General features: G+C 53.9%; 3 protein-coding genes across 12 annotated transcripts; 1 reads left to right on the forward strand and 2 right to left on the reverse strand.

Annotated features, from left to right (window-relative positions):
* The first annotated feature begins 24,102 nt into the window (after positions 1-24,102).
* Positions 24,103-44,160, forward strand: ONECUT3 (one cut homeobox 3). The gene is made up of 2 exons (XM_035569698.1): positions 24,103-25,132; positions 43,868-44,160. The coding sequence occupies exons 1-2, from the start codon at positions 24,103-24,105 to the stop codon at positions 44,158-44,160; spliced, it is 1,323 nt and encodes a 440-aa protein (XP_035425591.1).
* Positions 44,161-52,986: 8,826 nt separating this feature from the next.
* Positions 52,987-78,001, reverse strand: ATP8B3 (ATPase phospholipid transporting 8B3). 10 transcript variants are annotated; one of them, XM_050715616.1, is made up of 29 exons: positions 77,877-77,979; positions 76,533-76,644; positions 69,553-69,634; positions 68,872-68,963; positions 68,337-68,450; positions 67,265-67,363; positions 66,734-66,795; positions 65,986-66,058; positions 65,824-65,894; positions 65,150-65,232; positions 64,383-64,541; positions 63,782-63,870; positions 63,465-63,658; positions 62,579-62,787; positions 61,666-61,700; positions 61,084-61,240; positions 60,461-60,649; positions 59,896-60,008; positions 59,378-59,542; positions 58,935-59,046; positions 58,567-58,642; positions 58,040-58,175; positions 57,140-57,407; positions 56,427-56,650; positions 55,752-55,835; positions 55,298-55,537; positions 54,868-55,006; positions 54,417-54,547; positions 52,987-53,817 (listed from the first exon to the last, which is right to left on the reverse strand). In XM_050715616.1, exons 3-29 carry the CDS (start codon positions 69,605-69,607, stop codon positions 53,584-53,586), a joined length of 3,603 nt encoding a protein of 1,200 aa, XP_050571573.1. In that variant the 5' UTR covers positions 69,608-69,634; positions 76,533-76,644; positions 77,877-77,979; the 3' UTR covers positions 52,987-53,583. The 10 variants fall into 10 exon arrangements, with proteins under 10 accessions (XP_050571573.1, XP_050571572.1, XP_050571570.1 ...); XM_050715615.1 differs by lacking the exon at positions 77,877-77,979 and adding an exon at positions 76,950-77,047; XM_050715613.1 differs by lacking the exon at positions 77,877-77,979 and adding an exon at positions 76,950-77,047 and having other exon boundaries at positions 59,378-59,758.
* A 3,161-nt stretch (positions 78,002-81,162) lies between these two features.
* On the reverse strand, positions 81,163-121,446 carry REXO1 (RNA exonuclease 1 homolog). Its single transcript, XM_035569694.2, is given in 17 exon segments — positions 81,163-81,326; positions 82,008-82,128; positions 84,687-84,825; positions 85,004-85,119; positions 85,496-85,606; positions 89,098-89,171; positions 89,839-89,952; positions 92,364-92,501; positions 93,687-93,800; positions 94,895-95,018; positions 95,995-96,132; positions 97,776-97,939; positions 98,566-98,767; positions 101,325-101,426; positions 104,770-105,678; positions 105,680-106,554; positions 121,149-121,446. Coding segments are annotated over 17 exon segments (3,705 nt in total). The 5' UTR covers positions 121,324-121,446; the 3' UTR covers positions 81,163-81,237.
* Positions 121,447-126,257: the final 4,811 nt, after the last annotated feature.

A 126,257-nucleotide genomic window follows, 5' to 3' on the forward strand; every position in this document is an offset into this window, starting at 1 on the left:
AGATTTTCCCTAACGAGGAGCGTGACGGATGGGCGTATTGGAGAGCGTGCGAGCGGAGTGCTGCTAAGTGAAATGAAATGGCATTAGGTAGCATCCCGCTCCCTCCCCACTGCCCTCCTCCCTCTAAAATCTATACCAGTACCATCCTCCCGGAGTGGCACTAGGACGGGGTCCAGGACACGGCTTTCCCTCCAGGTTAGCGTGAGCAAAGACATTTCCTCTCTTTGCACATAAAGACATTTCCCTTCCCCTACATCAAAGACAGCCTGAGAGGCAAGCAGCCCTGCACAGCCCCATGGCAGAAGCAAGCCCTCTGAATGCACCCGCACCTCCTGCCACAGCATGTGTCCCCGGGAGCAGCGTGTGTCCCCAGGCACAGGGAAGCATGGCCAATGCCTCGTCCTTCCCCACCCTGCTGGCCTTCATTCCCAAACACCTGCAATTTTGGAGCAGAATTAGGTTTAGATGGCAAATTTCTATTAAAAATTCAGCAGGGTTAAAATACTATATTTTTCTTCTCTAGACAACCAAAACCTGAAAACTTTGTGACGGTGATAAAGGTCAGATCTGGCGGTGTGGAACAACATTAATTTTTTTGTTTGGTTTTCTTGCTTAAAGCACATTTGGCAAATCAACATTTGGGGCTTTCATATTTGTTCCAACAAGAAAACATTTTCACGGGGAATGTGGAAATGAGGTCTCTGTAATTCCTACAAAATCCAATTGACGCTTTTCCTAGCTTCATTAAATGTGCTATTTTTACCTTGCCCGGTGTAATCCCTACCCATGCGTTGGTAGCGAAGGGGCTGGGACACGTTTAAAGCAGCAGCTCTTAACGTGAAGTTCTGCTTAATTTCTGCTTTATCTTTCCAAGCACCTTATCAGCCGTTCTCGGCTATCTGCCTTCCGATCCCTCCCGTCACTTGTCAGCGATCACAGGGATGCTGAATGCAAAGATTCTTTCCCATCAAAACCTCAGCGCAGGTGATGATGATCCAGCCCTTGCATGCTTCTTCCCATGGCTTTGTGACGGGTGAGCTTGGTGCTGGTGGTGCTCAGCGCACTGAGGACCTTCAGAGGTCCCTCCCAGCCCTGTCTCCTGTGATGCAATGGATGGAGCAGGGGCACTGCTCCGGGCACTGCTGGGAAGAGCAGGCTGCTGGGGGGGTTCCTTCCTGCCATGGTCACCTCTCATTCAGCCCCGTGAGCTGCGAAGGGTTGTCCTCACCCTCCTTCTCCCACTGTCACCATGAACCCAGCTCCTCCATCTCCAGTTCTGGGGACCTCCCAGCTTGATCGGGCCCTGCCACGCGTTGTCCCAGAAGAGCCAGCGGGTTCCCAAACCCACGGGGTGAACCCGCTGTGAAGAAATGCCACCAGGAGCTGCCAGCTCTTCCCTCTCTCTCCAGCTTGGAGTGCCACCAGCGACTCAAACCTGCAAGGTCCCTGTTTTCACCCCCATGGTGGGACCAGGCTGGGTGCCCCTGCCAGCGCAAAGAGGGTGGCTAGGACGTGTGCTGGGAGGGGGCAGCATGGCTGGGGCTGGGGGCGATGGGGCTGGGGGCGAGGAGGCAGCTCGGGGCTCCGGCATGAGGTTAGCACTGAATCCGCAAAAATCAGCGTACCTTGAAAAGTGCTCAATACGCCTATTGATCAGTCCTTTCGCCTTGATCAGTTTGCTGGTGTGTGCTGCCGCAGTGCTGCTTTCGGGAAGGGAGGGAGAGGCAGAGGAAGGAGGCAGAGGAGGGGGCAGGGAGGCGAGAGCACGCCTGCGCCAAGATGCTCCAACTTCCCAAGCCCAACTTTGCCTTCTCCTTGGGGACACCTCTTGCCACCAGGTCTGCTGGCCTCCAGGCCATGTCACCATCCAAGGGGGGCAGACTGAGCTCCAGCCTGGCGCATTGGCTCAGGGCAGGGGGGGAGGTAGGAGGGAGGGAGAGCCACCCCCAAAGACTCCTTTCTCCTGTCCAGCAGCGTTCTTGCCAAAGCCTCCTCAGATGCCTACAACTGGGCATTCATACAAAGCCAAGAGCAGAAGCCAAGGGCCAAAATAGGGAGGGGTAGGTGTGGGATCCCTCCTGGCTTGGAGCCCACTGAGGGCACCCAAGGGATTGTGGGGAGCTCGGGGGCACCTTGTCCTGCTCCCTGGAGGACCTGTGCCTAGCAGTCACTGCACAGGAGCAGACGTGGGGTCAGGGTGTCCCATCCTGCCCAAGAACATGTGCCTGGTAGGAGCTGTCAGGTAGCAGAGGCATCCAGAACAGTGCAATGGGATGGAGCAGAGAGGGGAAGGTGGGTGGGCACCAGAGAGACCCTTTGGACCTGGGCATAGGAATATGTGAATGCACATCCATGGGACCAGGACTACTTCATGTGTGTGCATGTGCTGGGGCAGGGACACCTGTGTCCTGCTCCATGCCCACCATCTGAACACCCTCAGCAGCCTGGGGGCTGCTGCTGGCAGCATGTTCTTGGGAGCAGCCACGGTTCTGCTCAGAGGACTGTTAAAGCACACTGGGCTTGGGAGTGGAGGGAGGTAAAAACCCACTCCCAAAGGTCACGGAGTTAATTTCCAACTCGTGTCCCCCTCTCACACCTCGCTGATTAATAATTGAAGAAAATGTATTTCTTTTTCGGCTTGGCATAAATCAAAAATAAACACAGCATCCATATTCTGCCCCAGGGAGAGAGCAGGCACGTGGGCTGGAAGATGCTGAGCAGGCTCCACAGCGAGGTCCCCCCAGACCCTTTGAGCCTCCTTGAAGCAGGGGGAGGCTGGGATGGCACTGGGGGCTCTTTGGAAGTTGTCTGTGTTGGCTTTGAGCTTTTCCCATTGAAATTGGTGCTAAAAGGCTTCTTGAGACGAGACCTGAAGTGGAGCTGGGCTGGGACATAGTGCAGGGAAAGCCTGAGGTGTCCCCAGTGCCCGGGTCCTCAGGTCCTCCATCCATCCCTCCTGCTCCCACCCACATCCTCCAACCCTCCTGCCCCCAGCTGAGTTCCAGACAGCCCCCGGGGAGAGATTTTTGGTTGCTGGAGTAGCGATGGGAGAAGCCACCAGCTGGAGCTGGCACATCAGCACCTGGAACCCTCAGAGCCCGGGCACACCTGGCAAGGGAGCAGAAGGAAGGGTGACAATGCTGCCCTGCCTTCACCAGTGTCACTTGTCCGAGCAGGTCCTGAGCACCAACCATCCCTCTCCATTACTTGTTCCTTCTCCCATCCCTTAGGGCATCTCTCCTGGAGGGTGTTGGCTGGAGCACAACCATGCTGAAGTTAATGTCCTCTCCATCCCTGCTGCTGCAGGTGTCACCATCCCTGGTTGTTTCTCTCTGTATTTCCCTCCTCCTCCTGCTGCCTGTCCCCGTGGCTGTCTGCGGGATCTGCCCCCCAAGATTTGGGATTGCTGTAATATTGATTTGCTATGAAACAATTGAATAACTCTCCCCACCTTGCACGGGCATCCCAGGGGCCTCAGTGTGTGCAGGTGCTGTGCTTTCAATATAAAAGATGATTGGGGCTTCTTGCACCTGAGCAACAGAGCCATGCTCTAGGAAGTCTTAAAAATGAGATTGGGAGGCATGGAGGATAAATTAGGATCAGGGCCATGCTATGACGGATGCTGGAGGGACACCCAGCAAGGCTCCAGCATCCTCACTGGGTGCAGCTCCTACGAATTCATCTCCCACCCAGCATGGGTGCATGAGTGCTGTCTGCAGCCTCACGTCTGGGGGTGTCTCTGCACTGCTTGCACACGCACACACAATTATGCAGATCCCCATTAAGGTGGAGCTTCATTTTGCCATTCTGGAAGCAGCTGAAGCCCTTTGTTAGGAAGATGGAGGTGCTCAGGTGCAGCACGAGGACAGGGCATGGTGTGCAAAGAGACCTCGAGGTGGAAGAGCTGCTGGAAAGCTGGGTGCTGTCAGCATCACCCGCAGCACCCTCCTGTTGGGGCTGGGACCGGGCTCTGCATCCTACAAAAGCACTCCAGGGAACCCATCTGCTGCGAGCAATCCCGAGGACATGGCTGTCCCCAGGGGCCGGGCTGCTCTGATTTCTGGCAGCCGCCTCCCGGCTCTCTTCCCTTTTGGTTAAATAAAGCTTTGGGCTGTGATGAAGCCCATTAAAGTCAGAGGCGAAGGTGTGGGATTGAAATGTAGGACAGCAGCCGCTGCAGAATGTGGTTGCATGGGATCGATAGGAAATCAATACCCAGCTCTGCTTCATGGGCTCCCGCCAGGCTCTGCCGGCCGGCGGCTCCGCTGCGTGCCCCGTGTCCCCTGCATCGGGGACAGGGCTGTGGGCCGTGGGGACACCAAGGGCCCTTCTGTGTGTCAGGGGCTGCAAAGTGACACCAGGGAAATGCTCCAGCAGTGCAGCCCCCAACCCCCCACCACCCCACCCCGCACCCTGGGATGGTCCTGGGGCTCATCTTCTCCCAGACTCCCAACAGCAGAGCAGGTCCACGCGGCGGGGACAAGTCCTGGAGGCAGCCCTGCATCCTGCTGGGGCAGCATGCTGGAGGCCAGGGCTGATCCAGCTCTGGGGGAGGAGGCTGCATCCTCCAAACCATCACCATTGCCATCACCTGCGGCTGGCATGGCCCGGTGGGGAGACAGAGACACAAAGGGATCTATCAGAAATGATAGTTTAATTGGAGGGAGGTGAGCACAGCACTATTTAACCACCGCTGAGCATTGATGGATTGATCCAAGTCTAGTTACACGCTGTTTGTGACATTCAGAGGGCTCCCAGCCAGCCTCCAGCTGTGATTTTGGCCAGATGCTGGGTGCTGCCTGGGGCCTGGGCCCACAGGAATGGTGTGGGTGCCACTGTCACCTACCCCATGCATGAGCAGCCTGTGGCTGAGCACCACCCTGCAGCCCCCTCGAGATGTCCCCCCTTCCAGCTGCTTTGATTTTTGGGGACAATCACCTCTGTCCCTCCTGCAGGAGAAGGGATGGGGAGGGTTCTGCAAAAGCACCATTAAATGGTCGGGTCTGTCATCCCAGCTCATCCCCGCGAACACAGCGAAACCGTGCCATGATCAATCAGGGCTGAACATTAATTATGATTACACTCTGGGATCTGGATTGCGATTGATTAATTGATTCCTGGGCCCCTTGCAGCAGCAGACCCTTCATGGGAATTGCAGAGTGGTGCAATGGCTGGCCTGACAGTGGGCAAGATTTGGGGACAGGAGCATGGTGGGTGCTCGGGAGGAGTAAGAGGACTGTGTTGTGGAGAGGAGAGAGGGAAAAGCCAAGTCTCTTCTCCTGCGGTGCCCCAGCACCCATGGGGGACATCATGTCACCTCCATGCAGCCACCCGCGGCACAGAGGAGACATGGCCACTGGGGACCCTGAGAGCAGATCCCATTGGGATCCCATCCACACAGCTGGGGCAGCCGAAGCCTCTTTGTCACAGGGGCTGCGCCCCCCCATTCCTCCCCACTGCTGATTTAAATCGACCTGCTATTGAAATCAATGCTGGCCGTACCAAGCCCTGCTCCAGCAGAGAGGGGGGACGGGACTGCGTGACCTAGGAGGGATTTTTCCGTCATTAGGCTCCTGAAGGAGATACCTCGGGGCTGCACACGCTTGGTACATCCAGCAGTGCTTCCCAATCCAGCTCCAGGAGTGAGGGTGAGAGAACAAAGCTTTCCTGGGCACCCCAGTGGGGTTCACGAGCCCTTAGGTGTTCTGGGGACATGGGGATGTGGGACCCCGCTCCGGGCATCCAGGAGCCATCCTTCAGCATCCTCCCCTCACCGCGGCTTTATGGCTGTCCTTCCAGCTCAGCATCCCAACAAACTGCCCGAAACAATGGCTCATCAGCTTCAAGGGGTCCAGGGTCCGGTCTGCATTTCCAGGTGTCATCCCCAGAAAAAACACAGACGTGCATAAAGAGCAAATCCATGAGCAAACACCTGCTAAACTCACCCGTGTGCTCCTCGACCCTTTCTACAGGCAGGTCTTGGGTACCAGGAGCAAGCTCAGCCACCCCTCGTGACAAACCACCACCGAACGATGCCCAGGGAGCCGAGCTGAGCCACAGTGCCAGAGCAGTGGGAAAACAAACGATTTCAAATAAACTGGTATTAATAAGATATTGATAATCAGAGCAGGGCAGCAGTGAGGGGAAACAAGCAGGGGAAAAGCTTCCGCGTGAATCTCCAGGGGAATTTTTTCCAAAGGTTAAAAAAGAGAAAAAAAAAAAAAAAAAAGGAAAAAAAAAAGGGGGGGGGTGGGGGAGGCCATGCAGGAGAATTAATTTATTTTGACGGTAATTTTTCTGGTTGCCATTTAAGGCGGACACACGGGAAGTGCTGGGGTTATTGACATATAGACCGAGGAGATGGCAGGACCCCCATCCCCCGGCCCCTCTGCAGCAGGCTGTAAGTGGAGGGCCCGTGATTTATTTAGTATCCATGAATACTGAGTGAAATCAGAATAATGGGGCACTTAGCCGTGTTACTGAGAAATCACTATTGTGATGCAATTTACTTCAATTAATTAAGCCTTTTTTGTTACCATTATTCCTTGTTTTACATTTTGTTTTAAATTTCAAACGATTGGGCACATTGTGGTGGGATGCTGATCGCTGGAGTTAGAGCCAGCCGGCAAGAGGCCATAAATACCGGCTGCGCTGCTCGTGCCGTCCCAGCCCCGTGGCCACCCCCCGCCCTCCCGTGCCCCACTGCCCTCCCCCAAACCCAACATATGCCACTCAGCCCCAGCCCACAGCTCCGGGTTTTGTGCATCGGTGGGTTGAACGGGACAGGGATACACCCGAGGCTGCTCTAAGTAGTGGTGAAGGATTTAGCTTGTGCAGGAAAAGCCTGGGATTTGGGTGGCTCAGGGGAAATGGAAAAGGGAGTTTTTCTCCTGTTGTGAACTAAGAGATTCTGCCCCAGTTCTGGTGGTGAGGAGAGAAGGATGTGGCCCCCTCTGTGGCTGCAGAAGGAGTTTTTTCCCAGGTGGGAAGGCATGTTTTGTTGCCCAGGAGGACTTTTCTTGAGTGTTCCCATGCTGCTTGTCCCATGCTCATTCCCGGGAGACCTGGACCAGGAGCTCTGGATGGAGAAGCTCACAGTGGAGCAGCCACCAAGGGGAACCGCAAAGCCCTGGAGGGGCTGCATCTCCATGCGTGTGCTGATGAAGTGCTGTGTTTCTGCTTTCCCCTCCTGGTATGTCTCAGTGGGATAAAGGAACAAGGGCACAGCTCTGGTGGGCAGGGAGTGGGCACTAGGAAGTTTGGAGATTCCCCTGCCTGCCTGTACTGAGCCCTGCATCCTAGTGGGCATCTCAGGGTGAAGGGTTTACAGCCAAACTTGGCAGGTACCTCCCCAGAGCAGTGTCCCACTGTCTTCAGCCTTGATCTGTGGTTGGAATCTGCCCTTTCAGCAGTTATCTGAACCCCCCCCAAGGGAGCTGAGACTTTGCAGTGGGGCACCCACCACTATGGAGACCCCACACCTCCAGCCGAGCAGACCTGAGACCTTCCTGATCCCCAGGGACCTGCTCAGCATCCTCATCCCCACACCACCTCTGCCCCTCTCCCTCATCCCCATCCACCAGCATCACGCAGAGCCCAGAGACGCGAGCACACTAAAAGATATCATTCGCTATTGCAGAGCAGCCGGGAGTTTTTTTCCAGCCCTCTGGGTGATACTGTTTAACCTCCTGTGATTTCTGTTCCCGGTGTAATCGTACCCACTGCTGCAGCGTAGCACCTGGCCGAAAGGTATCGCAGTGGGGAAAGAGCAAGGTGGGGGGGGGGGGGTGCCCACAAGGACAAGAAAAATGAAATCATGGGGTGGCCATTGCACCCCAGCCAGGGGCTCTGAACGAGGGTCTGGTGCTCCCCCTTTAATGGAGGGGAGAAAAAATATTGGTGCCCTGGCCTCCCCCAGGAATAAATTCATACTGCTGTATTGATTCGATTTTTTTCTCCTTTTGCCTGATTCCTACAGCCCCCTGGGTAACGAAGATTAAGCTCCAAGCCCTTCTGATATTACTTTGAAATGCAGAAACCTTCAGAAAAAGACACTGCAACTCCTCTCTTCTTGGAAAACAGCAAATATCTTTGGGGACAGGCCAGCACTCGCCTATCGGTTCCTTCTCCCGTCTCTGGAGCGATCGAGAGCTACATGTACACACTCGCACCCACGTTCGCTCGCACACATGCGTGTGCACTGGCGTGGAGGTGCCAGTCTCCCTTCTGCCCCCCCTCCGTGCATCATGTTCAGGATTCAAGGACTCACTTGATTTAACTGGTGTTAAACTGCAGCAGGGAGCTCAGGCGAGCACGGGAGCCAGCCACCTTAATATCAGATCAATTAATTATCAGCCCTGTTATGACGAAGGCTGCTGAAATGTGGGTTGAGAGATCTCAGAGTGCAAGCAAAGAGCTCTCATTTCCCTGGTCCCGTAATCGCTGGAGGCAGGCCTGGCCTGTGATCTTGGTTACACAGGCATAAATCTGGAGCAGCTCCAGTTATTTAATTGGTGTCACTTGGGAATTTCCAGCGATGCAGCTCAGAGCCCTCTGGATGGGAACCTTTCCCTTCCTGCCAGTGATTTAACTCCCCCGACCGCAGCAATTGCTCAGCTGGGTAAGGGCGGTTGCTGGAGGCATCACTGTGCGCCGAGCTGCACGGTGAGATTTAGGAAGCTCTGAGGGTCCTGAGCCAGTGATTTGCTGCAGGAAGGTGAATTTGGGGGGAAGGAAGGAAGGAAGGAAGGAAGCAAGGAAGGAAGGAAGGAAGGAAGGAAGGAAGAGGGGATGGAGACACTGCAGGAGGAGGTGTGGGGATGGAGCAGGGAGCAAAGTGGCCCCTTGCAGAAGGGAGGGGAAGACAGGGACAGGGACAGAGACAGGGACGGGGGCAGAGTGGTGTTTTTTGATACAGGCACGGTGTGTTCACTTTCCAGGCTCTTGGCTGGCAAAGAGCCAGTGACTGCAGCCCCTCGTGCAGCCCCCAGGCACTGGAGGTTTTTGCACAAGCCCGGACCCAGCTGCGTGTCCGGGAGCTGCCAAGCCAAATCTTCCAGCACTTGGCCATATTCAGGCTCTTCCTTGGGCTCATCCACACGCTTCTCACAAAAGCAGGTCCTTAGGGCTTGGTTATGTCCCCAGCCACTGACCTGTTCCCCTTTGTTTGACATCCCTGAACTCAGTCCGGGCTCCTCCTTTCCAGTTCTTCTCCCAGCCTTGGCATCTCCCATCTTCCTGCAGCAAAGATGGGTGCTCTCACAACTGAGCCCAAGTCTGCTCCTCTCCTCTTCCACAGCATCCCACATCTCCGGACACATCCTTCAGGCAGCATTTAAGGAATTTGGCTTCTCCCAGCCCCTTTCGGAAGGCTGGTCTAAGTTCCCTTTCCCTGCGGGGCATGTTAAGGTCTTCTTTCAAAGCCCTGGGGATCTGGAGTTCCCCAAATGTGCCCACCTCCACATCTGCATCAGAGGGGCTGATCTGGGCATGTGTGCTCCCCCATGAGCCTGTTCCCCCCAGAACTCACCTTGAGGGACCTTCTTGGTGGGCCTTGGGTGCCCTGCGGTGGTCCCACGGGATGCTCGGGGATGCCGGGAGCCACACTCACCGTGTGTATCCACAGGTCACCTCTCTGCCAGGCCAACCTGGGTTCTGAGGCACGGACTTTTCCCCTCCCCACCTGCAAACGAAGTGATATTCTGACTCCTTATTTTTCTATCGATAAACTTTATTGTCCTTTTCTTGCAAACCCTTCAGCAATTAAAAAGAAAAAAAAAAAAAAAAAAAAAGAAGAGGAGGAAGAAGAAGACAAAGGGAGTTGATGTTTGACTGCTGGGCTATCACTTAAGTCCTTGTTCCTGTTTACTCAGGACTTATTAGAGCTCATTCAATGCCTATAGCATGGCTGGATCAATACCTGCTGGGAGCAAGAGAGATTCCGCTTGGCCACTGTAGCCCATGTTGCAGAATTGATCTGCTTGGCTGCTGCAATCTGAAAATCCATCTTTTTGCGCTCTCTCCCTCTCTCCCTGCAGCCGGGTTGCCAAGCAACGGGGGCTCCTTCGGGCGGCCATTGGTCAGCGGCGCGGCCGGCCCGCGGCCCTGCGTGGCCACTTGGCCACTTCGGGCCGCCATTCGTCCTCCAGGACGGCCGCGGGCCGCAGGGCGGCGAGGGGAGGGAAATCAATCACACCTCACATTTAACCTTTCTGTACAAAACCAAAAAAAAAATCTTTTAGAAAACTATATTGACCCATTCCTTATCACTTTGCACCACTGCGGCCTGCTCGTGCCGGGGCACCGATGCCCACGTGCGTACAAGGGAAGCACGTACCCCGCTGAGGCAGATCGCTCTGCCACCTCGCCTTCCCCGGCCCTTCTCTCTCACCTTGGCCGGACACAAAGTTATGCCAGTTTAGCTAAAGGTGTGTTTTTAAACTGATTTCATTAAACTGGGGCAAAACCTTTGTGCGGATGTACTGAAATCAATGTAAACCCCATTTACATCGATTTCGCTTCGCTTTGGCAAAGGAATCGAATTATACAAACCAATACCAACCTGCTTTAAAATGATTTAAGAGTGTCTACACAAGACCAATTTTGGCTTGCAATTTTGTGTGTAGACAAGGCCCATCCCTCCTCTCCAAAGAGCCATTCATTAGGCAAATCCCTCTGCCACAAAAGCCTCTGAGCTCTCACTGCTTCATCTTCCCCAGTGGCCTCCTCCCGGCAGCCTCCAGCAACTTGTCCCCGGAGCGGTGCCCAGGACTCGCTCCCGATCCTCCAGCTGAATCCCCAGGGCACAGTGGTTGTTCCCCAGGTGCTGCACATACCTCAGCACAGACACTGATCCTGGTCAAAATCCCTCCCGCCGCAACCCACCATGTCCCCTGTGCATGAGCGCGCCGCCCGGCAGCGCCTTTCACTCTGGTCCCCAGCTGGTGCCGTATCTAGATCCCGACGTCTTAGCACAAGAGCGTTATAATCCCTGGCTTGTGATTGTCTTATCTCAACGCAGCAAAAGGACAGAGGGGTCAATAGCAGCACACGAGTGCTCAGAAGTGGACACTCGAAGCCGAGTGCCAAAACCGCCGTGAGACGCCCGTGTCGAGTGGCCTCGTTTCTACCAGCGCCGATTGCCTCCCTCAAAAGCCAGGGCGAGCCGCACTCCTCCAAGGTCAGCAAAGCCAGCCACCTGTCCCAGACCCCCGAGACCCCCAGCAGTGGAACTTCCCAGGCAGAAAACATGAGCCTGGTGCTTGCTCAGCAGAGCTGGAGGCTGACCCAGCCCTCAGCACAGCCTCTTCGAGGCCCATTAATATCAGGGAGCCCCACACTGGGATGTCCTTGTTATCACCAGGTCAGGGGCTCTCCATATTACCTCTTTTGTGGGTTCAACACACGGCTCCAGGACTCTCAGACTGAAATGTCAGTGCCCTGCATCCATGCGTTTTGTCTGGGCCAAGGGAGGCTCACCGACGTTGACAAGGACCCCAGCAGCCTTGCTTCCAGCCGCAGCAAGCAGGCTGAGCGCCCCTCACCTGACCTTGCCTCCTTCAGTCAAGGAGGAAGCATCACGGAATGTACATATTATTATCTTATTTGAAAGATACATAATATTTGAATGTTATATTATTATATTATTTGAAAGATATGTTATTACCTTAGTGTAAGGAAAAAATGCCAGTGGTTTCATCTCACATAGAAGAGCTGAATGCAACTCAGCCCAAGGCAGGTGCAATTACGAGCACTCTCTCTGGCTTTACACACAGGCACCCAGGCAGGGCTGAATTTCAGTCCTATAAGAGAGACCAGTCCTTTGCCATAAGAGTCGTCCTCAGCCTGCTACCATGATTTTCTTCTCTGCAACCACCTTTTTAAATTTTCTCCCGCTACACTAATTTTTCACTTTTTGCACAGAAGAAGGTAGACTCAGACCCCTTCAAGGAGAGGCATGGCAGCACAAGAGCCCTTTTGGTGCTGGCCCTGCTGCTGAATCGCCCTCATCCTGGGAACATCTGAAGCCCTTCCCCATCCAGCACAGATCACGACTACTCCAAAAGTTTTGAAAATTTGAAAAATGCCACTTCATCAAAACTCATCCTTTTCCCAAAAGAGCCAGCTGTTTCATTAAATCTTCCTTTTCAAACATTTCATTGGACGTATGAAAAGAGTGGGAGTCATCAAATTGCCCCATTTCAACATTTTCCAAAAGAATCATTTCCTCTTCCATCCCTGTGTAATGTTTTTTGTTTTGTTTTGTTTTAAAATCATGATTAATTTACACTAAAAGGAGATTTGAAAAACTGCCCAAGCTGAAATTTAGCTACTGTTTTAAAGCTTGTCAAAACCACCTGCTTTGATTGACAATGTCTGCAATTTTTTCGATTTTTTTTTCAATTTTTCACTTTTTTCCTAATTGAGGAGGGGGAAGAAATTAAAATCCACACAACTTCTCACAGAATGAGGAACCCATTTCCTGCCAGCTCCTGAAACTCTTCTCCAAATTTCTGGGGGATTGAAGCACATACTTATGGGCTCCGATGATTAGCAACACTTCCTCGAATCGGGGCAGCACTGCTCTCTTCCCACTGGGATTTTTTTCTGATATTTTGTTTTATCTGCATGTTAATGGCTGCTGAATGATCACTTTACTAAGCAGTGCATCAACCCCTTGCAAGCCGTCTGCCCCAGGTTCTGCGAGAACTCCCCACGCCAAGAGGACGGCTCAGGAAGACCATTAACTGATTTTTTGCTTTCACTTAGAGCTTGCAACATTGACATGCCTGCTCAATATTTGACAAGCTATCCGCCGGCCCTGTCCACTGCTGAGATCTGAGCAGCATCTCGGGAAAATATTCCTGTTCTTTGCTGCCACAGAAACCTGCCTTTTTGATCCCGAGCCACAGCGGTCCTGATGGGGCAGATCCTGCCCCGCCAGCTGCCGCGAACTGGGAGTAGCTCTGCCTTCCAGAGCCAGCGTGATGGGGAGAAGGTCGTGTCCCCAGTCCTCAGGTGGCAGTGGTGTTCCCACGATGGGCATAACTGTGGCCACCCTCCCCTCCTAGGCACGTGCTGGGCTCCAAGGGTGTTTTGTTCCCCCTGAAGTTAAGCAGACACGTAAGCACTGATGGGCAGGGGTGCATGCTCATGTCCCCAAGTGCACACTGATGTCCCATCACTTGTGGCCATCAGGATCTGCCTGGGCTCAGGTACTTGTTTCCTGGTTTGGGCTTGGGGCATAGTCTTAAGAGAAAAGAAGGGGTGTGGTATCTTGCCCCATTCCCCTCCAGCAAGACCCCTAAATGAGTGCATCGTTTAAATATCTGCTTGGCTTTACAGAGGAGAATAAACACAAGCACCAGCTTCAGCACCCCATGCACCTGGGCGCTTGGCCCTTGCAGACACCTGGCTACGTCCCGCTGCAGCATGCAGGCTGTGTCCACAAACAAACCCTTTTGGCCTTCTGACAGTGACCTGATCTCTCTTTCACACTGCCCTGGGGTTGTGCGGGGACACGGTCCTGGGGAATTCAGGCTGCACACTTTGATTTGCTTGAGCATAGCGCGCCGGGGTGTTTGGCTGAATGAAGATGCATCGCTGAACTGGCGCCAGGAGCCGGCACGCAGCCGTCACTGAGATGCAAAGAGCAAGCGGGGAGGGTTCCCCTTCTCTGCAGATCCCACCGAGGTCACATGTCAGGGAGATGAACCCTTCGTAGCTGTTAAAAATCTCAAGTCTGGAATTGCAGGGGATTATCTGGCTGTTTTATTCTCTGCTCGTTTTCCATTGAACACATTCTGCAGACAAGGAGAGGGAGAAAGAGGAGGTGAAGGCGAATGGGAGGGAGGGGCGGTGGGAGAGAGTCAATTGACAAAGTGAGGTTATTACTTTTTCAGAAAAGAAAATGCATTCTACATTTTGAGGAAAAATATTGATACGTGGTTTAATGCTCTTTTATTTCTTTCACTCTCTCTTCTTCACCACTCTAGTTTGTGTTCTGCAGGTCTTGTGTTTGCAGAAGCCCCTGTCTTCGGCAGTCATTTCTTGTCTATGAACCAAATCTCCTTGGAGGCAGCTTCCCACTCCTTTCTGCAGGCTGAGCGGAAGGAGGGTGCAGGATCAGTGCCGCAGGATGACTTCAGGGGCACGGTGCATCTGCCTTCCCTCAGGGGCTTGGCATCCTCTGGGCTGAGGTGTTGTTTGAGGCAGGAATTCTTGCAAGCCACCAAACACCTGAACGCCTCCTTTCAAATTCCCTTTGAAGCTGTGGTTATTTGGGGGGGGGGGGGGGGGGGGCGGGGTGTGTGGAATAGAAAGCCCATGGGTCTATTTCCATCCTCCCTCGCTTTCCCTGCTCAAGTGTCCGTGGACATCATGGCTGTTGCTCTGGGTCAGTGCAGCTTTTCCAACCTCTTTTTGCTCTTCAGTCTCTTCTGCATCTTTTTTCATCCTTCTCCATCTGCTCCTCTGCTCCCCTGCTCCTTCCCCCTGCATTATTTAACTCCTGGGGATCCTCACCCACCACCATCGGCCCCACTGGCCCAAAGTCTTCCTGAAATGCCACAGCAAGGACCTCAGCACCTGGCAGAGAAGGCAGACCTACAAAACCCCTGCCACATCCAGATGACACCCGGATGTTTGTGCACCAGCTGGATAAACTGGCCAGAAAACACAGTGTCTGGAGCAAACGTGTGCATTTAGCCCTTTTAACGCTACATAAATGAAGTGCAGGAAACAAAAACTTCATCCATTAATGTAATGACAGGTATTTCCCTGTTCTTAGGCTGGGCCTAGTCGAGCAAAACACTTAAGTACATGATTAATTTGAAGTCTAAGAGACTTAAGCATGTGCTTAAGCGTTCTGCAGCTCTGGACCTAACAACAGAGGTTTCTACAGAGCAATCCATGCTCATGACATGTTACAGTGGTAGTTAGATGTATGGATTAAGGGTGCCATAAACAGTTGAGATATTCTGTTTAAACAATCATTTGTTGACAAGACTATTCTAAGCCCATCGAATCCCTAAGTGATAGATGTATGTTGTCTTTCTGAGTCTCATGCTGTATCAGCCATTGATTTTTTCAGCCTGGATGCTAAGGTAACCTTTACCTGAGAGCTTAAGCAGAAAGCAATGGGTGTATGCTCACTGTGCCAGCCACTGTTTGTATTGCCGGAGCGAGAACAAAGCGAGGGCTCATCTTCACATCCTTCCGCACTGCACAGGGCTGCCCTGGGCTGCTGCAAGACCGGGGACAAAGCAGCCCTCCCGGCTGGGGTTGCTCAGTGCTGTCACAGCACATTCATGGAGCCAGCTTGGAGCCCTGGCCATGGGATGTTTCCCCAGCCGCAGACACGCAGCCCCTCTCCAGGGTCCTGCTCCGGCCCCAGCCATGTCTCGGGGCAGTTTCTCGTCCCCAACCCACCCGGCCACCCAGGGGAGGAGCCCCATGTCCTTGCCATGCCGGCAGCTCACCACTCAGCAGCCATTTCAGATGTTTGTCCCCAGAGACCCACAGGTGCCCCAGCGGCTCCATCCCCATGCGGGCACCATGTCAGATGCCCTTCTCTGAGATCTGTTTTAATCACATTTATACAGTGTAACCAGGGGAAGGAATCTATTGACAGTCTGTCTTCACATTTCTGTCAATTCTTCCGTAGACATCATTAAATCCAAGAGTGGATCTTAATTTAACATGTTAGCTAACGGGTTATTTAATTAGTTTTCAATACCCCCCCAAAAAAGTGGGTGGTGGGGAAATGGACTATGTATTAAGGGAAAAAAAAAAAAAAGGAAAAAAGAAAAAAAGAAAAAAAAAAAAAAAAGGAGAGAGAGAAAGAGAGTAAGATGATGAGCACATCCAGGTTTCCCGGATCTGCAGAGAAATTGTCTCCTCAGCCCCTTCGCCCCTTCTCTCTCACAAGAAAGAGCCCTGTTGCGTTTCCTCTTCTCCCCACTGTGTTCAATAATAAATGAAAATGGTAAAAAGCAATTCATACACAGGCTAAGTGTCTGGATTTATTATCAAGACAATTACACCGAGGAGACTTCCCGGAAAATTACTCTTCGAAGTCTTTCTCTGCCACCCCCTCCTAGTTTGGATAAATACAGCAGCAATTACTGCTGCGGGAGAGAGGAGGGCACAGGGAGAGGGGTGCCACTGCTCCATGCCCCAGCCGGGCTTGCTCTCGGGGCGCCACCTGCCATCAGGGTGGATTTGTGCCCAGGGCGGGGGGGACTTGGGGGTGTGGGTTTGGGGGGAGTGGATTCATGTTTCCCATTGATGAGGCTGTGAGCTGGGTATCGATTATGGCCAGCTGGAGCTCTGTGCGTGTGTGTGCACGTGTGTGATAGCTGCATGTGGCTGTGAGCTGCCTTGGGTTATTTTAGTGAAAAGCACACCATGACCCAGGGTTGGTGCGGAGCAGGCCTGGGCACCCATCCCACAGGGGACCCACGGCCCCATCCCACAGGGATGTGGTGCCCAGCCCCACTGGCCCAGTGGAGACAGCTCTGGTCTGACTGGGGGCGGCAGGTCCCTACCTGTCCACATCCCTGCTTCATCCCTTGATCCTGCCTCACTCCCTATTTTCCCTCATCCCCATCCCTGCCTGTCCCCATCCCTGACTCATTTCCTCTTTTTCCCTGTCCCCAACCCTGCCTGTCCCTGTCCCTGCCTCATTTCCCTTTTTTTCCCTTTTCCCTATCCCTGCCTGTCCCCATCCCTGACTCATTTCCTCTTTTTCCCTGTCCCCAACCCTGCCTGTCCCCATCCCTGACTCATTTCCTCTTTTTCCCTGTCCTCAGCCCTGCCTGTCCCCATCCCTGCCTCATTTCCTCTTTTTCCCTTGTCCCCATCCCTGCCTGTCCCTGTCCCTGCCTCATTTTCCTTTTTTCCCTTTACCCTATCCCTGCTTGTCCCCGTCCATGCCTCATTTCCCCTTTTTCCCTTGTCCTCATCCCTGCCTCACCCTTGTCCCCATCCCTGCTTCAGTCCCATCCCCACCTTCCACCCATCCCGTCCTGTTCCTGCCTCATTTCCCATTTTTCCTCTTCCCCCAGCCCTGTCTTGTACCCATCCTCACCTTGTACTGCTCCCTGTCTGTCCCTTGTCCCTGCATCGTGCTCATTCCTTGTGTTCATCCGCTCCTTGTTCATCCCTGCCTCATGTCTCTGCATCGTGTCCCCATCCCTGCCTCATGTCCCCATGTCCCTAACTCATGTCCTCATCCCTCCCCATCCCATCCCTGCCTGTCTCCTGTCCCCACCGCTGCCCACCCCGGGCCATGCCCGGCAGTGGGGCACATCCCCGGGGAACAGAGGCACCTGTTGTGGGGACAGAACCCCAGGGACCAGGGAGGGGGACAGTGCCCCCCGCCCCGCACCCCCTCCCTGGGCCGCTCCGGTGCGACCGAGCCGGAGCAAACGGCACCTCAGGGGCCCGGCCGTGCCCGCCCCACTGCCCTGGGGCTTGGGGAGAAAAGTCTCCAAAAATAGGATCGCCTCTTTTCGGAAAGGCAGAGATGCTTCCCGAGCTGGGAAAACGAGTCCTGCTGGAACAGGAAAAAAAAATGCCGAAAATATTCAGAACCGAGAAATGCGGATAAATACACTCGCATATGGATAAAATAAATACAATCTCCATGTGGATATATACCTTGTATATACACAGTATGTATGATATATATATTATGTACAAAATAAGTGCATTGAATTCCTGATTTCGGCGCACAGCACTGGGCAGAGCCGTGCTGCGGAGCGGAGGACAGCGCCCGGTTCTCCTCCGCACGGGCGTTTTCCACCTTGCCGGCACTGGGCGCCCTCCCGCAGCCCCGGGACCCCGTGCTGGGGCACCCCAAAGCCGCCCACGATGTGCCGGGGCTTGGGGGGGGCACCTGCAGCTTTTGGGGAACACCCGTGGGTGCCAGGCACAGGGCGCTGCCAGTGGCACCGGGCGTTTTAACGCGCGTTGTTAAAAGAAAGGTTTTACCAGACATCGCCCTAAATGCTCGGCCCGGCCCCACTAAAAGTCGCCGTTTGCTGGTTTTTAACTTTTTTTTTTTCCTTTTTTTTCTTATTTTTTTCTTTTTTCCCCCCGAATGCTCAGACATTCGGGTTTGGGAATCCCAAATTGCACAAGGAGAGAAATGGCAAAATGGGATGCCCGGACCCGGAGAGGAGAGGGCAGAGCTGGGGACAGCCCGAGGGGGGGTCCCAGCCTCACGCACCCCGCAGAGCACCCACAAACTCGCTGCACTTCCCTCTTCTAAGCTTCTAAATCCTGCCCGGGCTCCGGGACGGCCGAGTCCGAGCGTGGGAAAGACGGAAGAGGGGGCAGGAGGGAGGTAAAAAAATAATAATAAAAAAATAAAAAAATAAAAAAGGAAAAAAAAAGGGGGAAAAATCCCACCTCGGATCTTGGCGATATCCGAGTGGTTTTCACTGCTTTTCCCCAAAAAGCCCCGGCGGGGCCGCGCCGCTGCCAGGGTGTAAAGTTCAGGGCTGGTCCGCTGTGAACTTTTGCAAACAAATCGCGGGTGGAAGAGGCTCCCGGAGGTCCCCGCTGCCTTCCCCGGCGCTGGGGGCACGGCGAGGGGGTGCAGGGAGGGGGACCGGGTAGTGGCCGCCGGTGGGTGCGCGGCCCCGGGGAGCGCGACCCCGGCCCCAAGCCGCGCTGCGCCGGAGCTCGGCGGGGAAGAGCTCCGGGAGTGACATCGAAAAGAGCGGCCGCGGGTCCCCAAACCGCCCCCCCGGAGTGAAATTGGATGGGCCCCCGGCCCCCAGCCCGCTCCCCGCCGCCGCCGCGGCCCCGCCGCTGCCGGCCGCCGAGTTTTGGGGGGACTCAAAGTTTGGGGCAAACGAGAAAAGTGGGCGGCGAGCCCCAGGAGGGGCCGGCTCGGCCCCCACCCCCCTGCAGATTTATTTCCCCCCCTTGCTGCGGTTTTTCCTCCTTCCCCACCGACCCCGGGGGAAGGCGAACGGCAAAAGCGGGCGGGGGGCTCCTTCCGACGCCCCCCCCCCCCCGGCCTGTCCCTCTCCCTAAATTCACCCGGTGCCTTTTTTACGGAGACGGAGGAAATTATTCGCCGAGGGTGCGGGGTTAAAAATATTTCTGCATCCCGCAAAAAGGAAAGGAAAAGAAGCCGCGAGCAGCAGGGAAAGGGCCTGAGCTCGCAGCTAAAATTTGCTCAAAGAGAAAAAATAAAAGAAAAAGAAAAACGCCGAAGGTGCAAACGGGCAATGGGGGGCGGCCCGGGGGTGCGGGGGATTGGGGCCCAGAAAATGGTTGTGGGGGAAAGGGCTGGAGCCCCCCCGCCGGCCCCGCTGCCGAATTCCTCCCCGAAACGCCAGAAAGCCGAGCTCAAGACGCAAGGAGACGCCGTGAAATCGGGGAAGGGAAAATCGTACCCGAAAAGGTGTGGGGGGGGATCTGGGGGGCGGCAGGAGCGGGGCTGCCCCCGCCGGGGCTGCGCGGAGCCGGGGGGCGCGGCGGGACCCCCGCGGGACGGGGCCTCGGACCCGGCGCTGCGCCCCCCGGAGCGGGTTTTTCCCATATCCCGCTTGAACAACCCCAAATCCAGGCGGAACTTTTTTGTTCCGGCGTCGCTGGCTTTTCCTGCCTTGTTTTGTTTTGGAAGTGAAAGCGTTTGAATCCCCTTCAAGAACCGGTATCAAAGTCTCTTTTTTTAAAAGCTATTGATTGCAAAAGTCTTATTTAAACCAACACATTTTAGTTTCTCACATTTTAAAACATCATCTGGGGCCCATTGTATGGAAAATCGATTAGCAGAAATTGCCACGCTCTTTGCCTCCCGCTTGATTGTTGTAAAATCGAGACATCCATAGGCAAAGGCTGGGCTGGGAAAGATTTGGAACCGAAATGAAAGGGTTTGCAAGGAATCTATAGGCACTAAATAATTCACCTGCCAGGCGATGGTGCTGTTATTTTGAAGCCTTAAAGAACTTTAAGGAACTTGATTTCCTATAGGGAAGTGCCATGGCAGGATGCGCGGGGCTGCGCGGGAGCCACGTTGCCGCTCGCTCCCGTTCCGTGCCTGGCAAAACCAAATGCTTTAGCCCCTGGGCTGTACCTGTCCGCCGGCTGCCACAACCCCTGCCCGCAGGTGCGCGTCCCACTCCTCTGGATGTGTTTCTGGCCGTGGCGCTTGGGTTTTCGAGCTCTTCCTAAGTGTGTGTGCGGGGGGAGCGGAAATACAGAGAGATTTGAGCGCAAAACCAAACGGCTGGAGCGCAGCAGCGCGGACCCGGAAGGCAGGGGTAGAAGCGGGGAGGGGGCAGCAGTGCCCCCCCTTGCCCTCTACGCCCCTTCCCCACCGCTCCCGGAGCCGCTGCCCCCTGCCCGAGCTGCCCGGAGCGCCCCGGGGGCGGCCCCGGGGGAGCGGCCGCGAGTCCGGTGCGGGCAGCCCCGAGCACCCCGCTCCCCCCGGGGGGCAGCGACGGGCGGCCGGGGGGTGCTGAGGGGGCTGAGCGCTGCCAGGATGAATTATTTTTTTTGGGGGGGGGTGGTTATTGGCTCCCCCCTCACTGCGCTTCTCTCCCCGCTCGTCCCAGCCGGCGGTCCCTTCGGGTGCCCTGCCCCGTCCCCCTTGTCCCCAAGGCCGCGGGGTTGCGGGGGGGGCCGGACGAGGGCCCCTGCTCCCCCTCCGCACTTACCGCCCCCGGCTCCGCGCCTCGGGGTGCCGGCACTGCCCGGCTCCTCTCGGAGAGCTGCCCGGGCGGCTTCGGAGGAGCGGAGGGATGGGAATTAAATAGAGAGAGGGAGCTCAGGAAGAAAGAGGAGGCGAGGGAAGGGATCAATAGCATCCAGCTGGCGAATGGAAAGAGGGGGAGAGGGCCCCGGCCGCCTCCGAGCAGGCTCCGCGTTAGGGCGCGCAGCGACCGCGGGCAGAGCGGTGCGGTGCCGGGACCCCGCCCGGGCACGGGGCTCTGCCCCCGGCCATCCCCGCGGCCTCGGGGCGCTCCGAGCCCTGCTCGGGAAGGCGGAGAGGGAGGAAAAGCCCGGCGGGGTTCACCCGTGCCAGCGGCGGCTCGGGCCCACGGCCCGGCCCCGGGCTGTGCCGCCGCCTCCCCGCTCCCCCGGCCCCGCACGGCTCCGTGCCGCTCGCCTAATGATATTGCATCGATCGGGGAAGAGCCGGGGGGAGGTGGGAGGTGGGGGGGGGTAAAGGCGGGGGTGCGCGGAGCTACCGCATTACTCAATTATGTCGCACTAATTACTAAAAAGTCTCTCTCTTTTTTGTTGTTTGCTTGGTGCAAAGCTCGGCGGAGGGCAGAGTCCAACGCCTGCCCCGGGGGCCCGCTGCTCCGGGCCCGCTTGGGGCTGGGGAGGGGGGGTTGTGGGGTTAGGGGGCGGCCGTGTCGCCGTCCCCCACCGTCAGCCTGGCCCGGGGCCGCTGCGCGGGACGGAGGGCGCGCTGGGCAGCTGCAGGCTGGGATCTATCGATGGGCGGTCGATGGGCCGATCGATGCGTTATCGCCATTATTGCACTCGATGAAACCGTTTCAGACGCGGCTGCTTCAGCCCTTGCTCGTTCTCCCCCCACCTCCTCCCTGCGCCCCACTCCCCCTCCCCCCCACTACCCGCTTAGCCCCCCCCCCCCCCCAATCCCTTGATCCCCTAGCGCTGCCCAGCTCCGGACCCCCCAGCGCAGCGCTGCCCGGCTCCGTGTCCCGTTACCTGCCTGGAACCCCCTCCTCCACCCCCCCCTTCACCCCCACCCGACCCCCCCGAGGCCTCCCCTGGGTGCTGGGGGCTTTGCACCCCCCCCCCCGGAGCCACACCGCCCCCCCGGGACGGGGCTCGTTCCCGCCGCCCAGGCACGTTTTGGACCTCGGGGTGGTGGTGGTGGGGGGGGGGTGCGGAGCTGGGAGCGGGGCTGGAAGCAATGACCCCAGGGGTGGGGGGGGCAAATTCTTCCCAAATCCCAGCTCGACCTGGCCCAGCCCGGCTCCGGCAGGCCGGGCCGCGTTACAGCGGGGCTACACCGCCGGCTCGGCCCCTGCTCCGCCGGTGACTGCTCTGCGCCCGCATCCTAGGAACTGGCGGGGCTTTATTTTATGGAATTGGGAATTTTGTGGAATTCGGCACTAAAGCGATGTCCGAGGGGCGCGGGGGACGGCCGGGTGTGACACCGGTCCTTGTGCTCGGGAGAGAGGGGAACGAGGGAGCGGGGCTCCCACCCGTAGCCCCAAATTCAGAGAGGAAATTGACCGGCGTTCCCCTTCCGTTAGGAGGGGGATGGGATGGGATGGGATAGGATGGGATGGGATGGGATGGGATGGGATGGACGGCATGGCATAGGATTTGTTGGGTTAAACCGCACTGCGCTAGTTGGGATGTTCCCATTTGGGAGCCCCCAGCCCCCCCCCAGAAGCCCCTCGGCCGCCAGGGCCGCCTGGAGCCCCCCTTAACCGGGCTTTAACCGGGGACGGAGCCCGGCCGGGGCCCACGGGGGGAAGGCGCCAGGGGAAGCTGCGGATTTTGTGTTTTCGTGTGCTTCAGTAAAGCTTCGGCAAGGGGCACGCGGGGGCCTGGGGACCGGGAGCCGCTTCCCCGGCGCTGGCCGGGAGCTCTGGGGGCGGCCGCCGCGCCCAGCGCCCCACAGGAACCCGACCCTGCGGGGCACCGAGGGGGGCACCGGAACACGCCTGGGGGGGGGACAAACCTGGGGTGGACACCAGGAGCCAGCCCATGGCCTAAACCCCGGCTCACCCCGTCCCTGCCTTCCTGCTTCCCGTCCTCCTCCCCTTCCCATCCCACATCCCCTTTTTATCCCTTCTCCTTTCCCTTTTCCCTCTCCCTTTCCCTTATTCTCCCCTTATTCCTCTCCCTTATTCCCCTTTCCCTTCTTTCCCTTTGCCCCTTTCCCCTTCCCTGCCACCCCTGCAGCAGAGCGCTGTGTGGCCGCCCCCCCCCCCCGCGTGTCCCTGTCGCCTTCCCGTGCCGAGGCGCCCCCACACCCCCCCTCCGTCCCCAAAAAGCTGCCCGGGACCCGGGGGGGGAGGGCACAAGTGTGGGTGCGGGCAGGTGGGGGGGACACGCGTGGGGACATAGGTGTGAGAGAGAGGGAGTGGTTGGGGGAGACGGGGGGGGGGAAGCGGCTGGGGGGGTCAACCAGGCCCTGGGTAAAGAAAGAATTTGGGGGGAACTCTTGGGAGAGCAGCAGGTGCAGGGGGGAGCAGAGAGGATGCGGGGGGGTGCAGGGGGGGCGTTGGGCACAGGCGCTTTGGTAGCACACGCAGGGGTGGGGACAGCCAGATGTGTGCGGGGGGGGGGTCAGCCAGATGTGCGGGGACACAGGTGTGTGCGGGGGGCACTGCGTAGCGCCGCCAGATGTGCGCTGGGTGCCCGGGGAGGGGGGGGGGAGCACCGACGATGGGGGAGGTCACCCTGGGGGGTGGGGGTCAGCCCCTGGGGGGGGTCAGCTTTGGAGGGGGGGGTCACTATGGGGGGCGTCACTATAGGAGGGGGTCAGTATCAGGGAGGGGGGTGACTATAGGGCAGGAGGGGTGCGCAGCCCCATGCGCCGGGCACCCCCGTTCCCGAGGACCGGGGAAGGCGGAGGGGGGGGGGGGGGGGGGGGAGGGGGGGGGGCCGGCACGGCTCGGTTCGGTGCGGGGGGGCTGGGGGGGGAAACGGGGGGGGGGGCGGGGCGGCGCTGACGTCACGCCGCGGCCCAGAGCGAGGCTGCCGGGAGCCGGCGGCCGAGGCGCGCCGCAGCCGCCCCGAGCGCACGCCCCGCGCCCCGCTCCGCTCCGCGCAGCCCCCGCGCAGCGCAGCGCAGAGCCGGCAGCGCCCCGAGGCCGGGCTGGGGCTGCGCGGCATGCCGGCCTGAGCGCGGGGCGAGGGAGATCGATCCCCGGAGCGCGGAGTCTGAATTAATCCGGGCAGCCGGCGCGGGGAGGGGGGGGCGGTGGAGGAGGAGGAGGAGGAGGAGGAGGTGGAGGAGGAGGAGGAGGAGGAGGAGGAGGAAGAGGAGGAGGAGGAGGAGGCGGCGGCGGCGGCGGCGGCGGCGGGGCTGGGGGAGGAAGGCAGCGAGCGAGCGGGCGAGGACAGCGGCAGAGCCCGGCGGCCACCATGGAGCTGGCGATGGAGAACCTGGGCAGCCTGCACGGCGTCCCGCACTCGCAGCCCGCCGAGCTGCTGAGCCCGGCGCACGGGCGGCAGGGCTCGCACCGCAACCTGGTGCCGCACGGCCGGCCCGCCATGGTGTCGGGCATGGCCTCCATCCTGGAGGGGGGCGACTACCGCGCCGAGCACAGCCTGGCCGCCCCGCTGCACCCCGCCATGAGCATGTCCTGCGAGTCGCCGTCCGGCATGAGCCTGAGCAGCACCTACACCACGCTGACCCCCCTGCAGCACCTGCCGCCCATCTCCACCGTGTCGGAGAAGTTCCACCACCCGCACCACCACCACCACCACCACCACCCGCACCAGCGCCTCGCCGGCAACGTGAGCGGCAGCTTCACCCTCATGCGAGACGAGCGGAGCCTCGCTTCCATGGGCAACCTCTACAGTCACTACCCCAAGGACATGCCGGCCATGGGGCAGCCCCTCTCGCCGCTCCCCAACGGGCTGGGCAGCCTGCACAACGCCCAGCAGCCGCTGGCTCCCTACGGCCCCGGCGGCCACTTGCCCAACGAGAAGATGCTCTCGCCCAACGGCTTCGACTCGCACGCCGCGATGCTGTCCCGGGGCGAGGAGCACCTGGCGCGGGGGCTGGCGGCCCCCAGCTCGGCCATGATGCCCCCGCTCAACGGGATGCACCCGCACGGCCACCCGCACGCCCAGCCCGGGAGCTCGCTCCTGGGCGAGCGGGAGCGCCAGGCCTCGGCCGCCGGCTCGCAGCCCGGAGCCTCCGGGCAGGTGGAGGAGATCAACACCAAGGAGGTGGCTCAGAGGATCACGGCCGAGCTGAAGCGCTACAGCATCCCGCAGGCGATCTTCGCGCAGAGGATCTTGTGCCGCTCGCAAGGGACCCTCTCGGACCTGCTGCGGAACCCCAAGCCCTGGAGTAAGCTCAAGTCGGGCCGGGAGACTTTCCGGAGGATGTGGAAATGGTTGCAGGAGCCGGAATTTCAGAGGATGTCGGCGCTCAGGCTCGCAGGTAGGGCACGGCGGGGGTGCGAGGGGACCGACACGCGTGGGGACCCCTCCCAGGAGCGCCCCGGGTAGCGGGGAGCCGGGTCGGGGCCGGGCCGGGGGTTACCGAGGCTTACGAAGACAAGGATGGAAATTCTCCTTATCGCAACCCCCCCCGCCCCGGGCCTGCTCCTGACAGCGGGAAACGGGAGCTCGGAGGCGGCAGGAGCCGGGTGCTCCCGGCGCTGTCCCCCGGTGGGCTGCCTCTCCCCCTGGGGGTCGTTTCCCATGCGGTCACACACGCTGCACCGGCCCCTTTCTCCCCGCGGAGAGCCACCGGTGGGACCGTGTCGCGCTTGGCACCGCCGCTGGGTCCCCGCAGCCCCGGCTGCGCTGAGGGCAGGCTCCGGTCCCTCCTCCGTTACCGGGGGCTCGCACCGGGGAAGCCGTGCTGCTGCTGGGGGGGGACGGCGAAAATCAGGGGGAGACACCCGGGGCTGCGCTCCGCTCCCCGGGGCACCGCAAGCGCTGCCCGCAGGAGAACCGCCCGGGGGGACCGGGGGCTGCCCCGTGGAGGCACCGCGGGTGCGGAGCGCACGGAGGCTCCGCGCCCCCCCCAGCCGGCGAGGCTCGTTCGGCCTCAACCCGGCGCTGGGCCGAGGGACGTGCGTTTGCTGGGGGAAGAAAAGAAAAAAAAAAATCACACACACACACACAAAAAATGCGTTTTCTGTGTGCGGGGGCTCGGAGGGGTCACGGTGTCGGTGCGCGGACGAAAGGGCAGGAGAGCTGGAGGACGTGTCGGAGCCCCCCCGCCACCCTCCCGCATCCCCGCTCCTCCGCACCGGCCCCGACAGAACCGCTCCAGGGCTCCGCGGGGCCAGGCGGGGGTGGCCGGGGGCTGCCACCACCCGGGGGGGGACATTGCGGAGATCGCAGCTCCCGGGGGGACCGGGCAGAGTCCGGCCCGCTGGGGGCTGCGCACGGCGAGGAGCCGGCCGTTATTTATGGAGGAGAGCAGCGTTCATATGTATTTAGTGTAATTCAGTTGCTCTTTAATTAGGGCAGGGTAGTGGCATCTTTTAGTTCCAGTCGATGCCCTATTGAAAAGCAGTTAATAGAATGCAAATTGTTCCTGGCTTTACAAGGTTCTGGTAAATAAAGATTTAAACACTGCCGCGATCGGCCGTTTAATGCCCCCGTTGTTCGGGCTAATTGAGCGGCGGGTGGCTGCCTCCTGGCTCGCCAAAATTTGAAATAATACCCGTGGTTGTGAGGGTGGAAATGAATCCCCGGCTCGGGGAGGCTGCGGGAGCTCCGTGCCCCTCGGCCCGGCCCGGTGCGGCGGAGGCCGGGGGAGTCGGGTTCTGCCCCCGCTTCCATCGCTCCGGTCGTCCCCGAGCTGTCGGGGGAGATTTCTTTTCCCTAAAATGGTTTTTAATTCCTTACGCCGCGCATTTCCCTGGGTCCCAGAGGCGCTTTGCGCCAAGGGACGATATTTCCGGAAATAGAAAATCCAAATTTCGTAGGGACGGGGGGTTTAATTCCCTGCTTTCTGCGAGGACAATCAAATACAACGCACCCCGCGAGGAATTCGCCTCTGCCAAACCCCGGCGACCCCGACTGGACCGGGCCGTGGCTCTCGCCCCACCGGGCCGCCCCACGGAGGATCCGCCGGCCCGGCCTCCACGCAGCCCCGGGCCTCCACGCAAGCCCGGGCCTCCCCACAAGCCCGGCCTCCCCGCGGCTCTCCCCGCTTTGTTCCCGGCTCCCGGCCCCGCTGGGGCCCGGTTTCGTTTCGTTCCCCCCCCCCCCCCCGCCCCCCGTAGCTCTCGCCCCGCGACGGGCGCTCCGGGAGGCCGGGCGGAGGCTCGGGGGACGCGGGCCTTCCTCGGGCTGGCTTTGTCCCGCCGGGAAACGAGGCCGGGGGAGGCCGCCGGGGGAGCGGGACCCCACGGCCGCCACCGACCCCGTTCCTCGACGGCGCGGCCGGGGCTCGGCCCCACGCCCACGGAAAAGGCGCTTATAGGGGAGGGGGCGCGCCGGGAGCCGGCGATCCCCAATCCTCCCCCCCCAACCCGGCCGTCCTGGGGCCGCGGCTCGATCCTGCTCGCTTCTTCCCACCCCGCCGGTGCTGGAGGTGCCGTAGGGCCGCTGCTACCGCCCGGCGAGCAGCCTGGCAGGGGCCAGCCTCGTCCCCCCGGTGCAAACACAACGGGGGGTGGGGGGGTGGGGGGGGTCCAACCGGGGGGCCCGGGCCGTTCGCCGTGTTCAGGAGCCCACCCGCTGTATTAGTCCGAGGCAGTAAATCGCGGATCGATAAACACGCCGGGCCCCTCGAAATGGCAATTGCTGCTTTTCTCCTTTTTCCACTCCAATTCCCCCTCTCGCCGCCCCGTGCGCAGATGAACCATTAATTATTCAGCCGGGGCCCGGGCAGAGCCGCAGCGGGGGTGGGGGGTGGGAGGTGGGGGGCTGCGCCCCCAACGGCCCCGCATCGCTCCCTCCGGTGCCGGGGGGGCTGTGGCTCCGCTCCCCCTGGGGGCTCCCCGAAATAGGGGTGCCCCACGGGGAAGCATCTGGGCAGCAGCTGGCGGTGCCCGTCCCGTCCCCTCGGGCCATCCATCTCGGCCACCCGCTGTCACCGTCGCATTGTGTCCCGTCCCACCCCCCGGTCCATACGCAGCTCTGCAAACTTCGTGACCCCCCCCCACCCCCCACCCACCCGTGATCCTCGGGGAGCGAAGGAGGCCCCACGGCTCCGTGCAAGGAAGTGGCTCCGTTCTCGTGGGTTCAGCTGGGTCCCCGCGTGTCCGCGGAGGGCAGTGGGAATCCCCCCACCACGCGTCTCCGTGGGCGCTCTCCCATCCTCGCATGCTGACAGCCGGTGGGTGCCCTCCCACCCTGTGTGCCCGTGGGTGCCCTGTAGGAGCCCCCGCTCCTGCACACCCGCGTGTTGGACACCCCGTCCCCGCCACGGGTTTATTCCTGCACGCAGGATTAGGGAATCCTCCCGTGGTTAGCACCTGGGAGAGCCAAGACCTCGTTGTGGCCCTTTAGCTCCGTGTCCATTTGTGCTAAACTCGGCCAGAAACCATCGGCCCGTGGTTTTCGCCTTGCCCCGCGGGAACGCAGGAACACGCGTGAAATTCGGCCGCTCGCCCCAGGGCTTTGAGCCGCGGCTGGGATTCGAGGCCGGCCGAGAGCAGCCGGGGTCGCCCGGCCCGGTGGCAGCGCGGTCCCGAGTGGGTCCCCAGCACGGCCCCTCCCGGCCCAAACGCCCCCGGTTGTGCTGCCACGGGGGGGCCGGGACGGAGCTGCCGCTCGCTGCGGGCCGGGAGCTTCGCTGAGCGCTGTCCGGACGCGTTTTCGTTTTCGTCTTTTGCTTCTATGTTTCTTTCCCTCTCCCTTTGCCATTTTTTTAAATTTCTTGTCCCTTCATTTTTGTTTAATTTTCTTTTTCTTCTCTTTTTTTTTGTTTACGTTTTGTTTTCGTTTTTTCATTTCTTCTACTTTTCGTTTTCTATTTTTTTTTCCTTTCCTTTCCTTTCCTTTCCTTTCCTTTCCTTTCCTTTCCTTTCCTTTCCTTTCCTTTCCTTTCCTTTCCTTTCCTTTCCTTTCCTTTCCTTTCCTTTCCTTTCCTTTCCTTTCCTTTCCTTTCCTTTCCTTTCCTTTCCTTTCCTTTCCTTTCCTTTCCTTTCCTTTCCTTTCCTTTCCTTTCCTTTCCTTTCCTTTCCTTTCCTTTCCTTTCCCTTCCCTTCCCTTCCCTTCCCTTCCCTTCCCTTTCCTTTCCCTTCCCTCTTTTCTTTTCTTTTCTTTTCTTTTCTTTTCTTTTCTTTTCTTTTCTTTTCTTTTCTTTTCTTTTCTTTTCTTTTCTTTTCTTTCCTGCTTTCTCACCTGCTCTCCCTGACCGATCCTCCGTCACTACCCGACCGGGTGTCGCTATTCAAAAAACTAAGAGCACCCCGACAAACGAAAACCCCGAAGGCATCAGCGCGGGGCTGTGCCAAAGCAAAGGGCCAGCAAATGCCCGAGAGCTTTGGCAACACCGATAATTAATGCCGCTAATTAATACCGCGAGCTAGCACTCCGAATCGCCAGCACAAGGGACAGGAACACGCTGCGGAAAACCTGGGGGAATAGGGGAACATCGGGCGAGTTTTGTTTCAATTTCAGCTTCACTCCAACGACTTCGGCCCAACCGCGGCGCCCCCGCGGCAGCGGCCCCGGGCAGGGAGCGCGGAGCCCTCCCAGGGGTGCCGGGAAGAAGCCCCCCGGCAGCGGGGCGCCTCCGTGGCACCGGAGCGATTTGTTTCGCTGCTGTAAAACGGGGGAAAACGGCTGTGAAGGGCTGCAGCCGGGCCGATCCGCAACTTCCACCCCGGCAAGGGGCCGAACACCCGCTTATAAAAAAAGAAAGAAGAAAAAGGAGGAGAAGAAGAAGAAGAAGAAAAAGAAGAAGAAGAGGAAGAAAAGGAAGAAAAAGAAGAAGGAAAAGAAGAAAGAAGAAAGAAAAAAGAAAGAAAAAGAAAGAAAAAAGAGATGGAGAAGGAGAAGAAAAATAAGAAGTAGAAGAAGAAAAAGGAGAAGAAGAAGAAGAAAAAGAAGAAAAGAAGAAGGAGAAGGAGGAGAAAGAGACGAAGATGATGAAGAAGAAATAGAAAAAAATAAAATGAAAAAGAAAAGGAAAAAAAGAAAAAGAAAAAGAAAAAGAAAAAGAAAGAAAAAGAAAAAGAAAAAGAAAAAGAAAAAGAAAAAGAAAAAGAAAAGAAAAAGAAAAAGAAAAAAAATAAAAGGAAAGAGGAAAAGAAAACGAAAGGAAAGCAAAAGAAAGTAAGAAGGGGAGAAATCCATTTCCCCCAGGGAAACCCCTCTTTTAGCGTTATTTATTCTTATTTTCACTTGGGAGTTCAGGCGCTAATAACAGCACCTTCCCTCCGCCGGCGCGGAGCCGCCCGCCGGGACCAGCCGGGACCGGCGCCTCCAGCTCCGCGGGGGCGGCCGCTGCGCGCCTCGTACCGCACCGCCCCGCGCCTCGCATCCCGCACCGCGCCCCGCATCCCGCACCGCGCCCCACATCCCGCACCGCGCCCCGCATCCCGCACCGCCCCGCACGGCGCCGCACCGCGCCCCGCACCGCGCCGCCTCCCTTATCAGCGCGCCGGGGCCGCCTCGCTCCGCCCGCAGCTATTTTTCTGTTTGCTCCTAATCTGCGCGTCAGAAGGGGCCAATAAACCTCCCGTCGGTTAAATATTAAATCTGCCTTCTCCCCCCCTTCCCCATGAGGAAATGGGCTCCCCGCTCCGCCGGGGGCAGCTGCGCACCCCAACCGCCGGACCCCTACCCCCCCAGCACCACCCCGCACCCCAACCCCAAAATCCCTCAGCCCCGCCGGGCTCCTCTCAGCCTTGCCCTGGGGGGGGGGGCCCAAAGCCGAGCCCCAGCCCTCAGCTTTGCATGCAGCCACCTCTCGGCTGTCATTTTTTTGGGGGGTGCCCATCTGGGGTGGATTTTTGTTTTTTTTTTCTGGGCGTACGAGGCGGGGGTGATTTTTTTTTTTCCTCTGTCCTGTCAATCGCCACTGAAACCATAAGGGAGAGATAACAGAGAAGAGAAAACTCTCGCAGTGACCTTTGAATCAATTTGAAAAACCTCATTTAACTGATAAGTCTTGAAAGGCCCAGAACTAATTTGAAAATACATCTATTAAAATCTCATTGCCGCTGCCTGAGAGCTGCTGGGCAGGGTGTGCAAGGCAGACTTCCTGGGGTCGGGGGAGCCGGGAGAGCAGGTTTAAACCCTGGTCAACAAAGAGATTGCAGCGCTGCCTGCAAAATGATGGGGCTTAAACCAGGAGAGAAAATAAGAATATTAAAAGAGAATTCATCTTTCTTCCCCTGCTGGTGGGGAAAGGGGAGATTTACAGCATTTTCCTGCCATAACCAGGCGCAGAGTCTGGGATTGCAGACAGAATATTGGATTTTTTTTTTCCTCCAGAAAACAAATCCAATATTTTCTCATTCTGCTCAGTTGCAGGGCCGGGCAGCTTGCGCCATGGAGAGGGGAGCCGTTGCCTCCGGAGAGGCTGGGGCCACCGCGGGGGCTCTGCCACACACCCACCCTGGGAGCTTCTGTGCGGGTTCCTGAGCAAATAACGAAATGGGGACAAAACGTGGGTCTGGGGCTTGTGGGACCTGGACAGGCCTGAGCAGCGGCAGATTTCTGGGCGGCTCAGTCCCTGAGCTGCCAGGGTGGGAATCCCTCAAGCCACCGCGCTGCTCCCAGGCTGGGATGCTGCAAATCGCAGGCCTGAAGTTGCAGGCAGTTCGCAATCTGTGCTTGGTTTTTAAGCACCCAGTGAACAAAGCGGAGAAAGGGGACGGATGGTTGGAGATGGGAGAAGACCAGCAGCAGAGCCCAGGCTCCCTTCTCCTGCTCTGGAATTGTCTCCATCCCCTCTGCACGTACTGGGCATGGCACCTTGCCTCTGCCAGCAACCCTGCAGCAACACCTGGGTGTACAGGAACCAAAAATCCTGCACAGAACCACCCCCCCCGGGCACCTGAATCTCCCCACGCAATCTTTGCACAGCACCAGTGAGGCCATTGCCTTGCGACGCGAACAAAAAAATAAGAGGAAATTTTTAAAAATCCAACCAAAAGGGCTGGGGCTTTCCAGATCCCCACAAATTCGGGACACAACTTGTCCCTCCCATCCAGGCTTTGGGGTGCAGTTTTGGGGTTGGCTGTGTTTCCCACAGGTGCTACAGCAGGAGCACCCCAGCCGGGTGCGGTATTTAGGGGAGAAGTTTCCCACCATGCTGCCTAATTCCCCGAGGATTTTCAGCATGCAGCCCTCCACCCTGGAATGCTGTGGAAGGCTTTGATCTGTCCTAGCCCCAGCTCCACGCGTGCACGTGGCTCAGCCCCAGCTCCCTTTTTGGAGCTGAGCTGCCACAAGTGAGGTACGAGCCCGTGGCTCAGCATCGAAATAAGGATGTTTGAATTCCAATCAATCCAGGATGTGCTTTTGGCTGTTGCCTTCTACCTGCACAGCATGAAAGGCAGTGGAGGGGGGCTGGGGTCAGCCTCTGCCTTCAAACACTGCTCAAAAAGGGAGCAAAAAAAAAAAAAAAACCCTCCTGCAGACCATCTGTCTGCAGCCGAAAGCAAAGCTGGGTGGGTGCAATTGGCAAACAGGCGACTGGCAAGCAGCGCAGGGCTGCAGCGGGGCAGACGGGGAGCAGCGAGCCGGCGGCACGTTTCAGCCGCCACCGCCTGCGAGTGAATTTATTAATGGCTCCTCCGTGCAGGACTGTGGCAAGCGAGTGGCAAGATTTGCTGATTAAACGGAAATTCAAAATCTCGTTAATACCTCAAATGATATAGATCATCTCCAGCAAGATTTAAACCCAGGAAGGGGCGGACAGGCAAAATGGATGATGGATTTTAGAACATTTTGGGGGTTGTTACGGAATAGCGAAACAAAAAGCAACCTGGATTGTCTTGTGTTGAAAAGAGGGGACACTGAATGTTTTAAAAAGATGGGGCTTCCACTGAAATATAGACTTTTTTTAAAAAAGTATTAAAAAAATGCATATTTACACGGACATGGTTAGGATTTCAGGAATTACATTGTTATCTATCTTAAGTTATATGTTCAGTTAGGGGTATGCACTATAGCTCTTTTAAGCACTGGTGGCTTTTGGAGTGCAAGAGAGGTCCAGAAATCATTTAAAACAGGTTCAGTGCAGTTCAATGCATTTTGCAGGCAGCAAAATTAAGGCCTGGAGTGGTTTGCTTGGCTTCGGTCAAGCAGCTGCAATGGGGCCAACGATGCTGCACCGCAAGAGCACGTACAGCAACCTCTGTCCATGTCAGCTGCGACAGGCGAGACGTGGGCAGGGATGCTGCAGGGATGCTTCTGTTCCCCTTTCCCTGCGGGTACCACTTTTTGTCCCATTACTTGGGGATCAGTGCTTGTCCTTTCCTTCACCTTCTTGTCCCCCGGGTTTAGCTTAAAAGCTCTGCCCTGCAGGACCACACTGCCCCGACCAAACCGTGCCCTTATTTCCTCCAGCATCTCTTGTGTAGAATATAGTGTCCCTGTGAATTTGGGGTGGGGGGGAATTGCTGACCTCGGGGAAGCAGGGGTGCCCCACTGATCCCTGCTCAGGAACCTAAGGAGTGGCTCGAGCCTTTAGAAAGCACAAGGAGAGACCTGGACCCGCCATCCTGGCTTTGCTCTGAACCTCTGTGGTCATTGCTCTTTATTTTCTCCACCAAAACCTGAGGCAAACACACACGTACAGAAATCACCAAGACCCCCACCCTCTGGGGTCTTTGTGTCCCCTGGGGCTCAGCACGGTTCCATGGAAGATGGAGCCAGAAAATCCCCGCGCAGGAGAAACCAGCGCTGGCTGTGCGAAGGGACTCACCGGGCCTCGCTGTGGGTTCCTTGCTTGCAGACGGGCAAGAAAAAACATGAATGATAAAATATTGGGGGAGGAGGGAAGGAAGGAAAAGCAAATTGCAACCTCTTGTGTTGCTTATGGCACAGGCAGGGCTAACCCCCTCTCATTATGGGTGCTCCAAATGCAGCGCTGCCAGGGGAGCACGGAGAGCAGGGGCAGGGAGAAGCGGCCACTCAGCCCCATCCAGGCAGGAGAACTGAGGTCTCCTGGTATGGGTGTCAGCATAGGGAGCCCTAAAATCTGGGGCCAGCGGGCTCGGCTTCGGTCCCTGTGCCCCACATGCAGTGCCACAATGTGGCCGAAGGGATGTGAGGGGTGGCTTTGCCATGGGTTGGCTCTTCAAGCATCCATACTTCCCTCCCAGCTCACCCCGTGCCTCAGTTTCCCTTCATGTACAGTGGGGATGACAACACTTTCACAGAGTATATCAAGTAAGCGGTGCCGGGTTACTAAAGCCGATGAACTCTGCGATGTTTTGTAAAAGGCCAGGTCTTTAAGCAGGAAGATTAGCTCCAGAGAGCGATGCCCCTTTGTGGGAAGTCATGCTACCCGTGGCTGATAAAGAGCAGGTAATGAGCAAACTCTCTCCATTAGGGATAAAATTGCAAATGTATTCGGAGCTGCTGACGGGTGATGGTATCAGGGGCTGACAGAGATATCAACGCGTCTGCCTCTGCAGCCGGCAAAGGCTGCTCCCATTACAGAGCTTTGAAGAGCATGAGCAACACCGGAGCGCAGCCTGTCCCGGGGATGGGGACAGTGTGCCGTGCCAGCCCAGTGCCCACGGGCACACGTCTTGGCCATGCTGGTGGTATGCGTAATTTTTGCAGCAATCTGCCCGTACTCTTTATTTTGTACCATCTGTTATTTGGCCTGCACACGACATCCACACAGCGAAATTACAGCCCTTGATGTTGGGATTCAGGATGGATCTCCGTGGGGTTTGGTGCGCTGGTTGTTGGTGGACGGAGCAGTGGGATCAAGGGCAGCATTGGCCCCAGTCTGGCTCTAAAAAGTGATGGAGCTGGTGCTGTGGGAGTTTGTGCTTCCAGAGCCTCTGGGATGGAGGGGTCCCCACCCAACCATTCCCCAAACTGCAAGGAGAAGGAGCAGGACGTTTGGCATCGTGCTGCTTTTTTTCCGAGTTACCCTCCTGCATGGGCAGAGAGATTCAAGATTTCAGTAAAAGGCCTCTGAAAATAGATCCATGGATCAATGCCTGAGAACTTTAGTTCTTTTGGGTGGGTGGGGGACAAATTTCACGTGTTTGGTGACATTTCTGATGTGAAAGTGTCCACTGAGTTCTCCCATGGCTGCAATGCTCCAGCTCAGTGAAACCCAGGCACCTCCACCAATTCTGGTCTGGATTCTGCCCCGGACACCCGCAATATCCCAACCCAATGACAAATGCATCAACTCCAATGTTTTACTGGAACTCCAGGAAAATTTGTCTCTCCAAACACAGAGGTTTGCCAACATTGGTGTTTGTGGGAGAGCTCTGTACAAGCACCGGTACCGATGTGCAAGGCAGCCAGGAGTGGGTCTGTGCCTGATTTGGGGTGTTTTAGTAGCTTTCTGTCAGGTGTTTATGTTTAGGGGCTTGCTTGTATCACATCTGCCTTGCAGCTGGTCAAGATTTTGGATGGTTCACAAATGGGGCAAAAAATGCCAAGTCAAAAATTGCCAATGCATGCTGTTTACATCAGATTGCTTGCACATAAAGAGAAAAAAGGGAAATTGAAAAAAGTCACCCAAAATCAGTACTCTCATTCAGAATAATGCTGATGTCAAAACGTCTTTCTTTAGCCTAAGAAAATTTGAAAGCGTCTCCAAAACTGAAACAACCTTTTCCACCCCAAACCGATCGTTCCCAGCAATGCAGCTGGCTTCAAGGCTTTAAGAAATAAATGGGTGATTCTTTTTCTCTCTTTTCTTTTTGGAGCCATCCCCGAATGAGGGGTGATGCAGGTGTGTGGGCAGGAAGGATGAGCGCTGTGCCCGTGTGTGTGTACCCATACAGGACAGTTACTCGCAGATGGTGATTTCTTTGAGCTGGATGTTTTTCTGCATGCTTAGGACCAAAGCCAGGGCCATTTCCAGCACCCAGGATCTTTTCGAGTTGTGTTTTCCATAGGGCTTGTGCATTCTCTTTGGAGACGTCTTTATCTCACGCTGGTGCTTCCGGCTATGCCAAGCATCAGCAACGGTCTGGGCGACCCAGTGGAATCTAGTGTCCGTGGTGGGGCAACTGGGGGGGCAGGATCTGGCCCCAGCTACCACCCCCCTCTGCAGGAACCCCAGCTGTTATTTAACCTGCCTCCGTAAAAATGGGAGAAAAGACAGGAGGGAGAACAGTGGTGGAAAACCAGTGAAAACAAAGAGCACTGCTGGGCTGCATGCAGCTGAACCTTCAGTAGAGCCGCAACACCCTCCAGTGATTGCTCTCCTTTCAGTCCTTTTTCTCTTCTTTTTCCTTTTATTCCTTTCCCTATTGCTTTTCCTTTCCTTTCCCTATTGCCTTTCCTTTCCTTTCCCTATTGCCTTTCCCTATTGCCTTTCCCTATTGCCTTTCCTTTCCTTTCCTTTCCCTTCCCTTCCCTTCCCTTCCCTTCCCTTTCCTTTCCTTTCCTTTCCTTTCCTTTCCTTTCCTTTCCTTTCCTTTCCTTTCCTTTCCTTTCCTTTCCTTTCCTTTCCTTTCCTTTCCTTTCCTTTCCTTTCCTTTCCTTTCCTTTCCTTTCCTTTCCTTTCCTTTCCTTTCCTTTCCTTTCCTTTCCTTTCCTTTCCTTTCCTTTCCTTTCCTTTCCTCCCCCCCCCCACCTTTTTTTTCCTTTTCTTCCCCCTTCCTTTTTTTTCCCTTTTCTTCCCCCTTTCTTCCTTGGAACATTTTTCCCCAAACAGAACCTTTTCCAGAACACAACTACACTTACTAAGGAGACAACCTCCTCTGACCACACCACAGACATCCAGCCACACTCCCCCAGCCACGGTGCTGTGCCCCCAGCTCTCGGGGGTGTCCCCAGACTGGCAGCGCCACTCCTGCACCCACAGACCTACTAAAGACCCCCCAAGCCCCTTCATGCCACCTCCCTCCTTGCAGACCCCAGGGCCAGCACCCAGCCAGGCACGTCGCCATCAAACTGATGTGCCAGCAATATCCGACGCGGAGTTAAAGCCACTCGTGGGAGTTTCAATAAAATCGACTGGGCAGGATCAATGCTCTGCACCAGCTCCTCCCGGCCTCTCCCCGGCACACGGCGCAGGGCCGGAAAACATCCAGGGCTGTGAAATGCGGGAGGGGGCCGGGCAGGGACCTGATTACAAATCCATCCCATGCTTGCCATGATTAATTGCTTCGTTACCAGAAGCAGCAGCTCCACGCAGGGGTCATCTTTAAAGGCAACGGCGGGGCGGAAGTTTCCTTCTGTGCTCCCGATCCCAGCGACGGGAGCTGGGAGCCCCCTGCCCACCTCAGCCGGGCCGAGGGCGAGCCCTCAGCACACTCTGGGGCCATGTTCAGCACTGTCTCCCCCACTAGCTCTGTTGGTTGTTGGAGCCAGCGCCTCCCCAGCCACTCGGGAGCCACCTCCTGAGGCCGGGGAGGGATCCCTGAGCCCCACCCAGCTCGTGACCACAGGGCGATGGTGAGCCACGTGCCTCTAAGCCGGCACGGCGAGGGCAGGGTGCGGCCCCAGGCCGCCTGGGGCCTGGCTCATGGATCCCTGCTGGGTGCGTTGGGTCTCCATCTTAGGGGATGGACTGAGCGGCTGTGGGGCAGCCGTGGGGCAGTGTATGCAGCAACAATGGGGCAGCTGTGGGGCCGTGTATGAAGTGACATTGGGGCAGCCATGAGGCAGTGTGTAGAGTGACTCTGGGACGGCCGTGGGGCTGTGTATGCAGCATATACAGTAACTTTGGGGCAGCCATGGGGCAGTGTATGGAGTGACGTTGGGGCAGCTGTGGGGCAGTCTATGCCGGGTACACAGTAACTCTGAGGCAGCCGCGGGGCAGCCATGGGCCTGGTGCAGGCTCCTCGCCCCACAGAGCCGCCTCGCCACCAGCTGCCATGCCAGCGCCTCCCGGGTCTGGGTGACCACTTCCCCCCCCCGAGATACGAATGGACCGCCCCAGCCACCGCCCACCAGGGGCGGTGGGAACGGCCCATCTCGCCGAGCAGGGGGGCACTGGGGACGCCCCAGCCCCTCGGCGGCAGGGGGCGGCCGCCACGCGCCATTGGTCAACGGTAGGGGGCGTGTCCAGCCGTGGCCCCGCCCCGCGGCGGGAGTGCCGCTGTCCATCCGCGGGGGGGCGCCAGCGCGGCGGGGACGGCCCATCGCGGCTGCGGCGGGGGGAAGGGGAGGGGCGGCGAGGGGCGGGCCGAACCATTCCGTGCTGCGGGGGAGGGCACGGGGCGCACCGGGCGGCACCGCGGCCCCAAAATGGCGGCGGGGCCCTGCTGCGGGGAGGGTCCCGGGATTCGACGGCGGCCGAGACCTGGGGGGTCCTGCCCCGGCCCGGCCGTGCCCAGCGGTCCCAGCCCCGGTGGGGCAAAGCCCCGGTGCCCAGGTCTGAGGGCTGCAGGCTCTGTGGTTGCACAGTGCTGCAGAAAAGCAGCTGCCATTTGAGAGCTGCCTCAGCCGAATGCTGCAGGAGCTTCCCACCTGATACAGCCGCTGGGGGTTTAGTCAGGAAATGCAGAAAACACAAGGAAATGCAGAAACGCGTGTTTTTTTCCCCCTTCTCCTCTCTCCCACGAGGCGACGAGCTGCCCTGCCGCTGCCGTGGCCGGTGGCGATGCCGGTGTCACCCGGCCTGACCTGACCGCAGCACTTCATTAGCGCCAATTTGCGCCGTCACGCTAAGTGGCGGTGACCGGGGAGCAGAGACGGGAGCGCGGAGCGTGGCCCTGCTGCCGGGCACCCTCACCCAGCCCTGCTGGCTCCCCGTCACACAGTGGAGTGAAAAGCACAACAGAGATGCTGTTAGCAGCCAAACCTGGTTTTCTAGGCAGCTAAAACTTGTTTCTTCCTGTGCCCAGGAAAGGGGGCAGACACAGCCCAGGGCTGGCAGGGCCGGAGGAGGTTGCGTGGAAAGGCCAAGGATAAAACACGGCAAACACTGCGGGATGGTGACAAACACACCTGGAGCTGCTGCAGCTTGTTGTTCGTGTCCCCTCACACATGCTCAGCCCAAACTCGTTAGCTCCAGGATTGGAAAAGCTGAAAATACCCTGCCATTTAAATACAGACAGTGCTTAGAAAGTACAGGAGAGTCAAAAGGTGTTCCGCGGGGCTGGCATCGCCACTCTGCTTTGCTAGCTATGGATCAGGAGGAGCTGTGTGTCGGTGCGACGTGGCTGTGCGGTCTCCACCAGCCTCTGCAGCTCCCAGCCCAAGTGAAGGGCTGAGGATTTGTTCCTTTGCTTCCAGTCCCTTCCGTCCGACTGCCAACCTACATGGCTCTAAAAGCTGTTGGGGACTCAGCTGGGGACACCAGTGCAGGTGGCTGGTGATGCCTCACAGCACCATGCATGTCCATTGGAGCCGCTTGTTGGCACGAGTTGCCAAAATCCTTCACAAGGGAAGGGAAATACACCCAGCAACACACACGCGAGCACTTCATCTCATCTCATCTCCTAATCCGCAGCGTTCAGAGGAAGATTTAATTTGCTGGGCTCGAGGAAGCGCTCACCCTGCAGCATGCTGGCTGCATACCAATGACCAGGGGCTCTCCCCAGCTGCGGGAATCATCCTCCGGCAGCTCCTGGGGACACCCAGGGAGAAGCCAAAGCCTGAGGGGCTGCAGAGGGGCAGCACACAGGAGGCTCTGCACCAGTGGTTGTGTGAACGCTTAACACTGAAGAAGACCAAATTTCCGCTGGGGAATCCTATTTGTGACAAATCTCCTTGGGCTTCTTTCCTACACCATAAAGAAAAGTCAAACAAACCTCTTGCAGTCACTAAATCACCCCAGCTCTGAGCGTCCTGGCCAGCCCAGCTGTGGACCAAGGGGTTCCTCTTTTGCAGATGAAGCCCCCTGGGCATTGTCCCAGACTTTGCTCCAGATTTGGGGTGCAGATGCCATGATGTTGATTCTGCTCAGGATAAGCCAGGGCTCATCCCAGTTTGCTCATAGCCACAGACATCAAAACCTGGAACTGAGACAGCCCAGGGGCTATAGCGTTCTCCACTGGAGCCCCCAAATGCTCCTCTGCCCCTTCACACTGCTGCAAGCCGATTTGACAGGGAGAACAGAGAAAAGCTGGTGTTTTTTTCCCCCTAACCTCGCTTACAGCCAGCATGCTGGCTCTGAAAGCCCCTGGCTGTCTTTTGTGATTTCAACAAATCACCAGCACTTAAGCAAAGTGGGCAGAAAATTACAGGTTGTATTGCAAGTGAATGGAGAGGGAGAGCACGCTGGGGCTGAGAAAACAGAGGTTTGCGGGTATAATAGAGAAACCAGTGTCTGGCAGGCTGCGGAAGCCTACAAAGCCATCAGGTATTAGTTAAATGCTTCGCGGAGTTCATGCTGCGAGGCATAATCGCAGCTTCTGAACAGCAGCCATTTGATTGTCTCTATTATGTCCCTTTAGAAATGATTTGGGAGATATTTTGCTTCGAGCTGTCAAGGTTAAGTCAAGGAAAGCGCTGTCCCTCTGACATGTCTCCAAGGAGGCAGAAACCCTCGGCAGAAGTCTTCGGGGAAAGTGGGTGGGATGCCGCTGCTCTCAGAGGTCTTTCCTCATGCTTCTCCCTCTGAGCTTGCTCCTTGACTGTTCTCCCTGTGTTTTTTCTGCTGCCAGATGAACTGTCTTGGGGATGAAATACCGGTTGGATTGCATGCCTAGTGTCCTCAAGGAAGGGTGTTCGTGCAATCGCCTTGTCCAAATGCATCTGTCATTCCCTCCTTGTAACTCCTGCACTTGTTGGCTGCTTGCAGCCAAGCCTGGCTGAGCTGTTGAGGTCTCAGAGGTGCACATGTTCAGTGAGCCGGGAGGAGAGAAGGAGAGGAGAGGAAGGCCTCCGCGGTGGGGATGGGTGGGCTCAGCCCCACACTGCCCACCTCTGCGCTATGGGGAGCTCTGGTCCTTTTCCCCCAGCATCAGTCCTGGTACTGGGGACTAGCCGGGGAACAGACTCTGTGCTTTGGGCATTTGCTAAATAAATATCTCAGAGGCAGGCATGGAAGCTGTCCCCAAGGACTGGGGTCAGACCCAGAGATCCCAGAGGGACAGGAAGGAGAATATCATTAAGCCAAGGATGAGTGATTTGGAGTTCAGGACTTAGGGGAAAAAAAAAAAAAAAGGATTCAGAAGCACAAAAAACTGCTCCATGCTGGCCTGGGTGAGAGTCCAAGCCATGCCCCGCTGTCCCGTCCCCACTGCCTTTGGGGATGCCGCAGCCACACTGAGGGGGGGGAGCAGAAGGACCCTCCGCGGGGGGGTAGTGGCTGTAAATAGATCTGACCAGCGTCACTATCGATTTCTGCTGTGCGGAGCTGTAATTAGATGGAGCTGGGGAGGGGGGTGCTGGGCTGCGTCAGCAGGAAAATAAATTAATAAATAAACAAACGAGCACAGGAAACACAGGATGCATCCACCACCGCATCGCAGGCCAAAAATAAGGAGGAGATGGGGGGGTGCATAGCAGGGCATCACCTCTGTCCGTGCAATGCTCAGCACCAGTCTTAGTGCTGGGTCATGGTTTGGCCAGCAAGACCCTGATGGTCAGTGTTTGCCTCAGAGCTGTGGATTACTAATGGGCAACTGGTTTGTGATAATTATTTGTAATAACTGAAGCAGGGGGTGAGAAATGTGGGTTTGCAAAGCCAAAATATTGGGTGATGGGCTGGCAGTCCAGAACCACTGGTGGGAACGGGTGCTGCTGGGCAGGGCAGCCTGGATGCTGGGGGCTTTACTGGGATCGCAGCAGGCAATTCGCGTGGGGGCATGTCTATATTTACACACACACACACACACCGATATGCACCAGCTGTATGTATGCTGTATGTGCCATCCATGCGGAGCAAAAGGGGTGGGTGCAGGGTGCCCACCCACGCTGCCGGCACGGGGCCAGCACCCAGCATGCCGGGGGGACACCGGGGGACACCGGGAGGGCACGCAGCGGTGGGGGGCGCAGGGTCCATCAGGGAGAGGACGTGCTGCTCCGAGTGTGCACGCACCAGGGCGGGGAGACTTTCTCCATTTGTTTTTGGGTGGGCATTTGGGTGGGCATCTTTTTTTATTTTTAATTCATGTCTGAAAAAAAAAAAAAGTCAAATTTTCTATAAAGGCTTTTTTTTGTTTGTTCTTTTTGCAAGCATCTGATGGTCATAGGGTAGGTTTCCACTCAACCCTTCTCTGCTGGCTGTTTGAGTATGGTACCCCTGGGACAGGCTGCACCAGGGCTGGGACTGTCCCTCGTCCCTGCGGATGCTGGTTTGCAGCCTCTGGACTTGGGGCATTTTGCAAACCCTGCTGGGGGAGGAGGAAGGGAGGGGGAGGAAGGCTCTAAGGCTCTCTGCTTTACCAGGGACAGCTGATTTTGACTGAGTGCCCACTGAGGACCGAGCCCAGCAGCCAGGGAAAGGAGGTTAAATGTGTTGGGTGAATTACCTGCTTTGCTGAGCACAAGGCCTCCCCAGCTTTGGGTGGAACAGGGGGAAATCATCCTTCTCTGTGAGCTCAAGGTGGTGCAAAGAGGACCTGTAGAGCAGGCCAGCTGCAGAAAAAAAATCAAAGAGAGACCTTGCTCATTCTCTAGCTAGGAAGAAGTGACTTCCAGCACCCTCCTATTACTCCGAGGCTGCATGGCTCCCTGATGTTTTACCCAGGCTGGCAGGGGAGGTGCGTCTGTAGAGCAGGCAGGTGGTCACCCCAAGGCAATAACCAGCTGTAGACCCGCAGTGCTGCCCCATCGCTGCCTTCAGCCCTGGCTTCTGGCCCCTCCAAGGTGTGCAGCAGCTCAGTGAGGCTCCTGGAGGTGCCTGCAAGTGGAGAGCTGTCATCCAGCCACCTCCCAACAGAAAACGCCTCAAAGTTCCCTGCCTGCACAATCCTTTGGAAGAGCCAAACCAAGAAACCCACAAAAAAAATGAAAACTGGGGCAAGGGTGGGACTTCCCTCAGAAAGTCTTTACATCACATTTTCCTGGCTCTCTTGTGAGCTTCCCAGGAAGAAACAGCATGTGCCCAGCCTTGCCCAGGTCCTGCCCCAGCCAGGTCCCTGGGCACCCTGATGTCACCCTGAGGCTCAGCACAGCTTTGCGGTGGACCTGCTTTGAGTGGGGACAGTAACCTCCACCAGCCTCAGTTATTCTGTAACTTTCTAGAAAAATATCATAACAAAGGGCACTTTTTCTCCCCATTCCCACTAACCGTGTGCCTGATATTCCTGCAGCTAACATTCACGTATTTACCAAAATCTGCGTGCTGACCTCCCTCTGTTCCTCGCACTCCATGTGGTGGTGTCAGAGGGGCTTTCCTGGCCCCAGCTGCATGTGCCACCCACAGCCCCTCTGGCCTGACCTACCACAAAAGACAATAAGCAGGGAAGGCTTTTAATTAGGTGCAGGCTCAACCTGATGCTCGTGCCAACAGAGCTGGTCATGAAGCCACGCAGGGAGCCTCAATATCCTGGAGCTGCAGGCGGCTCAGGCTCTTCTTCAGCCTCTGGAGGCAGGAAAACCCTTTCCAGAGCGGTTGCAAATGAGACCGACCATTCAGCCCATGCCATGAGACGTCAGCTGCAGCCCGGCCAGTCCCCACTGTCCCCATCCCTGGCTGTTCCCCATGTTTTGGAGCTGGCAGCTGGACGTGACGGCCAAGAGATGGTCCCTGAGGCCTCCGGCGAGATCTGCAGAGACGATGAGGAGGCAATGGAGACTGGAGTGCAGCAAGGGAGGGAGGCTGATGGATAATCCCCATAATCTGGGGATGGAGCAGGTCCCTGTAGCCAGGCTGTGGGAGCAGAGGCAGCCCAGTCCTCAGTCTCTTGACCCATGGTCAGCAGCAGATGCTGAGACTTGGGTTTTTCCTGGGTGGCCAGAGGTGCTGGGCTTCTCACAGGCTTTGCTCACGCTGGTGCTGCAAGGGGCTCTTGTCCCACCCCAGCAGATGCTTGGGAGGCCCAGGGAGGAAGAGGAGGGAGGCAGCCAAGGGAGTGGTGGGCAAAAAAGCCAGCAGGTGCCCTGGAGGGAAGGGCCTGGTTTTGGGAGGCAGCCAGGCAGCCTGCCAGTGGGCCAGGGTGGTCAGCACCAATTAATGGCCCTGTTCTCTCTTTTGAACATCTAGCTTGCAAACGCAAAGAGCAAGAGCAGCAGAAAGACAGGAGCCTGCAGCCCAAGAAGCAGCGGCTGGTCTTCACGGACCTCCAGCGCCGCACCCTGATCGCCATCTTCAAGGAGAACAAGCGCCCGTCCAAGGAGATGCAGATGACCATCTCGCAGCAGCTGGGCTTGGAGCTCAACACTGTCAGCAATTTCTTCATGAATGCCCGCCGGCGGTGTATGAACCGCTGGCAGGAGGAGCCAGGCACCAACCCTGGAGTCCCCTCTTCTTCTACAAGCACTTTCTCCAAAGCATGATGTCCCCCAGCCCTCCCTGGACATCCCTTCCCGGACATCTTCCTCATGACAAAGCCAACCCAGCCTCACACGCATGCCTCAAGCCAAGCGGGGTGGGTGCTTTTGGGTGCTGCAGGTCCCTTGGCCTCCCGCCCCCTCAGCTGGGTGTCACCTGTGGATGTGAGCCTGGTGCCACGTCCTCCTGCCACCTCCTCCCAGCTCGAGGAGCAGGGACAGGGCTTGCAGCTGGGCCAGCTCCTTCTCATGGGGTCTTGGAGGAAACCCCCGTGGAGCGAGGGGTGTGGGATGGAGTGAGGGGGCGAGGTGCTGCTTTGGGAGACCTCGCAGACCTCATCTTTACCCAGCTGCCAGGGTCTGGTTTTTGGGGAGAGGGACACCCCATCCCCTCCTGTCCCTGCCCACAACTTCCACCTCCACCACAAACACCTGTAGGGTGGAAGGGTAAAGGCGGAGGGGATGCAAGAGGTGGAGTCGTGGGGCCAGGTTCTTGCACAACCCTGCTTTGCCAGGGCCAAAACCCTCGTTGTTTAAGGCAGGGGACGGGCAGGGAAAATGCTCCCCATGTGCCTGGAGGTGACCCCAAGTCTCTGGTTGCTGAAGCTTTTTGCTTCCCTAAGTGCAGCAGGCCTTCCCAAAGCAGCCGGACCCCCTTTGCCATTGAAACCTGGGCTCGCCTCTCCCTCAAAGCTTTTGGAAACCCACCCAGGGGCATCCCACAGCCCCACTCTCCTCCACAGGCTCCTTCCTCCTCTCCCCTTCCCGGAGACCCCCAGGAGCACCCACCCCACCAACCCCCAGCCCCCCCATGCACATGAGCACCCCGACCCCATCCCTGGGTCCCCGCGAGAGGCTCCACGGGCTCGAGCATCCCCAGCGCCACGGCCGGCGGGCACCGCGGCCGCACCGCCTCACGCCCATGCAGGTCAAGAAGCACATTTTAGCTACAGAAATCGGGTATTTAAAAATACTAATTGTTTGAGAGGTGACAGGAGGAGAGACTTGGAGCGAAGGATCGCATCTTTCACGGCAACCAGCTTGGGGCCAGGCTGGCTCCAGCATTTGCCATGTGATTTCTGGTTCACTTTTGGGTTGAGGAATGAACTCAGACAAAGCAGTTTTGTTGGCTTTGTGTCTCGCCCCGTCCTCCCCTCCACACACACTATTGCCCTCTCTCTGCACCCTGTCTTCATCTCTGTTACCAAAGAAGTTGCAAAACCAAAAACCCAACAACAAAATCCCTCCTGGGAGGCAGCGTCGGAGCACGGAGAAGGAAAATCCCACGGACCTGGTTGCAAAATCCTGTGTGTAAGAAGGGGAAAACTCCCCAACGAGCTCGAAAGGGAAAAAACAAACCCCAACAGAATAACAACAGAAACCACAACCAAGCAAGCTCAACGCAAAGACCGGCAACTTTACAAAAAGACAAGAGATTTTTTTTTTTTTGTGCCAATTAACAACCTGCCTTAAACGCGCAATTCTGGAGCAATGGTACTAGCTTCAAAATGGTCGTTCCCTCCGAGCTCTCGATGGTGACTTGTGCCATATGAAAAGCAATCACGAGGCCAAATTGTTGTGATCAGCTGTCGCCCCAGCCCTGCGGGCTCCGTGGTGTCCCCAGGGGGACAGAGGGGCCACGGGGATGGGGAAGGGCTGGGAGAGGCTTGGGGATGGAGGGGAAGGCCAGGTCCCCCCCTCCCGCCCCCATCACTTGGGGAAAAAGAAAAATCCTCCAAAACCAACAAAAAAAAATGGAATACACTATTGAATTTATGCGGGTAAAATAGTACCATCTGTGTTCTAGCGCTATCGTTTCTTCGATTCACTTTACTTTGAGAGCGATCTGTTGTGTAATAGGAAGGCACCTTGTTGAAAAGAAGGAAAAAAGGAGAAAAAAAAAAAGTGTCGTGTACACAAAAAAAAAAAAAGCACCCCAAAAAATGAGGAAAGAAAGGACAAAAGAATGAAAGAGAGAAAGAAAAAAACCTGCAAGAGAAGCCCCGGCCCGCTGTGCTTGCCAGTGGGGTTAGGGGACGACTTTTGGACAGTTTTACCAAAGATCTGATGGGGCAGGTGGGAGGGGAGGGGAAGGGGGCTAGAGTGAGCACGGCCCCCACAAACGGCCCCGAGCCATTGCCAGAGGGAGAGGCTGGGCAAGAAGGAGGGTGATGGAGAGGAGGAAGGGCCAGGAAGGGGCAGGTGCCAACCAGAACCGAAAAGGAACGGCAAAGCGAATCCCACCCCCAGCACCCCGGTCCCTGCCACTGGTGTTCCCCTAACGTTGTTTCTTCTTGTCTTGTTGTGACGTGGTGACGATGGGGGTGGCTTCCTGAACCCCATCAGGTAGTATTCAAGGGCTGAAAAGCCAGGAAGGGGGCCTTGGTTTGGGAAGTGAAAAACATGCAGAAAAAAAAAAAAAGGAAAAAAACACACACACACACACACAAAAACACAAAAAAAAGTAAACGCCACAGGCCCTCAAGGATGCAAAGACATTTCTAGTGAGAACCCGAGAATAAAGGCTACCTCACTTGAGTTTTCAATTTTTGTGATTTGAAAATCACGTCTGATACCAAAGATTTTGTTGCCTTGTCTGGTCTGTGCTGGCAGCGCCGCTTTCCCTGCGCCCATGCCCCACGAGTCCCCAGAGAGCGAGAGAAGGCGAGCGAGCGTCCCCGGGATGGCAGCGTGGTCGATGAGTGCCTTTTTCTTGTACCAAAGGTGTGTGGCCATTTCTTTGCTCCTCCGCTTTTGTCCTGAAGACTCACTGTTACCTCAGCTCTCCGAATGGATGGATTCTGGCAACTCTTGTAGTCTTTGGGTGTTGGGATGGAGAAAACAAAACAAAACAAAAAATCAAAACCTAGTCCTAATGGAAGAGAAAGCATCGCCCTTCCCTCTCGCTGGGATGTATCCCCGGCGTGTTCCCCCCACCCCGATGTCCCTGTTTCCTCCAACCTGCCCTGATCCCCAGGGTCCCCCCCTCCAGCCCCTGTACCCAGTCTGGCCGTGCCCCAGCAGCACTGACCTGGTGGCTCTGTCCCTTCTTGTGGGGACAGGGCTCACTCCATCGCTCTCACCCACCCAGCTCAGTTCTGGGACCATGAAGCCATGGCTTCCACCACAGGAGGTTTCTTCTCCATTCAGCTCAGACTTGAGCCTTGGTTTCCCTTTTTGGTAGCACAGGGAGGGCTCCTGGCATTTCTCACCACTGGCATTCTCCAAGCCCCTCTTTTAGCGAGCAGTTTGGAGCCTGAAGTGTTTCAGCAGGAAATGTTTCCAGGTTCCTGCAGAAGCGGTTTGGGCTTGTTGGGCGAGGTGGGTGCAGCTCTGCTTTAGAAAAAGGCAACGGGAGGACCCTCAGGAGAAGATGCTCTTCTAGAGGAATCCCCAAATGACTAGCTTAGGGAAACCTCGGGTTGAATCGTACCTACTTTCTTCTTTCACCTACTTGGTTCTTCTTTTTTTTCCCTTCTTTTTGGGTAAAGATTTCCAGCCGCAATGGGAGCAGATTGGTGGCCTCACCATCCAGACGGGCTCCATGCGATGCAGCTTGCAGGAAATCACTCCTTTCAAATTGGACCAAACTTGGCCAAAATCATGAGCCTGGCTGGGACCCCCGCAGGGGCACCACGAGCCGGCCCCAGCCCTTGCATGCCCCTGAGATCAGGTCAGAGCATCCCCCCCTCACCTCCCGTCCCCTTCCCCTCCGCACTATTGCCTTGGCCAGATCCTGCTTCTACCTAACACCCACATGGCTTGTGATACCAAAGACGTTCTCTATGCAGGAGAAAGCCTTCTTTTCCACCCAGCACAGACCTTACAAGCCTTTGACAATGTTCTCTGAAATACCTCAAAATATTTAATGTATAGTTTATGTGATAAAAAAAAAATTACTTAGCTAGTTTTTGGAATTTGTGACTTGAAGCTTTATACTGTTAAATTATAATTTTGCAGAAGACGGCATGTTCTTATTTCTTTGATGCGTTCAATGGGAGACATATTGAATGTTAAGGAAATGAAAGCTGGATAGTTTCACGATGAAAAAAGAGAGAGAGAAAGAGAGAGAGAAAGAGAGAGAGAAAGATTAAAAAAGGACCCTTGGAGTTTACAGATTTCGTATTTAAACAAGTCCTTTTAAAAAAAAGAAAAAAAAAGAAAAACTAATAATGATGATGATACCTTTGCGTTCAGATGTGTTACTTTTCTCTGAGTCATGTCGTACAAGAGTATTTATTATATGTGTTCTGTGTTCAAATGTAATTTAAAGAAGACAAAAAAAAAGACAAAAAAAAAAAAGACAAGATGAGAATTTGATTTATGCATGAAAAAATATACTCTTTCTTGAAGTAATGTAATAATTATTCGGGGAGGGGTGGTCGGGTGGGAGCGGGAGGGGACAAACTGTGCTTTTTTTGTCCACGATTTTGGGTTGATTAGGACTTCTCTGCATGGATCACGTTTTTTTTGTTGTTGTTTTTTTTTTTTTTTTCCAAATCACGCAATCACGGGAGAGTTGTCCTTTATCCCCTCGTTGGTTTGCTTACCTCGTTTCTTCCTTTTCCTTTCTCTGCCCATCGCGTTGACCTGGTGGAGGGGCTCTGGGGGGCACAGGGGGACGCTGCCCTGTGTGTACCCCAATCTGGGTACAGGTGTCTGGGGCACGGGACCCCACTGTACGCCCACCTGTCCACCCGCGCCAAACCAACCCGCCAGGTCCCGCGCCTCTCGGGGTTGGGGCTTTTTTTTTGTGCTTTATCCAGATCTGTGTGTCAAACCCCAAGTGTCTTCGTGCAGAAGAGAGACAGAGACAATCAGCTGCCGCCACCTGAGTTTGTGAAGCCCCAGGCTCCTTGTGTGCTCTGAGACAAGGGAAATGGTCCCGGCGCCCCAACGCTGCCCTCCTCCTTGTGCTGGGACCTTCTGGGCACTGGAAGCTTTTCCTGTTGAGGGTGATGAGGTGCAGGATCAGGCTGCCCAGAGAAGCTGTGGATGCTCCGTCCCTGGGGGTATTCAAGGGATGGGGCTTCAGGCAGCCCAGGCTGGTGAAGGATGTCCCTGCACATGGCAGGGGTGGGACTGGGTGACCTTCAAGGGTCCCTTCCACGCCAAACCATGCTGTGCTTCTATGATCGCCCCAAGTCGCTGTCCCTTGGAGTGGCCTTGAAGACCTGCCTCCGTCCTTGCCCTCCATGGGAAGAGGCACTGGAGGTGGTGCTGCATCAATGTCAACCTGCCCCAGAGATGGACTGGAGCAACCTGTTTCCAATGGCTTTCTACCCAAGGATGTGTTTGGGTCAGTGGCACCATCCAGCTCATGGCATCTGCCCCTGCAAGGCTCTCCCATGCCACCCGGCCTGGCCCCAGCCCTTCACAGAGACACCTTCTCCATCTGAAGAGGTACGAAGAAGATTCTGGCCAGAAGAAGTGGTCCTGGAGGACCCCATCCCACCAGCAGGTCTCAGAGGACATTGGGATGGCCCCCTGCCTGCCCTGGGGAGCTCTCACCGAATGTCCTCCTGAATGGGCTGCATCCCCTGCTCCTCTTCTTCCTTAAAGATGGGAGGAGTCATGTCTTTGGGGGACAGGAAGGTGATGGGGCCTGGGGGAAGCAATGTTAACTGCTTGTTTCTGCTTTCCCAACATGACAACAGCATTTACTTGAAAATGCTGATTCTTCAGTCCCCTTCTGCCTGTTCACCTCTCCATCCTTGACCTCTGTCACCAGATGCGGCTCCAAAGCTCAGCCCACTGAGAGGAAGGAGATCTCAGCTTCTTTGGGCCACCAACGTGGCCCCCGAAGGCATAGTAGGGTTTTTATCTGCATTTAAAGCAGTGTCCCTGCAGCCTTCACCTTCTTTGTGGCTGGCACTAAGCAAGATGCTCAGTACCGGGTGGAGGGGGGACAGGCAGGACTCACTGACCAAAGATCTGGGCTTTAGGAGGAGACGTGGTTTCTTCCAGCAGCACCATCCATCTACTAAACATCCCTTCTCCTGTCCTCTGGGGAGCTCTGCATGCCCTTGAGCCCCAGCTCTTCCTGCAAGACCTCTCCCAGGGAGAGAAGCTTTGGTGTTTGGCTGCCAAGACCTTGCTTAGCCCCACAAGAAGCTCTCACCAAGGCTGGCGTAACCCACAGCCATGAGTCCTTGGCCCCTGCAGAGACTGGCGGGTTTCCACCTCCGGGCATGAACCGAGTGGCTTGGGAAACCCTGGAGGAGCTGAGCACTGAGCGTTGTCCTTGTCCTTCAGCCCACCAGGACCCACTGGACCAAAGCTCTACCCCACACAGGATCTGGCCTTGCCTGCTGCCCACACTTACCAAAAATGCCTTGAGGAGCAACTTGCCACGATACCAAAGATTTTTTTTTTTTTTTCCCTGCAGGTAATGACAATCCAAACTCTGTCCTAACGACAATTCTCTGGACCAGGGTTGCCCCAAAAGACATTTTTGTGCTATGGGGAACAGGAGCAGAACCGGGACCCCATGTGGCACCTTGGAGGACAACGAGAACAGCTCCTGCCCAGTAGGGACCATGGGTGAGCAAAGCCTGGGGCTCCAGCTGCTGATTGAGGGCAAGGAAGAGGAGGCAGCCCGGGACCTCCTGCCCCACTGAGCCCCGTGGTTCAGTCCGGCCATCGTGCCCTATTCCACTTGTGGAAGTTTTCAGGGATTGGGATCATTTCATTACTTGTGAAGCCTCAGGCTGGTTTTCCCCTTTGGTCTTCACTGTAGGCTTTTGCATGTGCCAAAAACAAATAAATAAATCACTAAATTCACAGCAGTGCAGCAATGTCTCCAGCCTCACTGGAAGGAGCACAGGGCTTGTGGGGCCTCAAAGCTGGGCTTTAGGCATAGATATTCCATTATAACACAGCCAGAGCTGAGCTTTTCCAGCTCTAACAATGGCTCTGATGATGGGACACCAGCACAGAGTGGGCCAGCAGCTCGCACTTCTCCATGCCAAGCCTGGGAGCATCGGGGCGAGGTCCTTTTTTGCAATGCCTCTTCCTGAACAGAGCTGAAACCCATGGCCACGTCCAGCCCTGGGTCTGATCGGGAGGGCAATGGGGACAGCGTGCAGCCAAGAGCAGCCAAGCCTCGCTGGCCAATTCCCAGGTGCAAACCCCGGGTGCGCACTGGGGCCTGCTTTTGGAGAAGGCTACATCAAAGCAGCCCAGGGCTGTGGGAACATCAGCACCGTGCATCCCCGGTGTTAAATTTGCTCCTTTTCCCTTGTCTCAGAGGACACCTGCAGCAAAAGAGGCGCTGGAGCTGGGGCTGGGGCTGGACGTACAGATGCTTCAGTTCCTTTTGTGTATTTCTTTGTTCATGGTTTTTAAAGAGAGGAAATTAAAAATGCAAAGAAAAACAAATCTTTTTTTTTCTTTTTTTTTTTCTTTCCACCTCTTAAATTTCTAAAGGAAAACAAGAAGTCAAGCTGAATTAATCCTGGCCAGGAAGAACCCGCAGTGCCAGGCTTGCCACTCCAGCCACCTCTAGAAAGCATTGCTCATTTTTCTGCATAGCAATAGGCAACACTTGCCCCATCCTGTGTGGTCTGGGGGCTGCATCCCTGAGTTTTTAAATGACTTTTTCCTTCTAACTAAATTGGATTTTTTATTTTTATTTTTTGCTGCTGCTTCATTGTTAATCTCATGGGATAGGTTTTACTCTACAGCAAAATGCAATTGTTACTCCTCTGTGTCTTGCAATTATATTTGTTTAATCTATTTACAAATGCTAAAAAAGAAAAAAAAAAAAGAAAAAAAAGTCTTATGTGTCAGGCACTTTATCCAAACTGTGCTGTGTGCTCTGGAGTTTGTTCCTTGTTCTTTGCAATGACTCATGCAGGGGAAATTATCAGGAAACTTAACTCCAGCCTGTCAACAGGTTTTAAAAGAGAAAAAAAAAATCTCTATTTGTTCATCCTCTACTGGTCATGACTGTGTTGTATTTCTGCAGCTTTCTGTTTCTTCAATAAATTATTTTCTAGTCATTCATTCTGGTGTGCGTGTCCCACACTGGCATGAGGGCCCTGGCCTCCAAGGCTGCACCCACATCCCCAGAGCATCCCCTGGGTCCCCTGGGACAATTTGCTGGAGCACTTACATGTGTCCACGCTCAGAAATGAGCAGGGGGTGAATCCTTTTTGCTTTCAGCAATTTGCACATGGGGGAATTTTTCTACCTGCCTGGGGAGGGAAACCTGCGTTCCTTGTCTACATTCTTTTGTTGCTTTTCCTTGCACTTGGGTCGGTTCCCTTCTAACTGCTCCGTGCTCCGCAGAGGAGAGGGAGCGATGTCGGCGAGGAACACAGAGCTTGGCCCAGGAGAACCCAGCCCAGTCCCATATCAGGCAGCCCAACTGCCCTCCATGAGCATCTGGGTGCAGATTTGGGGAACATCCCCAAGCAGCTGGGAGAAGTTGCTCCCTGGGATTTCCCAGCATATATCTGCAGGGGCAAGAGCTTTCCCACAGAAAGCCTCAGATGCATTTATTCCTCTCTTGGCACCACCCAGCACCCTCCTGGCCAGAGCCCAAAGGAAACACTTTAATTCTCATAAATTCAGTGCAGATGAGACCAAAGCACTTGTTAAACAAACACATCAAGTCGTGTGCTGGAGGCAGGTCCAAAACCCTAAGGCTGATATTTTTTGATATTTACTTGATTATCTCTTCCGACCATGCATTGTGCCATGGCACGAGCATTGGTGAGTGGCAAAGAGCTGCCTGCACACACCAAGGGACACCTGCAGCCCCTTACTTTGCAGCTTTCTTCCTGGGAAATATGCTGGTAGCACAGCAGAGAGTTATAGAAGAGGAGAGAAAAGCCAGAGCCCTTTTAATTAAAAAATAAGAATAAAAAACCGGTGATCTGGTCACCAGTCAGTTGTTCACACACTTCCCCAGTGGCCGCTGCTGTCCCCGCGCGGTGGCTCTGCAGGACACGCACGCAGGTGCCTGCTCTGCAGCATCCCTTGGGCTGTGCATGGTCCCTGGCCACCCCAGCCCTGCCGGGGGCTTTGGAGGTTTTGCAGCAGTGTGGGGCCACAGCTGTCCCCAGGATGGGGACATTGGTCCTGGGGAGCAGGATGTGGCAGGGATGGGACATGGCACAAAGGGCACAGCACTGCTGCGGGCTGGGGCACTGCTGTGTGCATCTCATGCGGAGATCGCAAAGATGTGGAGGGGTAAGGAAAGGACACCTGCAACATCCGCCAGCTGACGGATGGTTTTCACAGCTTTCCAGGCTCCAGTGAAGCCACAGAGTTGGTGCAGGAGATGGAGCAGCTGGTGGGACAAGCCCCAGGGTCCTGCAGCAGACCACAGGGGCTGCCCATGCAGCAAACCCATCCAATTTGGATTAAAATGCCCCCAGGAGGAGGAAGCCCCCCTGCCCCAGCAGGACGTGGCTGGGTTGGCTATGCTGAGGGGCCGTGGCAGGAGGGTGAAGGTGGGGCTGTTCCCTGGGGATGGAGACCCCCGGTGGCACAGGTGCCCTTGGTGCGCAGGCTGTCCCCGCGGGTGATGAGGCCGGCGTAGCCCTCCTGGTGGGAGAAGGCATAGCTGGAGCGGCGGCGGAAGGAGCCACGGTGGACATGGGCGCGCAGCTCCACTGAGGGCTCCAGCTCACGCCTGGCCTTTGAGCAGATCTTCTGCAAGGAGAAAGGGGACATCAGGGTTGTAGGCACCTCCTGGGCAAGCTCTCGCCCTGAAGATGGGTACAAAGCAGGGACGCCCTCCATCGAGATGCAGTTTGGCTCCCGGCTCCACCATGGCCCAAGCCTCTTGGGGGGGGATCTGTAGGGTGGGAATCTTCTTGGGGGTCTCTGAAGCTCACAGATCTCTGGAGCACAATCCCCTCTGTACCACCAGGAAGGGATGACACATGGATAGAGATGGACCCAAGACTGGGGGGTGGCAGTGGGACCTGTGCCAGACCTGATGCCTTCTAACTTGGGAGTCCTGGAGGCCAATTCCTGCCTGCAGGCAGAAGCAGACCTTCTCCAGGAGCTGGAGCAGCCTGGCCACAGCCTCCTCCTCATGAACTGACTCAGGGAGAGGGCCATGGAGCCGGACTTGAGCACCAGTGTCCTGAAAGCAGGGTGTCCACCAGCTGTGGTGCCATCAAGCAGAGGTGACATAGCCCTGGTGGCTTCCCTAGGGATCCTCACCCTCCCCAGCACCAGCAACCCCCTTGCCAGCCCCAGATTGGCGCTGGTTGGAGGCACATCCTCCTCCCCAGAGCCCTCACCTGCTGGATGCTGTGTCTGCCTGTGATGGCGTGGTATGAGCGGACAGTGAGCGAGGGAATGGTGTTCACCACCAGGGACAGCAGGACCACGAGCAGGATGTAGGGATCTGTCAGGGCGTTCTGGCTGGCGTCTGTGGGCAATGGTGAAGCAGTGAAGGTGGAGAGGAGAGAGAGAACAATGGGGAGGGAACAGGCCCCCACCTACAAAGGTGCTGAGGGGTCTAAAGAGGAGATGGCTCCTAAACTAGAGTCAGAAATCAACACAGCAAGATCAAGAGCCAGCAAGTTTGTCCCCAAGAACCATGCAGCAGGAGGATCAGGCCAAGGGATGTGATCCAGGCAAGAGAAGCCATGATCTACAAGGTGGGGAGCAGCCCCTAGCGCTGAGTCCAGGCTGGGCTCCCCTGGCTCTGGGAGGGAACGGTGTGCAGGGATGCTTGGGGTATCCCACCTGGGAAGCGGAAGACGGCAGGGGCTATCCTGAAGGCATCGATGCTCTGTGTCATGTAGGAGAAGAGGCAGAAGAGCAGCAGGCTGGCTGTGACCATCAGGAAGGACAACGCTGTCCAGTGCTTGATGTCCAGGATGATCTGCAGGGGCAACGGCAGAGCACACAGTGCCTCATGGAGGCTGGGGAGACCCCCCTTTCATTCGGACACTCGTTTCTAATTCCTCCCCAGTCTCCTCGGGGATTGTCCCCCAGCCACACTGGGCAATGTTGGAACGTGCCTGGGGTCCATCTGTCCTACAACCCACGTGCCATTTGGCCTTGTGGCTTTCAATTCCTCGTCCTTGCCAGCAGCCTCTAGTACCACCATGCTCCACCCATCCCCAACTCGGGCACCAGGGATCAGTGTGGGGAAGGGCAGACCAGTGCTCACCTCCACGAGGACTGACAGCAAAGCCGAGGTGGCTACCGTGACCGAAAAGGACTCATAGTCACCCACGACCTTGCTGCCGACACAGTCGTTGAAGGCCCAGAGCGCAATGTAGAAGCTGGCGAGCGAGGTGCTGACACCGTGCAGGAGCGTCACGCCAAAGATGCGGTAGTTGAAGAGCTCGTCTTGCTGCCCGATGGCATAGAGCTCAGGGAACTCCAGGCTCTTCTTGGCACTCACGTCCTGCTGGGACAAGGAGGGTGCTAAGCATCACCCTCCCCACCAGCATTGGGCCACCCCACCCGTGACACCCTTTGGGAGATATGCAGCGCGTCCTCCGCCTGCTTGTCCCGGCGGGGTGGGGAACTGGAATCCGGCCCACTGCTGGGCTGATTTACACCCACTGAGGATGCAGCCTCCAGGTACAGGGGCTGGTTGCAGCCCGGGGAACCCATACCTGCTCCAGAAGGCCCACAGAAAGCACAGGGTGGGCAGTGTAGAAGACGTTGTAGAGCGCAAGGAACCAGCCCTCATACAGAGGCTAGAAGGGAGAATAAAGCGGCTGTGAGCTCAGTGCTGCTTTGGAAAGACTCAGAAAGGATGCCCAGGCACTGGGGAAGATGTAAGTCTCACATCTAAACCCCAGGGAAAGCCCTATGGACTTGTTCTGAACTCTGCGTCAGCCCTGGATTGTCCTCAGTGCTCTGCAAGTCCATGGGACTGTGCTGCAGGGTCAGGGAGCTGGAGTCACACCATGGTGGTCAAGTCATGCTGATGACCCTTGTCCCTAGGTAAAAGCTTCCATTTTTTGGGAAACCAGATTGAGGCAAGTGGCATCTTTCCCTACATCTGTGTAAGGTTGAGCTGTTGCTCACAAGAGCTGCCACTGCCTCCAAGGACACCCTGAAGCTCCTCAAGGTGCTTTTCCCAATCCCACCAGCCCAAACGCAATTAACCAGCTACCCCAAAAATCCAGGGAGAAAGGAGACCAGGGAAGTGACGGGGACATGTGCCCATCAGGTGGTACCAGGCGTGAAACCTGCACCGGGTCCCCAGCAGGTGGATTGCGAACATCCACGGAATGGATGCGTCCCTGCCAATACGCTCCCAGCACACCGGCAGCAGCCCTCACCTGAGCCGTGAATCCGCTGTGGAAAGCGAACCAGACCTGGGCCATGAGACCGGCAAAAGTCTTGTAGAAGAAGTAGCGGAGGAACTTGCAGATGCGGAGATAGGCCCAGCGGCCGTGGACGAGCAGGAGGCGCTGCAGGTAGGAGAACTGCGCCAGGGCGTAGTCGCTGCACTGCACGGCTTGCATGCCCTCCAGCCCGCTGATGCCCACCCCAATGTCAGCAGCTGCGGAGGACGCGGGAGGTTTTTGGTGAGCCCCTTGCGACGTTTGGTTTCCCAGCAGGTTGCTCCCAGGCTGATGGACAGAGGGGGAATCCAGAAGTGATGGGCAAAGGGAAAAAGCCCTCCTGCGTGTCCCACAGCTGCAGGAGTGATGCCAGGCACAGCTGGGCAAGCAGCAGCCCTTTATTGGGGGCTGCTGGAGGGGCAGGGAGTTCTTTGCCAGCTGACCAGGCTGGGGCTTGAAGAAACTTCAAGCCATCTCCACTGCCAAAGCAAGTGGTCCGCCCTGCTCCTGCCCCAGGCTGGTCCTGGCCTTGTGCCTCTCGCTCCTCCCCCAGCACAGCCATGTTGGGGACTGGGATGGGAGCTCCCCTCCCAGCTCTTCACCTCGAAGGAGTGGGTGACAGGGTGGGGATGGCAGATGGGACACCCCACCCCCATCAGAGGGCCATGCTGGCCAAAACCCGGTTCTACCATGGCCCCCTGCCTCACTTTTGATCATGTTCACATCGTTGGCGCCATCCCCGATGGCCAGCGTGGTGGCCTTCTTGTGCTTCTTCACCAGCTGTACGATGAGGGCCTTCTGCTTGGGGGTGACCCTGCAGCAGATCACGGCCTGGCAGCTGGTGGCCAGGTCCACGAAGGCCTTCTCCACCAGGCTGCCGTGCTCCTGCGAGTCCGTGGCCCTGCGGCAAGGCAGCCACTGCCACAGCCACCCCTCCTCCTTCATCAGCACCTCTCCCGCGTGGAGGATTTTGTCCTTAGGAGAGAGCACACGTGGTTGGGGCCTCCTGCCATGGCCAGCCCAGAGGGATGGGGCCCAAGGGCTCTCCCACAAGCAGGGAGGGGTGGGGCCGGTCTCAGCTCCTGCACATTCACACAAGTTTTGGGCAGGTACAAATACGCTTCTTCATCCCCTCAGGTGTAGGGACACAAACATGGGCAAGGAGAGAGGATAACATTCAGGGCTGACTTTTTCTAAAGACCACCAGGGATGTCACAGTGTGAGGGCCCCCAGTGTCTCAGTGATGCTCTTGAAGCTCAGAAAACCAACCCATTTGCTCTGAGTTTGTCATGCATTAGGTACTATGACCATGAGACCAGTTTGTCCCAGTAATGACCAGCAGAGCAAGATATCACCCACCAGACCAATTGGACATGTGTGGCTGATGCCCCCCAACATCAGGCGATCAGTGTGAGGTCATCTCCTCCTCCATCGTCCATTCCCCAGCCCAAAACAGGGTTCCTGTGGCTTTTCCCACCCACCCCGTGCAGGAGGGGTCTCACTTCCTCCAAGTGCTGGTGCCACCGAATGCTTTGATAGCCCTGGGGCAGAAACAACAATCTGCCAGCAAGGACAGGAGCAGGGGTGCCTCCCAAGTGCCACCTTACCAAGAAGTCCCCACTGATGACGAGAGCTCTCTTCTTGTGGCACGAAGTCCCTGGGTGCTGCTGGGAGAGGCGGCCGCTACCCGGGGCTTTCCTGCTGCTGCGGCTGTTTCTCACCCAGTGAGCCTCGAGGATCTCGCTGCGTAGGAGGGGACATTGGGCACGCTGAGTGGCTTTGGCCAAGGAGCACAGTTGACCTTTGCCATCTCAAAGCCAGCTCCAGAGAGAAGGGGCTGGTACCCAGTAGTGGGAACAGGGGGGACAGATATGGGGCACCCTGATATCAGAAATCAGCCCTGACCCATGTGGTTTGGAGGCAAGAGAACCAGGCTAAGCACTTTCTGGCCAAATTCTGCCAAGAAGAGAGCTATAGGGGCATAAACAGATGGAGAGAACTGAGAAGGCATCAGCAGATAGTGATAGCCATGGCCATCTGGGCTGGGATGGGGAAAAGTGAGTGTCTTCAGCATGGACAACCCACGCCCCCCCACCAACCTGATGTCCTGAGCCAGAAGGTCACAAAGCCTCACCTTACTTCCTTCTCCTCCAGGATCTCCATGTCGTCTGTGAGCAGCTTGCACGCATAGCCGATGTTCATTGCTGTCTCTGCAACATGGGCATCAGTGGCCTGTTGTGCCCCCATGTCCCAGCCCCCTGCCCTGGGGCCCATCAGCCCTGGGTGGGCAGCAGATGCTGGGGACTCTGCTCCAGCTGTATGCCAACATGCAGGTGGCTTCCCCTGCCTCAGTTTCCCATGGGTGACATGATCTGTGGGACATGCTGTTGTTGTATATTAAAGGCAACAGCAGAGCCTGGTTGTTGCCTCCTCCCGGGGTCTCACCCACTCTCTGGCCCTGGCTAGGGGAGAAGCTGAAATGCATTGGCTGCTTCCACTGACCTTGTTTGTCTCCCGTCAGCACCCACACTTTAATGTTGCCCAGTTTCAGCAGCTGGATGGTCTCAGGAACTCCGTCTTGCAACTTGTCCTCAATGGCTGTGACCCCAAGCAGCTGGAAGGAAGGTTGGAGGGGGTGTCATGACATGGGGCAGGGTGCCAGGGCAAGACACGGAGGTGGGAATTACCCCTGCATCCAACCAGGGGTCTTGTGTCCCTGCACACTCCTTCCCATGGGTGGACATGACCCTGCAGGTTTCCGTCTGGTTGTCTACTGGCATGTCACAAAGTCACCCCGGGGGTATCTCCACCTGCCCTCCCACCCAGGGTGTGGGTGTTGGGCTGAACACTCCATCACCCCAAATAGCTGAACCCCACCCTCCTGCCCTTCATGGGGTGTGGGGACCAGTGCAGGTGCTTCCTCCTAATCCCCAGCTTCATCCCACCTCCAGGTTCTGCTCCATCTCCTCGTACAGGCTGTCCATCTGCCACGCACGGTCCTGCAGCAAGATGCTGGCCTCCTGGTGCCTCCGGCTCCACTCGCAGTACTCGGCCTCGCTCACCACCTTGCTGGCCAGGCATAAAGTCCTCAGGGTCTCCTCTGCAAAGCGCTGCAGGGACGAGACATCGTGGCTCCCTTGCCTTGACCGGGACGACTCAGTGTCTCCATGGGCAGAGCTGGAGACCCACCAGGGTTTGAGGGTCTTCTCTGGGCGCTGGCTGTCCCCCCACCCACTGTCATTCCCAGTGATGCAACCAGTCCGTGCAGAACCCCGAGGGTGGATTTGATGCCCTCTTAGCCCCTGTCCCACATGCAGGTGAAGCTCCTAGAGCAGAATGGAGCAAAGAAGAGCCAACTCGTGAAGCCAGAGTGGGAGGAGAGCAGCAGGGGACCCCAGGGCACCCAACCCAAAGCCAGCAGCAGGGACCAGCCCATCCCACCCCTGGCTGGTGTGGGACTCACATCCAGCGCCCTCTCGGTGAAGGTCTCACTGGGCCCTCGGCTGCGCAGTCGCTCCAGAATCACGGTGTCAGCCCCCTTGGTGTAGAGCCGGATTGTGCCCTGGGGGTCTCGCACTGGGAGGAGGGGAAGGACAGAGAGCTGCCACCCCATGTTCATCACCGTCCCCACGCAGGGCCCTGGGGACACAGGCCAACCTGGCCGTGCTGCAGGAGGCACCTCGGGTGACACTGGTGGTTTTGCACCCACAGTCACATGAAGCACAGGAATTTCTCCAGATCTACATCACCATGAGGCAGAAACAGGCCTCAAGGGCTGTCAGTTCCTTACACACCTCCGCTGGGCCCCTGCTTTACTTGCTCTCTCAGCTCCTCAAACCCTTCTCTCTTGCCTTCACCAAGGTATCACGGCAAGCAAAACCACAGAGATGACCAGGACAATCTTTTGGGGTTCCTGTGCCAGCTGCCATCAATTGCAGACACCCTGGTGCCACCCCCTGTAGGGCTGAGAAAAGAGGGGACCCTCCGTAGGTAGGGAAGGTCCCCCTGAGACACCCCAACCCACTCACCCAGGACAGACATCCTCTTGCGATCACTGTTGAAGTCCAGCATGGCCAGCACTTCGTAGGTCCTCTTCACCCCCAGCTCACTGATGGTGATGGTGTCTTGTGTTCGGGACAGAAAGACATACCCCAAGTCCCTGGCTGCCAGCACCAGCGCTTCTTCATCCGGTGAAGCTGCCTGGTAAACCAGCTGGTCTGTGGAAGAGGAACAAGGCTTGGGCAAGGAGAATCCCATCCGAGCATCTCTTACACACCTGAAACATCTCGTTCTTGCCCAGCACCAACATTATCTATGGAGAGCCTGAAGTCCAAGCCACCAAGCTAGGGAATCTCAGCTCCTCTTGTCTCTTTTCTTCTGCTCCCTGGGTGGGAAAAGTGTCCAGAAAGGGGTGGATTATCCTCCCTGTGCTTCTGCTCCAACTACGTGGCTTTAAAACAACCCCAAAATGCCCATGTCTGGGCCAGAGGCCCAGATGCTAAGACTGGCCCAAAGCATCCCCAGGCTCTCAGGGCACCTTCTCCTCACCACAGCAGAGCTTTGCCATGTGGTGGAAAAGCCACCATGCCCCCCCCCCGTGCCCTGAAGGGGAGCTGGACCCCGCACAGAGCTGACAGCGCAGCCAACCCACCGCCCCTCTCCTCAACCATGACGGTGTGGCAGAGGGCCAGCAGCCGCAGGAACTCCCTCAGCAGAGGGTCGCTGTCCTGCCGGGCGGCTTCCAGGAGTGCCACATCGTTGGAGTACGACGTCTTCTCCCCACGGTGGCTCCAGGCCAGCCCCGACCCCTGCAAGAGACACAGGCACCTGAGACACCAAGAATGGGGCCACCCTGCAAGGCTCTGCCATGAGGGTGCTGCTAGAGATACAGCAACCCTGTGCTGGCATGGTCTGATCCAAGTCAGAGCCCATGAACCTTGCTTTCTGCTGCCGACACTAAGGGGGTGACTATTAAAAGGCTGGAAAAATCAGATCGGTGGTGTTCTGTAATCCTGTTCCCTTGTCCTTTGCCGGCAGCTGAGGAACAGCAAACCCGCCAGCCCAAGGAAACACATCCCTCCATCTCACAGGATGGTACCCCAGTTGTCAGAAAGCCATGCTCCACAGCAAAAGGCTGCTCCTGCTGCTGCCATAACCAGTAACTGCTATGGCTTTGGCCCCAGTGACAAGCAGCGTTTGGCCCTGAGTTACGCAGGAGAGGGGAATTACACACCGATGGCTGTTTGTTCTCACGGCCCGTGCCCAAACCTGCCAAAATAAAAATAATTCAGTTACTAGAGAGCTGGCAGGGAGCATGACTAGCAAGGGCTTCAAGCAGTTATTTCTACAATGGACTGCTTCTTTTGCTGGCCAAAACACTGGCAAGAAGGGACAGATTTTCAGCACCTGCTTGGTGTCTGTCCATTGTGAGCCATGCTCCATTAGGACATCCACATTTGATTTGTTTGGCTCTTGGACAGTTCAGACTGTTCGAACTATATGTTTTTCCTGTTAAAAATGCAGGTCTGGCTTTCATCCACATTTCCCAGGAGACTGGAAGGATTATGGCGATGCTGCTATCAGAGGTGCAACATAATGCATCAGATGGAGAAAAACTGTTTTTATGCCTGCTTAAAAACTTTGCTAGATTTTTTTTCCCTTCTCTTTGCTTTTGTCACTATCCATTTGTCTCAAGTGGTTGATAAGTATCTCAGGAAAAAGAAGCTCCATACTAAAGCTATAGCTCTCACTACTTTCACTAATTAAGCACTGTGGCAGCCCCCAAAAGGCAGCCAAGAGCTCAAATAAATGGAGCAATAAGTGGAGGAAGGACTTGGAAATTCTTAGGATTCTAAGGGGGAAAAAACCAGGCAGAATCATTAAAAAAAATCATTACATGCATTCGCCATAAAGAAACAACATAAAAGGAACGATGACTTCTTCACCTCCTCCATAGGTCATCTGAGAGTCTCACAGTACCCAGACTTGGAGACAGTGTCTTCAGCCCACACACCAGGCCACCAAGATCCACCCACATGCCCCAAGCTTCCTAGGAAGCCAGGAGGATAGGAAAGAACCAAAGCAGCCTAAATTCAAGGTCTACCTCACTCAGGAGTCCCCACAAACTTGCTACCACCAAAAGTTACCATAGACAGTCCCATTGATGCAGCATTTCTTGAAGCTCATAATATTTTGTGTCAAGGTGCCAGTCTTGTCTGAGAAGATGTATTCGATCTGGCCAAGCTGGTCATTGAGGCTGGTGCTTCTGGCCTTTGCTGGAATGTCCTTGACAGCATAATACATCTCCAAGTCCCAGTTGATAAAGAAGCTGTTCACCAGATAGATGAATTCAAACCTATGGAGCGAGAATGGAAGAAAGCTTACATCAGGGAAGGAGACTGCATTACTCACAACCCAGGGGGACTTGGGGATCTGCCTCCGAGAGGAAGGGCAGAGAGTAACTGCCTGCCTGGGTCCTGCTGCTCTGAGCTGGGGACAAGCAAGTTTTTGTTGGTGGCCAGGTTTCCAGAAGGCACATCACATCAGACAGGGAGCCCACTGGGTCCCAGACAGCTGGACTCCTCTGGAAATCTGGTCCTTGATGTCAAAATTCATAGATGTGGAGATTTGGTGAAGGGACTAAAAGTTTGTCAAGGGCTTTTCCCAGCACAAATTGTGATTACCACCCACTTGCAACGCCTGTGCCCTTCTCTTCCCCACCCTGCTGCTGCTCCATGGGGAAACACCACCTTTATCAGTCTGTCCTCTTCAGTCTAGCCCCAATTTCCAACATCAGTACATGTCTTTACATCTCTTTTTTGCCTTTCCTCTGAGGAGACCTCAAAGCATGCTATCAATATTTGTATTCCACCCATACCCTCTTACAGCCAACGGAACACACGGGAATGACTTGCTCAGCTGGACCTTGCATGCATCCCCATTTTGTGGCTACAATCCAAGGCACCAGACGAGGCCCAAGGGCAGGGAGAGGGGTGCTGAATGCTGATTGTTTGCAATCTTTGTCGTTCTTACGTTATATACATGGACATGGGTATGATGATGCTCAGGAGGATTGCGAAGCCCCAGAAGCTGAAGAAGGCCTGCTTGGCAGGAGCAGTGTGTTTGTAGAGAGCAGAGAGGTAGGTGTGCTTCTCCTGGAACGTCTTGGCCCAGAACCCGGAAGCAATGGCGAGGCACAATGACATGGCCAACAGCACCAGGAAGATCTGAGGTGGGAAGCCAGGATGAGAGCACCACGTCACACAGAGCCCACCAGGCTCTTCTAAGGCCAACCACTGCCCCTTCCAGTCTGTCCGTTTCATCTAACTGTGTGTTCGCACTGCACTTACTATGATCACCAGCCGGTCCATCATGCGGTCCAGCTTGGTTTTCTTCCGCTTGATCTTCCCACAGTTCCTCATAATTTTGGAATCAAATCCTGTGAGAGAAACATTTTAGAAGTAAAGACAAGTCCACAGTCCCCAGAAGGTCACCTTGCAGCTAAGAGGTGTTGCTTTCCTCCATAACAGCTCTGAAGGTTTCAGAGGACCACGTCCCTTGATCAGTGGTTAATGCAGCCACGTCTGCACACTCAAAGTGCTGCTTATACCAGAGCTCATCCCTCCTCTCTGCCCAGAGTTACCCATGGCCAAGTTCTCAGCTGTCTGAGCCGTCTGTGCAGGAGGCCACAAAGCGAAGTGGAGCCAGGACGTGATGCAGGTGAGATATAATCTGGAACAGGGGGATGTTTGGAACCACCACATCACCTGCCTACCAGTGAGCCCAACACCAGGAAAGCTTGGGAGAAACTTTTGGCGGTCTGTTTACTGCAGCAAGTCCTCCTCACTTTGCATCAGCAGAGAATGGGACCTCCTGACACTGAAAGCACTTGGGCAGCTTAAAATCCCCGGGGCCCTGGATGTTTCCTGTCCCCCTGACCCGGGCACTCACCTGCATAGATAACTAAGCCGTAGCAAATGTCAGTGTTGCGAAGCTTGCAGCCTCGCAGCAAGATCCTTTCACTGTCGACCGAGTACGTCTCGCCCCGCCACTGCAGCGTGCCAGTAAAGCTGTGCATGCGGCTGTTGGGCTCCTCGCAGGTCACTCTCCCTTGATCAGAGGATACGATGCAGGTGTTGGCTTTGGGGGAAACATGAGGTCCTTCCTCTCCTCCCCATGCCTGTCCCCTCCAGGGAAGAGGGGAAATTGAGATTCCTCCAGTGTGGTTGTCGTACAGGTGACTCAGGTTAAGGCTGGCTGAGCTAGAGCACCAACCTGCAGTGCTAGGAGGGTGCTCAGCCCAGGGACCACAGTGGGCTAGAAAATTGGACACAATCCCCTTCACTCCCAGAGCCCCTGACAGCACCCTATGGAGGACCAAAGGGGAAAAATCTGGGGTCTGAGCTCAAGTTTGGGAGCTAAGTGCTCAATTCTGGTAGGGAAAACAGAAGCCAAGGCAGGGGAAAGGCACACAACCCCATCGCAGAACCACGCTGCTGGAGAACGGCCTCCACGCAAGGGCCTGCAGCTAGAGCCGGCCTGCAGCTGGAGCCAGCCTCCAGCCTTGTGGCAGGGACACATGCAGCCTCCTGGTGGAGTGGTGGCACTTGGTGCCCCAGGGGACAGCATGAGGCCAACGGGAGCACGGAGACCTCCTGAGGCTGCACGGGTGTGATCCCAGGGGTACGGACACATCCTGGCCTGTGTGGGGGGCTCACCATCAAAGGCAGCCACGCTGCCCTCGCTCGTCAGCTCCCGGTGGGTGACTGGAAGGGCCTGCCTGAACTTCAGGTTCGTTTCCCTGCGAATGAGAACCAGGGAGGGGAAACTGAAACAACCCTGCAGGGTGACAGAGCTGTTAATTGTGCTGTCAGACCCATGGGACAGAGGCTGCCATTAATTATCCGGCGATTACATGAGTGACAGTAGTGCTTGGCGATGGAGAGCGAGATAGGGACCTATCACAGCAGACATTGAGCACTCATGCAGGGAGAAAGGCCTGGCCCTGATACCCTGTCATTAAATCACCCTGCAGACAGGCAGGGCGGATGGGCAGGCAGTGTTCCCGTGCGGCCGGGGGGAATTGGGGGATGATGAGATAGACCCAAGGTCACGAGCTGCGTCATGCAGGACTCAGGATTTTCCCCAGCTCTGGACAGGCCCCAAACTGTTGCCTCAGAAATTTCTTGGCCCTCTGTTTTCGAAATGTGGGGCCCAAGATCAGGGTTTAATTGCATTTCTGCAGTGTCTATAGATTTAGCTTTTGGAGGAGCCCCCAATGCCCTGATTTCTGCTGGACTTGGGCCTTCCCAGTATTCCACCCCCCCACCCAGTGCTGGTGGTCCCCAAGGCTGGAGGCTTCAGCTGGGACATCTCCTGCCACCCTCCTCACCCATCGATGTCAGCGGTCTCCACATAGCACAGGCTGCTGGGCTCAGAGCTGCACAGCAGGAGCATGTCGGCCTTGGAGAGCAAAGGGAAAAGAGCACCCAGCTGAGCCTCTCCTTGACGAAACTCTCTCCAGGCATGCTGCTGGCCCCAGGGCATCACTCACCGGGACGAAGCTTTCCTTGCGCAGGCGGACGATGTCCCCAACACAGATGTCACGCCATTTCTGCCAGCGGAAGCTGAAGGAGAATTTAGGGGAAAATATAAACATTGCAGACCTGGAGGCTGTGTTCTACCTTCATGGGGCAGTGGGAACATGGATCATAGCAGGGCAAACACTGTTTCTGCCCTCTGGACCAGCCTGTCTGCCCCAGCTTCTTGCATGAACCAGGGCTGCAGACTGTTGGTTCCTCTGCCATCGTGGTGGCCTCCTATTTGTGTGACCAAAGGACAGATGAACACTGAGAGTGGCATGGGACCCATTTGTCCATATCCCCTGCACCTATGGAAGGCAGTGACTTTCAGCCCTGGCACCTGGTGGGAAATGCTGGTCCTTTCCTGGACCAGTTCTTTTGCTAGATCAGAGTTTAGCAGAAATGCAGCAATGAGTTAGCTGTGAAGACCTGGAGGAAATTCTGTGGCTGGATAACTCTCCTCCCAGCTTATCACAGCAAACCAGTACTTCTTAGACCTGTTGTCTGTGAAGGGATATGATCACCCCTACAGGGAAACACCTGGACCTGCAACAGATTCTGGGAAGTGGTGCTAGTTTGCAGAGTCAGGCATGGTCCCATCGAAACCCTTCATAACTGCTACACCCAAGGGTGCTCAGCACCATGATGATCCATTGTTCCACACATCTTCACTGCAAGATGGTAAAGAAAACACAGGTAAAGCTCCCCAAAGCCCCTCACCTCTTCCCAGACAGGATTTCACATGGCCTGCTGTTGATGTTTCTGTCACTTTGGTGACGGCCCTGCACAAAGGAAAGCAAAAGAAGAGGGCAAAAGAAAGGTATGGACCACATCAGACTTTCTTGTTCTATGAAAACAACCCTCTTAAATGTCATAATCTCTGGGTTCCTCAGCCCTGGGACAAGATCTGATTTTTGAAGCAATTTGAAGATGTATTCTGATGAATAAAGAGGCAGAAATCCCCCAAGATATTTCTGGGGACCAAATTGGGAATATAGCCATTGGCTGGGATATTAAAGATTACAGGGTAACAGAGATGGAACTCCAAGTCTTAAAGGAAAGCAACTGTCTGGTCATGTCCTTTCAAAGGGAACAAACAAAGCACTTTGGATGTGGTAGAGTTGATGGTACCTCAAATGATGGCATCTCCCAAACTTTCCAGTTCACCCCAGAGCAAAAGGGTCCTTCCTGCTGACCTGCTCCCCGGTAGCTGTGCCCAACACTTCCAGCCTCCCTCCAGCCCATACTCACAATGTCATCGATCAGGTCTCGCAGGGCCCGGATGGTGAGAAGACAGCTCAGGGGGAACAGCAGGGTGTACCAGGGCAGCGTGGAGATCTCAGGAATGGTCTGTGGAAGAAGAACGGTACCTCACTGCAAAGCTTTCATCCCTTCTTAGGATACTTTATGTCTCAACTCTCCTCCCTAGGCAATGCCCAAGGATGGCTGGAACCTAAAATGAATCAAATTAGCATCTCTGTCTACACAGAACTGCTTTGTTAAATTTCTACCTCTTTTAATGTGGAATGTACGTGGATCACTGAGTGTGGAGGGTAGGAGTTTTGTTTAGGAATTGTCTATGTGATCTTAGCTTATATCCAAACCCAACCGGTTTAAAATAACCCAAAATAGCCAAATAACGAACATTTTCAGCCCCTCAGAGTTCCCAAAAGGCAATGAACACCACTGAAAACCAGTATGTTTGACACCATTTTATACTATCAGTGCAAAAGAAGAACTGACTTCAGCTCTAGTGAAGCAAACCAGACATACCAAAATTGTGTGAACTAACTGCAGAACAGAATCTTAAATCATGAGGCTACTATCATTGTGAAAAGCTCTCAAAGCACCATGTAACCTCTCAAACGATACTCCTTCGACATCTGGTTCACCTCCATGCACCAACAGGTCTTTGGTCTACTGGCTTTTGCCGTGAACTGTGCTTTCTTACTCCTTTACCTGCTCTGCAGTCATACCTCAAATGCCTGGAGGGTATATGAGTTTGTCCTGGTCTCAGCAACTGATCTTGTGAGACACAGATCTTCCGAGACACAGATCTTCCTTTTGCTCCTCACACAGAAGAATTGTTTCTCATAATGAATGAGATGGTTCGGTGGATATAGTTGCATATTTTGGGGCTGCATCTAATCAGATGGAAAGCCCAGGAGAAGTAACATGTTGAGATCCCACTGTGGTCCTCTAGAAAGGTTGGAGAAGGGAACCCAAGTACCCTGCCAGGCAGCCCCCTACTCTAAACACCAGCCAACCCTCCTTTGCTGGACAGCCTCTCACACAGGAGCTTTTACCTTGGTGTTCGTCTCACCTGTAAGAGGATGACAAAGACAAAGTAGACATTGGCCATTCGGTGGAACTGCTCATAAAGGTTCAGCGGCAGGAAGGTCAGGATGTTGTACTTGGCTGTCTTAATGGCATTGCCCTTCCGGGAAAAAAAAAAAAAAAAAAAAGGTTATATGACTTAAAACTGAAAGGAAATATTGTGCCTCTGATCATCTGTAACTTATCTAATTGATCCCCAACAAAATGCTCGTTATTTAGCTCTGAAAAAAAATATGTTTTTGTTCAATCAAAACTTTTTTCATAAATCTTTCTTTTGATTTGATCATCAGACTAAAAATTGTCCTTCATGCAGTTCTGCTCCTTGTCTCAGAGCTCCAGAGGGCATTTAGGGCACAGGGCAAAGAGCAGCCCTTCCTCTTCATTGCGGATTACGTTTGTGACTCTCCATCCTACTGGGGATCTCTATGGCACCTCTGTCAGGTCACCCCCCCGACCACCACCAGCTCAGGGCATCAGGGGCTGGTAGAGAAATGGCCCAGGACTGGCACAATCTCACTCACCGCATACTTCTTCTTGGTCAAGCAGAAGGCAAATTTCTTCTTGAACTGCATATGGTAGCTTCTGTTGTTGGCCCTCACTTCCCAGGTGAAAGCTGGAAAAGCAAGTGGTCATCAGCCAGGCCCTGGCCACCAACCTCTGGCCTCCAGGGACAGGAGGACCCATTTTGGTGTCACTGGGGTCATGGTGACATACTTCTGCTGAGATGGGCTTTCTGTAATGCAGCAACACCTTAGGAGCAGACAGGTATAGGTGGGACAGAGCTGGGTCTTGGGGACAGCTGGGTTTGTGGAGTGGACAGAACAGGCAGGAGAACAGAAGTTTCCAGAGGTGTAGGACTGCTGCCCACGCTTCCCCTTGGAGCCTCAGGGTAAGCATTTGTGCTCAGGTTTTGGTTTAACAGTGAATAATCAGGCCAGGTTAATGACAACTCCTCCAGGCACAGCTCTTGCTATTATTAAAGTTGTTTGTTCCCCTCCCAATTTCATTTTTTGCTATCCCAGTGCAGATAGCACCAAGCACAGGACACCGCAGCCATCTTCCCCGGCTCCTGCACCCCAGCTGATGGCCCATCCTTCCAGACCATTTCCCCTGGACCTTTTTGCCCACCTCACATTCCCTGTCCTATACTCAACCACCTCTAAATAAAGAAAAACCCCAAGCAACACTCATTGCATGCTGACCTGGCAGCTTCTTTTTTTCATGCAGGCAGCCTGAGGCTGGGTCATGGTCATCCATGCTGGCACCTCTAGGAACAAGCCGGACCTCGGAACAAGCACAAAAAGATTTGCAATGCTGAGCAAAAACAATGTGGGCCCCCCAGAAAGCTCTAAAGCTGGGGGCTTCGCCCCTCCAGGGCAGGACATCACACAGAAGGGACATTTCTTCTGAGCACAGCAGGGTGAATTCCCCAAAGCTGCAAACTAACCTAGATCTTTTTACTACTCCAGAGAGTTGAAATTGCACCCTCAATATTGACATGAGGTCCTCAGTGGCCACTTGAATGCCACAGAAGGGGTGGTGTCAGGTTGAGTATTTGTTATGAGAAAACTTCCTTCTCTCTTTGAAGCCTGATTTCCTTTTCCTTGCCTTTTGCAGGACCAGCAACAGCTAAGATCCGAAGTGGTGTGAAGCCTCTATCAGACCCACCTTGCCCAGTCCCAGCTGCCTGTGACAACTCAAAAATTTTCTCTCCAAGGAAGTTATGGGAAATCACTGAAGTCAACAGCACAGAGGAGAAATTCTCCCCATCCTGCCATCACACCCAAGCATCCGTCATGCCGAGGGAGCAACCACCTTCATCAACGACAAGAATTTCCCTTATGCTCAGTAGCTCAGTGACCTCCCCTGCAGGGATGTTAGGGAAGATTAATTAATGTTTGTGAAGTGCTTTGTGATCCTTACATGAAAGAAGCCAGTGAGGTGTAAAGCATTAATTACCTTATTATTAAATAATCTTACACAGAAGTCTGTGCCTGCCATTATTTCTTATCTCATACCTTTGATCACTTCTTTTTCCATTCTTTCACTGAAGTGGCTACTCCTCTCCCTGTCACTCCTCCTGGTACGAGGCAAACTTGACATCAGCTGGCCCTGACACACACCGCTACCCTGAGATGCTCTTGGGTGACACCAGCATCTCCAGCACTGCCACCTCACCCCGGGTCAAGGAGACCCCAAACACGGGCAGCACCTCAGCCCCAGGTTTTGCCCGTGTCCAAGAGCTTGGCCAAAAAAAAGTTTTATCCACATCATCTTTCTTTACCACTAAAGACTCTGCATTTGTACTTGAATCCTAAATTGCACCCGTGGAGTCAGGACATTTGAGTCCCATCAACATTTTCACAGCATGACTGAGGAGGAAGATGCTGCAGAAAAGAGCTGCTGCGTGTGGTGGGACACTCATGCAAAGTCCCACAGCTCCAACACCCTCATGTAAGAGGGAGCAGGAAGAGCGAGGATGCCTAGAGAGATGAGATTCCTGCACAGAATGGGAACCGGGTGCCCAGCCCAGCTATTTCCACTTGGTTTGGGTAAAATAAGGTGGCAAAGGATTTGACACAGAGAGACGCAGAGCTCCCACCTTCCTCCCTGAAGCTGAACACTCATAACCACGAAGCTGTCAGCTGGGGACATTTTCCCCTGCAAACAGCCAGTTCTGGGCTACATCTGGTTGCAAAGAGACAAGGGAGGCACAGCGAGGTCCTCACCAGCCCGAGCCCACCCTGCGGTCCCCAGCGGACCCAGGGATGGCAGCCAGGATCAGCCCCAGGCCCAGCTCTGCAGGCAGGCTTGTGGTGATGAGACAGGTCCAGAGCCTGGGAGTCAGCAGGCAGGTCGGGATCGGCTCTGGCCATGGCAGCCAGCTGAGGCCATTAACCCCTGTGAGTGCCCTTGGGACCCTGACCCATTGCTCATAGCATCTCCTGGCTCCTTGCTCCAGGGCATAGGCATGAAAGCTGAGGCTGGCAGAGGTGCGTGCCAAGGTGTTTGCTTGGGCTTGCTGCCTCCAAACTAACAAAACGTGTGATTTCTTCGATCAAGAGTCTAAGTCCGTGCTGCCTTGAGTCTCACTGAAACGCACTGGAAGACCTCAGCTCCGCTGGTGGCCGTCCCTGCAGGAGGTGCCTCTGCGCTCAGGATCAGGCCTGAAGGTGGATGTCCACCACGTCCCCACGTGCACGAGCCCCCTGGTACCACCTAACGATTGCCGTTAGCCCTTCCATGCTCTGCTCCTCAGCTCCAGAGGACTCGTGCTCCTGGATGATGCCAAATGAAGGTGCAGCTAATTAAGCACTGGCAGTTGGCGGATGTGGGGACCTCCGAGGAGCTGAGCACTGTGCACAGACAATCTGGAAAACAGCCCCTGCATCCGAGCCCTGATAGCAGGGGAAAGGCAAAAACAGGGGAAAGAAACACTGATTCAAAGCACAGCAGAAACAGTTCCAAGGAGGTACCAGCAGCGAGCTCACACTGATAACTGAAAATAAAAATTACACCTTGGGCATGTGGGAACAAGCATTAATCTGGTGCCAGGGCAGGTGGCAAACCTGAGCACAAGCTCCATCCTGGGGCAAGAAAGGGCTGGAGACGGCCAAAGGCAGAAGACAGCCTCCGGCTGCACTGACAGCGATTAGTGAGCCCACGGGAAGCTCCGCCAGCTGCCAGCGCTCTGACCCGGTGGGGAACAGCCAGTCCTGCCGGTCCCCGGGGTCTCAGCAGCAAAATGCAGCTGCAAATCAGCGAGGTGAGGCTGCTTCATGCCAACAAGACACTGCACTTTGCCCTGGGCAAGAAGCAGGGCTTTCTCACCCAAAACTATACATTTGGGCTAGTGGAGGTTTGCATTGATGAACACAAATAAACCAGATTTAAATGGGAAGAGGCACTGCACCAAATGGGACTGGCTTGGGAGAGTGAAACATGTGGAGATGACTGTCGGGGCCTGAAGTGCCCTAGCCCCCTGTTACAGGGCCGTACAGCACATTTTGTGATGGTTTTGCCTCTGAAATGACCCCATAAATGTTTGGTTGTTGCTTTGGTCAGCACAGGTGTTAGTATGAAAAGCGCTTGCTTCCCTGGGAGCATCTGTCAGATCCACGGCAGCCACCGGCCGGGACTGGAGTTTTCTAGTTGTGTTTCTTCTTTGCCTGCTCCCCCCAACAAAAAAAAAAAAAAAAAAGAGAGCTCCGGCAGTGCTTGAGGGAAAAAATGACAGCATGGTGTCAGCTTCAGCTGACCCGAATTTTCCATTTTAAAGAAATCTGTGGTTTTAAATCAAGCATCTGCTTAAGTTGTCTCCCTGACTTTCCATGTTTTGGCAACTTCACTTTTCATTGAGGGCGAGCCACCTCCTGGCCGAGATGCCGAAGGATCTCCCTGGGAACTTCACGTCCCCTCAGGACGACAAGGGGGTGAGGGTCTTGGTGCCAACCCGCCAGGGACCTCACCTCTACCGGATCATGGGCACTGCCGCAAGCAGCCTCAGCATCACTGAGGTTGTTTACCTGACTGCCATGTCCCTGTGGGGCCCCAGCTGGTGTCCTGCCCCCCTGGAACCCCGATCCCACAGCCCTGGGAGGTCCTCACCTGCCCACCAGCAACCCCAGCATCGCCCCGTTCCCGGAGCAGAGGGCACCAGGGGCTTCTCCAGCTCCATTTTTCCCCACAGGCTCAAAACAGGGTGATTTATCCCAGCACACACATTCAGATTTTAACCAGAATTAATCACACTTGGGTTTCAGCTGCCTGGGGGGCCTGTATTTCTGGAGGAGGCTCAGCAAAGTAGGGTGACTGTGTCAGATCAGAGCCTGCCTGCTGCTGGACATGGCCCCACCAAGCCCCATACATGGGGGCCCCTGCAGGCAATGTTTAAAACAAGAAAAAAAATGTATATATAAATACATAGGTTTAAAATATGCTGAATATATGTATAAATACATAGGTTTAAAATATGCTGCTGGTTAAATAGGGTTAAAACAAGCCAGAGATGCCTTGTCCCACGGGCGACGCCGTGCGATGAGCAAGTGGATGAAGATGCCTGGCAGCAGCCAGCTCATGCTTATCGCACCAGGCGGAAACACCCCCGCACCACGGCCAGATCCGGCCCAGGAAAGCCTCTGGGGGCTTCCCAGACGTGCCCAGGCCATAAATCTCCTTCCACACACTGCTTGCTCGCCCTATTATTCCACCTGCCTGCTGCTTTGATCCAACCCCACGGGAAAATGCAGCATCCCTGTCCCCATCCCGGTCCAGGAGAACCCCAAATCCTCCCCTGGGCCCAGCAGCCAAGCAAGGACCAAAGTGCTCTTAGAGGGGGGCTCCCACTTCTCCCCAGGGTCCGCAGGGACAGACACAGCCCCCAGTAGAGCACCTGCCAGCCATGAGCCCCCTGGTACCTGCCCAGTGCCAGCAGCACACATGGGTGCCCCAAAGCAGGCAGGATGAAGGGGGGCTCATGGGGAGAGGAACAGGGAAAAAGCAGACAGGGAGGCTGTGCCACACTCCCCCAGGCTCCCCGTACCTGCACAGATCCTGCCCGTGGCCCTGCTGCCAGCTGTGGCTGCCACCGCCCTGCCCACCGGGGCCGTGGGACAGCCCCTGCCACACCTCCGTTGCTGGCCTCCCTGGGGACCCGCCTGGCCCTGGCACGGATCCAGTCTGCACAGCTTGGCGCCAGCACCTCCTGCTCCAGTGAAGCATCAGCACCCCCCCAAACCACAGCCAAGGATGCAAGGGGTGGGCAAAGTGTGGGGGTGTTCGGGCAGTGAGCACGCAGGTGGGGCAGGAGGGCACTGCAGTGGGGAGACTGGTTTCACTGGGAGTGCCCCAGTCCCTCCAAGACCCCAGGTTTGGCACCGGCTCCACTGCTCCATGAAGAGGGGGGAAGGAGCATGGGCCAGGCATGACCCTGGGGATGGGAGGTGGAGTTTCAGATCCCTGGAAGAGGGGAGTGGATAAAAATCAGCTCTTTGGGGCAGCTCAGTGGCACCAACTCCAGAGGGCATCCCCGAGGGGAGAGCCAGCCCCGTGGATCCCACGCCCCCATCCCTCGCCCTGCCCCGCACACATCCCCCACCACGCTCCTCCTGCGTCACCAACATCCTCAAAGCCTCATCGTGGGGCTGGGGCTGGTTCTCCAGCACACCAGCAGAAATGCCCCCCTGTGGTGGTCCTGCCTTAGCCATTGTTAGATTAATTGCTCGCTGCAATTAACCACAGAAACCTGGAGGTGATTAAGCAAGTGCTAGGCTAGCAGTCCATAAAGCATTTATAGCGCAGCCACGAGTAACTCATCTGAGGTCCATAAACAACGCATCCACACCGCGTCCCTGTGTCCCCATGTCCCTGCCGTGCACTGGGTGACACAGCCCAGCACCCAGCCTGCGTGGTCAGGGCTAATTTGGGTGCATCCCTATCTGGGGTGACATAAACCCATCCCGATGCTCCTTGCCTGCTGGAAAGGGAGGGGAAAAGCTCACCGAATGATTGCTGTGAGCTGAGCCAAATTAACAGCTTATTGCCATTTCCCACCCAAATTTGGTGAATATCATCATGCAGCATTTCGAAATAAAACCACGGGGCTGCCCCGGTGCTGCAAAAAAGCAGGTCAGGCACCACAGCAGTGGGCAGGGAAGTGGCGGTGAGCACCTGGCACCACTCTGGCACGGTGCGGGGCTGGTGATTCACACTTCCTAGGAGCTGCTCTGCTCTCGGGCCGCTTCTCCCAGCCCCTCTGTGCGGGCACAGCCTGGCCCCTTCCCGGCACCGCTGGCTGAACGCAGTGAGGCAACCCCGGCGTGATTCATGCTCTGCGCCTCCAGGGTTTGCTGAGCTTGGGGGTGAAGCCATGCCAGATAAAACCACGGGTGAGCGTGCCCAGCCATGCCTTCCCGTGTTGCATGTGCTGCTTAACACACCCCAGCACAGCAGCATCCCCCTGTCCCCCAAGGCTGCTCATGCTCTCCCACCTGAGCGAGGCTGGCGATGGGCATGGTCCCTGAGCTCCTTAGACTGGGCCCCATGGGGAAGGAACACAGCGGCAGCAGGCGGGAGGGGAAATTGTGGTTGGGTGTTGCAAAAAGCATCAGTGATAGGAGGATTCTGAGGGGCAATCTCCATCCTTGGAGGTGCTCAACCCTCAATGAGATGCAGCTGGCCCAGCCAGGAGAGATTTTGGGCAGTTCTGCAGCCCTGAACGTTCACCACTAGACATAACCAGCCCCTCTCCACAAACAGGAAGGAATTTCTCCCTTCCTGCCCCCCAGGCCCATCGCTTGCCTTCGCACCCGCTCTCACCAGCAGCTCCTCCGGCATCACAGCCATTCCTGGTGGCTCCCAAGGCCCTGGAGCAGCACCCAAGACAAAATTCAGCATTTCAGCCCTTTCCTCCAGTCCCCCATCCGCTGCCCTGTCCCTGCCACTCTCCTTTCACCCCTGGGACTCTCCCATTTGCCCACGTGCTGGCTGCACTGCACAGCCCCACTCCGAAGCAACCTCCCTGTGACTCTTAACCCCACCAAAAAATCTGCATTTTTTCCCCCCCCGTGCAGCCTCCCTTTCTCACCGGCACAAGGCTCAGAGCTGGTGCTCCCACCTGCAGCTCAGCACCAGGGCATGCACAGCTCCGGAGACCCGAAAGAGCCACTGCTGGGACAGGCCAGCGGCCACGGGGACGTGGTGGGGACAAGCCTGTCCCCAAGCCTTCGCGCCTGCCCAGCTTTCACCCTTGCTGCGGTGGGCAGCATCCGGAGGAAGGAAAGGGCTTTCCACATCTTGCCCCGACACCCCCCACAGGGACACGTGGCGGGTGATTTCGGGCCACCGTGGGCACCAATAACGCCGAGGGACAATGGCCGAGGTCACCCTGCTAACGGCAGCTGGCAAAGATGACATTTTTACCAATCGATTGCTCCCTGCAATTAGCTGGACCCACCCAGAAGCAATTAAACAAGTCCTGGGAGGCTGCGCACAGCGCCGTGCTGGGGTGCAGGGACACCTGTGTGCTGCGGTCACCCTCCCGGTGCATCCCCCCCTCTGGGCACAGGGGACCCCCATCCCCAGGGCTGCCCCGCAGTGGCAGCAACCCGTGCCTGGGCAGGGAGGAGCTGAAGCTCAAGCCTGGTTCGTACCAGGGGAGCTGAAGTTCAAGCCTGGTTCTTACCTTCACTCGTGGGTGCCTCGGGCAGACCGAGCAGCTCCGGGTGCCCTGCTCTGAACGGCTGAGCAGCTGCCGAGCCCCGTTTGCACAGAGAAAATAATTCAGAGAAGATCCCCTGCGGCACAGGGGTTGTTTCTCAGCCCGGAGCAGCCTCAAGCCAGCACCTCCCCAGGCTCTGGTTAATGCAGATCCTGCCCCAAGCTTCAGTTCTGGTTCAACCCCCATCAGCTGTGCCCACGGGGGCCGTCACCGTGCGATGGCATCGCGGCACTGGCCCTGGGCATGGCTGCGTCCGGCCCCCGCCACGGCCCCCCAGAGGCTGCAGGCGCCGGGGCTGCCCCATGCAGGGCGGTGGCAGGAGCACGCGACGCCCGCGGCACCCAGCAACCGCCTGCACCACCCAAAATCTCCCCCCCAAACCTGCACAACCAGTCGGCAGCGCCCTCCTTCCGGCCCGGTGCCCGCACCCTCCTCTTCCTCCTCCTCCGCTCCCGGCCACCCCGCTGCCACCCGGGGACAGCGATAGAAGGGCAGGAAGTGACACGGTTCCTCCTCCACCAGCCCCTGCTCCCCCCTTCCCCTCTGTCACCAGAGAGGTGCACAGAGACCCTGATCCCTGCGGTGACATCGGGGTCACCCTATCTGGCTCCGGATTTAGGGCTGAGAACAGGGACCCCCGTGTCTGGGCACTGCAGGGCACTTTGGGGGTCCGGGCCATAGGGGGTGTGACCGTCCGCACACAGACCTGCACCACGAGCTGTGACCCCGGAGAGTTGGAGCCAGAAGAGACCTGGCAAATCTGGGCCCCAGAGCTCCCGGGGAAAGCAGGAAAATCCATTTATTGAGCTGCAGGAGAGGCTGCAGCATCGTCCCAAAGGCCCCCCAGGCCATCCCCCCCAGCCCTTGGGGAGGGGATGCGGGGGAGCAGGACTGGGGCTGTCACCGCCCTTCCTGCCCCCACAACCCCACTTTGTCCCTGCTTGAGCCCTATTTAAGAGGCAGCAGCAGCAGCCCCCCCCGCCCCCCCATGCCCCCTTGCACCAAAGGCTGGATTTGGGATTTGTGTCTCTTCCTCTGCAAAGGGACTTGCAGGAGTGGCCCTGAGCAGGTGGCACTGTCACCACCCAGGCTCTCCCGTGCCTCAGTTTCCCCAGCAGCAGCACCATCCCCACCTCCTCCTCCTGGCTTCAGAGGCAAAGCTCCCCCGAAGAGCAAAAAAACACAAGAAAGACCCTCGCTGTGGTTTCTTTGGGCAATGAACAGTTCTGGCAGTGTCCCCTGGGGCACAAGGTCTTCCAGGGAAAAGTGAGGTGGTTCAGACCAACAAGAGAGACATCAAACACACACCTGCACCACCAGTGTCCATCTGTCTGTCCAACTGCACATCCATCTGCATGCCCGAGGCTGGGTGACCTGTGCTTTCCTGGGACCAGAGCTCTTGCAGTCCTAAAATCCTGCCTGGCTCCACCCTCAACCTTTGCAGTTTCCCCGAGATGAGACAGCCCCTTCCGTCCACTGGGCTCCAAAACAGCAGCTCCGGGCACCACAGGGAGTTCCCCTTGGGGCCGATGACGGGTCTCACCTCGAGGCATCCGTCCCCTTCCAGCCCCCCCCCCAGCAGCAGGTGACCTGCAGGAGGGGGACATCAGGGAGGGACAGAGACCACCCACCCCATATGGGATCACACCAGGGGAGGGGACGCCAGAGCTCAGCACCTCGCAGGCCCATAGAGGTGGCTGAGAACGCAGCTGAGCCGTGACTTTGACAGCATCCTAAGTAACCGCTGCCATCGCCAAGCCATCACCAGCACGTTAAATAAAACACATTGCCAGTGAGGTCATCTAATAGCCTATTATTTTTTTATTTGAACTTTTTACCTTCACCTCTTCCTCCGTGCTGAATCAGCTCCTTCGCTTGGCACTTTAATTCCTGCCCCATTTGTGAGATTGATAGGGGCTCTCCCGAGGAGCCTGGTCAGGCAGCGAGAACAGCGGGGCAGGCGCCAGCTCCCCGGGCTCTCGCCCCAGGTCGGGGGCAGAGGTGGGATCCGGGACCTGCCCCACTCGGGGCTCCACGGGCACCACCTTGTCTCGGGCACCACCTCACAGCCCCAGGGGCGCCCGGACTTCTGCAGCAGCCGAGGGGCAGGGATCGCTCAGAGCCACAAAGCCGGTTACAAGGCTGGCAGAGCCACGTCGGCAGGACATGGAGGGAGTGACGGTGGCATCAAGTTCAAGGGATGCTCCAGGGAAGCCTGTCCAGGCTCCCCCACCTCTGGGCTGGCTCCAGCTCCCCTCCCCAGCCCAGCTGCAGGTAAAGCAGAGTCAGACTCAGGAGCATGCATCTAGTCAACACCCTTTTATTAAAAACAATTACAAAAAGTTACAGGTTACAATATTTATATACAACCCAAAAACCTCTCACCAACCACAAACCTCCTATTTTACTGTGTTACAGCGCCCAGGGGTGCGGGGGTTCAGGGGCTGCCCATCATCACGCTACGGGGAGGCAGTGACAGCACGCGGGTCTGACACTTGCTCTGACCCACACCAACAGCGCACGTCTCCTTTCCCACCAACATGCCACGGAAGAGGCAACCTCCCCCCATTGCATCCCACCCCCAAAGCCTCATTTTAGGGCATCTCAGCTGAACCATGGGTAGACAAAGGGTCAAATGACCGAGAGCCCTCCTGCCTGCCTTCACGTGCGCTGCAGAGACACTCTGCCTTCCCCGAGCCCAGACGCTGGGATAAAGCTGGGGAAACGGCTCCCCAGCAGGACACAGAGCACGTCCTCGCTGGGAACAAGGGTGCTGGCTCTGCTGGGGAAGGCAGCTGCTTGGGAAGAGGGGAGCTGGGCCTGCATGCCCAGCACCTGGGGAACCTGGAGGCTTTGAAATCAGTGGGCTGCTACAGACAGGCACCATCGCTGCAGCCAGGGGTGAAGGTAAATGGGGGGATAAACTAGGGAAAGGCAGAAGCAGGAATAAAGCTTCCTTCCCCGGTTAGGAAGCTCTGAACTGTCCCTCCGTCTCTCCCATGGCCTGGACAGAGACAGCATCGTTCCCTGCAACTCACAGCTTGCAAGGGCAGGCTGCAAGGACAGCCAGATGTGTCACGGCCTGCGAAGCTCTGGGGAAGCAGCAGGGAGCTGCACGGCCCCTGCTTTGGGCAAAGAAGAGGCTGGGATGCCAAGCCGCTGCCCACCAGCGGAAACAGAGCAGGGATCACCAGCAACAGGAGCTGGAGGCATCCCACTTGTACGCAAAGGGACCACAGCAGCCAGCGCTGGGAACAGATGCTGTCCTGGGAGGGGATGGGGCGATCTCTGCTCTCACACCTGCTGTCACAGTGCTGAAAGACCTCATCTACCAGGGAAATCAGCGCTGTTGTCCACCACGAAAGCAATTAAGCCTTGGCAGAGAGAGACCGCCAGCACCTCTGAGCCTGCCCAAGCTGCTGCAAGCACAGCAGACACTCAGCAATTGCTTTTGTCCAGGGGAGCCAGACGGACAACAAGTGGGTCTTCTGCTCTCGTTAAAACTCCCAACATGTAAACTAGTTTAAAAGAGTATTTTCACCTATTGCTTTTGGTCTGACCTGCATCAAGTCCCTGCTATCAGGAACAGACTGGTGAGTAGCTCTGCGTACCTGGAGATTGTCGGGGCCACGGAGTACAGTCTTAGCTGCCCCCACGTCCCCCCCAAAACTTTGATCCCTACACATGAGCTCGCGGGGGATGCTCTGGAAGCTCAGGGTAAGAGGGAGGACTGCTCATCCTGACCTGCAAAGATGCAGCGCCTGCTTTCACTGCTGTCCTCCTCTGCACAGCTCCCACCCTGGAAGGCTGCACGTCCCGCCTGGGCACAGCGAGCCCAGCTTGTCACAGCCCCGCTGTCCCTCACCTCCCTGAGGTCCGGGCAAGGTCTGAGGCTTGTGACTTCTCCCTCGTCCAGCTCCTGCAGAACCAGGACGCCAGCACTCACCGATCACTTGGGTCACAGCAGCTGGACACAACCCTGACCCAGGCTCGTTCCTCAGACCTGCTGCTCCACACACGCTCTCAGGAACTGCCTCCCTCTCTCGCAGCTCTTTCTCCTCCACGGTGGGTCTGCATTAGGATCTCTTTCAAGATGGCTTGGTCCTCGGCTCTCTCCACACCTCGCTTGTCATTCACACACCAGCTACACAATCCACTCACTTCACAGCTTCCTGCCAAACTTTATTCCATTTCCCTCCCTCTCCAAACCCTGCAGGAAGCTAACTGCTTTGGAGTACAGAGGCAATTTAAGTTACATTTGAAAAAAAAAAAAAAAAAAAGTGATCTACCTTTAACTGAACCAGAAAGATCCTTCTGCATGTATCCAACCTACCTCTATTAGCTTCTCCTACGAAACAAGCAGTTCTCTCTGGTTGTGCTACTCAAAACCACCTTGCCATGCCTACAAGGCAACTTCTGTACCACAGAGTACCCCTCGGGCAGAGTAAAGAGGATCTGAGAGCCACTACCTGGACACAGGGACCTGCAAGCAGTGAGCTGGTGCCGTTCAGCTGCACCAGCAGCAGTCCTTAAGTCCTGTAGATACCTGCAAGTGCATGGGGAGTCTGGGGTAGCATGCTGCTGCGTACAGGTGGACAGTGTTACTCTGAGCATTTATTGCACTGCTTCGAAGAGGTGGAGGAGGAACAGGAGAGAGAGAAAGCGCAAGTCATCGTTTCACTTTAGCATCTTCTTTGATCTTCCAGACCATCAGCTCCATGCAAGCTCTGGCATCCTCGCTGGAGTCATGCCCTTCCACTGGGGACAGAAAGACAAGGACAGCAGTTACCTCCCCTGCTGCACGGGGCTGCTGGCAGCACAAAGCCCAGGGGAAGGTTTCCCCAGACCGGGTCCTGCCCGACATGGCTGGCTCTGTGGTGCGTCTGCGATCGCTGTGAACAACAGACGGACTTGGAAGTGGAAGAGTTTTCACTAAACACACTTGTGCTGGACTTCAGCCTTGCACCATTCTTGTTTAGTTAAGGGCTGAAGTGCTGCTACTCTGTAGGCCCTGAGGCTACTGGCCAGTGAGGCCTCAAGCTGCCCAGCAGTATGGTTACAGCGCGCTTGTTGAAGGCTGAAGGGAACATTCCATGCTTCAAACAGAAAGGTCAGTCCTACTTTGCCAGAGAGAGAAGAGAGACCACGACATAGCCTTGACAGAGCTGCCTCTGGCTGTCTCACCCCACTCCCCCGGTCCCCTCTTAGGGCAGAAAGGGAAGAAGCAAGCGCTGCTGGCCCTCAGACCAGGGTTCAAACAAACTGGCAGAGCCTTCATACGCTGGCCCTTTCACAGCTACTGGCAGGCACTACGCAGCAGGAAGTTCAGGAGCAAGAGGACGGGGCCGGGGGAGAGCAGGGAGGGAGGCAGGTCCAAGGAACCGCATCCAGGTGGGATGGGATGGTAGACCCTCACTCTCAGCTCCGCCTCAGTCTCACCATTGTCCTGGATGATGCGCTTGAGGTAGTCTGCCATCAGCGTCCGGAGAGCCCGTTTGTAAGGTAAACCCAGCCGGTGGGGAAAGACAATCGCAGTATCCACCACTGTGCCATGGATAAGCTGGAGAGGGAACAGGAAAGAAACGTGTTTATTTTCCCTCTCCCACAGGGATGGGCACTCCTCAGGATTAACCACGCTAACGCAATCTTCCGGTCAGCCTTTCAGGCCCTGCGCAATGCTATTGCCGAGCTCCAACCCAACCAGTTTTGCAAGAGGCTCTGGCTGAATCAAAGATGACTCCCCCTTCAAGGCTGCGTGCAAACCAGCTTCCCAGTGCTCTGCCAGCCAACGTACGTGCCCTCAAAGCCCGGCCTACCCGGCATGTTCAAAACGGCAGAAATTCAGGGCTGCTTCAGTTCATGTAACTCAAATTCAGGACAGGTTACTCCTTAATACCCTGGCCTGGAGAAGCTGGCAGACCTCCAAGGTTGTCTTTTGCAATGAAAAACAAAGCCAAGGAACCAGTTGACCCCACAAAGCTCGTTACAGCCTTCCAACTGCTTCTCAAGATGTGAACCGAAGCAGGAAGGATGTCCGAATAGTACCCAATCCACTGTGTATCACACTGCTTCTAGAGGAAAGGCCTAATCTTCAAGGTGCACACCCACCTGAAAATTGCCAGTCTGTCAGCAATGAAAGTCAACAGGAAGTTTTTAACCAGCACAGCTGAGCGAGGCTGTAATGGGACAAGTACATCTTGTACTCCTGGGCATACAAATATACAGTAGATGGGAGGGAGGCCCTGAGCAGCCCCATGTTCAGGTCCAACTGCCTGGGGCACGCAGGGAAGACAAGAGGCTTTCTGTCCTCTAGGGTACGAAGTGTCATCGCTCATCACACTTCGCGAGGAACTGAGGATGCTGAACAGGTCAACACGCTGCCTTACCCTGCACTTAGGGTGCCTGTGGAAGGCCTAAAACCCACATCTGACAGACACCATAAACATAGGGTAAGCTGATTTTTTTTTTAATACGAATTTCTTACTCTCAGGCTAAGACAACATTAATCCTCTGTTGACCACGAACGTATGTTCAGTGACAGCTAAAGGAACCTGCATGCAAGCAGTTCCACATAACAAGCACAGGAGCAAAACACAAGGTCCAAGAGAGAAATTTATATGCCTGACCAAAAGAAAGCTCTGTAAGGCTCAGCACAGCGTGACTCAGACAGGACACCGATAATCCAGTCTCCTCATCTGCCTCAACTCTTCCTAGGCACCAGCTAATGTTGCGTGACAATTCGTAACTTCGTCATTAATAGTTTCATAGCCCAGCTCCATAAATGCCTGAAAACAGCTGCAGTTTAACAGAAACAACCTGCTACGCTCTTTGGAGTGTAAAACTGCCAACATTATGGATAATCTCTCCCAGACTGCAGTCAAGTTTGGCACCCACCCAGGCACAATGATAATTACTTATGTAGATCAGGAAGACTGAGGAAACGGGATAATATAGCTTTAAATAAAAATTGAAATGCTATCACCATTTGGAGCTTGCCATGGCCATTAGCGAGATGTCGACTTTACTGCCACAGCCCTCAGACATTACGACTTGACATGCCACTGCCTGTCACGCTCTGCTATATTGCTCTCGGGTTCGTTCTCTTGGCAGCGTCTGCGATGCTAAGAGAAAATCATGCTTCTAAGAGGCCAACAGCCATCTTGTGCTGATAAAACTGTAAATAATTTTTTTTTATGATGATGACGAGCTCTCTGAGAGGCTGGGATAAAGGGTACCACAGAGAGGTAAAGCGCTTTACAGACATTAAAACCCCCTGCTTCCAAACCACTGCCATGAGTTGGCAGCCCCAACTTCTTCATCAAAGAAGCTGCATGACAAAGAACGGCTGGAGGAAGTTCTGGCTTGTGAGCACAGACTAAAGCCTTGGCTCCTGCCAGCCGCATGCTTTCTCGGTGACCCTAGCCAAACCCCCTGGGACCCGTGTTCAGAAGGCAGCCCTCCCTCCAGGACAGCAGAGATGGCCGAGAGATGCGCAGAGCAGGCTGACGCAGGCCAGGCAGGAAACAAGACTGCTGAAAGGTCAAAATAGCTCGATCAGAGTAATGCCACACATCACAGCAAACAAGGCAGAGAACCTCAAGGACAGTTCACAATTAGAAGAGAAAGGCAGTTATCTCCAGTGCAGAGGCAGAGAGACTTGTCCTGTTCCTACAGCAGTTACTGTGGACATCCAGAGGGCACAGGGGACTCCTGAGCCCGCTCTGCTCATGCCCTGATCCTGGCTGAGCACCCCTTCAGGCCAGTCAAAGGATGCTGACACCACTGGAGGATACTTGACTATGTACACAGGTGAACAGCAAATGATTCGAGATCAGTCCTTCCAGCCAGCCCTGATCTACTCACCCCTCCCAGTCACCCCAGAGAGGTCTGTCCCCCAGGGCAGCACCAGTCACTAAAAGCTGGGGGGAGATCAGAAGTGATGCACACAACCCACTCCCCTACTCTTCCGTCTTCCCACTGGCTCAGAGACAAGAGAGGCCCACTGTGTCCTCCAGGTTCTTCCTACAAAAACGCTTCCTAAATTAAAAGATGACACGTAACAGTCACCGGGGTGGGAAAGAACCAGAGAGAGATGCAAACACAAGACATGCGAATTACCTTTAGTGCAAATAAATCGCTTTCCAAGCTGTGCCCTATCAATATGGTATCTGCACTGAACATGTTCAATAGGACGGCTTGGACATCCCGCAGAGTGATACTAGTGTTCTCCAGGTCCTCTTCTGTCACACCTGAGAATCTGCAGTGTAAGAGCAGAGAGGAGGGCTTCCTTCACCAAAGGAACACCTCAAGACCCAAAAAAAGTTCCAGCTATTAGGAAGTAGCGCTCACTGGAGTTTCAACAAGTTCTTCCAGAAATTCCTCCTAAGTTCTTGATGCTGACCACAGAGCTCTAACCCAAGGAAGACTGTCCTTACCTGGTGTTATAGTCCACCACCTTGGTGTCCGGTTTGACGAAGGTGTCATAAACCACTTTCAGGTCAGAGTTGATCACAGTTACTCTTGTCAACTCCAGTCCTTGCTTAGTGTAGCACTGCAAGTGACAAAGCAGACATGACGACAAATGCATGCCGACCACAGCATGGTATCTACAGGACTGTTCACCAAAGCACTGCAGATCCCAAAATGCAGTTGGTCCATTGCAGCAAAGCCAGCCAACAACCACTGCTCAATACAGGCCAACTAACTACTGCTTTTCAAGGGTAAATGTGGTCCCCAAGTGAAGCACACAATGCCCCAACTAATTAAATTTATATTTCAATTAACTCTTATTAATGTAAACCTCTGTGACTTAGAGTCCACAGCAGGAAGGAAAGAAGATGGTAGGGAAAAAGAATTTTCCTTCAGACACAGCCTTCCTCAAAAAGCCTCATTTTGCTTGTGCATTGCCCCTCTGATTAGGAACCCACCATTTCACAGTCTAATGCGTAGATTCCAGGGTAACCATCAGTCGTAGGCAACTTCTCAAAAGTCTTCACAAAGCCATCAAGGCTCTCTTTCCGCCCGTCATGGACATGTTGCTTAAAGGAAAAATAAAAAAGGAAAATGATTTGTTGATGGAAGGAACAAGAAAACCAAAACTCCATTTCAACAGAATCACCCACTTAAACAAAACAATTTTTTAAATCATTTCTAACGAGAAATAAGACTTGCCTACCAGTTGGTCTTAGAAGTTCACCACAAAAGCAATGTAGTAGCCATGTGTGAACCCAATTCCAAAGCAGGATCAGAACTAGAGGCACTGTATTAACAGTTCACATAGTAGCAATGCATCACATATCTAAGGACTAGGAGATGGCAGTCTCAGGTAGCTTCCAACTTTCAATTCAGAGTAGAATTACTCAGAAAGGCTCACTCGGTGGTCTTACATAGATCTACTCCAGCTGCTGGTTCCTGGATTAGCCTGTGACTGAGACATGTCCAGCTGCAGGATTCTAATGTCAAACATCGCTGTCTGAGCTTTAGTATCAAGCGTATCATAGCCCACAGATGACACAAGAAGCTAGTGAAATGAAGCAGCAGAAAATGTCAGTGTGTACAGACAAGAGCCACTATATTCTGAAACCAGACAGTTCACAAACATGAGCTTACTGCCTACCAGCACTTGAGGCAATAAATGGAAACTATTTCCAGCCTCTCCTCATCATCCGCAGCTAAAGCTCTAGAGTCAACAAGATTGAGCGCAGAAAAGCTCCCTGAGTTTTCCTGCTAGCTTGGGGAGTGTTTCCATGAGTGGCTTAAGCCAACGCAAGACTAAGCCACTGTTGCAAGATGCACTCCCACTCTCCTCTCCTCCACAGCCACAGATCCCACCCTGCCTGCCCTGGTACTACTCAGCCTGAAAGCCTTCTTCTCTGGGGTGTTTTAAACTGGATCACTGCACTGAGCCAGTTACCTGTGCCTGCAAGGAAGCAGGAACACAGAGGGCAAAGCAGAGGTTGTGACTGCCCACTAGCATGGTTTTAGGTCAAATTAAATTGCTGCACCACACCCAGAGGTGAGATGCCCTCTCCCTTAGTTCCCAGTGGTTTCCTTTAAGTTTTGTTTATCCCTAGATCTCAACATATTTGTGCATAATCACAGCAGTCTGCATACAGCCTCCGCCATGCTTCTGACAAATCTCACCCTACAAGGAATCAGTCTGCACATGGCATCATCTCAGAACAGAAAGGCTAGAGAGGACAAACCCAGGCAGTTGTAGAACTGAAACCTGTAGGCAGAGGGATAACTAAAGTGGGGATTTACATAATTTCCTTCACTGGTCATTACTGTGGGTAATACAGTACATAATAATAAAACCAGCCAGAGTAGAGAGAACTGCATCATTTGAGGTTAACAAGGCGGCTGGGCCAACACCGGGCCTGACCTCTCCCTGCATCCAAAGCCAGCACTGCTCAAAGGCTGCATGGTTCAACTCCCAGGAGCAAGAGGCCACACTTGTCAATTCTGCATCTATGCCATGGGATTGTTTTGCTGAAGAAATGGGTAGAACAGACTACCAGTCCGACAAATAGTAAAAATTCTCTCCCGTTCAGCTTGATCCTTTCCCTTCTCTCCTATGCAACATAACTGAGCAGTGAAGGAAAAAAAACGGTGTTTTTCTACAACAGCTGATGTTCTACAACTGTCCAATTCTTCCTCGCTGACAAGGAAGCAGAAAAGTTGTTTCGTTTTTTCAGACCCAAGAAAGAAGCAAGCAGACTCAGCTGTCACAAAGAACAGCAGCTCGACTGGTCCGCTCCTGGGGAGCTGTAGCTCCATGCACAGCTCCATCCTGCCACCTCCTGCCACACGCGCTAACTGCACCATGACCCAAACTGCCACATCTCTAATGCGTTTGGAAGGAAAAGGCACAGCAATGCTTTTCTAACCAGCTATGCACCCAGTTACTTAGAATAGTTTATTATAAATATTTGCTATTTTCAATGCCTTCAAAGCTGAAAGACGCTGTGCTGTCCAGTAGCCCAACCATCCCCAAATCCCATTGCATATTCTCATCCTGAGCAGACTGGGGACTCTGACCTTAAATTTACCAAAGAATTCATTTGGATGAGAAAACCAAGAAAGCCAGAATGTAGTGATCTGTAGCAACACAACAACTAGGAGGCAGATGTGAAAGGATGCCTGAGCCCTGGAGCACTGACAGCATGCTTCATTGAGTAAGAGGCTATTAGAGAAATTGTATGTTTCTTAAAAGGCCATGAGGTTTTATGGTCTACAACAGCCACGTAAAAACATGCAGAGAAGTCATGCTTTTATAGCCCCATCAATTTCTCCCGACTTCCCTGCTGGATGTTTTTTGGAACACTGATCAAAAAGAGATCCTGATTTCAAATGAAAAAGAAATCAGAGAAGCAGCCGCCTGCCTGATCCCATCCATGCTTCAGACTGGGCAGGACAGGCTTTTAGGGTTCATGTGCTGACAGTTCTGCCTACCTTGACAAGCCTTGAATTTTGCCCCAGAATTCACTTCCTAGTTCTAGCTTTTGGCCAGACCAATGATGGCACACACCTCACCAGAGCTCTGCTGGCTCTGTATCACCTGAGCACTTTCAAACAGAAAGATGCCCTACAAACAAGAAGATGCCCTACAATAAATAGCTGTGGGAGCCCCTTCCACTGGACATGACCCTCTTAGATCATTTGGTTCTGAACCATCTCTCTCCGCATGGCAGCTGCCAAATGTAAAAATGCCACTGAAACAAGTGACTAGGAGCATCCCTAGTCCTTGGGCAGAGGCCAGAGACAGATTGTTCCCTTCAGTCAATGGATTGAGAGAGCCAATGGTGCCAGGCTGTTGCGTAAGGAAAACAAGAAAAAGCACCTGTACAAAGGTATCCCCGACAGCATTCAGCTCGACCAAAGGGCCAAAGCTCAATTCCTGAGCAGGTTTTAGATTCTGCTTTCTACTGCTGTGATCCTTTCCCCACCCTCCTCAAGAGGAAGCAATATTGATGGGTTACAACAGGCTCCTTGGGAAGGTTCCTCCCCTTAATACAACAAAGGGCATGCAATAAATGGAAAACTAATAAAGGATTTGGCCTACAGCAGAAGGTTACCTTAGCAGAGGCACCTGAGAATAGAAAAAAAAATGGGAAAAAGGTTTTGGCCACTGTTGTCAAGGCCCCAAGCCTGCTTCTTAAAAGGAATTCCCTTTTTTCTCACTTTTTCAGTGTTTCCCTAAAGAAGACTGTATCCAAGTTTTTGCTGGGCAACTTAACCCGCTGTCATTTGCTTAGAAAAAGTGCTTATATTTTGCTTAGAAAAATGTTAAAAAATTTGCATCTGCAAAATAGAAACCACTTCAACTCCAAACATTTGAGATTCTTCCTTCCTGCCAAACACCAAATTTTCTTACCTTTGCATAGCAAAAGGCATTTAAGAAGTACTTGCTTTTTCCCCCCAGGGGAATCCACCATTCTTCTAAAGGCTCAATGATCACACAGCCACCACCATTGCAAGCAGAGGACAAATGTCATTGAGAATAAAAAGGTGTTGCTCAATAACTTACTTTAGCAACCTGGCAGCCTGGTGAACCCACAGCTCCTGAGCAGCAGCTGTAATGAGTTTCCCATCCACCTGGCACTGAAAGAGCAAGAGTTAAGAGTCAGAGAGAAGAGTCCTGTCAACAAGAGACCTAAACTTCAGCTGACAAGTGCAAAGATGTCCTGAATGAACACAGCAACAATAATTTGCAAGCAAAGGGAAAAAATAGAGATTCACAAGTCTCTCGTATTCAAACTGCAGAAGCCACCTACCAGCAATGACCCAGATGAGCAAAGCAGTTTGACTTATTTACCCAGCACAGCAGATTCACTGGTCATGGATGCACTGGCAGAAAACTAGAGAGTTCCAACTAGGCTACTGTCTTGCTGCAAATGAGTTTAACCAAGACCAGTAAACTCACTCAGGCAGCAGAGGTCTTAAGTCTCCTAAAAGAACGATTTTTGAAAAGGCACAAGATGGTTTGTGCCTTTTACTTTTTCTTTTTTTTTTTTTTTTTTAAGCTAAAAAGATGAACCACCTCAGCTCCAGACACATTTTCGTATTTTAGGGACTGTACCACTGCTCCCCAGCAGCTCGTTACAAGGCTATGCCACCCAGTGACAAAACTAGGAACTGCCACAATCTGTGAGCGTGACAAGTCCCAAAGCCACAAAATGTTTCACTGCAACTCCAAGCCAACACAGACTCTGTTTTCAGATCTAGAATACGTCTAACACGTAACTGAGCCCTCTTTGAAGAAATATACCTCTCTGCTTGCGTAGCCTTCCCCAGTGATGGACACACTCCTCCTTGCGAATGCAGTTTCCAGAGGCTGAGACCATGTACTCAGTGCCACAGCGACAACAAATCCTGCAGGAGGCTTTAAGAGAAGAGAGAAGTAAGGGTCAGGCCTCTCTAAGTCCTGTACCTGCTAAATGTGGCCAAAGCACAGGTAAATCAATCTCACTTAAAGCCCCAAACACTGTTGAAATCGGCAAACAACAGTTCCTGTTAAGGGATGGTAAATTTCTTTTCAAACTCTCATAAAGACAAAGCAATCCCTTTGAAAATGGCAGTCTTAATCATAGAATCATAGAACATCCCGAGTTGGAAGGGACCCATAACTCCTGGGACCCCAGAGGACCACCCAAGAATCAGACCGTGTGCCCGAGAGCGATGTCCAAACGCTTCTTGAGCTCCAGCAGCTCGGTGCTGTGCCCGCTGCCCTGGGCAGCCTGTCCCAGTGCCCGACCACCTCTGGGTGCAGAACCTTTCCCTAACCCCCAGCCTGACCCTCCCCTGTCCCAGCTCCGTGCCGTTCCCTCAGGTCCTGTCGCTGTCCCCAGAGAGCAGAGCTCAGCGCCTGCCCCTCCGCTCCCCTCGTGAGGGAGCTGCAGGCCGCCATGAGGCCTCCCCTCAGCCTGCTCTGCTCTGGGCTGAACAAACCAAGGGACCTCAGCTGCTCCTCATGTCTTCCCCTCCAGACCCTTCACCATCTTTGTAGCCCTCTTTTGGACATTCTCTAACAGTTTTATAACTTTCTTACACTGTGGCGCCCAAAACTGCACACAGTTGCAGCATGTACTCCAAATCACTTCTCAGAGGCAAACATAAAACTCCCTGCTGGTCTTGGTGTGCGGCTCCAACTCCGACTGTACACGTTTGCTGTGCTGTTTCTCCATCCACAGCAAATTATGTTGTACTCTAACATGGTTATTTTAAGAAACAGGATAAGTCATTCTTCGGACATGGGAGCTAACGAGGCCTGGTTTCCAGGGGGTCTGTGACTTGTCACTTCCAAGTGACATTCGGGTTCTTCCTGGGCACAGCTCTTCCGCAAGGGTTCCCTGGCATTTAAAACAGGGAACACTTACAGCACAGCCTGGTCCTCCAAGAGGCAGTCAGGGACTTCTCCATCCTGTCCCCTGTGCCCTCAGTAATGCCCAAAATTCAGAGAAGGGCGATGCAGAAAGACACAGAAAAGGAGCTGACTGTCACACACCTGCTCTCCTAGCAATTCCCTGAGTTCCAGTGTGAGCATTTGAGCTGCCAGCACATTGTCAGGTCCCTGACAGCTTGGCATACTTAACACCAGCTTAGTCTGTTTTCGTCCACTGACCACAGTCACAGCATCAGCAGACTGGCAAGAGATTCTTTCAAACAAGAACAAACTCAAAGATCAAAAATCATCTGCAGAAAACTACAGAAGCAGAACCAGCAACACAGTCTTTGATCCCCTAACGGAGCTGGCTGGGTAACTGAAGAAAAGGGCTCTAACAAATACAGTACTTAACAGTGTTAATGCAAGAGAGCTTTCGTACAGGTTGCTTCAGCAACCACAGGACAGATGTAGACACAAGGTGTTAACATGGATGAGCACTTAACACACTTTAGCAAGGTCTCTCCAAAGAGATGCTCAGAGGAGTGTGGCGAAGCACCTTAAAAAATACCCTAAGTACACATTTTATCCCTACTGCATCACAGTCTGCTCTGTTCAGCATGTGAGAAGCATAAATCCTACCACAGGATACCAAAAAATTCCGGGAGAAGAGGACCCTACCCTGTCCAGAGGAAACCTGGGGGATTGTTTTGTCCAGCTGCAAAAAGGGCTGTTGGAAACTACTTTGCCCAATGCCATCAAGTGACCAGGCCAACATCTGTGCGGTCCAAACCAGCACAGCACCGCCCACTGCAAAACCAGCCTGGCTCTGGATCAGTCACTATCACACCATAACAGCAATTTGTATGTAGGTACCCCAAAGAAGCCCTCCCCTGGAAGAGGGGAGCATCACCAGATGCTGAACAGGAGCTTCTCTACGTGTTTCCCTGCGCTGACAGCAGCCAACCTCCTAGCTGGTGCCTGGGGTTTGTCTAAGTCCTAAAACCTGCGCTGAGTGAGGAACTGCAAAACGTGCCCTCACAGGGGGTGGCCAAAGGCAGCTTGCTGAGGGAGACAACCTCACAACTCACAGTCTTTGGCAGCAATTAGAAACCTCACTGAGCCCCACATGCCACAAACTATAAACCTTGTGGCAAAACTAACACTCTCATGGCATGCTAACTGAAGAAACTCATCCTTCAGAAAAGCAGCAGACTCCTGCAGCCATGCTCCTCTCCTCCACAGCAGGCTGGCCTGCACAGGTCTCACCCAAGTAGACCCATCACAACAGGAGCACCGTGCCGAAACCAGTAATGTCTTTATGCAAAAAGACCAGTTGCAAGCAGGACAGGCATCTTCACCTGTAATGTATCTAGCAAAGACTGCAGAATGAAATAGCCAGCAGAGCTTACAGTCAGTGGTTTTCTTCTCCTCTGCTGTGAAGAGGACGGCCCGTCCTGGCTTCTCCGGGTGAGGCATTGGGTAACCATTTTCCTTTAGCTGCTCCTCAGTCATGAGATATTCCTTCAGTCGCCGGTACAAGGCAGCTCCTGCACATATCAAAGACAATGCTTAAGCCAGACCACAGAAGTGGGTGCTGTTTCTCTTACTATTTTCTGCTTTGTCAAGCCACCTGGCAGAAACTCCCTCTATTTTCAACTTGCTTTCACTGCCTTTGTTCAGTATCGAGAGGGAAATAGGTATGGGGTTGCACTTTTCACATCTGGTCATCGGCGTACAAGCGTATTATTAACTTCAACAACAACCAGCATTAGGTTAGTAAGTCTGGAAAATGCAACTGAAAGAGAATTCTTCCACAGGGCCCACCTTCAGGTCTTCTTGTTAAAATGGGAGAAGTCTCACTCTAGTAATGTTTAAAATACTTCAACAGATCATTTGTAACAGCCCAAAGAATACGCCTCAAAGGCCACCCACGGAGAGCTAAAAAATTCCTTATCAGAAGCTTCTTCCTGCTGTTGATTTTATTTTATTTTTTCATTCCACAGAATAATTAAACTTCTTGCACTCTGCTCAATATCTCTTCTTTCACTGCTATGCTAAACTCTTCCAATATTGCCGTGCACCCTTTGATGTTGCTTAGCTGAGCTATACAGGCCCTTTTAAGCTTTCTTCATGTCAATTCCTTCTGCTCTGTGGCATCTCCATCTCTTCTCTGATCTCCTCAACAATTTGCCTATATCTCTTGGCAACCTGAATACCCATAACCGATTTGACCCCACGTAAATAATGCTCGTGGCACAATCCTTTGGCTGTGATATGACCTTACTATGACATTCCTCAATGTGAAAATGAGCCCCGCAGAGCAGATGGAGATATCAGCGTGTTTGTCTTGAATGTGACAGGCACGTTGTAAAGTACTCCTTCAGGGCAAGAAAATTAAAGTAAAATCCAGACAGAAGAAAGCCTAAAAGTCAGCAATATCCAAAACACAAGAGGCAGTTCTGAACAGCTATTGATGCTACATCAAAGCCACACGGAGTACATCAGTGAACTCAGCCCAAAGCAGGGAAAGCAAGGAAGGTGCTAATCGGTGTGGCGTATCATTTACTGAGCAAGTCTGCAGCACCGTACCACAGCTGGGTAATAACTCATAACGTTATCCACAGATAAATCACAGCACTTCATGCATCAGCAAGATCCTGCTCTACCCAGTCAGTGTGTTATACCTCCAGCTACAATTGACAGGTTACAGCCTCGTGGGAGCAGGGTCTTACCTGTTAAATCCTCTGCTCTCAAGCTCCCTGACCGGTTTAGGGTAAAGCTGGTCTTAGCAGCAAGCTTCCCTCCCAGCACAGCTTCATGGGACACCACTTTCTTGTTACTTGTCTCTGCAGCGAGAAGAGGGAAGAAGCAAAACAGGACAGAGATCAAGTACCCAGGTGTAATCCTGGAAGAATAAGAGACTTCAGTCCTAGGGTTTGGGGCACTACACATAGGCAAAAGGAGGATTGCATTTATCTTCTTGAATTCTTGCTCTGCTCCAGAAATTGGTACACATACAGTGGTGACCTATTCCTAGCATTTCATTCCAGCGCTACAGGGACCTTTCTTTTCGCACTGTCAGCCAACAGCAACTTTTTAAGGACATACAAGGACATTTTTACAGTTTCCCCAGAGACTTTGGGAGCTCTACCTGCTTACTCTGCACACCAAGCCCCCAAGCAAAGAGAGGACTGAGCACAGAAGCAACTCGACCCAGTCAGGTGCTGCACGGTGGGATCATCCACCCCCAGCGAGCAGCTTTGTTGTTAGGTCCATGCAGACCAGACTCCCACACTGAATCTTTCAACTTGCTTTAGAAAGGCCTTCAGAGCTCTAGAATATGCTCAGCACATCAGATAATGGCAGATAGGTGTTTTTTTACTAATCATTAACTGGCAGCCCTCTCCTAAAGGCCAGCCTCCCAAGTTCAGCCGCTCTGACTAATGGCCACAAAGGTAATGAAGACAGAGGGGAGAAAAAGGAAGAGACCAGGAAAAAAAAAAAAATCACAAGAACAGCACAAATTGATTGTTTAATGTACCCTCTCGAGAGCCAATAATGAAATGTCTTAACCCTCTTCGTTTCTCTCTTGAAGCTTAATGTGTGTAACAGATTTCTGCGGTGATGGACGAGTCTATCACTTTGAAGGCATCATGTGAAAGTTACTCCATTAGCGGGGCTTTTCATTTTAAAGAACTTGTGCTAAAAAAAAAATCCATGTGGCATTATCTCCATTTAGGCTCAGACAGCCAACAAAGCATTGCAGGACTTGCCTCTTGAAGGCCCATTAAAGCTTGCCAGACTATAAAAAGCTAACTGGAGTTGTTTGCCTTTCAGCATAATGCTTCTGAGAAATGGGTCTGTCTTTTCAACAAGTTTCTCTCCGTGGCTTCTAATCCAAGCAGGGCTCCAATTATTAAACCACAAACGTGGTACGTACTGTTCGTACTGGACGGGGAATTGGGCACTAGGCTTCGGAGCTTCTTTAAGGTGTTCACTGCCACGTTCAGGTAGATGTTGCGACTGGTGCTGCGTTCATAAGCTACCTTCTCTTCTGCCAGAGCCTGCAAACAATGCAATTCATTACCACTCTTTCCACTGCTGCTTTTGGAGAAAAGAAACGCATCTTAAAACACAGAATCCAAGTAAAATAGCAAAAAAAAAATGTCTGTCACATGATCAAGTAATAAACTGGAGCACGGTACAAATATATCCTGGTTCTTGGGCCTGCTTAGGTGAGTCAGAGAAAAAACACGTTTTGAACTAAGCACTAGAAACATTTTCACGCTAAACCTTCCCTGACAGATTAACACAGCAGTTCTGGAACTGCCTTGGAAAGGCTGTTTTCCCCACTTCAGTGGCAGTACAAGGGAAAAGCAAAGCTCCGAACTGGACAAGAAAAAGACGACTGGTAAACAGCCACTCCTTGAGTGCGATAGGAACATTGTCCCTAAGGAGCTGTGAAGGTGAAATACCACAAAACGTCCTCATAGCATCTTTTTTGGTTACAAAACATGTTGTGATGTCCCATACTTAACCAATTAACATTAATGCCAAAGTTTTCTAATAAAACACATGCGATTCTCAACTCTGCTTTTGGAAATCCTACTGTAACATTCCCTATTGTTAAAAGGCTCCTTAAATGCTGCACAGCTCATAAGCAGCAAGTTTTGCCAATTACATCTACCTTACACCTACTGCGTGCTCAGATTCCTGCAGGTGTTTGCTACTCTGCTAGAGCAAAGGGACTTTTGTCTACTTTGAACATAACATGCATCCCCCTAAGCCGCCCTTCTGGGCTCATTAAAAACAGCATGCACGCTCTCCTAATGAAGAGAAAGGTGTTTTTTTCTACTGGAAACCTCCACTGGAATTTTATTTTCTGTTGTCCAGTCTGGAATTATTTAGTGCCTGTCTCCTCTGACATGTGGATAGGAGATTTTTCTGGGTTTGCTGCAATTCTGGAAGGTTTTGGCCAACGCAGAGGACTTCATACTCTACTGCAGATTTTATTCATAAGAAGAAAGCACCGGTACAGACCTTGTCAAACGCTTCCTGGGAGGAGGAACAGAATTTCAAGCACTCATCAATGAAGAGATTGAGATATCTTTGACGAATGTTTGTTGGGACTTTAGCACCAAATTCTGTGGGAATAACAGGCCTCTGTAAGCTGGCGCTCTAGAGATGAGACAGAGAGAGAGAGAAAGAGGCTATTCGGGGTTCAAGAAGCATGTTGCTTCAAGACTCTCACATTTTCTGTTATGTTACTAACAGCAGCATGACTTTCTTTCTCAAAACCTGCTCAAAGCTGAACATAACATGCATCATTTTGGTTCTAAAAACACCGCTTGAAGCTTTTGTGCTCCCCCACCCCCCCTTCAATATTTGAACTACTTCAAAAAGCAACCACATTTCTTTATGCAACTCATCCAGCAGCCCAGGAGTCCCAGCGGCATTAGTCACAACACAACATTTACATATACAAGCATCCCAGGCCATGAAAATGACGACATTTACATTAAGAGAGTCAAGATTAGCACAGTACCAAGCACCACAATTTGAGCTGAAGGCATGAACACACACCACCAGTTAAGTGCATGACAAACATGTTTTTTCTTGCCAGTACTCTAGTCGTAACAAGAGGATAGAGGCTCACACTTCTGGCAGGCTGGCAGCCAGCTAAGTCATCACGCTTTCTATGGGATTCCTGTAACTTTTCTGAAGTGCTTTTGTCTTCCTTTTTACTGCCAATCATGATGTTCCTGAAAGGATTTTCCCTCGCATGACACGTTCTTTGTGTACAAAAACTGCATGTTGCAATGAGTTACGACCTACCACTGTAGTTTTCCCATTTAACACCAGTTTATCTTCCAGATTACACACTTTGCCTCTTTTTTTTTGAGGAGAAACTGTACGTTCACCTCTAAAGCACCCAATTGTTTTGTCAAGTCTTTCTTCACCCCACCCAAGAGACGTACATTAACTAAACCATCTGCTGCAATCTGCAATAAACATAGCTCTAAGGAAGATCTGGGCCGCTCGAAGGGGAGCAACAGGACCTAGCTCAGTGGGAAGAGTGCTTGTTTTCTTCATGAATCTTCTGCTTCCATCTATCTCTTTCTATTCCTTTATCTTGTTTAAACCTGTTCAAGGGGTTTGGTCCTTTTCATTATATATGTACACACATTTTCTCAGCCTGTAACATGACACTCTTAAGAACCTCTGTAACAATGGCAAGTATTTTATGCTTTCAGTTCTTTCTTTTATTTTTCTTTAGCTTCAGCTTACACGTCACTATCAAAAGTATGCTAAGGTTGGGCAGGTATCAAAAAAAAGGGGAGAGAAAGAGAGCTTTTCCCCCAAATATTAACTGCGGCATGAAGTTTACACGATCACATTTTAACTACAGATGTTACTGTGGGACACTATTCATAAACGCCTTCCTGAGTCTGACCCACAAAGGCTGGGAAGGCCTTTAATCCAGCCATGCCATTTGAACATGAGACTCCCTGATACAAACAGCTACAAACCTAGCCAGACAGCACAACAGAAGACTCAAACTGAAAACGAGATCAATATTCAAAGAGATCAGAGCAGCACTTAAGTATTTCTATCTTTCTAAGCTCCTACCCCTCAAGTGTTTAATTTTTTATACAATGCTATCGAGGAAAACCACAGGGAGAGAGAAACCCATTTAATCAACCTAATCAAATCACCACTTCTCAGAGTGCTAAGTTTGGAACAGCACGGTTAAACATAGCACTCTCAATGGGGAATGACCAGAAAAGAAGCTGCAAAGGCAGATGTCACATCTCTTTTACCTGTAAGGAGGGAACGTGAGCTATCCTTTTCTGCACAGTGGTGCTGGTAGTCTTTGAAGCCATCCCAGCTAAGGTGCAAGCCTTCAGAGAAAGGGTGGGTGCTTCAGAGTCATTGGAAGGTGTGACACTTTTGCCAGCAACAGCCTTCTTGCCGCTCACGAGGCCTGCAAGGAACAGAAAACATATTTAAGTAGAAATCCTACCACTAGGCATCAAGTTGTGAGAATGAACTTACTGTGCTGCGATTTTCAAATGGAAACCTCCCAAGGGATAAAAATCGGGTAATTTTACCACCTTCCAGGCAAGGATGAAGGAACCTTCTGCCAGGAAACATGCCTTGTTTTTTTTTGTTGTTGTTGTTTTGGGGCAACTGAGTCAGTCGAGTTTAAAGAGTTAACCCTGTCACCTACAATGCACTACCTGCCCATCAGGTCAGCGCTGAGGCCTTCGACCACAAAGGGATGCTGATGAGCATGAATTAGTACTTCCCCTCTGCTTCAGCCACCTCCTCAAAAGCTTCAGTGGAAGCACGAATGAGGAGCAAACACACTCCAAAGATGAAACAGGAAAGAGATGCACACTTAGTCTGTTGCTTTTCAGAAAAGGATGGCACTTGCCAGTGGAAAGACCTTCCACTGGTCCCCAAAAGCAACGATTAAAATTGTGGCCAGTACTACACCTCTTCTGATAGCTTAGCATCTGTATCTTGGGAGAAATCTAAGCAGAAGGCAGTGTCTTTTCAACAGCGGGGAGGACAGGACAGGGATCACAAGTATTGCTGCTGGCTTACTTTGTTTGACTGCTGCGGAAATGGCTACATTTGGCACATGAGCAATCCTCCTCTTTTCTCCTGGCAAAGAAAGGGATGCCTTTTGAACTGCCACAGCCAGCTGTGCCGCCTGCTGCTGAGCCAGCTGGATCCTCTGGTAGCAGACCTCCTGAGCGGTGGGCGGACGGTACGGCCGGACTACGGGCTTGCTCGGCACCTCTGCCTGCACAGACAAAAAGGTTTCTACAGCCACCAGTCCCCACCCTTTAGTTTTCATCCACCCAAGCAAGGTCTCTATTCCCTGACCCTTCTATGTTAGCAACTACGGGTTTTTGAGAGGAGACCCCAACCATCTCCCAGAACGACTTAGTCACCCACCAAAGCGCAGCGTTAATGAGTTGCCCTCTGGCAAGACCTCTCATCGCTGCGGGATCTTCCTAAATTGGTAGGTGGCATTTGAATTGCTTGTTTAATGGCCAGGGTGCCTGTTCTCCATCACTGTGCCTAGCCCACTTCTCCATCGCCACTCTCAGCTCTACATCTCGCACTAGAAAATCTATCCGGCCCCGTGCTCCTGAGCATCCCTGCGTGCTTCTTTACTTTACACCGTGAGGAAAAAGCAGCCAACTATTCTTTCCTCTTTGCTACATGATGGGGGAGGCTTGCAGCTCACTCCCTCTCCTCCTTCACTGTCTTCCCCATGCTGAATTACCAGTGTCATCTCCCCTTGCAGCACTTCCCCACCTCTCAACAGCTTTGTTTTAACACTCTAGTTCCTGTAGCTAGCTAGAAGTTGCACATGCGCGCATTTATGGGATTAGACCATTACATAAACCGAGCTCTGAATTTTGAGCAGCCTCTGCCCCTGCCTGCTTGTGGAGGCATTTCACCGTGCAGCCGTTACCGGCACAACCACATTACACATGCATTTCCTTTGATGTCCAAATTCAGGTTGCAGGAAAGGTGCCAAACATTATGTCAACAAAGAGAGAAGTTTTCTAGTAGCAGAAATACCAGAGAAGCAGCAGTAGTACAAACTTCCCCACGTTACTTAATAACCTCTGGTATCTGAGAAATGGGCCTTCCCTCCTGAAACGCCTTCAGGGAACAGTGCGCTTGCTCAGCCCGCGTGTAACATGGCATTTCTGAAACCGCAAATCTGGGGCAAACTGGCTCCTCCTGCATTCCTGGCCTCTGATGCTGACACCAGCTTCTGGAAACCAAACTGAGCGCAGCCAACCATTAAATGATAATTACAGACTTCCTAGCAGGACAGGACACTCATTTTCTGCCTCACCTTCAATTCCTTTGACCCACCATTCCCCCCCTGAAAATTAAACTCAAACTCACACAGAGCAGAATCACAGAATAGCTTGGGTTGGAAAGGACCTCAAAGATCATGTAATTCCCACCTCCCTGCCGTGGGCAGGGACACCAGCTCAGCTCCCTCCCCTTCAGGCTGCTCAGTTTTTGAGCTATAAATCACAAGCAAGGCTGAGCAAATATTAAACTTGGAGGGACGTGGCAAAGCACGAGCCTCAACTCTGCACGCAAAAGCAGCACTTCAGGTCTTACAGCACCTCCTGAACAGACTTGGCAGCAGCAGCAGCAGCACTGAGCTGAGATACTCCAGGGCAGGCACGTCCTGGTGCATGTGCACAGCAGCTGCTGCTGAGCACACCAGATCGGCTCTGTTTGCCCGTGCAATGACTGCACTGGTGCTCACATCTTTTGAAAGCATTCTGGGATCAGTTGCCACATTAAGAAAATGCATTTAAAGATTTGTACATGTCTAAAAGGCACCTATTTGCAATAAATATTTGAGTTAATGAATTTCCAACCCATTTGTTTCAGTCCCTTATCTCTTCACTTTGGAAGAAAGGGTCCTTATCAAAGCACATGGACTGGCTGAAGATATGTAGTTAAATAAACAGCATTGTATTGACCTCAGGGCTTCAAATTATTAAAAGCAAAGAAACCTTTTTCAGGCAGAGCGGAAAGGAAGAACAATTAATTTGGGTTTCCCAACTCAAATCAGTGCTTAAGCTTCCATTCTTATCCTGCTGCAACATAAAACTGACTATCTGTACTCAGCACCTGGAGGGAAACACATTAAACCCTCAGAGAAAACATGAATTAAACTCCTAGTGAGAAAGAAAAAAAAAAAAATCAGAATATCATTTTTTTTCCTCCTCTCTGCTTAAATTATTTTCACAATTGCAAAAGAACAGTATCAAACAAGATACTGTTGCTATCTTTCTTGAATCTGAACAGATGTAAATGTAGTAAAGGTTTTCAACATCTGACAAGATTCTTACAGCTATCTTTTAGTTCCACAAGATAAGGAGAAGTACTATCAGACTCAGACTGACCTTGTGTAGATTTAATTATTTAAATCTTAGTGATTGAATAAAGTTATACTATAGAAAACTGAACTCCCCACACTACCCCAATGAGTTACAAGGTGCACTTATTCTTCCTCAGCTTGTACTTGTTTTCATGAGAGCTTATTGGAGTTCTGCTGCTGTTTGTAACAGATGCCTAACCATGTTTTTCAGAAATCAGAAAGGGGAAGAAAGACATCTGATGTAAGAGGATTCCAGTGCAAACAGTTCGTACGATACCATCACGGCGGGGGGGTGAAACTTTATGATCTTTAATGTCCCTTCCAACCCAAGCTGTTCTATGAATCTGGGACTACACCCTTTTCCAATGTCGTAACAGGACAGAAAATCCTCACTTTAGACATCTAAACGTTTGCTCCTGAGAGCTGCACTTACATTTCCTTGTTTGACAAGATGAGAGATCCTTCTTTTTTGGCCAGGAAATAAGGTAGTTAAATTATCTTCTGTTTTTTCTTCATTTACTTCCTCTTTCGACAGCTGGAAAACAAAACAACAAGCTTCCAAAATTGAACGGACTTGAAGATCCCTCCCAAAAAGAGCTGAAAAGCCTCCTTTTGGGTTAACAGAAAGTCCTTGCAGGTGGCAGGTGAAAACAACACGTGGTCAGCTGCTGAACTACAGAAATAAGACTTGTTTGGAAGCCCAGAGCCGCCAGTGAAGCCAATGAACAACAGCACCACCGCTCCCACCCGGGCAGCCGGCCGTGAGCTGTGCAGCAGGCAGCTCTGGCACCGCTCAGTACAGCCCCTACCTGCCACGGAGCCGGGAGTGCCCTTCCCTGCCAGCCGCTCACACCTCACCTTTCACGGCATGCTTAAAATCCAGGATGTTTTGTTGCTTAGTTTTGGGGGTGGCTTTTTTTTTTTTGGAAGAACTTCTGAGCTGACTCATTTTCCCGTGGTACAGTGTGCTTCCAGAGCAGGTCCTGAAAGGGTGCCCAGTACCAAACCACCCTGCCCTCACGCCACATTTAGGGGAACCCTTCTCTGCGGCTTTATCTGCGGCCATATCCACAGAACGACTGCGGTGACAAATGCTCAGGTAATAGGTCTGAACGGCCAGAAACCCGGGAGAACGTAAGAGCACCTCTCTAGCTAAAGCAGCTTCTGAGCTAATGTCTCAGGCTTACTCCCAGGGGGGAAGAGAAAGAACAAACAAAAAACAAACTTTAACATCTTCTTCGGATTTGACTGGGCTGTTCATTTATATAAACACACTTCACGGGTTTATTTCTCAAAACTCTAGCTGCTCTCCCCTCAATCTCGCTTTCAGTTTTCCAGTGCAGCCTCTGGCGAGGCTCTGAGCCGAGGCAAGGCCAGCAGCCCTTCAAAAATCGGGGACAGAGCTGAGGGCGGCTTTGGGATGAGCTCAGACACCTCAGCAGAGCTGCACTCATCACCACGAGGGCATCCTGGAGGAGCACTTCACACTGAATCACTTAGCTCTCGAGGAACTTGCTAGGCCTGTTAATTCAGTCGCATCCCTAATAAACTCTCACAAAGTTATCCTTCCAAGTGGAAAAGTACCACACGGCTCATAGGGACCTTCCCTCCAGACCAGCTCGTGGCTGAGACCAGGCCGCAGGGGCTCCAGCTACAAACGATTGCAGAAACAAAACCAAATCCCCAAATCCCCAGTGACCGGTGCCACCCTCCCAAAAAGCAGCAGGGAAGCAGGTAACCACCGGCAAGCACCCCCCCCAAAAAGCACCTCCCCACTGCAGCGTGTGTTCCTCCCCTCCACAAGAGCACGGAATTAAACTTTGGTGCAGGAATATAAGGGAACTGGTGAGGAAAGGCCGGTTGCAACGGGAAACGCAGGTGGCTGCTGACAGCTGGGCATTGCTACCAGATGCCCGGAATAACTGCTTGAAGAGTACCGCAGCCCCCGGGTCGGTGCTTTCTGAATCCAGCCCATTTCGAGTCTTCTCACTTTTGGAAAGCCCTAAATGAATAACTGTTTCCCCTCTATAGATGGCGTGCCCTTAAAATATTCTCGCTTAAGCTGGGCAATTTGAAGAAACAAATCCAAAAATAAAGCTCTCTTTCCTAGCTGAGAATTACCCTGAACTGAAAAAAAAAAAAAAAAAAAAGAGCAGCTGAATTTTAAACAAGCAAAATCGAGTAATGCTAATAGTTCGGAAGAAAATCGTTATGCTGAGAACTGCTTTATACTAAGGCACTTCGTATTAGTGTGAAAAAGGTCTTTAGTAGTCAGCAGGACAGAAGAAGCTTGAATGCTCCAGCCACTCCCCTCCCCACACTGCAGATCCCAGCTCACTTCATCCTCCACATACGGAGTCGTGGCTGGGAGAATTTTGTTCACGGCCACTTCACCCACCCAAATACCAAAAGCCTCAAAACCAGCAACAGTTTCTGATGTTGTTTTCAGAGAGAATAAAACTCAACAAACAAAGCCACTGGGAGAAATGGGTTTTCGACCACGCAGTCGTGTGGCTCCTGCTGCAGTCACCCTGCCCCTCTTCCAGATCAATAACCCCAAAGGGAGCCTCGCTGGGTTTGAAGGGGTCTGAACTGGAACTCACTGGAAGCCCCGGTGGAGTCCCAGTACCCCCCCTGCCTTTTGGATGCGGGACGGATGCAGCCGAAGCTGCTGAGCAATTCCTTGTCACTTGGAAGCACTCGTCCTTCCGTGCCCCGCGTCCCCCAGCACGTCCCCTGCCTTTGCCAGCTGCCCCCGTTAAGGGAGCTCCCGGACGACACAGCTGGCTCAGCCACCTCGGTACCTCCGGGCTGCAGGCAGATGTGCCAGCTGGGTAACACCAGAAACACATCTGGGCTCTTTGCTCAACAGAGCCAAATTTGTCACTTTTCTTTTTTTAAAGCTCTTTTCACTCCAGCTCCACGAACACCTGCTGCGAGGGCAAGCGCAATCATCCCAGCCAGAAAACCTGGGCTCGACAGCAAGTCAAACAGCCCTGCCCGGGCGCTGCCAGGTCGGAGGCTTTGCTCCTGCTGCCCGGCTGAGCTCGGACGTCAGAAGATGAAGGATGAGTTTTGTCTGCTCCTACTTCCGTCTCTCGGAGGCTGGCCGAGGATCGCTGCCAGCAGCTGCTTTCCAGCCTTTTTTACTTGCTCAGTTCTGTTTTAAACCTTGGCAAGTGAGGTCCCCCCTCTTCCTCTGGGGACCACCTCACAACAACAGAAACCTTTTTAGGTAAAGGCTGTCTTTTTACCTCCTTCTTCCAAAACCCTTTTCTACCTTTTGAAGCAGTTTTAAAGCTAATGTCTTACCTACACCCCGTGAGATACCCAGAGATCCCGACACAGTAACTGCAGCACGCATTTAGAACAAGGAACAGCGATTTGGGGAGCCTGAAGTGCCCAGCGCTGCCTACGCCGACTTGCTCCAACACATCATCCTTGTCCTAGCTGCCATCATGTTCCCCAAACTATGCCGCAACAAGGAGGCATTACTCAGACCAGCAAACCTGAATTAGCTTTGAAAGACCCAAAAAAATACTCCCCAAAGCCTCTTCTCCAGCCAGCCACAGATCTTAGGCCAAATGGAGACAGAAGTACCTGACAACCCTGAAAGGTAAAGGCCTTCCACACAAAGGGCAGCTGAATCCTTACATTTCCCAGTGGCTTTCAATCCAGCAGGTAAATTCAGGTGCAAATTCTTCAAAGCACTCGGTCAGGACAAGGATGAGATTCGTCCAACATGTGGAGTCTCCCTCCGTAGCCCTCTTCAGCTACTTGAAATCAGCAACACCGCTAAACTAAACCAGAATCCTCTCACATTTAGATTTCTCTCACATTTAGATTTGAGACAACCAACCAACTCAAACAAGCATTACCTGCTTCCCCAGCCTCCCCTTGTCTTCAGTTTTCACATCTGTAGATTCATTAAAAATCCTGAGACACTCTTCCATTGGGTCTGACTCTAAGTCCAAGTCTTTCTCAAGGACGGAATAATCGATGTCATCAGATGTTGAGGAAGAAGATGACGACTTTGACAATTTAGACCGCTTCACTTTCTTTGTCCCTTCATTTTCACTCTGAGAGCTTGAACCACAGTCATCACCATCCGAATCTGAGCTCACGTCAAGTAAAGCGGATGGCACAGGTTTGCCTTTGTCATCGTCGTCCCCGCTCTCATCTCCAAACAGGTCAACGTGACTCAGGCTCTGCTGCTTCCGACTCTTCTTCGGCTCTCCTTTTTCCGCAGAGCTGACCTTTTCTTTCTTTCGTTCCAGTGCTGGGGTCTTGGTCCCTTTGTCTTTGTTTTTACGACCAGAGGTTTCCTTACCATTTTTCACATCGGCTGTTTTCAGTTTGGAATCTTTCTTGCTGCTGCCCAGCTTTTCCGTGCTAGAGCCTTTGATGACGCCCTCACCCTTGCTTTTCCCTGAACTACTGCTGGCAGACTTGGATTTTTCTTTCTTAAGTCCATCCACTTTTTCTGACTTCTGTTTTTCAGGTTTCTTTAAATTCCCATCAGTTTTAACTTTGACACTTTTATCTTTGCAGTTTTTCTCCTCGTTCTTTGTTTTTAATTTTTCTTCCTTCTTGAGTATTTTGTCTTTTTCCATATTTTTACTTTTCTCTTTCTTACCAAGCTCACTGAGGCTAGGCACTTTACTAACATCTGATTTCCTCCTCTTTGTTTTGTCTTTCAAGTCTTTGTTTTTATTTTCAGTTTCCTGGTCATTCTTACCAGAACATGATTTCACTGCTTTTGCATTCTTGTCTGATAAGTTTTTGGCAAGGTTTTTTCTGTGAACTTGAAAGGTCCTCCATGCCATACTGTGCTGCCATTTCTTTGCTATCCTGAGAAGCAAAGTCATCCAGTCTGGTGCTCCGCTCTTTGCTGGATATTCCATCGTTTGATTCACTTTCAGAACCAGCTTTTGATTGTGAACTAACAGAAGTTGGCTTATATTCTGCATCAGCCTCATCTTCAGAGGAGGAGAACCTGGCATAGACTTCATATTCATCAGGTATTTCACACAGCTTCTTTCGTGAAGGAGAGTAAGATTCCTCATAACTAGGGACCCTACCTCTTTTAGACCCCTTTGACTCCTTTGTTGTAGCTTTGCTCAGAAGCCTGGCTGAGTAATTTGAAAGTGGGTCATATTCCAAGTCTGTAGAAGGCTTAGAGTCATCAATCACGTATTTATTGTTAGTGACAGTGCTACTGTATTTTTTAGTCTGTGCTACAGCCTTGGGAACATATTCCAGTGAGCTACCTTTAGATCGCGCAGTATCCAAAGTATATTTACTTGACTGGCTAGCAGCAGCGAGAGGAGTAGGATTGTAGTCTGGGTTATTATTAAAGTTGTAGCTACCTGGATTATACTCTAAGGAGGTAAATGAATCATTTTGTGTCACAGCAGCTGACACAGGTGTTTTGGAAATGAGCGAGGAGGCCTCTGAAGCACTGAGCTCCTTTGTCGTTTCCAACAGCTCCTCATACTTTTTCTGTTCTCTCTCAACTTCATTTTTGACTGCCTCAATGGCCTTGTTGACCAGCTCCAGCTCCAGAATGCCAGGTGTCATGTCCGTAACGTCAGCCAGGGCATCATCCTCCGCCTCCAGCGAGGGCCTCGGCAGCTCTGGGTTGTAGGGATCATAGCCCCGTTCTGTAAAAGAGAAGGGAAAAAATAATTTATCTAAACTGCTGGCAGTAAAACTTTCGTTGCAGTACATTTTGAAAAGGTCTTTTCTAAGGTTTACTCTCATCAAAACCCAATCCTGACAGACAACACAGAGAGCCGTGCTCTCCTTACTACACAATACACATTTCAGAGTGAAAGCCACCAGTGACATTCTCTGGCCAGTGGCAGGTACGTGGCTAGACTAGGTTTCCCAAATTTCCTGGGCCTTAAGGACTACAGATCTGTTACCAAAGTGCTGTTATTACTCATGAAAAAACTCTGTAAGTGAAATATTCTTTGGGGCATTAAAGGATAATCACTGTATTAGGACCAAGAGGAGCCGAGTATGCGCAGAATTATCTGCTTAATTCAATGAAGTGAGCAAAGAAGGACAGAGGATTCCAGTACGAGAACTGGGGATTAGGTTCTCATTTATCGATGCCAATGCCCAAAGCCCACTGAAAAGCCTCCAATATTCCTCGAAGCTCAGCATTTCTCACAGCAGCAGCAGGAAAACGAGTCTTACTTGGACCGACAAATCGAGTGCTGCTACAAAGAAAAAAAATGCAGGTACAGAGGGGACACCAGAACTCAACGGCAAAGATCCGCCACCAAGATGTGCACATTAAACACTCCCATTTCTCTTTTCACACGAGCCCTTGGGTGGCCTGCCTTACCCAGGCACTTCCAGGACCACAAGCCGTGGGGTACCAGAGCAAACATCAGCTCAGCAGTCACCGCTCATCACCAGGCCTGCAACGCACCTGCTGTTTTCTCTTTTACTGACGAGCAGAGAAGAGCTGCTGAGAAAGGATCCACCCCTCGGTGTTTTGGTGTCCCTTGCAAGCTTGTTTATCGAAGTGGGAGTGACTCTGCCTTCAAAGGAAGTGCGGCAGAACCCAGCAGGTCAGAAACTCCCTGCACAGCTTCACGAGTTCCCAATGCCTGGAGAGCAAACTGCACCCCCCTCCTCTCCGCCCTGCCAGCTGCCGCTCCCCCATCTCTTTTTCCCCTCGCCATTCTCTCCTTGCTCTCATGATTTTGCTGCCCTCCGTGGGGTGGCTAACCTCACCATAAACTGGGCTCCACTCTGGGCCTCGTACCAAACGTCGCAACCGCTCGCAAGAAAGCTGAGCTGTCAGCTGGGACCAGCGCTGCACCCGGGGCATACATTTCCATAGCAATTAGGTGATCAGCAAGCAACCACCGAGGGGTATTAGAGTGGTATTAGCAGAAGCTCTCGCAGGAATTCCCAATTACCACTTGATTCAGAAATATGGTACGGGCTGCTTACCCCCGTGTACCTCTAAGAAACAAATAAAAGCTCTACATCACAATGTGTCTCATGAAACCCTGACAGTCATCTGAAATACTTGATGCTTTATAGTGAAGGCAAAGCGCATTTTAGAAGGAAAACAGAAGAGCTTGCTCACGTTCAGAAAACGAGGGCTCTGCAGGATGAAACCCATTCTGTTTGCATGTTGTTGGCTCAGCAAGGACAGCAAACCGGGACAGCAAAAAAAATAAAATAATAATAATAATAATCATACCACAACAGGAATTGGGGTGTGCACCAGGCATCTAAGTTTCCTCTCTGCTATGGGCTAAAAATTGGGCTGCACTATGCCCTATTGTCATAGCACAGGTTTATTGCTTACAATCAACAATAAACCACAAAATACACAAAATACAGACTACCCCATGGCAAGAAGCTCTAAAAGCTAAAGCTGTCACCCTAAGCTAGCAGCTTCAACTCCTGTTCTGGCTGACCAAGGACCATGGAGAAAGCCCAGAAGAAAATGCTGAAGAGGGGGCTCCCCTGAAGCCCCAGAGGACAGGACACGCTCTGGCCATGCCGCATGGCCCTTCCAACCCCAGCTCCACAGCAGCGATTTCGGCAAGCAACGGCCCAGCCTAGGGAGCTAGCATGAAAATGCTAAAGCAACCCATCCATGGTTACTTACGTCTGGAGGGTCTGTTAAAGCTCGTCCTGCAACGTTACTCTTGACAAGGAGATGGAAGCGGTTCACAGGTATAAATGCTCTCTATGGCCTACGACACCGTCCCAAACTTTCCCACCTACCTTTCCAACTCATGGTGAAAAGGAAGGGCTGGAGTATCTCACGTGAATGTACAGAGCAACTGGAATCCGCCTGCCCCAGGACAGGCAGGGAAGTAACTTCACCTGGAAGGACTACGATAGTCCTGGAGGAACCCAGCAATGAAGATGTCTGCATTTAGCATGTTATCGGCAGCTAACTACTGCTTTTTGACTTTGAACAGTTTGCAACGCTTGTTTTATCACAGTGCCTGAATGCTAGTGTTCCAAAAGAATGTTGTGTTCCTTGCTAGAAGATAGTAGTAAAACTGGCTCGCCCGACATGAATAAGTAGAAGAACTGAACAATAAACAGCCTGATAAAAGATAGGAAAAAACCCTCTCAGGTCTAACAGGGCTGAGAGAATTTCTTGCAACAGCCAGAATGAACAGTGTTTACAGGAGTTGTTTCTACCATTCTCACAAGACTGAGGTTTTTCCTGATTTCATTTTTTTGGCAGCTCAGCTCCCTTTGGCAGTAAAAAAAAAAAAACAAAAAACCCTGTCTAGCAGTTGGCAGAACTAGCCTCCAGCAAAGAGAACAGTAGAGACTGGGTTAAAATAAAGGCTCTGGTTTCATAAAACACTTTTTACCCCCTTGGGTTTGCAAAGGTTTTTTTGCAAGCCAATTAGCTCCCGGTTGAGCAGAGACTCTGGGCAAACACCGCACGTTGTGATCACCTTCCAAGTGACAGCCAGAGCTGGGCTCAGGACCAGAAAGGTGGGAAAAAGGAGCAAGGCGGTGTATTTGTATAACCACCCACTGCAAAGTGCTTTACAACCAAGACACAAAGAGGATTCCCGAAGCACAGTCCTCAAAGGAACCATGGACTTCAGTCCTTTCTTCCTGGCTCAGTTGTGCAGGGATCTGAAACCACCACCTCCACCTGCTCTGCGGAGGAGGAACTGCTCCCTGCTCTCCCCATTGCAACACCCGGCACAAATCCCGCAGGAACGCGCTCGCTGCCTGGGGGAGAGAGGGAGGGACAAGGTGGCAACCCCGAACATCTCAGGGGACGGATGACACACAGCAGGCAGAGCAATACCCAGAGCCTGCTTAGGAGAAGAAACCAAGAAGAAACACGGACAAGAAAAAAACAGGAACAAAAGCAGATGCAAACAGCATCGTCACCAAGGCAAGTATATATAAACAGAACATCAGAGTAGTTAGGTATAAATATTAGCTGACAAAGAACTGGGAGCCCTCCAGACCCCCACTTCATTTCCTACCACTTCTTTTCCCACCAGCTCTGCCGTGGTAGAAGACCAGCGCAGTGACATCTGGAGGAGGCAGCTCTGACCCCCTCGCTCAGGGTGGGGACCTGAAGTTTAGCGAAAGAGTTGTTAGAGGAACAACAGAGAGGCTGGTAATTTGTTCAGTGTAAAGTCTTTGGTGCCCTGCGAACAAAGGTGAGAACACAGTCTGGATCTAAAGATTTGCTCACAAAAAAAAAAAAAAAGCAAAGCTACTCTATGAACAGCATTTTGTCCGCACAGAAAGGAAAAACTGTTTTAAATCTATCAGAATACAGAGAAAGTCGAAGACAATCTGACTCTGGTGCCCTGAGAGGAAAGCATGCCCAGCACAACGGCTCTGTACATAAATGAGAATAAACACCACCAGCATAGCTGCATCCCTGCCAGGAACTATCCCAGCCAAACTAACCGTAGAGGTTAGCTGCAATTGCTTTCCTGATGTACCCTGACATACATCAGGATATATCCCTACATCAGGTTTTCCATACAAACTGGCTGATTCTGTCATTCATCTAGGGTATAAAACTCGCACATTGTCTTTCAGTGGAACAACCAGGTGTAAAAACACGTTACAAACTCTGAGAATGCCAGCGGGCTTTGAGATACCGTCATGAAAGAGCTCTTTTGTAGGTGTGTAGGACGCCTGATGGATTACCCCAGCGCCGCCGATCAAAGGCTACCTTTTCCATGAAAGCCACTTGTGTAAGGGGGCCCCGCGGCACTAAGCAGGACCGTCAGTCACCTTTGGCCACGATGCATTTGCGGATAATGTAGTGGAAACGCACGCAGAAGGAAATTTTGTACGCACGGAAAGCCACACAGACATACACGCAGGTCCTCGAAGTCAGAGGGATTAAAAACGCTATCTGAAATCAGGCCACCTTTTTAGATGTTTAATTACACTCCTGAGAAGCCGGGAGAGGAAAGGGCTGCGGGGAGGGCTGAGCCTCGTGCTGCGCAGGCAGGCACCCCCGGACACGCAGCCCTTCTCGCAGCCCCACAGCTCACAGGAGTTTTCACCGGCTTTTGTATTTATTGCTTTCCATTCCGAACACTAATACGAAGATCCACATGGTCGCGGCAAGGAAAATTACTAAAAATTGAACTCTGTTCTTCTTGCTGTTCCGATACGCGCGATGCCCGCAGCACTTCTGCTACAGCGAAATGAGTAAGTGAGAAGCACTTTGCAAAATGACTCTTTTTGGAGGATGTAGAACTGAGAGTCTGCGCTCTCCTGAGAGTCACAAGATAATGAGCCTTGAGATGACAGCTCCTTGTAGGACTGGGAACTGAACTGTGATCGGGACGCTCTAAAATGCAAACTATTTTAATAAATTAACGTACCTCAGAAATATGGAATAGTCCCTCTGAGACACAGAAGGGTGAAGTTAACATCAACACCATAAAAACCAAGTTATTAAGAATTTACATAGCACCTCGGGGAACAATTTATTTAAACCAGAAGACAGCTTTAGAAGACACCGAAACGAATCGCATTAAAATCAGCCGGTTGGGAAAAGAGTACGCAGAAGCATAAAAAAAAAGATCCTCCTAAAAACCCAAGGTCGCTTGTTTTCCCAGTTATGGCCATTTTGGTGCTACAAAATGAGGCCTCCGTTCTGAGGCAGGGGGGTTCTTACAGACCTCCTCCAGGGCAGCGGCTCCTTGCTGCACCCCGGCCCTTCTGGGTTTTGCAGCCGGCGAAGGCAGCCAACAAAGGCTGGCATTACAGGGGCAATGGGAGGCATCCAGTACAAGGTCACCTGTTTGACGTGAAAACTTATTTTATGGTGAATCACTCTGCAGAAAAAGATGTCTGTTTTTTCTTTTTTTTTTTTTCTTTTTTTTTTTACCAAGCACCCTGGCAGAGCGCATATTTCAGATGCTTTAAATACACAAGAGCCCGAAAGTATGACGGGTGCCAGTCACCGCAAGCCTGCAGGTTTGGGGAGAGGAGCGAAGCTCGGCACGCACATGGGCCGCGGACGACAACGCCTTCCCTCCGGACAGATCACCAGCTGGAGCTGCTGAGCAGCAGCGGCTGCTGCTAAACGAAACGGAGACGAAAATTAGAACCGTTCACATTGATGGCGATCCCGATCTCGAAACGGACAAACTGCACAGACACCGGCACAGGCCAGACAGCAACCACTGCCGATCGCCCATTCCCGAGTCACTGGGAGCTGGCAACAAAAGGTGCATTCAACAGGAGATGGGGAAGGTGGAAACTGTTGGGAGACCTCTTTGGAAAAAAAAAAAAAAAAACTTTTTTTTTTTTATTTTAATGTTGTCAGAACAGCCTTGTTAGCTTAACAGCTTGCCTGTGTTTACCGTGCCAGTACTTAGCAAACAGCCAACCTTTGCGATTACAGAAAAATTATCACCGTTGGAAAATTATTTAAAGCTTTTCATCTTCAGCCTCACAGAAAAGACAGTAGTTCCACGAGAACAAAATGTTTCAAAAGAGCTTTGCCAGCAGGCTGAGCTTTTGCTACTCTTCGCTATTAAGCGGTGCAAAAGAAATGCCAGTTTTTGGCGCAGACCTCATTCGCAAGTACCCACAGCAAATTTTCAACAATTAACAATATCCAACTACTTGGAAATAATTAACATTGAGATTTAAAATAGCACACCTTGACCAAGTACTCAGAGTAAACGGGCTAGGAGGGCAGGTGAGAGGAACTAAGAGAAATGTTTATTCCACTTTCAACATAACCACGGTCCTAATGATTTCTCGCGCCGTCTCTCTAAATGCTAGCTTTAATTATTAACACTAAATAATAAAAACGTAGGTAACTTTGTACCAGCCTAAGGAGAGCAGGGTAGGAGAGGTATTACTGTCAGTCCAGTCAACGCTGGCCTCTCCCCACGCGCCCCACTCCCTGCGTCTGTTACTCCATACGAGGGATCGGATGCCAGAGCTTCAAAGCACATTATGAACCCAAGCGATCATTTCTTCGGTAGAAAAAAAGGAAGCAAACACGAGAAAAGAAAGTCTTATATTAGCAAGGCCGAAAAAAGGTTGAACAGTCATCCATCACGCTGCGGTATTTTTAAACCGGCTTGTGACAGAGCCCGGGGATGGTTTCACCAGATGGTGCCAGCCTCCGAAGGGCCGTCTCGGCGCGCCAAGCTGGCCGGAGCTCCCGCGACCAGCATCAGGACGGGTGGCTCGTGCCAGGGGCCGAGAGCGGCCGGGGACGATCGTCCCGGCACAAGCAGCAGCACGCTGCGGAGCAGCAGGGAGGCGAGCAGGCGGCGCTCGTGTCGGGAGGGACATGGCGGGGCACAGCGCGCATGGCAGCTCACAAGGCAGGACGCGGCTCCTGCTTTCATTCAAGGAAACGCGACTGTGCAGAGGTTTGCCTCCGGTGCAGCAGAAGAGGCACCTGGAAGGTCCTCGAGCCTACCGCGTGTGATGCTGCGCCCTCCTGACAGCCTCACTGGCAGTCCCGGAGGGAGCCTGGGACCGCCACTGCTTCCCCCGGCGATGCCAGCTAACTCTAGGATGCAGAAGCCAGGACAGAATGGTCTGGCCCGTGCGAAAGCCATCGCTCAGCCCGTGCAAAAGCCACCGCTCACACTCCTCTATTACCGCAGCGATTTACAGTCCCGTCCGCTCGGGTGCTACAACAGGCAAAGAGCACCAGAGGCACGTCGATATCTGTGTTAAACGGAACGTTTTCCGAAGGGGAAACAGCACTTCAGCACGTTTTTCTCCCCTAGCCTCGGAAAGGACACGAGAAGTAACCGGTGTGTTTACCCGGGGGGCGGCAGCAAGCCAAGGCTGGCACCCGAAGTATCGCGGTTCTTCCCCAGGCTGCCACCCGACCCGGCGGCGCGGCACCACGCGGGCTAGAAGGCGTCTCGCTGCTTTAAAACCGATGGGACACGAATCTGGACAGTCAGTGTTTGGACTCTTTGGAGAACTTTTCCACTCCCCTTCTCATTTTAGCTTTAAAGTTAGTTCTCAGTATGCGAGAAAAGTTGAAATACTATTTGGAAAAGAACAAAATAACAGACTTTTTCTGGTTCCGAGAAAGAGACAGACCGGAAAACATTTCCACCTCTCTTGTGCAAGCACGAGGTAAAAATAAGGATCTGCTTCTCAATTCAAACAGCAGAGCAACTCTCCTTTCAAAGAACGAAGAGAAAAAGAAATACCTCCAAGTATTCTGGTGACCACCATGGCCACAAGCAGTAATTCTACCCCTGACCCTCCACTCCCTCCATTTTCCAGCCTCTCTCTGACTTGCTCAGGATAAGTTATCTTCTCAGCACCTGTCTTACTTCTTTAACTATTTCAAGGGAAGAACTCCCATTTAAGAAAAAAAAAAAGTATTTCAATACAGTCACAACTGGACGCTTTGAAAAACAAAGTTAAAAACTAAAGACAAAAACCTTTTAGGCTATACAACATTGAAAAGCTTCAGCTGTGACCTACAAAGAGCTAACACCAAAATATAAACTGGTTTTAAAACCCGTCCAGCTTTAGTTACCTCAAAAGCCTAAATTAAAACTCTGCAGCTCCTTTACAACGCAGACACCTGCGGCTCCCCGGGCTCTTTTAGCCAACACACTCCCTGGTTCTCAGCACGAATCCTCTCTCAACACAAAGGCGAGCTCTCACCGTGAAACTAAAGTCCTCGTGCAAGCAAACCTGCCGGAGCAGGGCTGAGTTTTTGCATAGTCTGTAGCTTTTAAACACAGGCACAACGCCGAGGACCGAGGTCTCATGTTAAATGAATGGCTAACAGGGGAAGCCTCTCTGGAGAAGTTGCCTCTCCGGCAGGTGCTTCACATCCTGCAACCCACACAAAACCCACGTTCGCTTCCCAGGATGTCCAAAACTTCAAAGAATTACCTGAGCTCCCCGCGGTCAGTAAGTATTGCAGATATTTGTTCATGCTGTACTCGAGGCTTTGAATATCTGCTTGGCACAGCTGAGGCTCCGGCACAGGCTTATGGCACGCCACGCTGACCATGTGCTGACACAGCACTTTCTGGGCTGCAGAGACAATTAGGGCAGGACTTCCCACCCCAAAGTCCCGCCTTCACCCTCATTTGCTCCAAAGTCAGATTGGTTTTTACTCGAGTTTCTGCAGGGGCTTTTTGACTCTTTCTTTCTTTCCTAGTACCATGACTGTCACCCTGGGGACTTCTTGGCATCTCCTTCCCCCCCCCCTCCTACCGTACAAGTTGCTTTTTACTCCGTTTAAGCAACGCAAGGTGGCAAGCAGGGTGCTTTCCCAAGCTGCCGGCCTGGGGTAGTGCTGAGCAGCCCCACAGGGCCGCCCCGAGCCCAACGCCACCCTCCTGCTCCCAGTGCTCCCAGTGGGGAAGGAGCTGCGGGGCAGGGAGAGGGCCTGGCGCGGCTCCTCGCTGCGTGCCGGGCTGCGCCCAGCGCTGCTGCCTCTCTGGGTGCCGGCACGTCCCAGCCGCTTCGCCCACCACGGGGCTCCCACGGAGAGGTTTGGGAGATCCTGGATTTTGAATTTGGCTTTTCCGCTTCTCCGGCACTAAGGCAGCACCGCAGCGTTTGACTCGAGGAATGAAATCAGAGGAAGAGTTTAAATGTCAAGGAAGATATTTCACACTGGAGAAAGAAATCCTTTAGGATTTCCCGTCAGTGCGCAGAGGGGAGCCCGGGTAGTTCGCAAACCCCGGTGCCTCCGGGAGGCCCCTGCACCTTTATCATTCACCATCCTTCTGGTTTTGTGAGGCCCCTGCACCTCTAGCATTTACCACCCTTCTGGTTCTGCGGAGAAGGGCTGCTCCCACCTCCCCACTGCTGCTTTCCACACTGGAGAGGGGAAGAGCTGAGCGCAGCTCACGGCCAAGGGGACGCCGCTGAGCGGCTCTGCCCCCCGCACCTGCCCTTCCAAGTCAGCAGCGCCCTGCCCCACAACCCCACACAAAATCACAGCTCGCAGCGCAGCTGCGCCTGCCCGCTCAGTTAACCTGCCCCAAGCACGGTTCAGTTAAGGGACGAGAAGTCTCCGGCTGCTGGAAGGTCGTTACTCTGATTTACATGAGAAGACCCGTCCTGACCTCACCATCAAGAGGGTTTTCTCTTCTTCATTTCAAAACTCGCAGTTAGAAAACACCCACCAGCAACGATTTGGTAATTACTGTCCTAAACACAACCGAGGAAAAAACGCAGCCCTGGCGAGGTCCCCCCACAACCCATGAGGGGAGCACCCGGCCCTGAACCACACGACCTCCCCTCCCGGCGCAGAAATACCGACCGCTGTCGGCAGCTTTCCCCATTTCTGCTCATTCCACTTCCCTTCTAGCAAATGTACCAACAAAAGCACTTTCCTATGAGAAGCTGGTCTCGCACAGCAACCACAGGAAGGAAAAGACGTTACAGACTTGTCGTCCTTCACACGGCACCAACCTGCCCGGCGCGATACGTGGCACGAGGGCAGTCACAGAGCACAGGGGCTGGTCCCACCCAGCAGCGCTGGGTTCATCACACAGCCCCACATCGCGTTGAACAACGCTCCTGACACCTGGAGACTCTTCTGCGGCCTCGGTCCTACAGCACCGCGTGGGCTGAGGACGGATAAAGTCAGGTTTTAAAGCTTAAAGAGCCACTTTAGGTTTTATCGAGCATCATTTTGCGCAGCATTTCGCATACAAGTCACGGCCACCCCGTGCAGTTGGGTTTTTTTTGGCTGAAGGGAGAGATGAAGTGTCTCGCTGGGCCCTTGCCGCTCTGGTGGCAGGACCGACAGAACCCAGGAGGCGAGCCCAAGGACTTGTCAGCGCCTGCCAGGAGCCAGACGGCACTGTTACAGCACCTCGCTCGGGGGCTGGGTGGCACAAATCACCCGGAGGGGAAAAGCTCCGTTGGACAGTGCCACAGAAACCTGCCCAGACACCTTTCAAAGGTGCCGTCCAGAGCTGACCTGCAGAGCTTTGCCCATCCGGACGGCAAATCCGCACGGCCAGAAAGCTTTGGGCCACAGGGGAGGACTGCCGCGTGCTCGTCACCACGCGCTGCTCGAGGCTCAAGTGCTGCAAGGCAGGGTGCTGAAAGCCTCGCTCCTCCACCGCCGCGATCAGAGCAGACAAAGAGGGACCGGTACCTCCAGACCTGGCTGCTGCTTTCTGCTCTGCGCTCAGAACACAGCCGCCTCTCAAGCATCTCCTGACAGCTACTTCCTAACCCACCAAACCAGAGCTGGGTTTCCTTCGGATGTTTGTCAAGAGATGCACTGTGCTTCTTTTATGTCTTTCGGCATACTCAGGACCTAGACTTTAAAGAGAGACCTATTTTTCTCCTCCACAGCTCTTGAAGAGACGCTTTTAGGACTGAAGGCAGTTCTTCCCTCCTACTTAGGCAGCACGCTTTCAAGGCACTTCACACACATTCAATAATCTTTTCATCCTGCTCTGAAGCAGGTGGGTTTCAGTCATTTGGTAGATGGAAAAAGCACTTCAGCCAAGTCAGGATTAGAATTTGCAACCCCCAGGTTCCCAGCCCCGCAGAGGCTCACGGCCCATCTCTCAGCCCACCACCAGCACTGTGGAAATACCACAGCCGCGAGGCTGTCGCTCAGCACCGGCCTCAGCTTTCAGCCGGTACTGCGTTCCCACAGGCCTCGGGTAGCCGCACAGACACCTGCGACACAGACACTGGAACAGGCTTCGCACGAAGCACTCGCACAGCTCAAAGCCCCGCTCAGCCGTGCACCATACGCGTCGCACCGGTTCCCTCCTCGCCTGCCCGGTTTGCATTTACCGAGCTGCTTTCGGAGGGGAAGGAAAGCGAACACCTGCCCCACGCAAACAGCAGCACGAGGCGGGGAGCGAGCTCCGTCCTCCCGCTGGAGATGGTCCCCACCAGGCACGGAGGCCTCTTCGCTGCCCTCTCGGTGGCTGGGACCACGAGAGTGCCGCAGAAGAAATGAGGATCACCCATCGCCAACACCAAGCTCCTCGGGAAGTCTGCAACAGCGACAAGGAGGTGGGGGACAGTGCCGCAGCCCACTAATCCCTCTCCTCTCCGCCCCACCCGGCGCATGTCCCCAGCCTCCTCCACCACGGCCTGCTCCCCTCCCCAGTTTTCAAAAGCTACTTCAAAGCCACAGAAGTCCTACTAGGAGTTTTGGGGTTGTTGCCAGTCCTAAGGTGATCCTCAAACATCAAAGCGAACACCAGCCTCGAATCAATATGCTTCGCAGGCTGGTTCTTTAGACGTTCTCTTTTTTTTTTTTTCTAGGCTCTATCCCAGAAAACGCAGATCTACACTGGAACTCTTGGTGCAGGAACCACCTGTTCGGCAAAGAAAAAAAAAGTTTTTAAAGCTTGTGTGTTAAACATTGCAATTAAATAGGTCAAAAATGCCTCTTATAAGGCTGCTTTAAAACCAGACAGGCAGCTTCACTGACCAGGAGCAACTTGAGCTGGCTCGAGAGCCTGCTTTCAAGAAGATGGTTGCCTGCTTGCAGCTGCACTACTGCACCCTCTAGTGTAAGTCTTCAACACATCCTTCCAGGCTAGGTGGCTTCAGCAGGAAGGGCAGGAGCACCACATCTGAAGCCATCAGCCGAAGCTAAGCCTCGGCACTGCTTAAAAATAACAGCAAAAGCATCCTCTGTTCCTACAGACGTTTGACACCTTACAGAGCACCCTTCTAAAGCTTCAGCGCTCTGCAGCAGGTTCCTCGCTTATTTTCCATTTCTCAATCTAAATTAACACAAAAAAACAACTCAAGTCCATCCCTAGGCGGAGGCAGAATGCGCAGAGCCATGGCTGTGACAGCCGCGCCGAGGTGCCAAGGGGCTGGGGAGGAGGCAGAGCAGGCGCCGAGAGGCAGCGGCTGCAGCCAAGCCTCGGGAGCCGGCTGCTTTGGCGAGCGGCAGACACTTGACCTGAGAAAACTAAACCCATGCTACAGCTTTTCTTTTTCAAAAAGCCGAAGCTTCTCTAAGAGCCGTAACACAACCAACAAACCTCTCACCCTCCCTAAGACACGGACTGCTCCTGGGTCGCCAACGCATCCGAGCCAGGCCCAGCAGGAGAGGGACCGGGATCACTTCTTCCAGAGACTGCCACTCACGCTCAGCTCTCACGTTAACGCTTTTAACCACCATTAGAAGCTGCACAAACTTTCCAGGTGCCCCGAGAGGTTTTGCTAGAGACCAACCTTTGCTTCCCCGTTTCGTAAGCAAAAACTTGAAGCTATTCAAAAAGCAAAACCAGCACCAGGTTTATTTAGTACAGCAGCAGCTGTTTCAGGTGGGAGCCCAGAATGGGCAAACCTTGTTCTAAAACTGATGTTCTGCAGATATTTAAAGGCACTGAAAGGTAACTAAAATATTAAGCACGCCTAAAGGGCCCTACAGAGCTTTTCAAATTCAATAGAGCACTGAAGGAGGCAGGAATTTTTGTTTTCATAATAGTGTATGTGTCTGACTGTGACTGTCTTGAACATGCTTATTTATTTTAAATTAGACAGCTGTCATGGTAAGATGACCTGGTGATCAGGGGACACAAAGAATCATTAATTTTTCAAGTTTATGAATAAGCCAACGTAAAGCAAGCACAATTTAAAATAAAAAGTGATAAGCTGTGCTTTATTTTGACAACTTTGGCCTGAGGTCGTTAGACCACACGCACGAGCACGTATGGCCTACCGGAATAACACAGCTTTAACAAGAAGAAAGCGAGCAGCAACCTTCTGGAGGGAAGAACGAAGGCTTTTCTCTGCCAGCAGCATAAGCAGATCAGCAAATAATGACTAAGTAAAATGACGAGAGTTGCTGGAAGAAGCGAGCAGAACAACAGCTATCTTTTCCGTAGCCAAGCTTCTTTTTGAGAGAGCTGGCGGCGCTCCACGCCTCGCTGAAGTCTTGCTGGGGCTTCCCACAGCCCCACTGGCAGGACCTGCAGCCGCCGGCGCAGCTCCTGCATCACCTCCAGGCCCACGGGCGGCACGGCGGGTCGGCGGGTCGGAAGGCCGCCCCGACGCCTCGCTGCCACGTGAGCTCGGCTGCCTGGGGGGACAGGGAAAGGGATGAGAACAGAGCCGTCCTCCGGCGGCCTGGCGACAGGAGGAGGCTGTCCTCGGGCGATCGGTTATTGCAGGAAGCTGCTCCCCACCGCCCGTGGGTCGGGCGGTGCCTGCGGGATCCTGCCGGTGAGCACGGGATGGTTTGGGTTGGAAGGGATCCTCGAAGATCACAGCCTTCACCAGAGCAGGGTGCTCAGAATCACAGCACGGCCAAGGCTGGAGGGGGGGGCTCTGAGGATCAGCCAGTCCAACCCCCCTGCTGGGCAGGAGCACCCAGAGCACGTCACGCAGGATGGCACCCAGGCGGGTTTGGGCTATCTCCAGAGAAGGAGACTCCACCACAGCCTCTCTGGGCAGCCTGTCCCAGTGCTCTGTCACCCTCGCAGTAAAGAAGTGCCCCCTCATAACCTGCCGGAACCTCCTGTGCTTCAGTTTGTGCCCGTTGCCTCTCGTTCTGTCGCTGGGCACAAACTGCAAAGACCAGCTCCGTCCTCTTGCACCCTCCCATAAACACTGAGGAGCTCAAAGCCCTGGGCTCACCCCCTCCAAGGATCACAGAACCACAGAATCATTACGGCTGGAAAAGGCCTCCAAGATCACCTGGTCCAACCGTCCCCCTCCCACCACTGTCACCCACCGAACCATGTCCCCAAGCACCACGTCCAGCCTCTCTTTGAACACCCCCCAGGGACGGTGACGCCACCACCTCCCTGAGCAACCCATCCCAAGGCCTGACGGCTCTTTCTGACAGAAATGTCTCCTCGTTTCCAGCCCGAACCTCCCCCGGCGCAACTCGAGGCCGCTCCCTCTGGTCCTGGCACAGTTACCTGTGAGCAGAGGCCGACCCCCAGCTCCCCGCTCCTCTCGGGGAGCTGCAGAGAGCAGCGAGGCCTCCCCTGAGCCTCCTCCAGACCGAGCACCCCCAGCTCCCTCAGCCGCCCCTCGCAGGACCTGTATGGAGCACCCACACCTCGTGCGGGCCGCCCGGCAGCACCTCGCGGCCCGAGCGTGCCGAACCCGCTCCCTTCCCCCCCGCCACAACCCCTCCGTCCCGGCACCAGCCCCGCTCAGAGGCCCCCGTCTCCCTCTCCGCACACCGAGCGGCCCCGGCGAGGCCCGGGGGCGCCTCCTCCACCCGGGGCGGCCTCGGGCCGGGAGAAGGGAGGCGGCGAGGGGACGGAGGCCGCGGCCGGGGCCGTACCTGCGCCGTGACCCAACGCGGCGGCCGCACCGGGGGCTCCGCAGCGCGCCGCCACCGGGGGGTGTCGGAAATGGCAGTAGGGCCGGCGGCAGGGGGGGCCCCCGGCCGGCCCCGACCCCCCGGAGCCGAGGAAGGGGCAGTCGATGCCGCGGAAGTAGCCGCTGGAGCGCAGCATGGCGGCGGCGCCGGGCGGCACCGGGCACCGCGCTCCCGCCTCAGCGCCCCGGGCCCGCCGCCATCTTGGGAGCGCCGCAGCCCGGCCCGCGAGGCCCCCCCCCCGCGACGCCGCTGCCAGCACCGGGCTGTCCGCGGCGCGCCTGAGCGGGCGGGGAGGGGAAATGGCGGGCGGGGCCGCGGGGGGGTGCGGGAGGAAAATGGCGGGCGGGCGGCGCGGGGAGTGAACGGGGGGGCTGGGGGCTGATCCCGGCTGAGGGCACGGGGTTGTGCGGCGCGAGGGAGGCCTCGTGGAGGTCTGCGGCTTCCTCACGAGGGGAGCGGAGCTCTGCTCTCTGGGGACAGCGACAGGACCTGAGGGAACGGCACGGAGCTGGGACAGGGGAGGGTCAGGCTGGGGGTTAGGGAAAGGTTCTGCACCCAGAGGTGGTCGGGCACTGGGACAGGCTGCCCAGGGCAGCGGGCACAGCACCGAGCTGCTGGAGCTCAAGAAGCGTTTGGACATCGCTCTTGGGCACACGGTGTGATTCTTGGGTGGTCCTCTGGGGTCCCAGGAGTTGCTCTCAGCAGTCCCTGCCACTCAGGACACTGCGTGTTGTGGTGATTCTGGGAAGACTCGGGCCTCCCTCCTTCTCCCCACGAACACTTGTCACACCTGTGTTCAGCGGGGAACCTGAACGTTGCAGCGGTCATTTGTCAGCACCAGAGCAGGGACTCGGGGCTGGCCCTGAGGGGTCGGCTTAGGTGAGGGGCACCCACAGCTCCTGGCAGCCCCCAAAATGGCCTCAGCCTTGAAGTTTTGGAGGAGGGAGCCTGCCCTCATCCCACTCTGGGAGCGGTGCATCCCCAGCAAAGGAGGCCAGGTTGGGACAACAGCAAGAAACAAAGCCCTTCCAGGAGAAATCCCACCACGTGCAGGCAGAAGCCACAGTTCAGAGACAAGGGATGATCCAGGAAAGCTTCATCCCACATGAAAGTGAGGATAGAAGACAGAGTGGAAAGTACTGGGGAGGTGCAGGGAGCCAGCTGGATGACAGAGAAAGGTACACAGCTGGTGGGAGGAGGAATTTGTGGCCCCAAGGAAGGACAAAAGAAGGATGACAGAATTCATGGTTCATAGCCATCTTAAAACAAACAAACAAAAAACCTTTATTCTCAATGATCCTTCCTGTATGTCATCCACCCACCCGGCCCCAGTATCCCAGCAGAGCAAACCCAGCTGCTGAAGGTGAGGGAGGAACCCACCTCCTGCTCCTGGACAAAGCACAGGGAAAATTGAGCAAGGAACCAATGCCCCAGCACTTCCAGGGCTTTGGAAAACCTGAATGATCAATGAAAAGCATCGCTAAAGCTCCTCCCAGCAGAAGGAAGCACATGTGCACCACCGCATACCTCATTCCCTTTCAGACTCTTCAGTTATAGTCCAAAAATGCAGGATAGAGATTTTCCAAAAGTTTAACACAGATGTTTCATTTAGAAAATGATTTCTGACCCCCAAACATGGTTATTTTTGGCAGCAAGGAGACCTTTCTGGTAATCCCCATCCCTTGCTGCTGGAGCAAGTGGCACCCATTAGGAAAAGTCACACAAGCACATGTGGGCTGAGGGCTCATCTCAGCACCACTACAGACAAACACAACAACTGCATATACATATTTTTTTAAACCAGGAGGGTGGAAACACCAGGGGATAGCAGCTTTCCTCGGGCAGAAACATGCCACCAACACAAAGTGCTTTACGAGGTACCAGGCAGTGCTCACACCAAGCATCCCCACGCACACTCCTGCCAGCCAGCTCTCTGCCTCCCACAAGCACTAAAAAAGAAAGCCGTTCTTTCCCCAAAAAGAGACAGCATTTTTATTTTTATGAGAAAGAAATTTATTTTATATAACATCAGCTCTAATAGAGAAGACTATATAGATACATTGCATATGCAGACACACTAAATAATGTTGTTTCCCTGCCTTATAATTCTTGCCCCAAGTTTACTCAACTCAGAAGCTGACAAAATAATATAAAATACTATAAGGTAAACCATTTCTGCCCAGACTTGCAGGATCCCATGTGAAATAACTACCCCAAATCGATTCAGGCTGTCTCTTCCCTCACATGTGTACGTGATGGTGCTGGCTCAGCTCCTCTGAGCATGTAGACGCTGCAGTCGGACCAGGTACAGGGAAACGGGCACTTGCCTTCAGGGCAGAGAGTGAGGGGGGCAAGCACCTTTCGGGGGGGCTCAGCACCCCAGATGAGTTCCTCCAACGCTGCTGAGGGACCCCCAGATCAACTACTGGGTTCCCAAGACTGACCCCATCTCCCCCACAATGCTCCCACCTCCTCACAAAATACCCTGATTTAATTTAAATAAGGAACAGGGCTGGGACAGACAGACCTATGCATGTGCCAGCTTTTAAACTGAAAGCCTTGCTGCAAAACTAGAAGTGCTGGCTTAAAAATGACACATAAAGGGGTTTCACACCTTTTCAACATCCTGTTTCTCAAGGAAGGTTGCTGCTTGCATTTTCCCCATCCCATTTCAACCCTCTTTTAAAAACTAGCGTACTGCCAAGCTGTGAGCCCCGAGCCCTGTAAGACATGCCCTGCAGAGGAAAAAGCTGCCAAAAAGCCATCCCTGGCCCTCCAAATCCCCCCTTTTCTATCTCCCTGGCTTGGCCCAGGGGATTTGCAGGGGAGGCCAAGGCACCGGGCAGCCTCCACAGCCACCCCACCTCCAGGGAAAGGACATGGGGTGCACAGGGTGCCCACAAATGCCTCAGCACCCACTGGGATGGGGAGAGGGAACCCGGGTGCCAGAGCTGCACCCTCCAATTTGGGCTGCCCAAACTCAGTCCCAGGTTTCCATCCCGTTACAAAGCCTGGGCCACCCCGTTGTGGGGACGGCACAGGGTCAGCACCCAAAACACCTCCCACAAGGAGGGGGTCTCAGGAGCCCCAGCAGGCACTTGGTCCCCCATTTCTCCCCTATTTCCCACCCAAAATAATCTCACTTTCAGGAGCAGAGTGAATTTTATCAAGTTTTTCAGGGGAAAAGATCAAAAAAAAACCCATCAAACAGAAATCTTCATATTTTGGTCACTGAATGCTTCTCGTGTTGCAAATCTCCATTTGTTGCATGTTATTGTGTGTCACCATAAAAATGTAACTCCCAGGGCAGGTTTCTGCTCCACGCGGCAAGTTTAGCACCTTTTCTCCACATCCACATGGAAAACTTCCTTTTGTCCCAGCACAGGCCCTGACACCCAGTGAAATGTGCCACCACAGAGTTTATAAAGTTTAAAAAAAAAAAAAAAAAAGAAGAAAAGGAAAAAAAGAAAAGGCGATTTCTCAGAGCTGCTAAAACTTCCTCCTGCAGAGTCGTCTCTTCACAGGGACCGGCTCTTCAGTGCGTGGGGTGATGCCTGTCCTGTTCCCCCCATCCTGGCACCCCCTGCCCTGCATCCCCCCAACTCCAGGGTTGCTCCAGCCCCCCGAGGACGCCCCCAGCCCTACAGGAGATGCTCCAGCCCCCAGGGTGCTCCCAGCCCCGCTGGCTCCCTGGTCTCGCATGCACCGTGTCCAGGCGTCGTTGCGGCAGGGCTGTGGCAGCCCGTGGGCCTCCCTTCACCGTCCCAGCCTCCAGGCATCGCTCAGGCATAGGATGACAAAGGGAAGCTCACAGGGGGCGAGGGGCCGCCGGCCCCGCAATCCTCTGGTGGGGACGGGACGCGCTCCTGCAGAGGGAGGAGAGAAGTGAGCCGGGAGGGGAGGAAAGCGGGCAGGAGCCTGGGGGAGCCGAGGGGTCCCCAAATCTGCGGCCATGGGAAGCGGCAACCAGCCCATGGCCAGTGCCAGCCAACGGCCCCAGTGCTGCTTCTGCCCAGGGGGTGGTTTGGGGTGCAGGCAGGGGGACGCGCACATGGGCAGCACCGTGTGCCGGGGATGTACGTCAGTGCATGGGTGTGCACAAATGGGTGTGCAAACTGAGGGGGCAAGGAGTGTGCCACTGAAAAAGGCAGCGTGGGAACTGTGTGTGTGTGCACGTGTGTGCACGTGTGCCCCCGTGGGTGTGCGTGCAGGTGTGCTCACCTGCCTGTGCACACGCCTGCAGGCACACATAGCGCACACACGTGAGTGTGCTGAGCTGTGTGGGTACCCCCATGGGTGTACACCTGCAGAGGCCTGGCCCAGGCACTTGCCAGGACCAACCCGCCATAGGGGAACCCCGGGGACCCCCAGGACCCCACCACCCCCTGCAGCGTAGGGTGGGGGTGCCCCGGCTGCACCCCGAGCTCCCTCCTGCCCAGGACACGATGCTGCCACCGCCATCACCGTCTCTCCGCAGGGCCGGTCTCTACTCCAGGATGCTCGCAGCAACGTTGCTGCCCTGGGGCAGGTGGGCCCTGCTCCCCCAGCGCCACCACCGTCCCCATCCCCTGCTGTCCCCACCAGCCCCCAGTTTGCTGCCTCACTCACCTGGTGGGGAAGAGCCGGGTGCTGCTGCCAGAGCATCGCGTCCTCTCCTCTCCTCGTCCTTGCCTTCCCTTTCCCCTTCCCTCCATCTTAGCCGGCGCCGTGCAGAGCCCCTCGCCCTGGCTTCCCTCCTCCAGCGCCCTCCTCAGTCCCCAGCCCCAGCGCGGATGGGACCCTTCCCCGCTGCCCTTTTATACCATCTTTGTTCATATGACAAGCACGTGAAAAACCAGAGCAGGGCTTGGAAAAAAGCTCCTTAAGACGCTTGAATTCAGTTTCCTGGATCCCATGACTGAGCTCGGGCTGTGAGCGTGGTCTCATGACTGTGGCACACAGGCCCCGGCCGTCAAAAGGCTCCTTTATGCCCCAAAAGCCTTAAACCCCTCTTGGCCGGTCACTCAGCGAGCCCCAGGTCCTCCATGCCCAGCCTGGGCCGCAGCCCCATCGGCACCGGCATCGCACCTC

Source organism: Cygnus atratus, chromosome 26 (genome assembly GCF_013377495.2).
Source record: "Cygnus atratus isolate AKBS03 ecotype Queensland, Australia chromosome 26, CAtr_DNAZoo_HiC_assembly, whole genome shotgun sequence".
Lineage (NCBI taxonomy): Eukaryota > Metazoa > Chordata > Aves > Anseriformes > Anatidae > Cygnus > Cygnus atratus.

Excerpts from the sequence above, each read along its gene's own strand:
- ONECUT3 (XM_035569698.1), top strand. The coding sequence starts at position 24,103 with ATGGAGCTGGCGATGGAGAACCTGGGCAGCCTGCACGGCGTCCCGCAC. Across the intron at positions 25,133-43,867 it reads GTCGGCGCTCAGGCTCGCAG|CTTGCAAACGCAAAGAGCAA; the intron begins GTAGGGCACGGC and ends TTGAACATCTAG.
- ATP8B3 (XM_035569678.2), bottom strand. The coding sequence starts at position 76,754 with ATGGGGGTTGAACCAGAACTGAAGCTTGGGGCAGGATCTGCATTAACC. Across the intron at positions 63,871-64,382 it reads CGGCTTAGTTATCTATGCAG|GATTTGATTCCAAAATTATG; the intron begins GTGAGTGCCCGG and ends TTTCTCTCACAG. Across the intron at positions 53,818-54,416 it reads GCAGACACAGCATCCAGCAG|AAGATCTGCTCAAAGGCCAG; the intron begins GTGAGGGCTCTG and ends TTCTCCTTGCAG.